The 143331-nt window shown below is 38.7% G+C and overlaps 8 protein-coding genes and 1 long non-coding RNA gene across 18 annotated transcripts; 4 read left to right on the forward strand and 5 right to left on the reverse strand.

Annotated features, from left to right (window-relative positions):
- The first annotated feature begins 8392 nt into the window (after positions 1-8392).
- Positions 8393-20796, forward strand: pih1d1 (PIH1 domain containing 1). Of its 2 annotated transcripts, none has more exons than XM_044332128.1 (11): positions 8393-8507; positions 9814-9923; positions 11699-11756; positions 11872-12060; positions 15076-15137; positions 15926-16007; positions 16171-16267; positions 16942-16968; positions 17133-17211; positions 19253-19396; positions 20681-20796. In XM_044332128.1, the coding sequence occupies exons 2-11, from the start codon at positions 9843-9845 to the stop codon at positions 20714-20716; spliced, it is 855 nt and encodes a 284-aa protein (XP_044188063.1). In that variant the 5' UTR covers positions 8393-8507; positions 9814-9842; the 3' UTR covers positions 20717-20796. The 2 variants fall into 2 exon arrangements, with proteins under 2 accessions (XP_044188063.1, XP_044188064.1); XM_044332129.1 differs by lacking the exon at positions 8393-8507 and adding an exon at positions 9534-9713.
- A 4085-nt stretch (positions 20797-24881) lies between these two features.
- LOC122967469 lies at positions 24882-31011 on the forward strand. Its single transcript, XR_006398606.1, has 4 exons — positions 24882-25049; positions 30668-30695; positions 30824-30840; positions 30991-31011. It is a non-coding gene; the product is annotated as an uncharacterized LOC122967469 (long non-coding RNA).
- A 34-nt stretch (positions 31012-31045) lies between these two features.
- tnnt1 (troponin T type 1 (skeletal, slow)) lies at positions 31046-39577 on the forward strand. Of its 3 annotated transcripts, none has more exons than XM_044332136.1 (11): positions 31046-31077; positions 31361-32725; positions 33297-33318; positions 33461-33521; positions 34551-34667; positions 35014-35091; positions 35472-35585; positions 35677-35786; positions 38645-38735; positions 39164-39204; positions 39324-39577. In XM_044332136.1, exons 4-11 carry the CDS (start codon positions 33465-33467, stop codon positions 39367-39369), a joined length of 654 nt encoding a protein of 217 aa, XP_044188071.1. In that variant the 5' UTR covers positions 31046-31077; positions 31361-32725; positions 33297-33318; positions 33461-33464; the 3' UTR covers positions 39370-39577. The 3 variants fall into 3 exon arrangements, with proteins under 3 accessions (XP_044188071.1, XP_044188072.1, XP_044188070.1); XM_044332135.1 differs by lacking the exon at positions 31046-31077 and having other exon boundaries at positions 31084-31378; positions 32705-32725; XM_044332137.1 differs by lacking the exon at positions 31361-32725 and having other exon boundaries at positions 31051-31077.
- A 3484-nt stretch (positions 39578-43061) lies between these two features.
- syt5a (synaptotagmin Va) lies at positions 43062-57344 on the reverse strand. Of its 2 annotated transcripts, XM_044332122.1 has the most exons (10): positions 57221-57344; positions 50124-50284; positions 49737-49751; positions 48809-48990; positions 47255-47341; positions 46905-47072; positions 46639-46806; positions 46400-46517; positions 46162-46295; positions 43062-44833 (listed from the first exon to the last, which is right to left on the reverse strand). In XM_044332122.1, the coding sequence occupies exons 2-10, from the start codon at positions 50275-50277 to the stop codon at positions 44624-44626; spliced, it is 1236 nt and encodes a 411-aa protein (XP_044188057.1). In that variant the 5' UTR covers positions 50278-50284; positions 57221-57344; the 3' UTR covers positions 43062-44623. The 2 variants fall into 2 exon arrangements, with proteins under 2 accessions (XP_044188057.1, XP_044188058.1); XM_044332123.1 differs by lacking the exon at positions 49737-49751.
- A 1315-nt stretch (positions 57345-58659) lies between these two features.
- LOC122967464 (ferritin, liver middle subunit) lies at positions 58660-60826 on the reverse strand. The gene is made up of 4 exons (XM_044332141.1): positions 60500-60826; positions 59796-59942; positions 59233-59358; positions 58660-59092 (listed from the first exon to the last, which is right to left on the reverse strand). Exons 1-4 carry the CDS (start codon positions 60599-60601, stop codon positions 58937-58939), a joined length of 531 nt encoding a protein of 176 aa, XP_044188076.1. The 5' UTR covers positions 60602-60826; the 3' UTR covers positions 58660-58936.
- A 4034-nt stretch (positions 60827-64860) lies between these two features.
- aldh16a1 (aldehyde dehydrogenase 16 family, member A1) lies at positions 64861-78555 on the reverse strand. Of its 4 annotated transcripts, none has more exons than XR_006398598.1 (18): positions 76797-77150; positions 74929-75028; positions 74566-74692; positions 74285-74442; positions 74118-74195; positions 73794-73981; positions 73545-73703; positions 73276-73434; positions 72080-72236; positions 71863-71938; positions 71351-71456; positions 70161-70297; positions 69770-69940; positions 68706-68910; positions 68396-68581; positions 66884-67009; positions 65576-66548; positions 64861-65520 (listed from the first exon to the last, which is right to left on the reverse strand). XR_006398598.1 is itself a non-coding variant. In XM_044332107.1 (18 exons), exons 2-18 carry the CDS (start codon positions 76884-76886, stop codon positions 66375-66377), a joined length of 2397 nt encoding a protein of 798 aa, XP_044188042.1. In that variant the 5' UTR covers positions 76887-76991; positions 78505-78555; the 3' UTR covers positions 64861-66374. The 4 variants fall into 4 exon arrangements, 3 of the variants coding, with proteins under 3 accessions (XP_044188042.1, XP_044188043.1, XP_044188041.1); XM_044332107.1 differs by adding an exon at positions 78505-78555 and having other exon boundaries at positions 64861-66548; positions 76797-76991; XM_044332108.1 differs by adding an exon at positions 78088-78150 and having other exon boundaries at positions 64861-66548; positions 76797-76991.
- On the forward strand, positions 77580-97266 carry LOC122967447 (histone acetyltransferase KAT7-like). 3 transcript variants are annotated; one of them, XM_044332115.1, is made up of 15 exons: positions 77580-78133; positions 79994-80138; positions 82115-82342; positions 83970-84254; positions 84452-84534; positions 84960-85046; positions 85868-85966; positions 86087-86176; positions 88204-88395; positions 89929-90018; positions 90242-90382; positions 90811-90904; positions 91054-91200; positions 92471-92577; positions 92747-97266. In XM_044332115.1, the coding sequence occupies exons 1-15, from the start codon at positions 78119-78121 to the stop codon at positions 92843-92845; spliced, it is 1902 nt and encodes a 633-aa protein (XP_044188050.1). In that variant the 5' UTR covers positions 77580-78118; the 3' UTR covers positions 92846-97266. The 3 variants fall into 3 exon arrangements, with proteins under 3 accessions (XP_044188050.1, XP_044188047.1, XP_044188048.1); XM_044332112.1 differs by having other exon boundaries at positions 77581-78133; positions 86087-86197; XM_044332113.1 differs by having other exon boundaries at positions 77584-78133; positions 83973-84254; positions 86087-86197.
- A 28807-nt stretch (positions 97267-126073) lies between these two features.
- Positions 126074-135275, reverse strand: LOC122967440 (NACHT, LRR and PYD domains-containing protein 12-like). The gene is made up of 12 exons (XM_044332102.1): positions 135215-135275; positions 134164-134237; positions 133785-133866; positions 132806-133111; positions 132665-132700; positions 129764-131633; positions 129488-129661; positions 129015-129185; positions 128278-128451; positions 127984-128157; positions 127777-127823; positions 126074-127595 (listed from the first exon to the last, which is right to left on the reverse strand). Exons 3-12 carry the CDS (start codon positions 133798-133800, stop codon positions 127045-127047), a joined length of 3519 nt encoding a protein of 1172 aa, XP_044188037.1. The 5' UTR covers positions 133801-133866; positions 134164-134237; positions 135215-135275; the 3' UTR covers positions 126074-127044.
- A 3054-nt stretch (positions 135276-138329) lies between these two features.
- LOC122967595 lies at positions 138330-142790 on the reverse strand. The gene is made up of 6 exons (XM_044332313.1): positions 142629-142790; positions 142268-142442; positions 141566-141760; positions 140769-140903; positions 140215-140370; positions 138330-139217 (listed from the first exon to the last, which is right to left on the reverse strand). Exons 1-6 carry the CDS (start codon positions 142685-142687, stop codon positions 138975-138977), a joined length of 963 nt encoding a protein of 320 aa, XP_044188248.1. The 5' UTR covers positions 142688-142790; the 3' UTR covers positions 138330-138974.
- Between the last annotated feature and the right edge of the window lie 541 nt (positions 142791-143331).

Genomic DNA, 143331 nt, shown 5'->3' on the forward strand with positions numbered 1-143331 from the left:
TAATAACTTTTGAATTCCTATTACTGGATTATACACCATTAGACAAAAATGTCCTCACTAGATGTCTCTCTGATAGTATTGTAGATAAATTTAAGGAAGCAATTCCATCAGTACTGAATTCACTGCCATGTCTCAATACTACAGAGGACTCTTATGTTAACTTTAGTCCCTCCCAAATTGATAATCTTGTTGATAGTGCTGCAGGCTCAAGACAAACACTCGACTCCATCGCCCCCTTAAAAAAGAAGATAATAAAACATAAGAGGTTAGCTCCATGGTATAACTCCCAAACCCGCAAATTAAAGCAAACCGCGAAAATTGGAGAGGATTTGGCGTTCCACCAAAGTAGAAGAATCTCGCTTAGTCTGGCAAGATAGTCTTAAAACATATAGGAAGGCCCTCTGTAATGCCAGAGCTGCCTATTACTCAGCATTAATAGAAGAGAATAAAAACTGCCCTAGGTTCCTTTTCAGCACTTTGGGCAGGCTGACAAAGAGTCATAACTCTACTGATCCATGTATTCCTATAGCTCTCAGTAGTAATGACTTTATGAGCTTCTTTAATGATAAAATTCTAACTATTAGAGACAAAATTAACCACCTCCTGCCCTCGACAGGCACCGTTCTCTCCCCAAACACAGGCACCTTAGAAACAGCAGTAAATCCTGACATATATTTGGACTTTTTTTTCTCCAGTAGATTTGTCTGAACTAACTTCAATGATTTGTTCAGCTAAACCATCAACCTGTCTCTTAGATCCCATCCCAACTAGGCTGCTTAAGGAAGCCTTACCCTTAGTGAGCACTTCTTTACTAGATATGATCAATCTGTCTTTAGTAACAGGCTATGTACCACAGCCCTTTAAAGTAGCTGTAATTAAACCTCTTCTTAAGAAGCCTACTCTTGATTCAGGTGTTTTAGCCAATTATAGACCTATATCTAACCTTCCATTTCTATCTAAGATCCTTGAGAAAGCAGTCTCTAATCAGTTATGTGACTTTCTACATAACAATAGTTTATTTGAGGATTTTCAGTCAGGATTTAGAGCGCATCATAGCACAGAGACAGCACTGGTGAAAGTCACAAATGACCTCCTAACTGCATCGGACAAAGGATTTGTCTCTATACTTGTCCTGTTAGATCTTAGTGCTGCATTCGACACAATTGACCATCAAATCCTTTTGCAGAGACTGGAACATTTAATTGGCATTAAAGGAACTGCATTAAGCTGGTTTAAGTCCTATTTATCAGACCGATTTCAGTTTGTACATGTTAATGATGAATCCTCCGTGAAGGCAAAAGTTAGACACGGAGTTCCACAAGGTTCTGTACTTGGACCAATTCTATTCACCTTATATATGCTTCCTTTAGGTAATATTATTAGGAAACACTCCATAAATTTTCATTGTTACGCAGATGACACCCAATTATATTTATCAATGAAACCAGATGAACCCAATCAGTTAAACGAACTCCAAGCATGCCTTAACGACATAAAGACCTGGATGACCTGCAATTTTCTACTACTAAATTCAGATAAAACTGAAGTTATTGTGCTTGGCCCCAAACACCTTAGAAACACATTATCTAATGATATAGCTACTCTGGATGGCATTACCCTGGCCTCCAGCACCACCGTAAGGAATCTGGGAGTTATCTTTGATCAGGATATGTCCTTTAACTCCCACATAAATCAAATTTCAAGGACTGCCTTTTTTCACTTACGTAATATCACAAAAATCAGGCACATCCTGTCCCTAAAAGATGCAGAAAAACTAGTTCACGCATTTGTTACTTCTAGGCTGGATTATTGTAATTCCTTATTATCAGGCTGCCCTAACAAGTCTCTAAAGACTCTCCAGCTGGTCCAGAATGCAGCTGCACGTGTTCTGACTAAAACTAGAAAAAGAGATCATATTTCTCCCATTTTAGCTTCGCTACATTGGCTTCCTGTAAAATCTAGAATAGAATTTAAAATCCTTCTCCTAACTTACAAAGCCCTTAATAGTCAGGCACCATCATATCTTGAAGAGCTAATAATACCGTATTATCCCACTAGAACACTGCGCTCCCAGTATGCAGGCTTACTGGTGGTTCCTACAGTCTTTAAAAGTAGAATGGGAGGCAGAGCCTTCAGCTATCAGGCTCCTCTTCTATGGAACCATCTACCGGATTCAGTCCGGGGTGCAGACACCCTCTCTATGTTTAAGAGTAGGCTTAAAACTTTCCTTTTTGATAAAGCTTATAGTTAGGGCCGACCAGGCTCGCCTTGGATCAGCCCTTAGTTATGCTGCTATAGGCCTAGACTGCTGGGGGACTTCCCATGATGCACTGAGCTCCTCTCTCCTCCTCCTCCTCTCCATCTGTATGCATTCATGTAACATCAATGCATGTCACTAACTTTGCTTCTTCCCCGGAGTTTTTTGTGCTTTCTCATCTCACAGGAAAACCTGGGTCCCGGGCCGAGCCTTCGCGGTCCTTCACAGTCCTGATGGCATCCTTCCCTGTATATTGATGCTTGTGCTTGTTGTTGTTGTTGTGATTGTTGCTCTCCTGTCCCCCCTCCCCCTTTCCCTCTCTCTTTCTCTCTCTCAACCCAACCGGTCAAAGCAGATGGCCGCCCACCAAGAGCCGGGGTCTGCTTGAGGTTTCTACCCGTTAAAGGGGAGTTTTTCCTTACTGCTGTCGCCAAGTGCTTGCTCATGGGGGAATTGTTGGGTCTCTGTAAATTAAAGAGTATGGTCTTGACCTGCTCTATGTGAAAAGTGCCTTGAGATGACTTCTGTTGTGATATTGCGCTATATAAATAAAAATTAATTGATTGATTGATTGATTATGCCTTTGCTTGATTTATATTGCCTACTTTATGTTCATTTTTTGATTCTATGGTTGTTTGATTGCTTATTTTTTTGGATCACATGACTTTTGCATTTGCTTATAATGTGTAATGAGGTGAGATTCCTTCCATAAGCCTCTAGAGATTTTCTAAATTTCACCTGCACAGTTTGTTTCTTCTCTTTTGTTGTTGTGTTTATGCTGCTTTGTTTTAGTGTGCAAATAAATAAATTAAAAAATTTAAAAAAAATTAAAATTAAATTGATACTGTTTTACTGTTTTTACCTTTAACAAATATGGATATTGACCTGCTTTAAGTACCTTATGTCTGTTTGGAATTGTTTTTGATAGTATCATGAACAGACCCATTTATTGTTGGCTATTGTTTTACTATGTTCATCTTGCATTCAGCATATATTGATATTAACCTGTTTTAAAAGCTCCTTATATATGCTTGGAAGTGTTGTTGAGGATATTATACACAGACCTACTTACTGTTAGTCTGATACTGTTTTACTATATTCATCTTGTTTTCTACATTTTTGGATATGGACCTGACAGAAAAACACCTCATGTCAGACTGGCTGCTGTCTGGAATTGATAATAATGATACCGTTAAAGTGAAAGAAAAGGTATGTGCATATTCCACATAGTTATATATCTATTAACATTATACTGTAAGAGTTATTTGTAGCCATTAATTGACTTAGTATTCTGTGTGGCCCGCGAACTCTCAGTGATTTTCCTATTTTGCCAACTTGCAAATGAAGTTGAGGTCTTGCATTTTGATGTTGCCAAGATTGTTACTCAGTCTGTGACATGCAGTGGCATGGCAGAGGGGTTATAAGCCCAGGGGCTTTCATCAGGCTCACCAAAGAGCCTTATTACTGAGGAATAAATTGTTCTGCCCCCTCTAAAAAAGAAAAAAAGACAGGAACAGACAAAAGTCCTATTTTGTCAAACGTTGCAGTAGAAAAGCTATCAATTTAAGCACTTTATAGTGTACAATTGGAACATTATTTGAGGTAATATTAAAGGTGACGGCAGAGTCAAGTGCCTCAAGCAAGTGGTGGCCAGAACTGGCTTCTGTCATATGCAGAAAGGAAACTGGTAGGGACCACAGGGCACTGTAGGGGCACACAACTTCCATGGGGCATAAATAAGTAAATGATGAAAGAAATAAATTAACATATCTGGCCTATATGGGGGCACCTAGGATAAGGCCAGTACTGTTGATCCTCATGTGTGTATGTGTTGGTGTCTTTGAGCAAGAAACTAAACCCCAAACTGCTCCCAATGTGTGCTTTGGAAAAAAGCATCTGAAAAGTGCCTTTCGTGACTGCAACTCTCATTTCCTCATCCTCAACAATGGCAGAGAAGGTTGCTGTTTCCTCATTCACAGTCAGGATTATGGATGCAACACAGTAAAGTTCAAAATTTCTATTACTGACAGTATGCCCAAGACACTGCTCCCAACTGATGGCATCCAGTCTGGCGAAATGGGTGGCTAATGACCATTGACATTACATAATGATGTAATGATGATGTCTCTATGTCTTTCTGTCTGCAAGACCACACACACACAATGCATAGTGGGTAACCAGGAGAAAACACTGCAGCTACACAAGCTACATGTCAGTGGGCTCCCAAATGGACAACACGGTCATGGGGAGCAACGCTACATTTTAAACAACAGGTTCTTTAACTAACAAAAATGCAAGAAAGAGAAAGCAGACATGAAATCATTACAGTATGTTTCACTTTGAATTCATGTGATTTACAAGATTTGGCCACTTCTAGTTTCTCTAGATTTTCAAACCATTTTAGAGTAAGCTCAGCTCTGTCTATTGTGTGAGCCTGCAGTGGATTTCTTCCTTCCTGGCACATGTTAGACCTACTTGTCACAGGGTTAGCAGCACAGTAGTATTTGATTTTAGTCAGCTGGACAATGTTTCTGAATCTGCTCAGTGTTCCTGTATATAAAGAGAGAAAAGCAAACTGTCTGATTAGTAACTGTTATTGGATTATTGGATTAAGAAGTATATTACATTACATTAGTGACTATCACAGACAAATAAATACTAACTTTTGGTGGAATTTAGGGAATAAATGTTTATAGTAACAGTGGAGTATTTAGACAGGCTTTTTCCTGGGCTCAACCATCCACTGACACTGACATTATGGACAATGGGCCTCATGCAAGAACCACAGATTTGTTCTTAAGAAGCATGTAGGCGTACAAGTGATTTAAAAACGTTTATGACATTCATCAATTATTTCAAATTTTCTCTTTTGTGTGAACAAAATTTACAAATGGTGTCATGAATAGGGAAGAAACACTTGTTTGACTTACAATTATAATTTTCTACTCTGAATTCATTTGGAGTTTAAATGTGATTTCAAAATTAACATAAATTAAATATGTAAGTAAGACAAATAATGCAAAATTAATATTCTGTTTACCATATTATCATCATTATGACTGCCAATTTACTGAATGGTTCTTTTAGATTTTATGATTTTTACAACCATATTTTGGTGTCTCTCACGTGGACAGTTGCCTTGTGTCTCTCTGCAGCTCTCTGTCCAGTATCATGTTGTGTTGCAGCTGACAGTGTAACATCACCTGTGGACTATAATATTCTCTTCTGATATCTCTGTGACTGTCATATGACCGCCTCCTAACATGGACCCCTTTGCTTTAGAAAGACTTTTTTTTTTTTTTAATCTAACTTATTTTGATCTAACTTCATGTCAAAGCATTCCCTCTTTAGTTTTGTCACAATGCAGAACTGCTCTGATGACATGTCAGCTGGATTCATATTTTCTAATTCTAATGCTGACACTCCTATGTTTTTGTCCACGTACTCTGATTTCTGGACTCTTAGGGAACTTCTTTGTGAATGAAACTCGCCTACAAATGGAGCAGAACACAGAGCCTTATCTGGTCATTTTAGGGGCATTGATTATACGAATGATCGTATCTCATGAATGCACCTCCTCATGAACAGGTGACATTCATCAGGCTGAAGCAAGCGTTTTATGACAAATTCAGGGAGTTAAGAGTTTGTTGAATCTGACTTGGAACACACCGCAAACCTCACAGAATAAAATCGAGAGAGTTTCAGGATGAAGATAGAAAATGTTCTCGCATGAGGCCCATTGCCTTGTCCCTCCACAGAGCACTGGCTGAAAACAAGATGTGAAGAGCTGTAGAATTATAGCATAATTTTCATAATTTGATTTCCAATTGGCATAACAAAGCATAATGTCAGAAAAATAATAAAAATACTATAGAATGCTTCCTCTTTCAACTGTAGAGGTTGCACATAAGTATGAATCCCAGTGTTTCTCCCACTCCCTGTACAATGGGCCTCATGCATGAATGTTTTCTTATTTTTCTCTTATATTTGTTCTTGCATGAAGTAATAAGGAAAATAAGAAAATCTTATGTGGGATTCAACAGACTCTTTTAACTGCCTGAACTTGTCATAAATCGTTGGTTTCAGCTTGATGAATGTCACTTGTTCATGAGGAGGTGCACGTTTGTGAGATCTTATCATTAGCATAATCCATGCCCCTAAACCTGACATATAAGGCTGCATGTTCCGCTCCGTTCGTGGGTGAGTTTCAGTCACAGAAAGTCCCCAAAGAGTAAAAACACTATGCAAATTCAAGTCAAGTTTTCAGAAGTCAGAAGACAAACACATCATGTGACAATCACAGAGATATTAGAGGAGAATATTATTATGGAATGCCAAATGTGTCAAAATTGCCTGGTTTTAGTGCCACCAGGCATTATAAAAGTTATGTTATAACTTAAATTATAAGTTTTGAACAATTGTCTCTTGAACACACCAATTTTTTTTTTGTTTTTTAAAGTTTATAGAACAACTATATACATACAATTCTAAACTTTAATAGTTTGTTTTTTATGATATAAATTGATTGAAAATTTGTGGTAAGTGCCTGGTGCGACTAAAACCTGGTGAATTTTGGCCATTTGGTGTTCCATATATTATAGTCTACAGTAGGTGATGTTACACTGTCAGATGCAGATGATGATAACCATAAAAAATATCAACCATAAAAAAGCCATAAAAATCATAAAATCTAAAAAACCTTATAAATAAGTTGGCAGCCATGATGATGAAAATATGGTTAACAGCATATACATTTTGCATTAAGTTTGTTTTACTTGTTTATATTTTTTGTTAACTTCATATTTAATAATATGAAATATATATACATATATATATATATATATAATATATATTATTTACTTAGGTACTGTAGCAGATGGCAGGTTCTTGAGGCTGTCCATGGCCTCTCTCACGCAGGCAGGAAACCCTTTCAAAGGCTGGTGGCAGCCAGGTTCGTCTGGAACAGCCTCAAGGAAGACATGAGGGACTGGGCTGCATGGAGTGCCAACACGCTAAGGTGCACCGCCACACCAAAGCCCCCCCGGCGCAGTTCTCAGTGCACAAAAGGAGGTTCGACCATGTTAACGTGGACTTGGTGGGCCCCCTGCTCCCCTCCCACAGTTTCACACACCTCTTCACCATGGTGAACATGAAAATAAAAGAACATCTGAAATACAAGATGTGTGCATGAACAGTCAAGAGGAATAGTACACAGCAGACACTTACAATGTATGAATTTGAGTGCCTGCATGTTTCTTAAATGCTACAGGTTAAAGGACAGTGAAAAAATAAAGTACAGGCCAGCAGGATTGTTTTTGACCAATAAATTGTCCAGTTTTTGTGAACAATGAGGGTTTCAGTCAGTTTCAAGTTTGAAGTGCAGATCCCTGGAGGAAGATGGAGGTGGATGAGTTTGAAAGGAGCGGCGGGAAGAAATCAGGGAGGAAAAAGAAAAAAAGAGAAGAAATTCCAAGTTACAGTGATGATAGTGAGAACAAAAGAGAAATCCACTTGGTTGGAATAAAATTAACTGGTAGCAAGGACAGATTTGGAGTTCTGTTGGACAAACATGGATTAAGGACAAACTTGGCAATGTCGACTTAGTTGAGGTTAAAAAAAGAGGATTGATCATTGTTGGATGTGTGTCACAGAAACAATTGAAGAACGCATTGAAAATATCTGAGTTAGATGATTACCAAGTGTCATGTTTCTCATTTCATTGAAGAGCCCCAGTAAAGGACGTTGCTGATGGAGTACCATATGTGATTGATGCAAATAGATTTAAAGAATGTAACAGGGTTGTGGACAATCATAGAATAATCAGGATGAGAGATGGAGAAAGATGTGAAACTGTTATGTTATAATGCATTTTGAATCAGAAATCCTACCTGACAAAGTGATCTTATATCTTTTGTTATGACATTCGGTACAGATGTTGTTGGAAATTTGGACACAGCTCGCTTGTGTGTAGACATCATTTAGGGATATGTGGTAAATGTGAAGATGATATTGATCATTGTAAATATAATTATTTAGATTACATAGGAGAATTGAGTCTTACTTTAAATCCAATAGAAGAAGAAGAAGAAGAAGAAGAAGAAGAAGAAGAAGAAGAAGAAGAAGAAGAATAGGAGGAGGAGGAGTTTGGGGCGCTTTTATTTTGAAGGGTTTGGAGCGGATGTATTGTTGTTGCGTAGGAGACTGGCGTGCGCATGCCGTTTCTCTGAACTTACCGGTGCGAGTGGGAGAGGTAAACAAACATCTATATACGTGTTTTTGAGGGGATGAACATAGTAGACGCATAGTAGACACAACAGGGAGGTAATTTATTTGATATAGAAGCCAGTCGGCTGGAATATGAACTTCTAGGAAGCTAAAGCTAAGCTAGCAGCTCTAACGTAACTGTTTGACGGGAAACAACGAACGCCTCATGAGACATGTAACCAAATAGTAGGCGACATTTTTTATTTGCCGCCAGTATCAGTGAGCATTAATGGGAAAGCAAGAGTGTATAATGCCTGTTTGTGTATCCCAAACATCCATCTATGTATACAATTTGGGGCCAATATCTCGGTCCCCATAGGTGTCTGGGTTCTGTGATAGAAGTGTACTAAGGCACAAGGTCTTACCCACCTGTTTAGGCTGTTATAATTAATGGAGTCCTCTTAAGCTCAGTGAAAAGTAACTTCGTTTAGGTCATGTGCATGTTTTCGCGCATGCGTGTTGAAAAGAAACTCCATCCTGTGCTGATAAAATGAATAAAAATGTAAAAAACGATAGGAGATTCTTGTCAACTTTGTCACGTGTATTGTCAGTCCCTACTAAGATAATGTTAGCGAGTCCATTAAAAGTTTGTTGTTGTTATTTTTGTCGTGACATACAGTTGCTTGCACACAGAAAAAGTCTTAGGTTTTGTCCTGCTTTACAAACTGGAGGTGAGGTATATAATGTTTGAAAGAAGTGGATATTTTGGACTGTTTTAGGATCTAATGAAATAGGGCATTGAGTTGCATTATGGGGAACTCAATGCCTCATAAATGTAGGATTCGGTGTTTTTAGTGCTTGACCCACAGCGACTAAAATTTAGGGTATCTCTGCCTCTGCTGCTTTGAGTTTGAGTATTCTTTTTTGGTAAGTCCCTTAACTTAATGACAGTGGAATACCAAATCACCGGATTACTTCTTTAATGGACTCTTCGATGGAAGCTGGTTTCTTTCCATGTGTCATCAGCAAATATTAAGTTAAATTAATTCTTGCCATGCTGCGCCCTTCAAAGGATCCAGCCCCTGAATTTGGAGGTGGTTCATATTCCAGATTTGAGAGGCTTTCAGGTTTTTACTTAGAAAAGTTATCCTGATAACTCAAACAGCTGTGTATTGAGGGGCTATATTGGAATAAGAGTAGGAACCTTGGAGAAAAGAAGAATGTGACTGACATGCTTAGAGATTGGAAAAGGGTAATTGCAGTATGACCCTGTCACATTACAAGGAGTGATTTGATTCAGTGTCATAATCAAAAATAAGACATTAATTGTTCAATTTCTTATTCGATTATAGGATTCATTGGCGGATTTCTGCCCATAGCCATGACGACAGACTCCTCACTGCTCAACTCCGAGTTGGAGTTACAGCAGCAAGAGGAGCTCTATCAACAGCTGCTGTTACAGGTAATTTTGCTTTAATCTTAATTAGGTTAAAGTGAGACTGTGTAACTTTTACTAACAGTGATCACTGTGATCACAAATTACATTTACAGGATGGTAAAACAGTAAAACATAGTGTAACTGTTGCAAAAGTAGAATATACTAATAAAGTTAGCAAATCATAATGATTAATGTCAGTGAATATCCTTCGAGAAGTCTGATAACATTAGCCACCATACGCTTCCAGTCATACCAGACCAAGTACGACTGTAATGGTAAAACCCTTGAGTGTATTAAATTGAACAAGATCTCTGTTTCATTCTCTTTGGCGGCACCTATTACGATAAGCGGTAATTGCAGGTGTTTTGGACCTCACTCAACCTCGCTCCCAGAGATCCCAACAGTGTTGCTTGTGTGACGTCACCAAGCAGAGCCTGTGAAAAGGACAGTACGCTGCTTCACACACATGTGTTGAATCCGCCTACCCTCTCTGGCGGATCAACCACTGGGTGATGGAATTTTTTTTTGTTGTTATGATGTCAGAAGCTGAACATGTTCTGGCCATCATAAGGACACTACCACCACCATATTTCACTGTAGGCACCATGCATTTTTTTTTGAAATCCTCACCTTTGCGACGCCATACAGTTTTGAAGCCATTAGTTCCAAAAACAGTGATCTTAGTCTCATCACTCCAGAGTATAGAGTCCCAGTAGTCTTCATCTTTTTCAGCATGGGCCCTGGCAAATTCCAGGTGTACTTTTTTCTGCTTGGGCTTTAGGAGAGGCTTCCTTCGTGGACGATACCCATGCAAAAAGCCAAAGATTCCTTTTTTTCTGAGGCAGTCGTACATTCCGTTCCATTCGTCCCACCTCCCCTGCAACTGTCTAGAGAGGAACTTGTGTTTTTGTTTTTTCATTTTCATGTGGATTAAAAAACAAAATCCACTTCCTCTTTTTTCCTTTTTTTTCTCATTCCCCTAACCCGTTTTCTTATCAAATCGACAGTTGGAATAGAAATGAAACCATTCGTTTTTCACTTGTCTGTCTAAAAAATATTTTTGTTTATCCTATCCTGTCAAACAAGTTGGACACAGCTTTGCACAGACGGTACATTGACCCCTGCCGGTCCTCCCACCAGCTAAAAACAACAACGAATTTGGTCTGTGCAAACAGTAATGATGTCCATGTTTATTTGCATATAGAGTGGGGAAGTGAGATTCGATCACAAGTGGTCACTCAAGACGTATGTGGAGACGCATGTTAATACCAGGTGTAAACAGACCTACTTAGAGCTTTCAACTTGTGATCAGATCACCCAAGACGCATGTTAATGCCAGGTGTAAACAGGGCCTTAAAGTTTAAGATTTTTGTGTTTTGCTATCCACTAAATATTAGATTTATTGATCATGAACGAGGCAATTGGTCAATTCATTAAATACTAACAGGTTTGGATGTTTGAAATGTCCAGAAAATAAAAAGGTAATACTGTGCCATGAAAAATAACCCCATGCAGCTTAACACTTTCAAACACAGATTGCCCTTGTTTGTCTTGTCAGCACTGGTACATTGTGCATTGGTGTGCATTTCTATTCTTTTGAGTTTTTCTTTGCTTCTTCCCTTTCCTTTTTATTTTTTTCAATATGTCATGCTTTTCAAAGTTTCAGGTACTTTGGAAGCAGAGGAACTAATCTCAGGAACTACTCTCAGAACTTTTGATGTAGTTGAATATGTGTAAAACTTCCCAATGTGTCTGCAAACCATTAATGAACTGAAATAAACTGCTGGTTATCTATGTAGACGATGGGAAACCTGCAGACTGAAAATCCAGACTCCAAAGTAATCCGACCACAACCTGGTAAGTACCTGTTCAATGCTAGCGTTATCAAATCACACAAACATACTCGTATGTGTCACAGTGTTTATGGACACAATTTATGGTGTATTTTTTCTTTTTCTCCTTTCTCTCCCAGGCATGTGTGTGAAAACTCTCTCAGAGCAAGGCATGCAGAAGGTGTTTGTGAACATCTGTCAGTCCAACTCAGTCCCACCTCCCCCGCAACTGTCTAGAGAGGAACTTGTGGAGCTGCTCCAGTCAGAGGATCCGAGCAGCTACAGAGTGCCTATGAGCCTGGGCGAGCCACACACAGAAGTAGACAACAGTACGTACAAAAAGGTCTCCACTTGAATTTGAGTAGGTTTACATCAGTATAAAAGAACTTTGTCGGAGATATAGCCCTTTTAACACATAGCCCAAAGTTTAGGGGTTCAAATGTAGTTGGACTCTTGGCTAGGCCTTAATGCTCAATTCCGAATTTTTGGCAGATCTGATCTTTTTGTGCTGATGGTTCACATTCATGTTTGTAAGTGACGTGTATCCGGCTCCAGTGTCCTAAACTGCCACACATGCGCAGATTTAACTGAAATGTGGGCCGCATGTGTACAAGAATGATAACAATGAGGCTTAAAAAAGCGAAAATCTATCAGCAAGATATCAAAGGTAGTTGGTTCATGTTTCCCTCTGAACGATCTAGAGAAGACTTCATGACCATAATTTTAGAGAGGGTTCACCACAAGATGCAAACCCCTGGTAAGCCTCAAAAACAGGAAGGCCAAGTTCCATGGACTGATGAAACAAAAATCAACCTCCTATCAAAATGATGGAAAGAAGAAAGTGTGGAGAAGAAAAGGAGCAGCTCATGACCTAAAGCATAGCCTCTCATCTTTCAAATATGGTGGCGCTTCTGTTGTGGCTCAGGCGTGTATGGCTGCCAGTGGAACTGGCACACTGGCAATTATGATTTCACTGTTGACGGAAACAACAGGATGAATGCAGAGGTATACAGGAGCATTCTGTGTACTTACATTCAGACAAATGCATCAAAACTTATTGGAGCACATTTTACCATTTAGCAGGACAACCTTCCTAAACATACAGCCAAAGCAACCAAAGAGCTTTTCAGGGTGAAGAGGTGGAATATCCTCAACTGGCCCAGTCAGTCAATCAATCCATCTGAGCTGCACTTCACCTGCTGAAGACCAGACTAAAGGCAGAGACAAAGCGTGTGCTGGTGTCTGTGGCTCCAAGGCTCCAGGCAGTCGTTGACTGCAAGGGATTTTCAATAAAATATTGAGCACTTGGAGCCAAAGGGGCGTAAGTACATTACAACAGATTTTACTGGAGAGCCAAAACAAATTTTGATGAAACTTGAATCAGCTGCCTTTGCCACAATTGTAAATCACAATAATTTTAATTTAAAATGATCAATAACACTTCAGTCAACACTGAAAAAAGATAAGAACAAATATCTTCATCTTGAAGTAATGCTCTGCAACTTTCATTAAGGCTTTTAAAATTCTAGGCTACAAGGAACGCACACATCAACTGATACTGATTTTTCTGTTAAAAACTTTTAAAAACCTCTATAAACACATAAACTAATCTCATTGTCAGTATAACTGCATGTACATCAACCTTTTTTAATACATTTTCGGAGTGCCCTTATCATTTATTGATGTGTCCTGGGACTCCGGTGTTCTTACTCATTTGACACATTCAAAGAGCTATAAAACTCCTCATAACACTGTGGGATACTGTGGCTGCTCGTTGTGCCACCTGCATCTTTCTAAACGATTGGTCAGAGAGCTCATACTTGAAGTAAACTGTCTTGAGGTCCTCTTTTACATAGCGAAACCTCTTGATCTTCAAGTGAGCTTACGCCCTTTTGGCACTGACCAGAACTCCACTTTTACTGTTCCCCCTTACAGTTTTCTTCTAATTACAATCTATGAGTCATCATTTCAGTTGTGTCCTTTTGGCACTGAAAAGATCTCACTGAGAACTTTCATTTGATATTCGCTCCACATGGACCCTTTTGGCTCTAAGCCCTAGATATTAAATATGGTGATTTTGTTTGACCTCATGTGTATCTGTCCAATTTTGAACTTTTTAACGTCTAAACTTGTGACGTAATAAAATATCCATATCTCCCACACAGTACTTTCTGTTCACACCCACACAAAAGAAAACAAACTATTATCCAAATACTTCCAGATGTCTCAGATGATGTAATGATGAATCAGAATTGCCATTAAAAAAACTGAAAAAAGGAAGGAGTTTTGCATGGGAATGCATACTTTATGTTAATAATTAAACTTTCATTACCAGCAACTTCCACACTGGTTTAGTCAGTAACAAAATTGAATAAACAGCCATGTACTGTAAGGCATGTGAAAGCCTTGTAGTAACGTCACGCTTCTTTGTTTAGGCCTGTAGGTTCAGTTTGATTGAGTAATCATGGCATTGAACTCCTGGTGCAGGCTTAGACTGCTCTTGGCTATAGAGTCATGTAAAGACATATTCCCATATATCAGCAAAAGTAATCTTTTAAGTGGACACTCCCAGAGGGCCCTTTTTACTAAGGTACTTAGTAATCTGTTTGCATTTTTTAGTCATGTCTTTTCAGGGTTTTGGGTTGATCTCAATTCCCAGTCCTGAGATCAGGACTGTGCAAATATTGGAAATGGTATTTTGTGTGAGCAAATGGAATCTACAGTATTTGACACACAAAGAGGAAAGGCTAAAATAATCACATTTAGACCTCTTCTGCAAGGCTTTGGCTGCATTACACCTGAGGCAATTACCTGGATTATACTAACTGTTGTTCATTTATTGCATTCATTTATTGTTATTTATTGAATTCACACACTATTTATTTACTATTTTCTTTTTTACAGTAAAGTCAAAGTTTCAGGCTGCAGTAAATGCTGTGTCACAGGTTGTTTTTGTACTTGCACTGTTTTGTTGTTCTCTGATGCATGTGTTCTGCATAAAAAAATATTAGAAAATATATTTAGTGGTAGTTCTTTTAATATTTCTTGAGCAGCACAGTGTAATTTATAGTGAAGTAAAATAAATAGTAATGTCATAGTTTAGTTTAGTTGAATTGTACTAGTAACCATGAGTTTATCCTCAAGTGCTATGGCATGAATTACATTTTGGACTTTACCCTCTAACTCTGTAAACAGCAATTTCTCCTTTATTTCCACTCTTCACACTCCACTCCTTTTTCTTATCTTCTTCTCATTTCTTTGTAACTGCAGAATTTTAATCCCATCACCTCATTTTTCTTGCAGTGATAAATATCTCTCCCTCTGTCTCTCTCCCTCTGCCTCAGGCTCTAATGGTTGCACAGCTTATGACGTGGTCATCAATCAAGACTTCTTCCAGATGTGCCAGGTGTGTTTAGGAAGAAGTATACATGTTATACTTGCATGGGATAATGTCTGTTAAATGTGGAGGTGTATATTTAACTGTATATCTGTATAACATTCGGGTTAGTTAATACTGTGTAATTATACATTTGATACAAAATGTATCAAATCTACCTCAGTCATTGAAGACTTTTAAAGCCAGAATAATATTTATCATCTAAAGAAAAGAAACCAATTGCTTATTAACTAATGCATCACTGCAAGTCCACAAAGAATCAGTAGTTTTGTAGGTGTGTTAGGCAGCTGAGCCATTTATTAGTTATGTATTGAAGAAATTAAAAAAAAAAACTGCAAACAAATAAAAAACATGTGAATTGGAAGGGTAATTCAAAAAGCAATTTCATATTGTCAGTTTTATTGATAATTAATAATTTTAGACTGTCAGGGTTCTGTTTAACATTTCAGTGCAGGGGTAAATTATAGAAAAGTATAGTAATTAATATTTAAAGAATAGGCTAATAATTCACATTTTTTGACATTAAAAAGTACAAATAGCCTTTAATTATATCATTTATCTAGTTTTAATGAATTTTCTTACTTATGTCATAGAATTTTTCATTTTTGAAAGAGCAGGCTGAATTTTAAAAAGAAATATTAAATTTAGAAAAATGAAATCAGTTGTCTGTTTTACATTTGCTGAGGGAACTGAGAAACATTGTACAGTGTTATGTTGTGTTTTTTGTTGTTGTTGTTTTTTTGTTGTTGTTTTTTTAACCTAACAATGAAATGTGTATTTATGTCTATGTCTTGTAGAAGGATCCCTTGTTCCAGCAGTTTGTTATTCTGGTGTCTCTGGAGGGTTTAGAAAATAAATACAACCTGGAGCTAAGTAGAGGTGTGTGTGTGTGTGTGTGTGTGTGTGTGTGTGTGTGTGTGTGTGTGTGTGTGTGTGTGTGTGTGTGTGTGTGTGTGTGTGTGTGTGTGTGTGTGTGTGTGTGTGAGAAATCTCTCCTTCATGTTGGTAGCAGTTGTTGAGTTTCTCTTTTGGCTTTCTGCAGACTGGAAGGTGCTGAAGAACAGAAAGTTCTTGGGTTCTGTTAGCGAGCAGAACATTCGGACGAAGAGCAGGCCTGTGATTCAAGAGCTGCAGCCCCAGTACGTTCCTCAGACTCTTTCTGTCTAAATGCATTGATTAGCGGAAAACCAAGTCAAAAAATCAAGTCATCCGGAGACCCCACAAAGTCAGTCAGACAACACAAAAAAGATCAAATATAACATGCATACTAACATCTTTGAGTACACTCAATTTTGTAACACAATACACTATTAACGGTCCACTTCTTCAAATATGAAAACGATTCAGACAGTGGTAACTGTCTTTGCTGAGCTTTAATCTATCAGACACAACTGGCACAACACAGTAGCTCGTAAAATGATTTTTTATTGGCCACAGATGATAAAAATGACTGCTGCTGCCAAGACAATCCTTCTCCACCCCACCTGTGATCTTTGCACTTTAGCTTATACCTTGCAGGGCTCCAGTGCAGATCTAAAAAGGCTAAAACAATATAGAGACTGAGCAGGACAGTAGTAGAAGAAGTGATAAAATTCATTACTTAAGCTGAATTAGTAAAACCTCAATGTTAAAAGTCTCTATTACAAGTTTAGCAAATAATAATAATGCAAAATGAACTGAAACATGGACATTTCTCTATTTTTTTGACTACAAGAAACATGTATAAAAACACAAAGACAGTGTTTCCAATCGGTTTACAATCCCACATTTGTTCTCAACACACTAATCTCCCACTCTGTCCCTTCTCCTTCAGGGAGAGCTCCTCTGCTACAGCCAAAAGGTAAATCCTTTGCAAAAACAACTTTTGTTACTCATTTTTCTTTGCTTCAACTTTCTCCTTGTTTGTCTTTTCGTCACGTGATGTAACGTCATCCTCCCACACTCCTGTTTCCTTCCTGCTCCCATATCTCATTATGACTATCTCCCCTTTCACATTCCTTTCAGACCAGAGTTCACTTTGCTTGTGGAGACTCCTGCTGGTGTCCCTGAGTACCTCATTGCAGAAATAAAGCTCCCTGGAGTGGTGAGACATACAATACACACATATACTCACCAGACACTTTATTAGGTACACATTGCTAGTATCGGGTTGGATACCCTTTTGCCTTCAGAAATGTCTTAATTCTTCATGGCATAGATTCAACAAGGTGCTGGAAACATTCCTCAGAGATTTTGGTCCATATTGACATGATAGCACCATCAGTTGCTGCATATTTGTCAGCTGCACATCCATGATGCAGATCTCCCGTCTACCACTTCCTAAAGATGCTTGATTGGATTGAGATCTGGTGACTGTGGAGGCCATTTGAGTACAGTGAAGTCATTATCATGTTCAAGAAACCAGTTTGTGATGATTTGAGTTTTGTGACATGGCATGTTATCCTGTTGGAAGTAGCCATTAGTAGAAGGACATGGTCAGTAACAATACTCAGGTAGGCTGTGGCATTTAAACAATGCTCTGTGGGTACTAACAGGCCCAAAGTGTTCCAAGAAAATATCCCCCACACCATTGGACCACCAGCTTGAACCGTTCATACAAGGCAGGATGGATCCATGCTTTCATGTTGTTTTCATCAAATTCTGACCCTAACATCTGAATGTCGCAGCAGAAATCAACACTCATCAGACCAGGCTACGTTTTTCCAATCTGCTGTTGTTCAATTTTGGTGAGCCTTTGCCAATTGTAGCCTCAGTTTCCTGTTCTTAGCTGATAGGATTAGCGCCTGGTGTGGTCCTCTGCTGCTATAGCCCATCTACTTCAAGGTTTGACATATTGTGTGTTCAGAGATGCTCTTTTGCATACCTCAGATGTAACAAGCAGTTATTTGAGTTACTGTTGCCTTTCAGTGAGTTCAAACTAGTCTGGCTGTTCTCTTCTGACTTCGGCCATCAACAAGGCATTTTCGCCCAGGGAACAACTGCTCATTGCATATTTTCTCTCTTTCTGACCATTCTCTCTAAACCCTAGAGATGGTTGTGTGTGAAAATCCCAGTAGATCAGCAGTTTCTGAAATACTCAGCCTATCTGCCACCAACAACCATGCCACATTCAAAGTCACTTAAATCAACTTTCTTCCCCATTCTGATGCTTGGTTTGAACTTCAGCAGATCGTCTTGACCATGTCTACATGCCTAAATGCATTGAGTGGCTGCCACGTGATTGGCTAATTAGATATTTAATTTAATTAGTGTTAATGAGCAGTTGAACAGGTGTACCTAATGAAGTGGCCGGTGAATGTACATCAACACTGACACCTACTCACAAGTCCCATGAGGGAAATGTGACTTGCATGAAACTAATTATAAAACACTGCCAATGATTTAGTAATTATTGCTGGGGAAAAAAAAAACTATGGTTTAATGGTTTATAGACTATTTGATGCACAGAGGCATGCTCTTGTGTAATAAGTAAGCTAGAACTCCATCAGTGTAATATTTTATCATTATAGTGCTCCTTCTGAGTCTAGGGCCTTTTTATTCTTGTCAGGGTGGAAAAACTCCAGAAATAACATTTCAGTAGCCATGAAAACAGTTAATCTGTCCTCTGTAACCTAGGATGAAATGATAATGAAATGTCACACACATTTATACATTTTGTGGTAAAGAAATAAATTGACATTTTGGGAAATACAGTGAGAGTGAGATGAGAAGATACCACTCTCATGTCTGTACATTAAATATAAAGCTACTGTTAGCAGCCAGTTAGCTTAGCTTAGCACAAAGACTGGAAACAGAAACAGCTATCTCTGTCCAAAGGTAAAATAAAAAATCCACCTACCAGCATTTTATATTTTGTTTGTTTAATATTTAAAAATAAATAAATAAATAAAGTGTAAAAACAAGTTGTGGGCTGGCAGGTTTGTCCAGAGCCAAGCTAGCTGTTTCTGTGTTTCCAGTCATTGTGCAAAGCTAACGGGCTGCTGGCTACAGCTTCATATTTACCGCAAAACAAAAATGGTATTGATCTTATCATGTAACTCTTGGTATGAATGTAGTCAGAAAAAGTGCTTCATCATATGATGTGATATGTTATCTTGTCTCCTGGGAATGTGTCTCCTGTGCAGCCGTCGTCTCGCTCTCTGGTTCTGGACGTTGGAGAGGACCGACTGGTGCTGACAGCTCGGCCGTCGCTCTTCCATCTTGACATCTTTCACCCCTTCCTCATTGACCAGGAGAACAGTGTGGCACAGTACAACAACAGCACTCAGGTACAAAACACACATAGGGTCTGTTTACACCTGGTATTAACATGCGTCTTGAGTGACCACTTGTGATTGGATCTCACTCCCCTGCTCTATATGCAAATAAACACGTACATCATATCCATTTGCAAAGACCAAGTTAGTTGTTGTTTTTAACTGGCGGGAAGAGCGGGGGTCCGTGTACCCTCCGTCCAAAACTTCAATGCATTATGTGCCCCCTCACAAAAATCAAATGCTCGTCCTATTGATTTCCTGTAGTGCCACGCCTTAACTGAGCCACGCTACCAGTGGTTTCCCAAGCAACGACAGAAGTTGACTCACATGCCGGAACAGACTCCCAAACGCTATATCCATTCATTCGGGGGTGTTTTGAATACACCCCTGTTTTCACAGGTAATTTGTTAGTCTGCCCCTCCCGCCGCAGGAAATAATGGATTAATCCTGGAAAGCTATTGATGTAGCACTTTTCTCCTTATGAAAATAACACAGAGATTATTCAACCAATGAGAATTGGTTGCCTGAACTATTGATACAAGGCAGGATGGATCCATGCTTTCATGTTGTTTACGCCAAATTCTTACTCTACCATCTGAATGCTGCAGCAGAAATTGAGACTCATCAGACCAGGCAATGTTTTCTCTTTCAACTTGAACCCATCTGGCTATTCTCCTCTGACCCTTGCCATCAACAAGGCATTTTCGCTCAGAGAACTGCTCCTCACTGGATATTTTCTCTCTTTCTGACCATTCTCTCTAAACCCTAGAGATGGTTGTGCATGAAAATCCCAGTAGATCAGCAGTTTCTGAAATACTCAGACCAGCCCGTCTGGCATCAACAACCATTCAATGTTCAAAGTCACTTAAATCAACTTTCTTCCCCATTCTGATGCTTGGTTTGAACTTCAGCAGATCGTCTTGACCATGTCTACATGCCTAAATGCATTGAGTTGCTGCCACATGATTGGCTGGTTAGATATTTGTGTTTATGAGCAGTTGAACAGGTGTACCTAATAAAGTGGCCGGTGAGTGTATACATAAAGTATAAACTGCACACATACAGGAACAATCTGTGAGATTAATTGCTGACACTTAGGGTAAGACACACAATGACACTGTGACACAAATTCAGCCACAACAAGGATAGAACATAAACATAAGTTCACACACACTGTTGTTTGTAACACACTGTACAGAAGTAATACACTAACACAACATTCTGCACTAATTTACTAAACAAAAATTATGTCTCTTAACACATTGTACACTTTGTTTTCTTCTCTCTCGCCCTCAGATCCTTACTGTCACCATGCCTGTGGTGTCCTCATGAAACTACAAAAGAAATGTCCAGTTATTTCTTTTTTGTTGTAAAAAATGATGCTGTGATAATAAAAGTGTTTTTTTAATGAAGTCAAATCCCTCTGTGTTATTTGATTTAAGACTTAAATCCACATTAATTACAACCCCAGGTTAAAACAGCAGCTGGTTCTGAAGTGTGTTAAATGTTTTTCTTCATGCAAGAACAGTTGTCTGAGTGGTGATAATCCACTCTCAAACTACTGGATTTAAGGTCCCAAAATTTCCCAGCCCTGTTTCTGTTTGGCTTTGAAATGGTCAGGTAGCATTACATGACACGACTGCTCTGGGAAAGTGACTTTTTCTCACAGGTGTGGATGACACTTATAAGCAGTCAAAACCAAATATTTTCTACAAAAATGAAAAATCTTAAATTTTGTTTCAATGAATTTCACATTGTTCAAGTTAATGATTTTTAAGTAGTCAGCACCAAACATTTAAAACGCATAACTTAAACACCCCTTTGGAAAACAACAAAGTATAATAATGGTGATAAATTTGGCTACAAATAAAAATCCCTTGCCAGACTTGTTAATCTATGTTATGTTTATTTAATTAATTTCCAGTACTTAGAATGCAAAGCACCAGACATAGCCGAAACTATTGGTACCCTTCCACCTTTTTAAAAAAAAACTCTGTACTTTTTCTGTATTAAGTTGAAACTGACAGAAGTATATGGTATCCATCATTCTTTATTTCACATTGAATATAACTGAAACTTTGCTTTTGATTTAAAACTTAACATATTATTTAATACAATGAAACAAATAAAAATGTCATGGCCAAAAATATTGGTACCCTTGATTAAATTAAAAAACTTAATATTTTATAGCACCTCCTTTGAAAGCAAAAACTGCAGTCAAGCACTTTCTTTAACTCTGAATAAGGTCTCTACACTTCTCCACTGGTAGTTATAGCATAGCATAGCAGGCCACTTCAGAATGGTCCAACATTTTCTTCTCATCCACTCTTGAGTGCTTTTTGATGTATGTTTGGGGTCATTATCTCGCTGGAAGACCCATGACCTGCAACTAAGACACAGCTTTCTGACACTGGGCTGTACGTTTCGCTCCAAAATGCCTTGATAGTCTTCTGATTTCATTGTGCTGCACAGATTCAAGGCACCAAGTGCCTGAGGCAGCAAAGCAACCCCAAAACAAAACTGAGCCCCCTCCATGTTTCACGGTAGGCATGATGTTCTTTTCTTTGAAGGCTTAATTTTTTTCTTCTGTAAACATAGGGTTGGTGTGATTTACCAAAAAGCTCTAATTTCTCTGTCTATCTGTCCAAAGCACATTCTCCCAGAAGGACTGTGGCTTGTCAACGTGCATTTTGGCAAAGTCCAGTCTGGCTTTTTTGTGTCTTGCTCTTAAAAGTGGGGTCTTCCTGGGTCTTCTACCATGGAGCCCATTTTCATTCAAACAGCGATGGATGGTGGGACTTGAAACTATTGTACCTTGAACTTGAAGATCAGCTTAGATCTGTATTGAAGTTTTCCTTGGTTCTTTATTGACCATTCCAGGATTCCTCCTGTTCAATCTCAGGCTAATTTTCCTCTTGCAACCACGTCCAGAGATGTTGGCTACAGTTCCATGGGCCATAAACTTCTTAATAATATTGGCAACAGTGGTCACAGGAACATCAAGCTCTTTGAAGATGTATGTCTTGTAACCTTCATGTTGGCCATGCTTCGCTATTACCTTTTTTCTGATGTCTTCAGATCACTCTCTAGTTTTCCTTCTGTTTTCCATGTTCAATGTGATGCACACAGTGGCACAAAACAGCAGAATGAGTAATTTTCTTCTTTTAAACTTGCTGCATGAGTGACTATATTTTGTTCCACTGCAAACCAAACATAGACATGTATTGATAATAAAATATGTTTTAATTTCAATACTGTTCAGGGCAAATGGTGCATTATTTTAATAAAATGTAAGGGTACCAATAATTTCGGCCAATTTCGATCTGTAGATCGAATTAGCCTGATTCACCAGAGTTTTGCATTTCAGTAAAATGAGCCAGTCATTACGTTGACCTGCTATAGAACTGAATGTAGAGCTGCAACGATTAATGAATAGCCAACTATTTTGATAATTGATTGATCAGTAGGAGTTATTTTTTAAGAGGAAAATTTCCAAATTATCTGGTTCCAGCTTCTCAAATGCAAATATTTTCTGGTTTCTTTTGTCTTCTATGATAGTAAACTGAATATCTTTGGGTTGTGAACTGTTGATTGGGACAAAACAAGACCTTTGAGGATGTCACCTTGGGCTTTGGGAAACAGAGATTGATATTTTTCACCATTTTCTGACATTTTAGAGACCAAACAGCCTAATTTATTAATCAAGAAATTAATGGATCATGAAAATTATCGTTAGTTGCAGCCCTAACTGAAGGATTATTTGAGAACATTATTTTAGAAAAAAAAGAAACTGGCATGCATCTTTGCTTCATAGACATGAAGTAAAATCCTCCAACCAACAAAAGTGCTTTGAGGGTGGGAGTTCATTCTTGACCTTGGGAACAGTAATCCGACAAAATCATCTCAATTTAAGGTCCACTCACTAGCCTTTTCTAGTGCTTCCATCCAAATCTCATGGCCTTCATTAGCTTAATTTAGTTGAGGTCATGCGATAGTATGTTGACCATGAGTTATGATTATTTTTCCAAACATTGATAGTTTAATTCAGTAATAGCTGGATATAAGAAGAGGAACCTTTTTAAGTCTGTTATACAATCTCTTTAAGACTTTCACCTAGCACAGTGACCTCCACAACATGAGGTCAGACCCAATCAATATATATTGTAGCCCAAACTACAATCATTCTGTTAAGCTGAAGTATGGTTACTTTTGTGTGAGCTTTATGTACATGCGGCTCTTTGAACTGGAAACGTCTTTCATGGAAAAAGCGAATGAGTGAAGCAGTCATTCCTCTATTTCTGGATCTGCTCTGGTCATCCCTTTGTCTGTCTCCTCCCTCAATCATTGTTGCTGAGCATCCACATCTGTTCAGCCCGCCCTCTCTCACGCTACTCCCTTGGTACTGAGTGGAAAAGTTAAAGTCCATTCATTTCTTCCCATGGACTATGTAACAGTGTTCTATTTTGACCAAACAGTTGGTCATGAAACGTTTCTGGTTGTATCACAAGTAAAAAGTAATGAGCAATTCTGTTGAAAAAAACCTTGGGTCATTGAAAGTCAGAGGTTCAACCTATCACTAAGCTTAAACAGAATCTTGAAGATGGTTGAAAAAGTCATTAAAGGTATATTGCTTTTACAGAGAACTCTTTACAAGCAACTGTCTAACAGAGTGAAATGGACCTTTGGCCTGTGTCAAATGACTTTGCATGGCTGAAATATATTTTTAGCCATGCTAGGGCTCTATGGATGGGAAATGTCAATCAGTCCACTGAGATTCAGACTTTCCTTTAGTGTGACCATGATGTTGTTGTTTGTTGTTTTGAGTGAAGACTACTGGATTGATTTCCATTCAATTAAAATCATGTTCCTCACAGGATGAATTGTAATGACTTAGTTGATCCCTTAACTTTTTAGCGTCATCATCAGGTCAAAATGTTAAGTGGTTCAGTTTATGACCAAATACCTGTTAAACTAATGACTAACTAATTCCCACCAGTCTCAGCTGTACTTTGTGTTTAGGTTTTGGTATTTTTAATAAATGAAGCGTTAAATGGGGAAGCTTCAACAAACTGTTGAAGGCATTTTTAATAGCCCGGACTTACTTTATTTTTCCTTTGCAACCCCTTTCTGAGAGGTTTCCTAGTGTGGACTTTGATTAATTAAAGGAAAATAACCATTGTCTTTGAACAAACTGTCTCTCCTCCCCCCTCTCCAGTTCTTCCAGCTTTCTCTCCCTCCATCTGTCACACCCTCCCTCTTTCATTTTGTCATCCTCTCTCCACCTGCCCTGTGGCACCCCTCCATTTGTCCAGTGAGGTCATTCCTCTGTTCTCCCTAATCCTGAGGGGTGCTCATCTTTCTGCCTCCACTTAATCCGCCTATGGCCCCCAGCCCTGAACACACACACACACACACACACACACACACACACACACGTGACATGCAAATCTTCACATTTGCACACAGACTCACAGTTATTCTTGTAGTGTATATTCAAACACTCAGTTATTCTCACAGCGTGCATACACACATACTCATCCACACAGCACACACACATACAGAGTCCCTGTCGGTATAAAACTCTCCCTGTCTCTGTTCATTAGCCATTCTCTTGCCTGCCCCTGTCTCTTTGTCTCGTGTCTGGTGAGAACACACCTTCATACAGGTATGTCTATCTGTCTGTCATTTAATGTCCTTTCTAGATATTCTTCTCATAAGATGACAGCAGAACCAAACCAAAACGTTTTAGATGAATGAACAACTGGTTCAGACAGCCACTGGTTTCTGTTCATTTCACTCTGGTATCACCCATCATCATCATCATCATCATAATCATCATAATCCATCACAGTGGACACTAAGTTGCATGTATTGAGTTTTGAAAACTATTCTTGTTAGTGTACTCAATGATGCTCTGGCATAAGATTCACTGTCTGCTGTTTCTCAAGAGCAGACCAAAATCTTGTATTCCTGAGCATCCCTGAATGCACCACCGAGGAACTATTAATTTTACAGTCTTTGAGATATCTGCTTCTGAAACATCTGCTACTACACCAATGCAATGGAAGTGAATGGAATTCAATTTCAACAGTAATGTGTGTTGCCAAAAATAATGTCCCTGTTACCCTGTCAAATGTTATTTATTTGAACTTGGAGTAAAAACCACAGTGAAAAACACATTACTGTTGACTTTTCAAATCTAATTTTCCTTTCTTTCAACAACGCAAATTAAATTTCATTCACCTCCTTTGTATTCAAGCAGCAGCAGAAATCTGATGAGAGATGAACAGCACTGTGCAAAAGTTTTAGGCACCAAAAGGATGCTTTCAAAATAATGCCATAAATAGTTTTCATTTATAAATTAACTTAAATTAAAGTTAAGTTAACAGAAGAAACCTAAATTAAATCTACATTTGATGTGACCACGCTTTGGCTTTAAAACAGCAGCAGTTCTCCGCGGTATACCTGCACACAGTTTTTCAAGGTACTTGGCAGGTTGATTGTTCCTGTATCTTGGAGAAGTTACCACAGTTCTTCTGTGGATTTAGTCTCAGATACTTCTGTCCACCTGTTGCAGGACTCCTTGTTGTTGTTGCTGAAGATAGTTCTGTATGACTGGCTGTATGTTTGGGGTTGTTGTCATGCTGCAGAATAAATTTGTGACTGATGAGATGTCTCCCTGATGATACTGAAATATGATTAAGAATATAAACATCTAAAGTGCCTGAAACCTTTGCACATTACTGTATATCTCCAAAACCCCTGCAAATATAGCCAGCAATATTGCATCTTAATGAGTAGTTATCACAAAAGGTAAATGGTAGTATGTGTTTTTATTGTTGTTCTGTTATTTGAGTGAACTAATCCTTTAATATTTGTTATTTCATTGTGTGTTAAAAAAATCACCTTTTACAAATACTAAAAGGTATTTGTTGTGTATAATGGATGAGCTGAATGAATGGATATCTTCTCATCTTTAGGCACTTATAAAGGCATTCAGCAGATGGCCTTAATCATCTGAAGGTTTTGACATCACAGTACTGTTATCTAGTTAGCATTTCCTTCTTTAGAGTTAGCTATCAAAGGTCTCACAGCTTACAGTATTGGGAGTGTGTGTGTGTGTGTGTGTGTGTGTGTGTGTGTGTGTGTGTGTGTGTGTGTGTGTGTGTGTGTGTGTGTGTGTGTGTGTGTGTGTGTGTGTGTGTGTGTGCGCACGCGCGCGCGTGTGTGTGTGTGTGTGTGTGTGTGTGTGTGTGTGTGTGCGTGTGCGCGCGCGCATGCGCATGTGTGCATAGTCTACAACCCTTCACATTGTTCTTATGCCTCTATGGTCACTGCCAACCACATAAGCAAATACTAACAGGTGTCTGCATACAAAAATGTAATCTATGCAGTTGGTAATGCATGTGTCCGTGCGTGCGTGCGCGTGTGTGTGTGTGTGTGTGAATGTGTGTATGTGTTACAGTGGCTAGTTCATGTCAGTGTCAAGCTCCCTGGTTGTTGTCTGATTAGCACACCTTTAATAACAAGTTGGGACATTTCTAAAGGGATTTTTAATGTAAAGTAACATAGAGGCTAATATTTTCCCATGTTGTTTTTCTACGTGATAAAAAAACATCCCACAATGTAAACCCAAGTCTGACTCACAATTTTACTTCCTTGAAAATTTGTCAAATAAAGCAGCACGTTTACTGAGATGACAATCTGTCACACACAAGGACATTTATCATTTATTTTAAAACAAGCAAACAACACATTTTGCTATCTATACTTAGCAGGTTTGCCAAAGCAAAATGCATCGTTAGCTTGTTTTTAATAATGCCAGCATATCATAAAGAAATGTCCTACAACTTGGTTTTTAGTTTTGGTGTTTTATTGCAGCAAGATTTCTTTTCAGAGGAACTTATTTCCTCCTCTCCACCTTTGTAGAACCTATTAATAACCTCTCTTTAACAATACCTAGACACTGGTGCATACCCATTCTCTTTTACTCCACACACACACTCATTGCCCTTGACTAAAATTATCCCAGCTAAGGCATGTGCCTGTTGTCTGCTGGAACTTGACTCTTCTTCTAAATCCCCTGGTTCATTCATCCATACCTCCCTCTCTCCATTTAGCTCCAAACAGGCGGCTTCAGACTGTGATGCTCCATCCAGACAGAAATGTGCACCTCTCATTCATCCATTTGTCATTTCTCCCCCAGCCACCCACCCTCTCTCCATCCCTCAAGCCTTTAGTCATAGGTCTTACTTTTATGTACCTTTTTTTTTTTTTTTTTTTTTTTTTTTTAAAAAAGGCCTTTCCTCTCCATTTGAAATTACAGGCAGAGCCTTTGAGCAAGGCACTCATTCAGTCACTCCTTCTTTGGGAAATTTTCTTTCTTGCTAAGAGTTAGCTGATAGGAATGGTACCAATCTCAGAGTTGTATCAATCTTCTCATCTAACTTTCGGCACGAAATCAAGTAAGCATATTTTCCAAAATGTCAAACTATTCCTCAAAGTGTCTAACTGCCTGTTTTTGTTGATGCTTGATAATAAAAAGAAATTAAGAATGTGCAAAAGGTAGAAGAGTATAGAGATCAATAACAGCGCATGGGAGACACTTAATGATTTGCCATTGAAAGGACTGATGTTATTCCAATCTACTGGGCCTTGCATAGCAATGGGCACAACAACAGAGAGAAGGGAGAGGCAAAGCTTTCGATGACAGGAAATGCCTTTAGAAATTCAACCACACAGTGACAGGGCCACTATAAATTCTTCCTGATGACAGAAAGTTGGAGAGAGTGGAGAAGATGGGACATCATGACAGTGTGTAGAGGGATAATAATCAAAAGGAGATAGATAGATGTCAGTGTTATAGCAGCTATCACATAAATGACAAAACAACCCACAAAGCTTACAGAAACACAAAATGAAGTGTGTGTGTGTGAATTACCAAAAATATATATTTATACAAAAAGTACTAAATGAATAAAAATAAGTAGAATAAAAATAGAATTTTAAACTTTAAGGCAAGATATTGCTATAAATGTGCAAATTAGTGTAAAATGTCCATTGTACATTGCCACTCAGTGGAGGAGACTCCCTTCTCGGCACAGAGGGGAGTCATTGTAGAGCAGGAATGACCTCCTGTAACAGTCCTTACTGCAGCGGAGCTGGAGGAGCCTTCAACTGACACTCTGTTGTCAGATGTTAAATGAATTTTTAGTTTGTTTAAAATCAGATTTTTATAGAACCGGCCTCCCACAAGAAAGTTTTGTTTTTGGTGTTTGAGGTTTTAAAAAATATAGTGGTTCAGTGAACATGTCAAACAAACTGCGAAATCAGATGTTAAGCTGGTGGTGTTAAATTTCAATTTCAATAAACATATATAAACAACTTGTGATGAAATGTTTATTATTCTCATGAGAAGTTACAGACTCTCAACACTAATGTTGTCCACATGTACAATTCCTCTAATTTGTCAGAACCAGCAGGACAGAGGGATAAAGTGTGTGTGAGGACCAAAGGAGAGAGAGAGAGAGAGATGGATGGGGAAAACTAGAAAGTGACAGTAACTCTATCTCTCCCTCCTCTTTCTGCGTTTAACCCTTGTCACATTCTCACCTGTTGTCACTCCATCAATCTCCCCACGTCCCCTGCCAGGAAGGTGTCAGCACACACTCACCATGTCTGTACGTGGTTATATGTCAGAACAATGGCAGCTCTGAAGAACAATTTATAGCCCAAACCATCTCAGAGTGCATTGTCTCTTTGTGGTTGTGTGTGCGTGTTTCTATTTCCATTAATCACAGAAGAATAGAGACTGTGGCCACCTGTGATTTTAGTGATGGCTCACTCTCGTACTCATGGACAGCCAGCCCTTCAAGCCTGCATTAACATCACACTGGTCACTCAATACTTTAGAAACATCTGATATGGTCTAAAACATTTTACTCTAGGTAGCCAATATCTATAGGTAATGTATAATATTAGCTAACACATCTGTAATGTCGTAGTCAGTAAAATTATATCTTAAAAACAAATTTCCAAGACAATCCTCTTAAAAAGCAATGCATATGCACATATGTTTTTGCTATAAATCTTGATGTATGGTTTATTTTCTAATTTTGTAATGAAACATTTCTTAAATAAGAGATTAAGCTTTACAACCATACAACAAGACTAATGGCAAACAACCACACTTGTAGCTGTGACTTTGACCTTATAATGGTGCTATTTTAGTCAAGGGATCTCCAAAGATGTTACAATTTGTCCTGAGGGGAATATAATTGTGTATTTAATTTAATGGCAATTTATTCTACTATTGCCAAGAAATTTTACGAAAAACAAAAAATGTCAACCTCATGATGGCACAACAACTCAGTAGGATTCATCCTCTGGAGAAAATGAATGTTAATCCATCCAATAGTTGTTGAGCTGTTTCACTCTGGACCAAAGTGGTGGACCAACATTGCCATCCCTACAACATGGATAAACATGGAAATGTTTGACAAAGTATAATTCTTCTACTTACATTGAAGGTATTCTAATGAGCAAGAAATGAACAAGCAGGATCCAAAAACAAAACAAGAAGTGGGTCCCTGCAGGATGCCTTACTGGTAGTGGGAATTAGAAGAATTAAAATTTTGTCTTGAAGCCATCACTAGAAGATCCAGAAGTCCATGTTTTGCCTTTAAAATAAAAAAAAATCTTCTATGAATGAATTTTCATCTCATGTATTTCTTCACAGTATGTGTGTTTTAATATTTGTTTTGTGGGTGAAGAGAGACCATTGAGGTCTCCATGATCATAAAAAACATTATGAATAGCCCCAGTAATTTAAACCGGAAATCTAGTCATTAGATTTTAACATTCTGTACCTTGTCATGGACCAAAGTTGTTGGCCAAAAGAAATTTTTCACCAAAGTTGAACTGGCTTAAGACCAAAGTGTTGAAATGACTGACCAACATCACCATCTTGTCAGATACTCTGAGAGTAGGGCAAAAATAAAATGATCTCGTCAAAAAAAAAAAAAAAAACTCTTAGAAGGACTATTGAGGACCTCAAAACAGGGCTGCAACTAACATTAGTTTTCATTATTATTTAGTTGTTTTTTTAATGACACAACTAATAATTTAATGATGAAAAGTCAAAGGGAAAACTGAAAAACGCTCTGTTTGTCTGAGCAACAGAACAAAAAACCCAATGGTATTTTATTTACAATGATATGAAACTGTTCTGCTTCATTTGTGATTTTCTTCGATTTGATCACCATTTGTTTCTCTTTATTGCAGCCATGTCAGATGTAGAAGAGGAGTACGAGTGAGTAAAGCAGCATCCATTTGTGCTTATCATTGCTTTTTGTCTGTTCATCCCAGTGTAATTACATTAACTGTGATGTTAATTGATAAATATCATGTATCATGTGTTTCTGTTTCTTCTCTCTCCAGGAAGCAGACAGAGGAGGGTAATTTCAGCAGGATGCGTGCATATTTTTTAAACGCATTATCTGTCTCTCAGAAACACACATGAAGATTCATTGAAGAGTTAACTGTGAAATTAATTTATCTGCACTCTTTTTGCGTATGACTTATCATCGCTCTGTTTTTTCTCCCAGAGGAGGAGGAGGAGGAGGCCGAGCCTGAGCAGGAGGACGAGCCTGAGCAGGAGGAGGAGACTGAACAGGTGGAGGAGGACGGAGAAGGTAAACTCAGGAGGACTCCCACAATGCAAACGTTGTATAGCAAGTCTGGAGATAAAACTGATCCAGTGTGTTGAAAGGACCTTGCAAATACATTTAAACAGACTCTTTAAAATGGTTGTGATTATGATTAAATGTCCCTCAAAAGACACAGATGTCTTTCTTTGTTGTTCCCTCTCTTCTTCTTCATAACTGTGTGAGTTATGGGTGACGCTGAACTAACTCTGACCAATCATCTCTATCCTGCGTTCTCATTGGCTGACACTGTGCTGGTCCGGGCTATCAGAGCAGCAAGAGGATCAAGGTAGGGTGACAGCACTTCATCATGAATCACTCTTTTAAGCACCATTTATGGCCTTAAGACCCAATGCAAGTGAAAGTAATATCCAGATATGTTAAAGAGAAGAAGAAGAAGATGAGAAATTTATTTGCGCCTGAATTTAAATCATGTTCCTACTGAGAAAAGTATTTTACCTGTATTGTGTTTTAATACCAAATGTAAATGGTGAATTAAGTGGTCATTACTCATACAGTATGTTTCCATATATAAAGGTAAAATCATATATCATATCTGAGCACATTTCCATTGCCATGTTGATCACGCCTTTATCAGTATTGTGAAGATTGTACTGGTTTTCTCATTGTCTGCTGTTGCAGCCAGTGCTTTAAAGGTACAAACTCCCAAAACAGTATTTCAGTTTTGGAGCACGTTTTGCCTTTAAAAGTAGTACAATGTTTTATTCATTTCTGCAGATGCAACATTTGTATGTATACTGACATTCATAATTATACACATGCACATACCAGATTTGAGTTACAGTTCCACAAGAAGTTCTCAGAAGATTTAAACCTTAGTGTTCAAGGTCAAAGGTCCACCATGTTTTGGAGCGCACTACAAATATGACTACAAATATCTGAATGGCAATGGCTTTTTATGTATTTGTGACAACAAAACTCATGGTGTCGGGAGGTGAGTGAGCTTGGCAGATGGCTACATAATGGTTCTTTGGCCCTGCCCATTATGGTTTAACCTATGACCTCAATTCTACCTCAGAAAAATATTTATATGACTCTAATCTACAATGTCTGTATGTGAATGATGTAATAATGAATGTCCACAGAATGTTCAACAAAACTACATTTCCATGCAGCCACACTGGATGGTACATACTAGTGCCAGTCAATAGTGTGGCCCTCATTGCATGATGGGAAATGATAGATTTGAGCTTGCTTCCTCAGCAGTATCAGATATTAACTTGGGACCTCTTTCGATCATTCCACATCTCTTCCCTCCTTCTCTCCTCATGTTTTTTTCTCCATTTTTGCCTCTTGAATTCCTGGTTTCTTGATTTCCTCCTTCCTTCCTTTGCTTCTATACACCTTCATTTCTTACTTCCATATTCTATCTTCAACTTTCTTTCCTTTCATCTTTCCCACAATTGAACCTATTTGTCCTTCTTTCCCTCCTTCTGCTCCTCATTCCATTTTATCTTCCGTGCTCCTTTCTTCCACCCTACCTTTTCTATTCCCTTGCTCTCCTCATGTGTACTTTTCACTCATTTTTAATGACACCTTCATTGCTTGATTACCATCCTCCCATCTGTCATTCTTCATGTGGCTGGTACATCAGATCAAGATGCCCAGGAGGAAGGTGAGAAATAGCAGAAATGTGGTTCCATAAAGGGGTAAAATATTTTTATTTTAAAATATTTTTCTCCTGAAGTGCAGTGCCACATTGGCTAACTCAGACATTTTTTTCTTAAAATGAGTAATCTAACATTAAAATCAGATCTACCCTTGTAAATCCTCCCAGACTTTCAGAGTCTTTTAAGGGTCCAAACTGTTTTAACACCAGTCTCACAAAGCTCACGTGTAGGAAACAAAGTATTTACATTCTATAATCAGACTTATTTTTTTAAAAAAATGTTTGAAGTGCTAAATGTGGTTAAAATCTAGAAGTGTAAAAGTTCATCCTGGTTTGGTAAGAAAGGTGTTTTGGTGATATAAGTATTATGTTCTTGCAGTTTTACTTAATCATAACTAATACATAATGTTCAATCTAGTGTTGCCTTGCTGCTTGCTGTGCTTTCAGTCACATTAATAGCTTTGCTAACAACTTTCAGATTTTCTTGTCCTTTCACACAGTTCAGGGGAAACATTTTTATTCACTCTTATGTTGTTGTTTTTTTGTGTTTTGCTCATCTTTTTTCTCTCATCAACAGAGGAGGAGCGTCCAAAACCCAAGTATGTTCAGGCACTCTCTTCCATTATATTTTGTACTAGTAGTTCTAGTTTTCTAGGCCCAATGTCATATTTCTCTAATCTTATTTAGATTTTTAGACTACTCTCACATAATTTGTCACTAATGTTTGTTCACTTCATACAGACCTATGGTGCCTCAACTTGCCCCTCCAAAGATTCCTGAGGGAGAGAGGGTGGATTTTGATGTAAGTTATGAAAAGGGGGGTTAAGTCAGATTAGTTTTCTTTACTTTTTTCTTTCTTTCTTTTCTTTAAAGTTGCAGCTGCATCATAAATCATCTGGAAGCCACAGCTATCGGTGTTGCAGTTTGAGATTAGCCTTTGTTCTGCTATGTAATTGTCTGGAGAAAGAAAGTCAAGTAGAGGTAAACTCTTAGAAAAGGTCAACTATCCAGTTTGAGTCTTCATCATCAGTTTCAGTCTGGGTTGAAATCCACACTAACCGCAGTTGTGAACAACTTATTAATGGCCATGGATTCTAATCATACATGTCTTGCTGTGTCTAGATTTGAGTCCTCCTTTCAACACTGGATCATGACCCCATCTCAGAGTGTACTGAAAATGTTATTGATCTCAATAAGCTAGCACTTGTCTGGTTCAGCTCATATCTGAGTAACAGAATAAATGCTATGCTGTGCTGACAACACAATCACACAATCAGCAACTGAGATGTTGCTTGTTGGTCCAGTCAGACAAAGAACAGTTTTCATGGATGTTTTTTCATAGCTATACAGTCAAGTATTTGGGAATAGTTTTTTATCCTTCTCTTCCTTTTTGAGCCACATATCAAGGATGTCACAAGATATGCAGTTTTCATATACCTAGCATAGCCGAGATCCATCCCATTTAATCTAATTCAGGCACCCAAATCCTTCAGATTCAGAATCCCAAATAGGCTTTCATAAAATCCAGAATCGATTACTTCACTACATTTTTCTCTGGCCTACCCATGAAAGCAACAAGAGGTCTTCATTTGGTCCAAAATGCAGCTGCCAGAGTCCTTACAAGATCTAAAAAGTTTGATTGTATTAGGCCTGTCCTGATGTCTTTGTATTGGCTGCCAATGCAAGCCAGAGGCAGGCTCTGCTGAGATTTTCAAATGTAGGCTTAAAACTATTTTTTTTCTCTGTTCTATGGTCAATTTTAGTTAAATCATACCAAATCAGTTTGTGTAGAGATGCCCAAATAGAAATAAACACTCCCTCGTTCCACCAGGACATCCACAGAAAGCGTATGGAGAAGGACTTACTGGAGCTGCATACTCTGATCGACGTCCACTTCGAGCAGAGGAAGAAGGATGAGGAAGAACTTATTGGTCTCAAGGAACGAATCGTAAGTTCTCTAAGATATTACACTTCCCAACAAGGAAGTTGATGTTTAAAATCTCTGTAGAAACATAAATGGGACAATATGCATCTGATTGAATGGAAACAGAAATTGGCCAGCAATAAGAGAACATGCTTTTACTGAATGTAACTATGCAGAATGAATGTGAGCAAGGGTGTTGATCATCAAACAAATTTTTTCTGAGTTATTTTGAGAAAAAAAATTAAAAGGAGACTTGAAGGTCTCCCCTGGAATGTAATTTCATCAGTTTTTATCCGAATGGTGCTAAAATATACCTTTAATGACATCTTGTTTCATGGCTGTGTGGCTTCTTTGTTTCGCTTTCCATCAGGAGCGCCGTCGGGCAGACAGAGCTGAGATCCAGAGGGTTAGAGCAGAGAAGGAGAAGGACAGACAGAACAGGATTGCGGTAACACATACACACACAAAACTATATGAATTTATCACCTAGTCTGCACAGTGATATTATTATTTACTATACTTTACCAAAGCCTTAAAGAGGCATCATTATGTCCTTTAAAAAATAGATTTTTTATATCTCAAGGATACGCTGGTCTAGTATGTTACAAAAATTCATCAAATGTTCATATATACTGTACAGTTGTGTTTCTCTATTTTCTCAAGCTATGTAAAACCAGTATATCTATCAGTTTATATATTTAGTGAACAAATGTGTAAAACATATACAACACAACATCAAATCTCCCCTCCAGGTGCACAAAAATACAATTCAACATAAAAACATGGTTTCCTTTTTTATTCATCACCTCATGCCTCTTCATCTATCAGGAGGAGCGTCACAGAAAAGAGGAAGAGGAAGCCAAGAGGAAGGCTGATGATGATGCCAAGAAGAAGAAAGTTCTGTCAGGCATGGGAGCGAACTTTGGAGGCTTCCTGGCCAAGGTGAGGCTGCTGTTATTATCAGTAGTGATGATAATGATGAGGAGGGGATGATGATGATGATACAGAGGATTGTGTGTGTTTGCTGTCCCAGGCTGAGTCAAGGAAGGGCAAGCGTCTGACGGGCCGAGAGATCAAGAAGAAGACTCTGGCTGAAAGGCGGCAGCCGCTAGCCATTGAAAATTTGAGGGAGGACTCACTCAGGTGAGTCTCTTCCTGTAGTATTTCAGACAGCTAACCAATGATGTTACACCGTTACAGAAGCTTAAACTGGGTATTGAAAGTCTGAAAGGTGGTGAAATCATGAGGGGGTCAGCTCATTAGGTTACAGATTTATATCATAACAACAAGGATGGATTCAAGAGGGGCTCTCTCATTTAATCAACAGTTTGCTGAACCCCTCCCCCAAATGCATTTGTCCATTCATTGCTAAGCAACCGTACCTGTCAAGCTTTGGATTTCTCCACATGTCAAAGTTGTGTTCATTGGTCTGTAGTAACTGTGATAGAGCGAAGAGGGTGGTTTCTTTTTTTTAGCCTTTCTAAAGCCAAAAACACAAGAGCAAAAGGGTAATGGATTAAAAAAGTGTGTTTATCTGCTTTCATGTAAGCTGCAATCATTAGCATGTTAATGTAACAGTAGTAACCACATTAGTTTGTCAGGTCTGGCTGAGTTTAGGCTAATGTTGGTCACTCTGTCCTGCTTTTTATTGGATTTGAGGAAGTTATACTACAACAGCCTGAGTGCTGTTACTCGAGACAGCATTTGGTTTGCCTTTTTTCTCCTAAGAGTAAAAACATACTCTTTGAAAACATGAACAAGTATGAAAGCTAAGCAGCCAAACAGGGTTAAATTATTTTTCTTTATCATATATTATAGGATTAACTATCTCTACACTGCAGGATCCAAATTTGCTACACGGGTCATAAACTGGTGAGGATGCTTATTCTTTTGGGACATGCAGCTTTAGCCTAGGTCGATCAACATGGTATCATGTAGCCATAAAAATGCCTTTTTAAGACCCGTTTTGTAAGATTCTCATTTTAAAAGGAGTCAGCAGGAAACATTAGAATTGTGGAAAATTTGCAACCATTATCAAACTATGTTGACCACTAGCCATTCAGATTCCCACATCACAATCCAGAGACCACAGAAAGTCAGACCGGAACTTCTAGGTTCTGCTCCAGAAATAAGAAAACCTCATTCAAAATCCCATTGACATTTGTAACAATGCTAGCCAATTAAAAATGTTTATTTATATAGCGCCAAATCACAACAAAAGTCATCTCAGGGCACTTTTCACATAGAGCAGGTCAAGCCCATGCTCTTTAATTTACAGAGACTCAACAATTCAACCATGAGCAAGCACTTGGCGACAGCGGTAAGGAAAAACTCCCCTTTAGAAACCTCAAGCAGAACCCGGCTCTTGGTGGGAGCGGATTTGTTGATTGGTCCCTAAGCCAGATATGGCTGTTGCACACCATCTTACATTTTTTTTAAGACCATTGAAAATGTATAGAAAGAGGTCATGTTAGAAGAGTGTAGTTTGTCTGAGTGTCAGCTGTATGTTCTCATCAGGGAGAGTATGAGAGACAGGTTTTACTCTGTGATGATGGAGTGCAGGAAAAAGACAAGATGATATTAGAAAAATGTGTTAGCTTAATTGTGCCTGCACTGTGGCCAATCCTGAAACCCCTGCCATGTATTCTATTTAAAAATAAATCGTTTTCATAATGTTATATCATCAAAGAAACCAGAAAAAATTCTTTCTGTATTCACATAATTTGAATGTTGATTTTTTTTTTTTTAATTTCATGGTCAGTTTTATCATGATTGAATCAGTGACAAATATATCTTACCCATCAAATGTTAGACCCAGCATCAGAGTTTTGTCCTCTACCAAAATGCATTCTTGACATAATCTAGTCAAAGTAAGGTAAGGTAGTAAAAAGGTTATTAATGTTAAATGCATAACACATAATACAGTTGTTGGGGACATGTATTTATCAGGTGTGAACTGATGGCATTCAATCTACCACCTGTGACTGTCCCCAAGGAGACTTCAAATGTAGTCATGCTGCAGTCTTGGCCAGTTTTGCTGTACAGACATTGAGTGCCAGTGGCAGAAGCCTGCCATGCTTTTGGCATCTGAAGTTGGCTCTTTTGAGAACATGTAACTTTCCTTGAGGTCATACAATCCTCTGGCAGGGGAAGTCACAAGCCATGTCCTGGTAACTGTCCAGGCCACATTCTACCTGAAATAATGAGGAGTTTGTTTTTTCTTTGTAACCAGTTTCTGCCCTGAGGCTTTGATCCCTTCTTTGGTTCAGTTGGTTCATTTTGACCACTGCATTCATTGGTTTCCCCTTTAAAGGGTACTGACAGGAAATGCGACAGGAAGATGCTTTGAAGCAAATTACATCAGCTGATCAGGCAGACCTGTTTCCATACAGATAACTGACATCTGGGAGGCAGAGTAGCAGGGACTGGATGAAGAGGGTGTAGCCCACAACACCTGAGAGGAAGGGCAGCAGGCAGAGAGCGGAGGGAGCATGATAGCATGTGTCAACAGTGTTAGAGGCACAATGAGGAAACCAAACATCCTATTCTTCCTCTGGACAATGTGAGGCAATGTAGCTTTGACATCTTATTTTTATCTTGGCCATGTTGTGCATTTGTGTTGTAAGGTTACACAGAAGCAGCACTGAATTCAACAGAGACCACTTAATGTAACAAATCAATTTAATCCAGTGTTTCAACAAAACATTTTCAAAGAGATGACTGCAATCTGGAGCAAAACACTTCACCACGATGCCAACAAAGGGAGACATTACCCTGCAGACCAAAAGGCGAGGGTGTTTTTTTAGTCAGCAGAGATTATAGCAGAAAATTTGGAAATACTCCCGAGGGGGAAATTTTACTAGAAAGAAACAGTTATTGTTTGCTTTCAGCATGAAGGAAGTCTGGGAACCAGACCAAAACCAGTGAGTTATGACAACATACTGGCCAAAGACCACAAACTAGCAAAATAAACACCAAAAATATCTCTTTGTGTTTCCAAGGCAACAAGCCCAGGAGATGTGGAACTGGATCTACCAGCTGGAGTCTGAGAAGTTTGACTTCATGGAGCACATGAAGCACCAGAAATATGAGGTATTACTGTGATATCAACAACTAGTGAAGAGCACACACATACAAAAAACCTCTACAAGCACTGGATCAAAAAACAAACAGAAAAGTCAGACAAACGTTCTGCACACTGTGCTTACAGCTCCCAGAAAATATCATTTTAAAGAGCAACGTTTAGATGTAACAGGGATCATAGCATGACCCCTAAATTGATTTTATTTTCCTCAATGTATCTAAGCAGAGCTACTGTATGATAAATAATATTACATTACATTGTCTTGTATATAGCAAGAAGACTGAGAGACATCTAATATCTTATTCAACACACTTGACAGAAAACATCATCACCAGAAACATTAGTCACTGCAGTAGTAATGAGTATATAATTACCATTATTCATAATTATCATTTGTCTGTGCTATCTCTCATTTCTGTTTGTGTGCTTCTTACAGATCATTGTGCTGCTGAACAGAATCCAACATGCTCAGAAATTGTGAGTGGTTACACTTATACAAAATATGATAAACTGCAGATGGACATTTTTTCTGTCTATCGTATCTATTGCTTCCTTCATCACAACATCTTCTTTCCCTTTCTCTCTCTCTCTTACAGTAAAAAGGGCCATGGCAAAGGGAAGGTAGGCGGTCGCTGGAAGTAAAAGGGGCAAAAGAAGAAGAAAAGAGAACACAAAAACACATAGATAGGATAAAAAGGGAAGCAGCAGCAGAGCAGAGGAACCACACATTTCCTCTTTACGTTCTTCTTGTGCCAGGGCCACACTGTGGGCTTTGACTGTGTGTGAGATAGATATTGAATGTTTCTTGGTAACATGTATTGATAATAAAACGACATACACACGGTGTTGAGTTGGTTTTGTCACTGTTCTATTTTCTTTTGGCTGTGATTTTGAAGTTGTGGACTTACATCAAACAAAACAAGTTGAACTAAATCAAGATATAATTTTTTGCTCTCCAAGATTGGTAATCAATGTTTTTAACTGCTGTACTCAATATAGATGGTATATGTAGATATATGCTGTGATAACATCAAGGGAGTCAAACTGCAGTCAGTTGACAACTGCTTTGAATTTTCCGCTGTAATGACCCATGCTTACAACAAACAGCAGCTTTAGAAAATCAACAACTGATATACTTACATTTTGGTTCAAAGCAATGGTTTCCAAACCGGGGGTGTGCCATGCATGCCCCCCTGTGGGATATTGAGGCATCGCAAGGGGGTTGCATATGAAGTGTAGAGTGGAACTTAATAGATAGGTTCACAATTTTTCAAGTCTGTACTAAAACAATAGCCAGGTGCCCATTGACACATTGATGTTTTTTTCTTGCTGAAATCATTCCTCATGTTCATACTGGCCATTAAGAGATCCCTTCATGATGTACTTTCAGTGTAGGGGATGGGAGATGGTACAAAATCCAAAGCCTTCATTTTGTGCAAAAATATATTGAACATTTTATTTGGAGCTATTGTTAGGCTTCAGCCATCCAAATTAGTCAAATCAAGTCAATATTTTTCATTTTTTCTGTATTTTTTGTGTCGAATTCCCTCTTTTTGTTATGATTCTTTCACTGCAGCTGAACAGGAACACACAGTCCTGAGACATAAAGAAGGAATTGTTGACTAAAAAGCTTGTAAATGTGGAAGATATCCACTTCATTTGAAGACTTAGACTTTATTTGGTAAAAACAAACATACAAGCATCTTCTGACATATATAGGAGGATATACTTTAACCTTAGAATATTAAAGGACTAGTGTGGGGGATTTAGTGACATGTAGTGGTGAGGTTGCAGATTGCAATCAGATGAATACCCCTCCCCACACCCTTCCCTTCCAAGTGTGTAGGAGAACCTACAGTCACCATGAAACTCACAAAAAAATGTGAAAGACCCTCTCTAGAGCCAGTGTTTGGCTTGTCCATTCTGGGCTACTGTAGAAACATGGCAATGCAACATGGCGGGCTCTGTGGAAGAGGACTCACTCCCTCTGTAGATATAAAGGGCTCATTCTAAGGTAACAAAAACACATAGATTCTTATTTTCAGGTGATTATACACTAATTAAATCATACTTAAAAATATTATATTCCATTTCTACCAAGTCCATTCCACTAGATGCCACTAAATTATACACGCTGGATCTTTAAGTTGATATGTTGAACTTGTTACTCCAGAGGGAAATATCTGGCTCTATCTGCTAAATGCTCCGCTATGTTCACCAGCTAGTTTCTAACTGTGTCTGTTTGCCATCTGGTGCTGAGCAGATAGTGTACAGTGGGTTTTTAGAGCTTTTTCTCAGAAAACAAAGCTATGAGTGAACCAAAACAGTAAACTTCCAGGCCAGACAACTAAACAATGAACTGAAACCTGCTATAAAGAAGAGGGGAGCTGAGTCACTGATAATTCTCTGTAGGTTCATCACTATGAGTGACTCCTCTGACATTACACACGGTCATTTGATACTTTGTAATTATATAAAATATTGATTATTATATACTGTATATATTTCAAGATTCAGTTTATTGTAATTTTCTTGTGTACTTGCATACACAAAAAAGCAATATGCTGTTCCTTCCAGCCCACAGCAGTGCAACAACAACAGAAAGGATAAATATATATATCTAAAAATTCTCTTAGAAAATGATAAAAACATATAAACCCCAAAACAAAACTCAGAAGAGAAAGAGAACGAAAAGTTAGCAGCACAATGCATTAAAGTGCATTTATAGAGAAAGTGCATGTTTCAGTTCGATGTTGACAACTGGTGCATAGGAGACCAAGTTCACTCAGCTGATTGAGCTCTCCCAGCCAATATTTCTTGTAGCAAAAGTCTTTGCTACAAATGTCCAAAAGAAAGTGATGATCATAGGCATATTTCCCTTGCACTCTACATGAAGAAACAGATGTAGATGTAGACTTGGACAAAGACTCTGTTTGGTTTAACAATGCATCTTGGGCGATCGGATCACAAGTGGACAATGCTAAATAAAGTGTAAATGACCACCAAGACCCACTGTGATCCGATCACTCAAGCCACTTGCCGAGGTGGTCTGGGACGCATTTGACCACATATCTTTTGTAGTATAAATGCTAATGTGTCCTGATGCATCCCCAACAAGGACATAACAAGAAAATACATCATCAATGCAAGACATGGTGGTTGTTTTGGTGACAGCACACTGACGCCAAATGACTTTCTCCTGCCAATCTCAATAGTTTGAATAGCCCATAAATGTATATTAGTTCTTGAAACATTTTTGTCTTCTTATCTAGCCCATGTAAAACAAATCTGGCAGTTGTTTGGCGACAGACTGACATACTAACTGTGTGCAGGGTTCTTTTACCTTCTAGCATAAGTGATGTAAGGAGAAACAAAGTCTGAACACAAGTGGTCAGCTGTACACCTTGGAGACACATGATAGACACAGGTGTGAACGGCAATGTCTCTCGGCTGCCCACTTGTGTTGGGATCACTGTAATGCATTTTAAAACCAAGTGTAAATAGCCTCAAAGACACTGCATAATCAGAACTAGGAGAGGCTGCCATCAGACCAGTTCATGGAGAGAGAGAGAGAATGCCACCAACAAGGATCCTTTAATTTCTCTTCTTATCTTCACAAAATAACTCTTCTGTTAGCTTCCTCAGTGGATTGGTGTAGTGTCTGTGGTAATTATGTTTCCTGTACATCCCTCCACCCTCTCTCTCTCTCTCCTCTCTAATTCCTGCCTCACATGTTTGGCTCACTGCGTGAGACAAGGACTAAAGAGGACACACTGTTAATCCAGTCTTTCACTCGCCGCATTGAATCAGGACACACATGCCCACATGCTAACCTCACTAAAATCAAAATCATCAGTGAAGGCCGTGTTACTTTTGGAATATGAAGGCTGCAGTTTGCCAAGAAAAAGTCTTCACATTCATAATTGGATTATTGGGACAAGTGGCAGCAGTAATCAAAGGGTGGAGGATTAGATACCCTTAGAAAATTACAGTAAAAGGTTCAGTTCTGTAACATCGTGTAACAGTACAACTGTATTATGAGGCTTAATCCCATTCTGAGGCCTGACATGAGAGATAAATATTTTATGGTTCAAATGGATTTTTCAAAAGACTATGATATCTTTAACCCTACATGATGCATTTAACTGATTCTACCAGTGTGTGTGTGTGTGACTTTCTGCTTGTGTGCAAATGAAAGTGTTTGCACATGAGGGTATTATAGCACGTGTGTGTGTGTGTGTGTGTGTGTGTGTGTGTGTGTGTGTGTGTGTGTGTGTGCGCGCACACGTCCGTGCGTGCATGTAAATCCATGTAAACCACTGAACCATCTGTCGTTGTTTGGAAACGTTTTATTTATTCAGCTATTTATTTACAATCACATAGTATGTAAAGTGAAACCACCAACAGCTTTCCATTTTTTATGATATACAACACACACACATGCACTCATGCCAATATGCACACTCACCACCCCAAGCAGGATCTCCACTCATTCAAAAACAAGCACAGACAGAGCCACAGAGACAGACAATAATCAATAAAAACATGTAACTAAACACAGCACATTTCATGCGAAAAATCAGGATTATCGGGTTAAACAAAAGGAAAACAAGAGGAAAATTAAATCAGTCAAAATCAATGTGAGGATACACACTTCAGCTCTTCAGCAGCAGTTTAGTATTACTCAAACAGAAAGAACTCTATTTTTTCCTCAGGGAGTGGACAAAATACTAGAAACACCCTTTCTCAAGTTATATCTATTAATAATTACATTTTAGATGCTGGTAAATCACCTAGAATTTGGCCAGGATATCTGCTGGATTGCACAAAACAGGACACTTTTCTCCAGGTGCAAATGTAGCTCCATTTACACCTGGAGAAAACTTTCAGAGATATTTGCAATGACAAAAAACAAAATCCAACTTGCAGTAAAACAACCAAGGGAGGAAAGGACAGTGTGGTCTTGTTTTTGAGAAATACTAACAACCCACTGGAGTGACACAGAAGCTATTGATTCTCATTTGTTCTATTTGTGCCACAGTATCAAAATTCAATTAACAATACTATCTTGATGCTGCAAAAAATGAGATTTTAGCCTTGAAATAACCATGACATTGATTACATGAAAGAAGATGTAGATCAGTAAAATAAAGTTGGTCCTAATAAAATGGACACAAAAATACATTTTAAAGGGGCACTCCAACAATTTTACACATACTATTCAGCCTGTGAAAAAAAAATGTCTTTGTCGCATTGGGCTTGAGACTTTAAATTTGTAACAGAAAGCTTGTGTGAACTGAGGGGACTGAGTTTGAAAGATGTTGACATTTACCCGGTAGGAAGTGCCTAAAAAAAGACTGTCAAAGACTATCAAGTTGCATTAAGGGAAGTGTAGGATCAGGGGGTTCTAGGACTAAAATTCAAGATATCCTGCTTTGATTTTGATTTTGATTTGATTCTTTTTTAAATCTGTCTCTTGTAAGGTCTCCCAACTTCATGGAAGTGCAATACTACATTTAATACAATAATATGTTAGCCTTACATACACTATGTGTGATGCAAGTACACATAATGTTATTGTATATATTTCCATATATGTTCAATACAATATAAAGCACACATGTAGTTATATTAATAAATCCCAAAATGAATAATTGTAAAGCATTACAAAATGAATTATGGTGTGAAACTGAAGCACATTAAAGGTTACTATTCAAGTTTGAGGTCATTTTACAAAAACTACAGTTGTTTGGTTTCAGATTAAAGAAAACCCCTCCTATGCAGATAAATGTATGTGCGTGTGTGTTTGTGTGTGTGTGTGTGTGTGTGTGTGTGTGTGTGTGTGTGTGTGTGTGTGTGTGTGTGTGTGTGTGCGCACGTGTGTGCGTGTGTGTTTTTAGCGGATGGGGGCCTTCAGAGCAGCATCCACCTCCTCCTCTGGGCACAGCGTGTGCCACTGGGCCACTGGGCGCCTGGGATTGGCCAGCATGTCTGACCAGTGGCGCAGCCCAACACCTGAGGCGCCATATCCGATCCAGCACTTGCCAATGGCATCATTGCTGCCCAGCTTGTCATAGTCGTACACAGTGATCAGCACCTGGATTTTCTGTGTGGAGACAACAGAGGAGGAGAACTTGTGGTTAGACCAACGCATATGTGAAATGTATTCCTTGTGCTGTTTTTCTGTCTGCACAAGCACTTAAGCAAGAATTCAGTTGAAGATGAAAGGAGACAATTTTTCATTTTGTTACAGAAGTTCTGAGGCTATTGAATTTAAGATTGTTGGTTCAAATCATTTAACTGGAGAGTAAAAGGTCTCCCATCTTTCAGCAACTACCTTGCAAGGCATTCAACTCCAAAATGGGGAAGGGGGGGGGGGCTGCAAGATATACAGATGCTTAAAGAACACCTCCAGAAATGTTTTAAGACATAAAAATAATAAATAATTTGTGCAAGATCTGGTTTTTCCAGGAAATTCTCAGTGTTTGTGCACTGGAGGCATCAAGTTTCCACATCATAATTGTGTAAGTTGAATACTGGATCAGGATTGACTTCCAAACAAGTTGTGATGTCACAGATCATGCTCGAAGGTACTTGGTTAAACTGAGATTTAAGGTGAGCACAGAGAAACTTTCCCCCCTCAGCTGATGAATGTGAAAACAAACTCTGCACATACATCATTCTGTACAGTGAAGCTCACACATCCAAATCAAGTAATAATAAGAGAGACAATTGAAAACAAGCAAAGGGGGGCTTTAAATAAAGGCGCTGATAAGATGTTTATGATTTATTTGCTTTTAAAACATGGGCGAAACACTGTTGAGTTTGTTAAAGCTTCTAGGTAGCCACCTAGACACATAAATAGCTGCAACATTAAAGCTTTTTACATTTTTCTGACTTAAAGTGTGCTTTGGAAGTACTTCTTTGTCATTTTAAGCAAGAACCCAAAAGGAAAACTCATTAAACCCTTGACAGCGACACCAAGTAAACTGCACCGAGTTGTTCTATGCTGGAATGAGCAGCATAACAGTGCAAGACAGTGTCAAGCACTGACATGATGGTCAATTGTATAATTTTTTTTTTCAGATCTTCAAGAGAAAAACATGCTTTATTCCTTTATTCATCTTCAGATTCTGTGCCAGTTGTTTCACATGAGGTTTAAAAGTAACACTGCAATCTAACCAAATTCCAAGATATTTATATTTAATTTCAGTACCATTATGTGTATGGATGGCAGGAAGACATATTTTGTCTTATCAGCGTTCAGTACAATTTTGAGGTTCTGCAGAGATATCTGAAGAACATTAACTAACTTTATCTAACTTTGAAGCTACTTCAAGGAAAATATTATTTTGTGTTCATATGGTTTACTGATAAGAGCATCAGAGACTTCAGAGACTTCAACCCCCTGCTGTAGACGTGTGAGTTACAAACCTGGATCTGAGAGAAGGGGATCTCAAAGCTAAAGCTCTCATTGAAGTAAGGATTCAGGGTGTTTTGTTTGACTGACGTCTTCTTCTTCTTCAGTCGCTTCCCGTTGTGCTGCAGCACCACCTTAACAAAGGGATCTGAGACAGAGATATTCCAATCTCAATGCTGTGTTTAGTACAGACATGCAGGTAAATGTATGTGTGTGTGTGTGTGTGTGTGTATGTGTGTGTCTTGTGCTCACCTGACAGTCCTCCAACGTCCATCTTCTTCAGGTTCTTGGCTTCCATGACGTTAACCGTTAGCTTGCCGGCCGTGGGGACGTAACGAAGAGAAATGCAGATATCACCCAGCTTCTCTTGCTGTCAGGGACAAAACGTATACATGTATGCATGCACGCTAATTAAATATACACAATCAGTGCCATATTGCACTGTGCTTCGGTTGCTTTAAATGTTATTATTGTAATCAAAAACCATGTACCTCCTCTTTCTCTCCTCCAACCAGATCCTTCCATTCATGTATCGGCTGTCCAAGGTCTATAGAGTTCATGGCAATCTTGATCTCGCCGATGACATCATGTTTACCGAAACGGTCAAAGTCAAAAACCTGCAGCACCAGAGTCTGACCACCCAGCTCATTGTAGGGTATCTAGAGAGAGAGAGAATTGAAAAAAGTTGAACTCTAAAGTGCTTTTGGGGAAAATCTGATCTAATGTCTGACATGGTTTCCAAGGTCAATGTACAGACCTTAAAGGTGAAGGTCTCATTGAAAACGGGACAGAGATTCTTGCGCTGGACTTTGGTCTCAAACTTTTTCTTCTTGTCCGGCAGCATGTAGACTTTGACGTAAGGATCTGAAGTCCCGCCCATGTCCATGGCTGGGAGGTCCTGAGCCTGCAGGATGCCAACTATCAGCTGGAGTAAGAGGGGAAGAGAGGGAGATAAGCTGAATTGTGGTGTCAGAAGCAATCTTGGGTCCCAAATCCTGAAGGAGAGCAAGTCCTTCTATTGTTGCGCTCATTAATGTTAATGTTTGAGAGGTGGGATATTGGTGTTTATGCTTGCAAAATACTATGCGCAGGTGTACGTGTATGTACCTGGTTATCAGTGAAGTTATAGTCCAGCGAGTACTCTAGTTTGCCGAAGAACTCCTTTTCCTCCTCTTCCTTCCCTTCCTCTCCTTCCTGAAAGACACACAGCGTGGATGGCAGTTAACAGACAATGTTATTAAAGTCCCACATTTTGTATTGCAGGGGGATGAGAGCCATATAACTGTGACCTAGAATGAGTGCCAGGTCATTGTGACCTGTACCGATGCCAAACACCAAACCAATACAGGAGACATCTGGAGATATTGGGAAAGGGGCGGAATACCACACACACACATAGTGCAGAGATGCCCACTCAAATTTGGTTAAAATCCAAGATAAGTGAAATTGAGAAATGTCCTACCATTCTTCTTTAGAGTCTGGCAAACAGGATGAGACTTGTCACACAACACGAACACTTACACACACACAGCCTGTCTTCAGTATAAAAAGGCATGTCACATTCTGTAATGTTGGAATTTTCTCTGCCTACGTTGTTGGTGAGCCGTTGCGTCATAAAAGAGATTCCCCATCTGACACCTGTGGCTCGACCATCTGATTCCTCTGTTTTCCACCTCTTTCTGCCATTACACTATTCATACTCCTGTGATGGTCTTTGCAAAGCACTGTGATTCCTGCTAGAAGGCAAAAATATTCAGTTCAAAAGGATTTAACCTTTACTATTTAAAGACTGGAGTGACAATGACATGAGATAGTGTAAAAGTTTTCAATATTTTGTGAAGACTTGGGTCTTAAAGTTACCATGTGTAGTTTTTGGTTGGTTGGTGATTGGCTTCACGTTATTCCACTGACCTACAGGTGGCAGTAATGTGCTAAGGAATGAAGCAACAAAAGGCAGGGAAGAATAAGATTTTTCACAAGTAAACATGGATGTTAACAAGGCAGGTTTCAGGAAATTCAAAATTAAATTGTCTTGTGTTGACATTGTGAGACCTCTAGATACACACAATCTGTTTTGGTGAGTAACACTGAGTGTAAACATAATTTTTGTTTGTTTACAAGAAAACTTCACAGCGTACCTTTAAGGTTCCACTGCGGTTTTCCTCATAATGGCCACCCTTTCAAGACTTTACAATCAGTATACCAATCCGTCCAAACTGACTGAATAAAAATAATTTTATCCAGTAATGTTTTAACTTAATTTTATGATTTTTTTTATCACACGTTGATGCTTGTCGCCATAAACCCTGTGTCCAATCACAAGGAAGCAACAGCTCTGACTCTGTCATTCTTTTTCAGTTTGTTTACCATGCTGTGCCCAGTTTAAGCTGTCATTTCAGTCATTGCTAGTCTCAACCTGGATAAGAGCCAAACAGCTGTGGACAGTAAAGCGATGATTACAATCAGATACAAAACAGTGCAGTTCTTGTTGCTGTTAACTCCATCTGTTGTTGTCTATTGGTTGGTGCAGACAGCCATTTACTTTCTCTGATACACCTGACCTTCCAGTAAGGACCTTCACCGGAAAACAAAGACAAAGTACTGCTGCAACCACATTTGTCTACATACACAACAGAAGCCTTCGACCCCATCTTCTCTCACCTTCTTGTCGTCTCCATCCTCTCCTTCCTTATCCTTCTTCCTGCGCCCGCGTCCTCCCTTCCTTTCACGGGCCTTCTTAGGCTTCTTGCCCTTGTTGAAGCACTTCTTGTAGATACAGAATCCCAGGCAGGCAACAAGGGCAAGGACCACAACCACAATGGCACCCACGGCCCACATGGGCACTGGAAAGAGAAGTGAGAGAAAGGAGAAACGCAGGTTGGTGCTGTGTTTTTTGGTAGGAAACAGTGGTGAAATTTCCCAGGTGAGGAGTTTTATTCCTACTGAGGTGAGCTAGATTTTTGAGGCTCCTTGGAGAAGCACATTCTAAAGAGTGTAAGATTGGTGTGACATAAAAATCTTGTACCGCCTATTATGATTCCAGTGCTTGTAAATAAGTTTACAGTTTGAAGTTTTTTCAGCCACGCTAACAGCATGGCTATATGTTGGTCCAACACTTTGGTCCAGACTAAAATATCTCAACAACTTTTGAAAGAAAGACGATGAAAGCAGAATAAATTTGGTTCAGACGTTCCTTGACATGGGGGTACAAGGTTTTTATCTGTACAGTAAGGTGGTTCTATGTCAGAGGATGCTTTTGAAAATGGTAATGATGCAGACTATCCACAGGATTTTGTCTTATTATCTCATAATTCTGACTTTGCTGGTCAAAAAATACTAACTTTGCTTCTGTTTTTTGTTTTTTTGTTTTCTTGGTGGAAATTGGTTTCCATAATTTTGGCAAATATTGTTTAAGCTGGTGAACTGTGCCTTAATACTACCCTCATCAAAACATCCTCTGTTTAACTACTTTGCAGGTGCATTGAAACCTTGCTTTTGGCCAACAGCAGAACACTGAGCTCTTATATGTTAAGTTGCAGCAAAAATTTTTAAACCTTAAAAATAGAATGTTACAAGAGATGGGACTTACTGTTGAGTTTATGATCTTGAAGAGCAGAGTATAGAGGTCACATGAAGAAATGAGAATAAAGGACAGAATAAAGAAATGAAAAGAGAAATGAAAACTGAAAATGAGATGACAGGATTGTTAGATGTTGATATGATATGACAATGTAAATAAACATATGGATCATAGATCATTTGAACTGATTTGGTGTGTATCTGTGTGTCCTTGAATGCACAGGTTTGTTGGCCATTATCATATGATTGAATGAGGCATCCTTACCCAGGGAGCTCATCATCATGCATCAACAGCATATGTGCATAGGTGTGTTTGCATTGTCTTTATGTGTGTGTTTTGCGTATATTTCATACACTAATGTGTGTGTTGAGTGTGTACATCTGTGCATGTGCTCACTTGGCAGGTGTGTGAGCTCGTTGAAGAACTTGTTCTTTAAGTTGGCGAACTGGTGGTTGGAGTGGTGCGATGGGGGTGGAGGAGGTGGGGGCTCTCGCTCCTCCTCCTCGGCTGCCCTGCGGAGCCGCACCCCTGCCACGCTGACCAATCGCATTGCTGCTCTGTGAAAACAACGGGTAGTAGACAAGAAACAGTCAGCAACTTAGTTTGGAAGACACACCACTACAAAACACTTTCTTTTATCAAGGCAAGCTTTACAATTTCCTGTATAACACAACAGGGTTAATTTATTTTGTAGGAGCAGACTGCAACAATGTCAACATTCTGTCCTCATCCACTCATTCACAATATATTTACATCAAATCAAAATGTGTGACAATAAAGACTGAACCCCTGTTTCTTTCACTCTATAAAATATTTCTTTGCCCTGGTTCTTTCTTCTTCAGATATATCCTTCTTTTAAACTTCATCCTGTGTGACCTTTCACCTGGCTATAATCTCTTTAATCCTCTCTCACTCGTGTCACTCTCCTGCCTCTCATCATCCCATTCACGCTTCAGTTTGAAGCATCTCACAAGCTGTAACAAACTATCCTCATCAAAAAGAAGTGCTTTAATGGTACAGAGGTTTTGCTTAAAAAGTGGGATCATGGTATGAATGGAAGAAGTTCTCAGATCCTTTACTGAAACCTGCAATAACAGATTTTTGGCCACTTGAGGGGAGCGGAAACAAACTGTAAACACAACACTGTTAAATTATTACCTTTTTAATTGATATGTTGAACTTGTTAGCATACACTTGCCTATTTACACATCCAACAGATATAGAGCAATATTAGCATTCATTTTTAGTTGAGTGTCTGTCCACTTGGCAAAGTCCAATATTGACTCTCCTTTTAGCTCTGTTTTGGTCTCCACCAACTCCTAAGGGAAATTTCTGGCTCTTTAGCTGCTAAATGCACCACTATGTTCACCAGCTAGTTGCTAACTTTAGATAGTGTACAGTGGCTAGCCTTTCTACAAAAAACAGTGGCTGGAAACAGTGGTGTTAGACCAGTGAGAAAGAACAAATATAGCACAGTTTTGTGCCTGAAAAACACTTAAATGCTCTGTGCCAAGGAAAACTGAAAAGCTGATTGATCTATATGGGTGCCTCACTATTAGCAACACCTTCAATCATTTGACCCATTGTTATCATAAAATATTGATTATAGCTGCTTTAAGTAATAGTGGCGATACCATAATGTAAAAATATTCAATGTGTAAGCAGCATTTAAATGTGTCACTGGCTGTTCTCAAATAAACACAGGAGGAGTAAAAACACATTATTTCCCTCTGAGATGTAGTGGAATAGAAGTATAAAGTAGCATAAAATAGAAAAAGTGCCTTTAGAATAATACTTAAATACAGTACATACTAGTATATATACTTATACTAGTAGCATATTCTATCCTACTTATGCAAAAGCTGGATGTTTAATATGACTATGAACATTTTAAAAACATGATTCTGAGTTTCATAATTCAATGTAATGTTTAAGTAACAAAATGTCTTCCAAATCCCAATCCCTTAGTAAAACATCTACATACAAAGTACAGTACACTTTTTAGGTATTAATTCTTTACTTGAGTAGTTCTATTACATCCAATTTTACTCCATTTACATTTCTGGATGAAATGTTATACTTTTCACCCTTATTTATTCTCGAACTGCAGGAAAACAGGTACAATTACAACATTACTGTAAAATTGATGACCTAAATTAGTACATTCAAAAAGCCACTCAATTACAGCAACAATAGATATTTTGGGAAATATGCGTATTGGCTCTCTTGCAAGAGATGAATGAGAAGATTGATACCACTCTGGTAATTATGAATAATTTGTATGTTATATCTCATTTAAGCCCTACAAAAACAACAAGTAAAAAAATGACACATTGCTGTCTTAGAGGACAGAGTCAGGTTAACATGTATCGGTTGTCCGCAAATACATTATCCTAATAAATAAAGGTAGATATAATAAGGAAAATTATTATCTTATTATTATTACTACTTTTTTCATGTTAGTGTGACACTGTTTCATGAGGCATACTGTAAATGTACCTTGATAAGTTATAAAACAGGCTTAAAAGGTGGGTAAAGTGCAAATAGAAAGCTGAGTTTAGCAAGAATTTAAAAAGAAAAAAAGTCAGTTTCTGGTAATTGTGGCCTTCTCTTGAGGATTTGTGTATCCTGTAAGGAGTAAGTCAGTTGTGCACTGACATTTAAACACACACACACACAAACATACAGGCCCCACCCATGATAGACATCCCTCTGTCATTGTGCAGCGATGTAACAAGATTAATTGCCAAAGGTAATCCAAAAATCCCTTGGCTTAAACAAATTAAGGACAGTTTGCCTCTCTGGGTCTCCTCCCCTTTCTCCACCCATCCCACCATCATCTCTCCTTCACTCCTCCCCTCTGTCGTTTCCCTCTGTCTGTCATTAATCCTCCTGCATGACATCTGAAATAGAGACTCACCTCCTCACATACACTCCTGCACACACAGACACACATACAGTACACATCATATTTCCATAATGAGATCAGATTTAGATGGCGAGTTGTGTTACATTAACCCTTTTATCCCACTGGATTGCATAAGCAGAGGATTAGAGAGGGGACCTCAGTATGTCTGTGTTTGTGAATAGATAGATAGATAGATAGATAGATAGATAGATAGATAGATAGATAGATAGATAGATAGATAGATAGATAGATAGATAGATAGATAGATAGATAGATAGATAGATAGATAGATAGATAGATTCCAGCTGAATGAAAAGCCTTAAATGACATCATTCATGTTCAAAATGAAAAACGTGTTAAAGAGATGGAATTGCAGGGCTTACTGTTGTGAGTTTTCTGATTCCCACTAGGAATAAACATGCTGAACTTGTCCTCAGCAATGACACATTGAGCAAATGCAATTTTAATTTCAGCCTTCAGTTGGTGACAAACAGCAACCAGGGAAAGACAAATCCTTTGTCACTTCACAATTGTGTTTTTTAAGAATTTGCTCTGAAATTCACTAATTCAATCTACATACATTTGGTGCCATATCAGGAGGATTTGTGGCAGATTAGATGTGTCTGTATGCAATATTGTAGGAAAAAAATGCATTTGCACATTTTTTGGCAAGTCCCACTCTCTGTAGTTCCAAATATTTCCATATAAGGAGTTAAATATTGTTCAATCTGATCATTTCCAATGATCAATGATTACCAGAATCTACTGTTGTCCCCCCAGAATTGAACTTTTCTAAGTTGAAAAGCCAATGAAACAGTATTTAGAACTCACTAAAACTAAAACACTTAAACACTAAAACTCACATGAACCACAAGATACACTAGACCTTTGAAGAAACACTCTATTTACAAAATATAAATACAATTGAATAAATTAAAATTGCAAAGAAATGCACATTTCATGGCATGTATTACAGGTTGGAACCTCAATCATATCAGAGGTGTATGACAGTGGCTGATTAATATTTGATCTCAAATGAATGTCCAATATCAGTCTAAGCCTCCTGATGGTACTGTAAGTACTTTGGATAAAAGCACTGAATTCCGTGTCATTCTGCTGTTTCTGCCAGGACTTGTGTTGCATAATGATATTTTATTTCGAGTTCAGAAAAACTCAAAACCAGGATGATAACCAAAGTTGTTATCTGGGTCACAGCAGATTTAGACAGGACTGCTGCCAAAAATCATACATCAGTGAATCAGAAACCTGGTCAGTTTGATGCAGGAATACATATCTCTGTCCGTAGATTGCAGATTGGTCACACCAAACTCCCCTACAAATACAGTATATACTGTATATCAGTGATCCATTTTGCCTCCTGGGTCATAGTTTGGGAAACCAAAACTTAGAAGACAGGTATTTAGTCAGAGCAATATGTGGTGATGCTGCTTTGTGGTAAAAAAGGATGCTCCGCAAACACAAACAGAAACTGGTTAAAAGCTAAATTAGGAGGATTTTGATGTTCTATAAAGCAAAAGGAAAGATATAGTGATTGACAACTATGCCACAGACATAGTCTTGTCAACAGTAACATGGTTTGTCAAAATAAGACAACAGCCTTTTATATTAACATACTGTGGGAAAGAACAATGTCTGACATATTAAACAAAACTCACATCATGAACAATAAAATGTGAGTCATTGTGTGGCAAAGAACCACCAACGTCTGCCATGTAATGGCACAAAAAGCTGAGAAGGAAGGTTCTTTATGAGCCTCATTTCATTTGACTTCTTACTCTAAGGGGGAAAAAGTTTTGCAACAGAGATTAAAATGATTAACTACCAATCATTACATCATAGAAAAGAAAACTGCAAAGTCTTGATAGGGATTCAATGGACAAAACAAAGATAATAAAATTGGAGCTGCAAGGATTTAATGTAAGAAGAGAGAAGAAGTCAAAGTTGTAGGAGTTGACTATGAAGGAAGACAGAAAAGGCTCTGTGTTGTTCTGTTCTGCTGTATTTCATGTACTAACATCAAACTAAAACTTCAGGGGTTAAACATTTTCACCATGTGGCCTTTTACAGATTAAAGCTGAAGAAAAGTGTGTGTGTGTGTGTGTGTGTGTGTGTGTGTGTGCTTAACTTTTTGGGAACAATTTACAGTGACGGGAGAATTTAAGCTCAAAGGCACAATTCAGGGCTTTCAATCAAATCTCTCAGTTCTCATCTAGTATATCACTGGTATACTGTAGAGTGCAAAACCAAAATCTCATTCCTAAAGGAGCAACAGACCACTAACAGCCATGACACTCTGAAGACTGCTGATTGTAGTTTTTCTAGGAGCATTATTTTTATAAAGAAGGAGCCCCACATTATCTCTAGAAACCAAATAGTGGGAAATAAGCTACAGTGACCATAATTATGAGTAAAATACAAGATTTCTCACAGATTTATAATCAGGCACAAATGAGATTTACTGGTCTATTTTTAAGATGATAGTTCAGCACTAGAAAAGCTGGAACTTTTTTCTTTAATACTGTGTGCCTAAACAAAATATATGTTAAAATCCCTCACAAATTATTCCTTTTTGCCCATTTTTAATGTAAATTAATTTTCATAGAGCTTAAATGATTAGCCAACTGAAAACTGAAAATAAATTGGCAACTATTTTGATAATCAACTGTATTGGAGTATTTTTTTAAGCAAAATGCCAAAAAAAAAAAAAAAAAAAAATCAGTGGTTCCAGCTTCTCAAATGTGAATATTTGCAGGTTTTCTCAGTCTTCTATAATAGTAATGTGAAATGTCTTTTTTGACTGTTGGTGGGCAAAAAAAGATCATCTTCATTTTTCAGTCACAATTAGACTGTTTTCTGGTTTGCTGAACATTTAAACAGAACAAGATAAATGTATGAACAAGGCAGGTCTATATTGTAGCATCAATATAAATGAGACCACATGTTACTCTTAACATTTTAAATAGCCATTTCACAGTAGTTAAGGCTAAATCTAAACCCAGTCGTGCATTGTGTTTTATTTAAAGGCTCTCTGCTCTGATCTCCCTGCAGACAGATTGGAGGTGAACAGCCGGCGGTGGGATTTCGTCAGTCTAAAAGCTCACAAGCTCTGAACTGAACCCGAGGCTCCATTAGGCTTCTGACGCTCTGCCTGACTACTAGGTATTTACATGCACGTTTAACTTTGGCATTTGTTTGAAATATCAAAAGCAAAGCCATCATATCTGAAGCAGTGTGATGCAGCAAATATGATGCTTTTGAAGATGCTATCATTTCTTTGCAGAGGGCCTGAGAGACAAATTGACAGGAGAGAGCATTTGTTCATTTTGACCTTATTTTACTTTATCATATTAGGTTAAAGAAAAAGGTAGACATTAGATAAAATGTGAATATGAAGCTACCACCAACAGGCGGTTAGCTTAGCTTAGCATAAAGACTAAAAACAGGGGGAAACATCTAGCCGGACTGTCTACCAGCCTCTAAAGCTGATTAATTAACACAGTTATATACGTTTTGATGAACAACAGTGTAAAAATGACAGTTTATGGTTTTATGCAGGGTTTTATGTGCCAGACAGTTTCTTGGCTGAGAGCATTGACTTCCTGGAGTCCTGTCCTCACAGTGATGTTGCCACTTGCCAGGTAAAAGCAGAGAAACCAATTTTTACATAGAAAAGGTTGGAAATTTCTATCTTTCTAACTTATAAAGGGCATTAATTTAAAATATAACATGGTTTTATCTGATTTCCCACTAAAATCTCCAAAGAGAGAGCATGCATTTACAGCATGGGCAAGATGCAAATAACCATCCAGTGTCCATTCAAGCTCATCCTGCTCATTATCCCAAAATCCAGCGACAGGATTTAGAGTCTATAATGCACAATGTCAGAAACTTCATATGGGCTGCAGAGGCAAATATTGATGTTGTGGAGATGTATAGCAGGTGATTTCACGTGAGCACAGACACTGCAAATAGACGTGCGTTAGCCTCCTATAATCCACTTAAACTAATCTTTGCCAGTTTTGGAAAACACCCCCCATCGTGCGTAAAATCTGAGGGTTTCTCTCATACAAGAACTTTATCAGTGAAATGCATTAATCCAAAGATGGAGAATGCCTGTTGTTGCATTTGAACATAAAAACAAGAATAGAAACGCCAATGAATTAACATTGACCTTGTGCTCCCTGTGACCATGGCTGCTTCTTAAGGGATTTACCACACGGTTGAAACAGAGTAGTATACAGGTATGTGGAGGAAGACAGAGTAAGAGAAATAAACTGCAACTGAAATTAGTCATTAATGCATCTACAGAAAATTAATCATTTAATTTTCATGATCAATCATTTAAGTCATTTTCAAGTAAATTTACTGGTTCCAGCTTATCAAATACAATGCTTTGCCTGCTTTTCTGTTTCCAGTCATGTGCACAAGGGATAGCTTAAAGTTTTTAATTGTTTGTCCAAGAAAATAATCAATTTAAGACATCAGTCTGGCTCTGATAACTAGTGAAGGGAAACTAATTCTTAAAATAAACTATGATGCACAGTGAAAGCAGCATATAACTCACCCTCTTTAGTATCAGTCCTTCTTGCTTCTCTGGTTTTTATTATTATTTTGCATCCAAATGTATTCCAGTCAAATCCACCACCACTGACTGAAGAGAAGTCGTTGCGCACAACTCTGTCTCTCTCTCTCCCCCTCCCCCTTCTGTGTTAATCTCCACAATATCCCTCACTGCCAACTACTTACTGTCCACCTCCACTGCAAAAAAAAAGTCAATATGTAAGAGCCAATTCATCTAACTGTGACTTGAAATCATCTTTTATCGTCATATTTCTGTCAAGACAATTGAGAAATTTCTGCTACATTCTAGTACAAAATTTACAAAATTAAATTAGTGGTTAAAATTACAGCATTTATACTCCATGAATACACCAAACTAAAGAGCATGAGTCAAAAACCTTGTGAATTTCAGAACTATTTCTGATTGGAGCAAGTAGAAGTAAGCAAGCAGTTCAAACTTTCAAAGGCTTTATTTTCAGACAGCTCATTTTACTTGCTGGTTTTGGAAATTGACTCTGTTTCAGTGCGGTCACTTCAGTTGCTCTGCAGGCTTCAGCACCCTGGACAGCAACCAACCAACCAACCAGAGCTGTTAGTCATAGGAGGCCTTTACCCTCACACACAGGAAGTTTGATTTTGGTAAAGGTCATCACCCCTGAGACATCGGACCTGGGCAGCACTGTCTGTCATTAGTGTGGGCATACAAATATAGCATAAAATTGATTTATACTGAACTCGGTTAATGAAAGATTGAATTTGCTGCTATTCATCCTGTGTCTATAGATCTTTCAAGGTAAATATCAACAGTGCAGGTAGAAATGAATTTTTTTAAAATTTGTTTAAATTTAGCAGAAGAAAAACTGCACGCATTAAAATCTTCGTATTTAACACCATAATCTAACAAAGGTTGACATATTCCTATCAGCTATAGGCTACAGCCATGTATGCCACAACAAGCCTTTAAAGCTCTTAATCATCAGCATCTTATTGAAATGTTTAATGCACTGATTAAACAATGACAACAAATACACACACAAAATAGTAGTTGTCCTGCTGATACCATTACTCCAGAGGTCTCCAAGGAGCAGAGCCTGGATAAAACCAGACACAGATAAGAGGAAATGTTGCCACCATGTGGCAGTTTTGGCATATGACTTCTCAGTTGCAACAGTCTTATTCAGAAATTGCTCAAGTAGGAAATTGGAAGGGACAAGAGATGTATTCACTTCGTATAAATAACATTTTTATTGGGTATTGAAATAACTGTCTATATGAGTGCCATATATTACCTGACTACTCTAGAATAAATTGAAATGTTACACCATTCAAAGGCAGTGTCCCTTTTAGAAAAGCTAGCCATCTAGGTGCATTCATGACTCAGTATGTAAACATTATCTACAGCTTTTAGGTGCATATGATGATAGACACAGACAGACACCAGAGTCCAGCGCAAAAGGTTTATTGAGATTAGAAACACATCAGAAACATTTAGTCACAATTGTCATTAAAAATGTCACACAAAAAGCAGGCATCCATTATTCCATATGACATTTAAAAAGAACGGTGACACCACCAGAACATACAAGAACTTATCCTGACTTTAAGGTTAAAGCAGATTACATCAGTGATTGAACAGCTGGAGCAGAAATGTGTGTTTAGTTTAAGGCCTGTGTGTCATTAAGATTTTGACTCCAGGCTTCAAAATGCTGAGCCTGTGTGTTTAGCTCTTGTCCCCCAGGGTGTGCTTGTCGAACAGGTACTCTGCCATCTTGTTGTTTTGGGCATCCATGCGGCTGAGGTTGGTGATGTAGTCGCCCAGCTTCTTGATGGCCTCCACCTGCTCATTCAGGTAGTGGCTTTCCAGGAAGTCACACAGCTGAGGAGAGGATGAGAGAACAGTTGTTGGTTTGGTACAGATAAAATGACAGTTTACCAACAATTTCAGGACATTTTCACAGACTGGACCCCCCCCCCCCCCTTTCAAAACTGAGCATTAATAGACTTCATAAAACTTACATGAGGGTCGACATGCTCTGAGGCCAGTTTGTGCAGGTCCAGCAGAGCCTGGTTGACGTTCTTCTCCAGCTGCAGGGCGCACTGCATGGCCTCAAGCCCGCTCCCCCACTCATCACGCTCTGGTTTCTACGGAAGAACAGTCAATTATAGCAGACTGAACACTCATTTCATTAAGCCTTGTGTACACAGGGAACAATGAGCCGAGTCTACACTGCTACTACCCATCACCCTCAGGATTAGCTCTGGTATTTGATAATTATTACTGAGGAAATAACTTAATTCAGTCCTGGTTCAGGCTTAAATAGGCAAACATGAGATGTATTAATAGTAAAATCAACAGCCACCAACATTGGATGTGCAAGACATGTCAGTATATTTAATACAGAACATTAGGACCAATTCTGTACAATAATAAGTACAGCTTCTAAGTCTTACATAACTTTAGAATTGGTGGCAAATGGGAGTGAACAAGTGTCCCAACATTGCACGTTAATCCTAGTTTATCAGTACTAGACACACTGGGTGTGGTGACACACAGGCACAGTTCTCTGGTCTCTACGGACCTTGATATCTTGGAAGAAGATGCGTCCTCCTCTCTTGTTTTGGAAAGACAGCAGCTTCTCAGCATGCTCCCTCTCCTCATCGCTGTTCTCCTTGAAGAAATGGGAGAAGCCTGGAAGGGCCACATCATCTCGGGAGAAGTAGAAGGCCTGGAGGACAGGAGGGGAGGAAGTCAGGAGGATAAAAACTGTTATTAGGGAGGCATCACCCATCATTATTTGGCACAAAAAATGAGAACACGTTGTGACAAACAGTGGTTATACAGCCAGGCAGTGGTCAGACACATGAGTCATGACTTAGGGTAGTCTAGTTGATTTACACTGAGACGTGTTGAGTTATGAGACATTTAGGGTTAAAAAAAAAAAACAAAAAAAAAAAACATGCAGGCTAAGCATGACACAGCATTTTCTGTTCAGTAAAGTGGGTGGGATATAAACACTGCTTATGTGTCAACCTGCCTACCAACGATAAACAACGAGAAGTGAAGTAACTAACTCCTATTGACTGCATTACAAAATACGGAATATGTACACACTTAAAGTTAGCAATTGTAGTTAATATTGTTCCTTTTCGTTACTACACGAAGCGTTCCTCAGTCAGCCAATGTGGGTAAAGGATACACTATCAAGACATGACACATTGGAAGCACGCATTCTGCATATATTACCACTATTTAACACAATATTTAAAACGCTATTTTACTCACCATAGAAGTGTAGGTGTAGGAGGCGAACAGCTCCATGTTGACCATCCGGTTGATGGCAGCCTCGCAGTCGCGGTGGTAGTTCTGACGCACTTGGGAGTCCATTTTGGCTGGCGTTTTCTTGAGGTTTTTCTTAACAAAACGGTACAAAAATAGAGCTATGCGTCGACTTCCTCAGTAGTGTTCAAATAGAGACGAGTTTTTTCGTGTCCGGAATGCAGACTGGTTGAAATAGCAAGAGGGACGAAGACAGAAGTTCCGTTCAATCACTGTTGAAGCAAGAACTCCTCTAAGGTATCTTCCCTAGTGTGAAATGGCAGACGGCTCGCTCTGTGTATTTATACTCCTCGGTAGATCTCGTGACACGCTAAACGTCACCCCGCACACATCTGCCAATCCCTGAGCTCAGCGGTAACACGTGACTGTGAGGGATGAAGTTGCATTTTTTTCTTGATTCATGAAAATGTACAGTAGGTCTAATGTTCCGTTTATTTGTTCTGACCTTCTGACAGTCAGTCACCTGCCATGACTAAGCACTTTTGCTGTTTCAAGAGACAATTAAGTTATTCTATTTTCACTGAAATTCAAACATTGAATAGTAATTTATGCATGTATGGAGAATTGACGTTGCTTTTTCCCCTTATTTGCACATACAAAACAACAAAATGGTTCTGAAAAAGCAAAAACTGTGGCTACTCCTAAATATAAACAAAATAAAAATGTACTCAGTCCCTCTCTGTTTTTTTATATTCACTGCAATTTACCAAGCCATTCTATGGTATTATAATATAATATAAATCATGCCCAAACTGTTCCTTATCTCAAAAAACACACAGGCAAATACTTGCAACTGAAAAAGAGACATAATGGAGTCAGCAACGCTGCAAAATAAACACTACCGAACAGGTAGGTGTACATGAGCATTATTCACCCACATGCGATTTGTTTCAATTCAGTTTCAGAGTTTCTGTGAGGGTAATAGTCTTATTTATTACATTATATTTATTACATTTAGGCAATCTATAAGACCTAGGTTAGATGACATGTACTGTAGTTGACTTTGGACCTGCTGCATATAGTCACTGAAGTTGTTTTACCTCATCAATATATCACATGACATCTAAAAACTGCTGATAATGTGTTTTCAGCCAAGGAGGTCATTACTCAATACCACAGTACTGTTGCGAGACACTACTGAGTCTGAAAAGCCTGAAAAGTCCTATCATTACTGAAACAAAATGGGGACTAAGAAATCACTGTATTTACATTTCATTAAACTTGTGCTACAAAAAGAGTCTCAATGCAACAGGACTGTTAGAGCTAAGGGTGTAACTTCAACTGCTGTCAGGTCATTCAAGGCCAAAACTGCAATTTTGATAAGTGTTACTTTAGATAAAGGGTTTCACTTACATATTTAGCTGTAGGATTTTCAAAAAAAATATTGCATGTACTCCTTGTATCTGATAAGGTTTTCTTGCACAAAGACTAAAATGACCATAGGTTTGATATACAGTATAGTCTGTATACAGTATGTGTCTGAGGTGTCCGCTGCCCCCTGCACAATACATGCTGAGACACTGAACAGAATGAGGGGTTTAGAAAATGAATTGATGAAACCATCCCAATAAAAGTCAAGTGTGCTATAAATGCTTATGTAGTCACAATTAAGAGGCTCTGAAATATCAATCAATACTTATATTTGTTAGAGTATAGTCTACTTCAAAAGGGTTATTTAGATAATAGTACTAACTACATTGTGAGTTGTCAATCACAGCAAACTTTATACATAGTTTATAGTCTGCATGCTCTGTTAATTATTATCTGTGGCAAACATTGTCCATCTGGTTCTAAAATTACATTAAAAAACACAACAAGGTTAAAGCTTTTTTTTATTCTCATGTAATCTTAAATATTCAGCAAATCCCTTAGCTTTCTCTCATCTTTAACTTAAAATTTCAAGTAAGCAGTACAAGACAACATAGCTCTTGTGCCTATTAACTGACATAGCACTGTACACCAGTAGTTTTCCACTTGTTTAGCTGTTCTGTGTATCAAGTGCCAAACTCATGTGGACTGTAAAGGCCAGTCAGTGTGGACATGTGCTTGTTCAGCACCTCTGTACAACACAAGGACACTGGTTCTGCATTATCTTTGCCATATTTTATCATTTTCTGATACAACCTCATTTTCCAATTTTTAACATTATTCTTACCCAAACTATGATTTAATTCTGTTGTTGAAGGGAATTTAAAATGTGGGAATTATCTCCATTACTATAAAAATTGTAGTGTTTATGTATCAGCTAAAACTGTGATAAGAATAGTTTGCAGTGTTGGCCAAAGAGAGTTAATGTGTAGATACTGAGCAACTGTTTCTTTGTTGCTACAGTATTAGTTGTAAAAAAAAAAAAAAACTCCCATTGGATAAGTTTATCATCTCAATTTAAAAGAGGCCCACTAGTGTTGGACTAATTTCTACCTTTATTGAGATTAATGGTTAACATCTAATTAAAGAGTTTTTAGAGTCATGAATTATCTAATTAAAACAGGTTCTTTCTAACACACTAAAATTCCTCACTTCTATGAGGAAGTGACACTTGCTTTTTGCAAGAATTATGAAGGCAGATTTATATCTTACAGGATGTGCTCACAATTTTTCAAGTCTGTCTCAAAACAACAGTCAGGTGCCCATATGAACATTGAAACATGATTTTTTTTTTTTGCTGTAATCATTCCTCCTGTTCATACTGACCATTAGAAGATTCATAACCAGTATGAACAGGAGGAATGATTACAGTGAGGAAAACCTCTTTCACTGTTCATATGGACACCTGACTGTTGTTTTAAAACAAACTTGAAAAATTGAGAACCTGTCCTTGAATGAAATAATAGTCTGGCTAGTATAACTGCAGTCTACCCAAAGAGTTAATGTTTAACTTGAAAAACTACATGTTGAATTATTGATGTATTTCCAGGAACACCTCAACCGCTCAGCTGCTGTTCTCTTACCCATTTTCCTTACATTGTATTTATCAGGAGTGTTGTTCTAGGAACTTCTAAAACCTTCACGTGGGTTTTGGCTTTCGAAGCAGATGATGCTGCTCTTAACTTGTACACAATCATCACTTTTATGTAACAGTTTTCAACTGGCATAGGAAAAATGTTAATGTTTAGTAAAAGACTATCACTGTAGGCCAGATCCAGGTATAAACAGATGACCATCCAAAAATATCATGTTACCTCATGGTTGTTATGTGAAACTGTATACACAGCGCAGACAAATGAAAGGATCCACTATTAGTACACACTTTGTTCTTCAGTCTACTTAAAAATACCATAACCTGCCGTCCATTTACTGTATACTGTGTATGCCATACACAAGAGAACAATAAAACTAACCTGAATCCTAACCCTCACTTTATCTCCAACATTTTCATTCTTTCTAAAATGTGAATCAGCAACTTTTTCCCTGCTATCCTTATTATGTGCTGTGTCATGGTAGATTACCACCCCTGTACAGAAGTCGTATCAGGTTATAAGAAGGATTGTGCTGTGTCATTGTTGTGACTAAGCATTCCAGTTTAACATCGTCCTTCCTGTCTTATGAACAGGGTGGCCTTAGGCCTGAGGGAGGAGTCTTGTGACCAAGGAAACGTATGACTGGAAGTTTACCTCATCCCAAGTGCTCTGCTGGCTGGAACCAGTTCACGAAGAGAAAAAAAGGAACGAGAAAGTGAAAAAAGGAACCAACAACTGAACTGGATTTAACCAAAGTGTGTTCCTAAATCAAAACTTTGCCTAAATCACCAGAGTTCTTACAAGATACAAGTCTCTCTAACTATACTGAGGGTGAACTTGAGAGCAAGTTAGGCGTCTTCATATTTTGGATGTCACTGATGTGTTCGCCTTGTTAACAACTCCAGTTTTTCTTTTTTCCACATGTCAAAAGTGTCTTTATTGTATTCATGTCATTTTTCTTTCTGAATCTCACCAACCTATATGATGACAACCTTGCTAATGGGGCAGCACTCGTTTCTTCATTGTTTCCTAATGAAACAGAACCATTCTGTATTTTACTTGTCATAGCAGGCATCACACAAGTGGAACTAAAAACATTAATGATGGCAGCATTCTAGCAATTATTGCAATGCATTGGGGCAATTAATAATTATTAATAATGTCTGTGTTTGCTTTAAAAAAAAAAAAAGTCTAGGGCAACTAGTTATACTGGGCAGCTCTGAGGTATGAATGTGTTCAACTGTTTACCAAGAGGAGGGAGTTTTCATTAAATTTCTTGGGATAAATTCATGTAAATTATACTACGGAGTCAGACAGAATCAAACAAAAAATGACAACAAAAGAATGTAAATTCATAAATGTATCTTTTTTAATTATGGCTTTTAGACAGTGAGACCTAAAGTGTCATTCTCTGGAAACACACATTTCAAAAACATATTATTTAACAACGTGAATGTGAACTTGGAAACAAACTTGCTTTCACTGGGAATGTTCGCACCACAGATTAATAAGTGTACTTCTATGACGTAGCTAACAGTATAATTGTACAGTAATAAAGATGTGCAGTACATTAACATATTTGGATTGAGTTGACACAGGATTGATCAATTTTTGACAGAACTCTAAGGCAGTTGAGGTTTCAAGTTGAAAAAAAAGGTTGCATATGTCGTGAAAAATACCACTTTTCTTATAACTACAACTGAAATATTTGAATGAAACAGTGATAGATTATGTCATGGCTCTCTGGCACTTGATGTTACCAAATATCTACAGTATTACTAGTGAATACTTATTGATCCAGGGTTCAGTTAGTTTTAAGCATGCCTGGAAATAAAGCTGACCTTAAAGTCAAGCAGATGTGTAATGACTAAGAGCAAAAAGAAGTAGAATTGCAGAAGATAGAGGTAGAAAGTCAACTCTTTTGATTATGATTGCATACCACATCATTATAAAGAATGTTCCTGTTCATTGTAATAAAGGAATATGTAACCCCTCATAAATGTTCACCTTTTTACTTCAGTGACACATTTTCATACCTTGTTAACAAAAAACATTTGAATACATTGGCAATGCTGCTAACATATCACCTACAACAAAGTAAGTACTGTATGTTTAAGTTTTTAGTAAAATTCTTTCAAATCTGTTGTGTTTTAAGTGCTTTAGGTATTTTTTTTTATTCCACAATTCAACTCAGACTGAGTCTGTGTGTCAGTGTCCTGCCATAACCCCCCAAAATAAATCTGTTAATACATTTAATCTCTTGTTTTCTCAGTTACTCATAACCTGCAAATCCCTATTGTCTGACCTGTGGCCTTCACTTCTTTCTGTCACTGATCACGCCTTTGTACATTTGTCATTGTTAATTCATTAGTATATTATTTTGTTAATTTCATACTTAAACTTCATTTTACCCTGATTTTATTATAGTTTTCTATTTTTTTTTCTTATTTTGGAGATGTATGATGCCAAGCAATGTTATCTCATAAACAAAACTGTCTTTGCACTAAAGTGTGTGCTAATGTGGTAGCTGCTTGGTGTCACAATGTCTGAGGCTTCAGCTTACATAGATGATTAAATTCTAATCAAAAAATACTGTTGGAATATATCACATGGTCGCTCAGCCATCCACAGAAATCCTCTGCTGGATTAGTGTGGCAGTAGTTGCATGCACTGACTCATGGGAATTAAAAAAAAAGCACGGGGACCAACAGTTAAGAGACTCAGGAACATTGTGTTGTCTGCTTATGATTTTTTTTGGTTGTTTCTGACTGTGGTCACAGTTAATTTTTTGATCCTTCCTTTTAAATCTACATCCTACAGGTCACAGTTAAGACTCTTTTTTTCTCCCTCTATCTATTTTCTTATGCAGTGGGAATCCACACGCTCTTCCACTGGACTGAATTCCTCCATATCTCTTCCATGAGTGAGGGATGAGTCCAGTCCCTCCCTCCATCTTTCCCCTCCTCCTCCTTTTGGCAGAACAGACGCAGGGTTTTCAGAGGGCTGGTACATGTGTACTGCAGGTACTGACAGCCCTACAGTAGGAAACACAGAGCAAGAGATACAATTAATATGTGGTAGGGCTGGGTGAGTGGATCATTATATATCATGCATCACATATACAAAAAGATATTGCAATGATATGATTGCGAAGAAGCCAATTTTAGTTATAATCCTTACGAGACAAGGTTTAAAACATTATACAGAGCAGAAGAGGTCAATCTGTTGTTTAGGTGTGCTAGGTGTTTTTGAACTAATCCTGCTTTCAGGGCTTTTCAGGGCCTCAGGTCTCTCTTAGGGGGGGAACAGTGTCCCCCGGCTCCCCAATAAAAGTTCAACACTGGTGTATGTGTTTGTGTTTAGTCCTCACCTCAGTATTGCCCCAGTACCAGATGGCCTTGATGACGCTATGAGTAGCCAGAGCCACTGTCAGCTGGTCTCTTCTTCCTGTAATGATGTTCACCAAACCTGCTGGCAGGTCTGAAGACTGGAGCACCTGAAGAAGAGGAGGAGGAGGAGAAGGGAGGAGGAGGGATTATAAAGATAAAATGAGTGTTTACAGATACTACACCACTGCAGACGTGCACACACATACAGATTAATACAGCCTCGTAAATACAAAAATTCACCACACAAGCAGACGTGCTAAAAAGAGAAGATATTAGAAAAGACAAATAAAAACGTTTGGATTTTACAACAAGAAAATGAAACTTAATACATAATATTGCTGGCTTCATCAAGCTGTCAAAGTGATGGCTTTTTGTCATCCCGACATAGCTGACTTTTATATTAATGTTGCTTAATACCGACATGTGCTCATGTGACAAACAGCATCTGGTTTATGAAAGTGGTAAAAATGCTGGAAAACAGCAGTGAGTTGAAAATCTTAATGAGGAAGAGGAGTGCTTTCAGTCTTCTCACAGGCTGCATCACTGATGCATTTTAAAACTTACTTTGCTGTTGAAGCTGTTGAAGAAGTGTGAATAACAAGATGTTAAGTTTACTCTCATTTTCCTTTTTGCTGACAGGCTGTATTTTAAGTGTTTTGCTGGATATTCAGTTACTCAATATTAAAGTATGAAGGAGGAAGACAGCTGATCTGATTGTTACTCTGGTTGCTTTTTAACCCCTGGATTTTTATAGACTGATCTGACATGAGAAGAATCTCCCTAACAACGTAAAATTGGCTTATTCACAGTTTTCATAGTTTATTAAACTGATTTTATTTTCTTTGAGCACAAGAAATGTGTTAATTAGTTAATCATGCAAAGAAGACACAACTTCAGTTCCTCTCTAACAGCAACCTAGAGTCAACCTAGTAAGATTGCCATTGTGACTTTTACAGTAAAGCGATTCAGATACTTATTCATAAATGAGACTGATTGTTAAATTGCCATGAAGTTTATGTAAAGAGGTGCATGTCTGAAAGGGGTTTAAGTGTGTTCACAATGAATGCAAAAAGAGTTTTATACCACGTTCAGACTGATATTAGCTGTGCATGAGTGCCAACGCCGAGGGCTTCGGCAATATTCAACTTTTGCCTGACAAGTTGCTGGATTGGCCAAATATGTGCAAGCACACATTCTGAAGTCATCTGCCAGGAATGTGTGTTTGCATGTCTGATTTTACCACAGTAATAGAATCCTTCAAACTTATGGATCTATTACTCTAACTGTACTTCCTGGATTGTATTTCATGTCAAACCCACCAACACTGCCTCCTTGCATTTTTTAAAAATAGGACTATTTTCAATCTGAATGCCCGTTTAGAGGTCGCACAAATGCATCCTAGTTACTGGTTTAGATTCAGTGTCTGATGCCCGCTCCCACTCCTCCTCCCTCCTCCCCAACTTGCTGCACAGCACATTTTACATCACACTTACCTGTATGAATGCCAAGGTTGGTAGTGGATACCTCTGACTGGGGACCATGACAACAGCATTGCCAGTGGCAATGACTGCTCCAAGAAGTGTTACCATGGAGAGGAGGGGATTCTTGTCAGGGAGGATGACTCCTACCACTCCCAGGGCTTCGGGGATGGAGAGGGCAGAGCCAGATTGTGGTACAGGCTGAATGAGAGGGACAACATGAGTTTAGAGATCAGTAGGTGCTACCAATCTGTCTGACAGTCATCTCATTTGTCTATTCTAATTTCTCTAAACAAATAATTTTGTATAATATAAAAAGCCTCACCAGAGTTCCTCCCTGAATTTTGTCACAGTACGCCGCCCAATCACTGAGCCTGGCAATGCTGAGCTCTACCTCCCTATCAGCCTCTTCCAATGAGAGACCGGTCTGGACATTGATTGACGCAGCTATGTCCCGCTTTTTTGCCTCCAGGCCTTTGGCCAGAGAGTAGAGGGACTGAGCACGTGCAGATGGACTCTTTTTCATCCAGCTAGAGGAGAAAAAGGATGCAAGAAGAAATAAAACGATCAGAGATATGCCTCCGTTTTTTGAAAGGACTTGAAACGGTTGAGATCTAGAAAAGGGGAATGCTGGTTAATCCAGCACAGCATGTACTGTACTTTTAATGCTTTGTACTGTGGTGACAAGAAGAGAAGTGTTTATTGGGTTTTATCATCAAACTCTGTTGTTACACTTTGTTGACTCACTGTGTATGACTTAGCAAATATGTGTCTTTTTATCAGCTCTCAGTCACGTTGGACTTCGACTGATGACAAACACACACAGCCCACTAAGTTATGAAACCCTGATGTCTTCTGGTTTGTATACATGTGTGTCCTTGTGTCTCGAGTCTGAAAGCCTGAATAAAATCTGCTTCATGGAGGCCAAATTTCAGGAAAGCTGCTTTCACCTCTGAAATTTTTTTTTTTGTTTGTTTGTTTGTTTGTTTGTTTTTTACAGGTTTGAGGCTCTGTTTAGGATTCCAGGTTACAACTTTGATAAAGAGACTGAGTGTTTCAACCTGGGCCAAATGTTGTTAATTCTGATCAAATATCAGTCAAATCAATTACACAACACACAACACTGATGGATTGTCAATGTATTTTATATTTGTAATCACTGTAGATCATTTTTGACAGATCTTTTTCATTTTGATATTAAATGAGTGATTTTGTGTTGATCAGTGTAAAAAAGCCACATAAAATCTATTTTAATGATTTTCTGTCAAATAATAAAACATGACAACATCTGTTTGCAAGCACAATGTACATTGTTTTCTGGCTTGACTCTGATATTTGGGTGTATGTGTTTATGTGTGTGTCAGTGTCTTTGTGTGGCAAAGCCCTCACCCAGGCTGGACTTTGATAGCAGCCTCCACAGCATTGCGGACGTCTTTCCGGCCTCCATCTGGACAATAGGCCAAGACAGTGCTGGCCCCTGGTGACTGCACTGCCACACTGCAGCCAGACACTGCTTTACATGTCTTACCACCGACAAACTGCAGGTAGGGCTTAGGGGCACTGAGGAGAGAGGAGGGAGGAAGGGAGTGATGCATTGTGGACAAATATGAACATGCATGTAAGGAAGCAGAGAATATTATCTCCTTAACCTTGCATGTATTATATTATGCTTTTATTATGATACTCAACATATTTTAAAAATGTGCTTATTATACAGTTATGAGGTCTTGTGATACCTTATGTTCAAGACTTTGCGTAAAGAGAGCATTACAAAACAAACCTGGCAGAGTCTGAATCATCAGGAATAATAACTGGGGAGGCTGCTGTTCCAAACTTTGCATAGTCCATAGAGACAGGCGAGGAGCGAGGAAGAGGAGGAGATGAAGAAGAGGATGGGCGTAGAAACTGGTACAGACCCTGACAGATAGCAGAGAACAGGTCAACATACAGTACAAGATTCTTACGCCTGGAGGTTAAACAGTTATGTTTGAAGGCTACAGTAGATGATGTCTATGGAGATACAACACTGACAAAATGTAGTTAAAGTCAAAAAATATAATCAAATACATTAATAATATTTAGTTAAATCTAAAGTTTAAAAATTTAAATAACGCTTTATATGTTTCCGTTATCACCAATCAGTTGACAAAATAAATTCAAACTTAATTTATTTAACTTATACTTACATCTATATCATTTTCCTATGTTTTGACACACATTTAGGAATTTATCTATCCCCTATTTTCCCCAAACAACATTTCCCATTTTATTCACCACATTTTCAGTTTTCCTAACGCTTGTATGATAATGAGATGGGCAAATGTGCAACATCAGTGGAGCAAATGAGAGCTGTGTAGCTAGCTAGCTTAACTGAAAACAAACTGAGCACCAGCCTTTGCAGCTATCTACATGGCTGCAGCTATGTTTTGTCATACGACTACCCCATAGAGGTGTAACGGAACGTAGTCCATCAATGATCCATACGGATTGCCCCCCACAGTTCAGCACACATGTGAACCGCGGTTTAATTGCAATTTAATGTCTCATTGGAGACAAATTAAACAAACTGCTGCAGCTACAAGTCATGGACAGGCAGTGTGTCGCTAACACGGATTTTAAAGAGTAAGAGCCAAACCAGCATCTAACAGGTCCAAAGTGACATCTGCAGGTAACTTACGTTTTCATGCTGTTTAGCTATCTAGCTGCTCATGTAATGTTAATTATCCATATACACTAACCTGCATACTAATGTAGCATCTGTAGATAAAGAATTTTAACTGGCAAGCTAACACTATACAAAGTTAGCTAGCCAACACTTCTTAGAGGATAGAAGAAGAGCTTCTATCTTCATAACATTATCTTCATCTTTATATGCATGTCCTGTCTTTTACTACATTTTGTCAGTTTTGGGACTCAATGGTTTCTTCTGTCATTGTGTTTTGTGTTTTGTGAGAAACTACTGAAGCCAACCTCCTGTCCTCCGTCGGTGCAGGTGCCGCTGTCTTTGTGACCAGAGACGGGCAGACTGGGGTCAGACATAGAGTGGGAATTCACCCACACTGAGCCAACTGACAGACTGCAGAGAGAGGAAGAAGGAGATGAGAAGAAGGAGAGAAGTATTACATTAGTCAGATACCAAATGTACATTCACAATTCAATTCAAGTCTTCGAGCTACCCATAAATTACAGAAAATATCAGGACTTGTGTTGCCTGCAAAGACAACAAAGGAAAAAAGTGAAAGACAGTTATGGAGGAGAGAAGAAAGGCAAGAGAGATGGGAAAGAGGCACTAAAATGAAGGTAAAACAAGAAAAAAGTGAAGAGTAATTTGGAAGAAGACATGCAAAGTGGATGAACAGAAGGAACGAAGAGACATATTCAAGAAAAATAAGGGGAAGATAGGGCAGGAAAACAAATAAAAGAAGGGAAAAAGAGGAAGATGAAAAGAGGAAATGTATGAGTGTGTAAATGTGTGTAGCTACTTCTTAGCTGTCTCCAGAGCCAGGGTGAGGTCTTCAGTCCAGATGGAGGCTGCCTGGCCATGTGGACTGTGGTTCCCTGTGCAGAACAGAGACCGTTACTGTGGCTCAAGTGGAAATTCAATAATAAAACACAGTATATTATTACTCTGAAATCTTTTGATTGAACAGAGAAGTCAAAATCTTCACTCATGCATCTGCATCCACAGAGACTTCTTACCCAGGGTCACTGCCTCTGTGTTGCTTCTGAAGGTCATGAGAGGCAGCAGCGGTCCGGCAGAGGGGGTGACCACATATGGAGAGGAGGGAGCTGCTCCACAGAGCACTGTGGGAGGGTACTGGGCGCCTGAAGGGGGGGCAGAACAGGACTGAATCAACTGAGGAGAGACAGAAAGAGAGAGAAATAAGTTATTCATTCATTAAGGAAGCAATCCACACACCTGTAGGTTACAGCTTCTCAAATATGAAGAGCGGCTTGCTTTTCTTTACGGTTTATAAATCACCATAAAGTCAAAACTTTTTGACTGGTCAGACAAATGGCTCTTTTCCACAGCGGGAACTTAACAACCCCTAGCCTGAACTTTTAAGAACCTGTACAGCTTTGGTGTTAGATTCTGCCTTGTGTTTCACAATGTGTTTTCCATTGTGTTTTACAAACCGTAAAGTTCTGCATATACATAATTGGTGTATCGATGTAGCGTTTGGTAACGCTACCCTGCTACTTAGTGGAAGAAAATAGCTAATTACTAAAAATGTCACATGATTTTGAAAATACCAGTGATAACCTGGGAACATGTGCTGGGAAATGTAGGTAAACAAGCAACATAGTCCTCAGTGCTGTGCATACAATCCACAGTTTACACAGACAACAAAACAACAAGGCAACACAACCTGCATGTTGGATATTCTGAATCAGAATAGAAAATGAGCTGTTGTATTTCTTTCACCTGAGAGTACCTGGAACTTGGATTGATTTGGATTTAGTACCATCTCCTCAGCAGCGCTGAAATTTAGGTTCAGGAACTCATTCCCAAAGCGGGGGGAGAACCAGAACAAAAGCAGAACTAGTGGCAATGGCTAAACATAAAGTTAGGTTGTTCCTGTAGTAGAAAAGGTCTAAATGTTAGCTATGTTAAGACAGCACTGTGGACTGCGGTAAAGCCTTGATGGACATTTTTTATTATTTTTGACACTTCACAGGCTTAATGATTATCATATGAAGAAGTAAATAGGTTTATTGACAGAAAAAAAAAAACAAATTGGTTGCAGCTCTACTTGGACGAAATGTGTTCTAGCAAAAGTTTAAGTAAATAAATTAATTTTAAAATCGGGTTCATTTCCATCACCTATATTATCGTGATAATGTGAACATCACTGCAGTTGAGCACAGCTCTTTAAAAAGTTTTCGCGACTAACCGTGGCCCCCTGCTGCTGAGCCTCCTGTACTGCAGCGTCCACTAGAACCCTTTCTCCATCACTGGGCAGGGCCACACACTTCAGCCCCGCCATGCGCAGCCTAAGCCGGGCCACGACACTGTCCAACACATTCTCCTGCACGCACAACACCCAGTGCACCTGAGAGGAGAGAGGAAGAGAGGATGAGACTGGAGGACATCTGATGTCTGATATGATGCCATGAGACACACTCCATCACCGGATAGTGGATACTTTTTTGCGTGAATCACCTCTTTCTTCTTCTTAAAGGCAGTCTCTATCGCTCCATCCACGGCGCTGTCGATGTCAGCTGACTCGAAGATGATGAAAGGACATGTGGCGCCAATGCACGGGGAGACAGAGACTGGAACACCCATCCCTGCCGTGGCCTTACACAGCGTCACTCCATCCTGAGCGAGAAAAGACATACTTATCATGATTTGGGAAATTTTAGTAACATTAACTCTGGTTAGAAATGTAATTTTCTCACACACACACACCTTCTTGTTGCCGCTGTAGGTAACATAGCTGATGCTAGGGTTCTGGGCCACTTTGACACCCAGCGTCATGTCATTTCCTGTTACAACATTAAAGGCCCCAGCAGGAAGGCCTGCTGCCATAAAAAGCTGTGCCAAAAGGAGCACTGGAGGGGCCGTGCTGCGACCAGGGACAACGATGACAGAGTTGCCTAGAAGGAAGCAGATTTCAATTATAACAGAACAGCTCTGAACAAAATTTACATAAAACAAAAACATGCGTTCAATCGTAATTTACATAAGATCGTTTTTAATGTGTATCTCTTTATAACAGTGTGTGTTTGTTACCCATGGCCAGTGCTGGTAAGACTTTGAGCATAAGGGAATAAAGAGAGCAGTCATCAGAGACAACTACTGCCACCACACCTGGAAAACAGGAACAAACAAACTAAATACAAAATCTCACACTAAAACTTAATTTGTGCATACATATAAACACCCCTGTGTTCCCTCACCCAGTGGTGTCCAGTTTGTGATGAGAGTGTCTCTGAGCTGAGCCCAGCTGCTGTAGAACTGCAACAGTCTGACGAGGGTGGAGGGGGAGCAGGAGGCCTCGCACAGCTCACATAGCTCCGACACACACTGAGCGTGCTGCCCGAGAACACTCACGAGCCTATTGTTGCAGGACAGACAACAAGCAAACAAACATGTCAGGCCAGTGGAATGGCACTAAACTTTATAACAGTGCTGGGATGCAAAATGACGGATGAAACGCAGGAAGGAGAGTTTGGCATACTTGAGCAGCACTTTGGCCCTCTGGTAGCAGGACAGGCCACTCCAGGCCTTGTAACCGTTAACAGCAGAGGAGGCAACCTGGGAAATATCATCCTCCACAGCGCACACCGTGCTGCACACATTACCACCTGGAGAGCAGAGGGGACTTTTTAGTTGAAGGTTATTCTTCATTTTGTGTGACAGCAATCAATTTTAGTGATCCAACATGTTGATTGAGCTGATACTTCATATCTACAATAGGTTGCTCAGGTCTATAAGAGTCATACTGTCAGAAAGTTTGATCCTCCACCAAAGGAGCTAAATCTCAGAGCTCTGTGTACACTGTGTTGGCCTTCTATGCTCTTTAAACTCAGGCTGCTCTTACCTTTAGAGTCCACCAGGGAGCGAGTCTGTCTGTCTGCGGGACGGACAAACTTGCCATCAATGAACAGACCCAGAGAACGGGAATGATGATCCAGCCAGGCCTGATGGAGAAGAGAAGAGAGTTAACAGACAATATTCACAATGACACCATTATGATTACAAATAGACAGCTGTCTTTGAAAGGAATGAACTAAATCACAGAAATGAAGAGCCTAGTATTCTTTTAACACCAATTCACCAAAATGACTCTATGGCTGTACATGACAGATACCCAAAATGCTGACGTTTGATTGGTCAGGAAGAAACCACCTCTGCTGGACGGTAACTGATAAAAGGTAGGTAGGCAAGGAAGAGCGCGTCAACTATTTACAGACAGACGACCAAAGTACAGCACTGACCTTCTCCATGAACCACTCACCCTGCTCATCTCTGGTTAGCAACACACACCAAACTAAAGCTGCTCTGATATCCAGTGATGTAAAGACTCACTGCTATATAAACATTATATTCATACTGAGGTTTAACAGCAATATGGGAATCAGTCTTTTATTTTGGCTGCTGGTATTTTGTGAATTGGGGAATCAGTAATTTTGTGATTTTCCTATCTAACAGAATGTCACCTGTCAAATTAGTCTATTTAAAATAACTAACAACTAGAAGGTGCCCTGATTTCTCTCCAAGTGTTTCTCACCACAACGCATCGCATGTATCATTGAGGCCTGACAAACATGTTGGATGCATTTCCATCCTCATAAAACATTTGCAAAGCTGATTCTTATTTATTTTTAATCTTAAATTGTTCACATCCATGTTTGCTAGCTCTCTTCTTCACTGGCTTTACTGACGCATTATCACCACCAACTGTTGATCAAAGGACTAGCACTAGGATTAGCACCGATAAAAACAAAACAGGTACCCACCTTTAAAAGCTACTAGTGCTAGTAGTGGTCCAACACTCCACAGTGTTCCTTTAAGATGGGCTATGTAAAATGGGTCTATATCATGGATGTATTTAGAAAAACTGGCCCCATTCTCACATATGAAAATTGCTTACACCAAAAAAGTTTTCCCAGCCTCCGCAGAGTTCCAGGTTTTCTGGCCCATGGAGAATGAGCACTAGAGTGCTTCTCCGGAAGAGCCGGTCAAGAACATGCACGTTAGAGACTTCTTCTGGCCGAGCCAGCTGATGTCCAAGTTGGCTCCCCACACATGAATGACAGAATAATGATATAGCTTCTCTGGATTTTCCAGAATTTATTGGACATAATGGATCAAATTCTGTTTATACAAAGACTCATTTTGGGCTGTTTGTGACGCTCAATTTGTGCAGCTGTTTCTTTTGTAATGACCAGAGTTGAGTCAGGTGAACCTGCAATATAGAGTGTGACCACTACACCCAACAAATGAAAGAGCGAAGTGGTTGCAGGGAGCAAAGGTGAGGAGAACAATGTCAGTGTGCATGTCTGTCAATATCCATTTGTAAGTCAACTGCATGTTCTCTAGTCTAAGTCAGAGAGATAGTGGTCTGAACGTAAAGGGGAAATTCACCCTAAAACAAAAACGTACTTAACTGTCCAAAATGAGTGGAAATTTGAATGCCCAATTCTGTTTCAGGGTGAAGATTCCCTTAAGTGGAAACGTGTCCATCCATCAGATTTTCACCCTTGACATTTCCTAACAAACTACTGTACAGTCTAAGTCACATGTTTGCCTTGTGAGTTACAGTCAGCTCACTGTTAATGAATTTCACATGGGTCAAAGCGTCTAACAGGGATATGCTATCCATGGGAAGCATTAAAACATGACCGATAATTGTCAGTAAGATCTTCTAACTCTCTCTAATGAATTAGATTGATACTATAACGTTACCTGTGCAGTGGCAGTGCTGGAAGTTGCTGCGGGTCCGTACTCCATGTTATGAAAGATATCGTGCACTGTCTTGGCGGTGCTTCCAGCCATAATAGTTACAAATCAGTGAGGAAGCGAATCTGTCCGGCGCTGTGTATTCGTTTCTGGTGGCGTTCAGGGGCAAAAATCTTTACTTTAAAGCTTGTAAGATGCCGCCTGCAAGAGAGAAAAGAGAAATGACAAACAGGAAAGCTACAGAAGTCCCACTCCACGTCAAATGCAACGTGCTAGCTCGTCGCTTCTCCCTCCCACTGACTGAACGTAAAACTGGACGGAGCGAGAGGCTTCACCCCTGCTTACTTCCGACTTCTAAAGCTTCGTTTGTTAGATCGGATTTAAGCAAACGAAGTAGTGTTTAAGGTTTTTATACGACAATGACAGCAATTTTAGAGATATCTTACGCATGATATAACATGTTTTGGGTTTATCTGGTGGTACCGCTCTATAACACACACGTTTGGTCAGTAAATGAGCGTTATTTCTGTGAACAGCTAACTCGATTCTATTTTAATAACTAATCTATTATGACTAATTTAAAAAGGTCGAGATAGTTCCCATGTTACACCGTATTTGGTGACTTATCAGGCTCTGTGACCTGCAGTGTTTGTAGAAGTATTCAGATCCTTACTCAAGTAAAAGTATCCTGCATTTAAAATCCAACATAAGTAAAAGTATTACCAGCTAAATTTACTTAAAGAACTAAAGTAAAAGTTCTAATTTTGCAGAAAATTGGACTCGGTTTTCTGTACTTGTTCTTTCTGCTTTAAGTAGGATTTAAATGCAGGATTTTTATTTGTGATGAAGTATTTGAGTACTTTTTCAAACACTGCAGGTCACAGAATCTGATGGGTAACCAACTACGGTGTAACACCGGTCCTACTTTGTTCTGCTCGAGCGCACTGAAGTATGATTTTGAATATCTGAAAGTTAAGTATCAAACGAAGAAGCACCTCAACCCCGTCAAATGTATGCTGGTGCACTTAATTAGTTGAATAGTTATCTAAGAAGTTGATGAAACGAACGAGTATGTCCTCCTCCCTAAACTATCTAAACGTTAAGGCCACCCTGGGTGTACCGTATCTGCCACACGGAGGGATTTTGTCGACGTACCGAGCCGTTGTAGGAAGTGCGGAGAAATTGATGCGCCTTTTTTTTAGCTGAGTTGGCTCATGCCAAAAACTGGCGATTTGTTGCTCATATTATTTATACATAACATTGGAAAAAAATTGCTCTCAAAGTGCGGATTAATAACCTGAGAGAAGCGACCCGTCACATCTGTGAACATGCCCCGGAGAAAGGTGAGTTGAGGCGGACGGTTGACAGCCGTTAGAGTAGCTCGGACACACACAAACATAACGTCATAGCTAATGTTAGCCGCCGTAGAGGTAAAAATAAAACTCTGTGGATAAAACTGTGACCACCTGCTTGTTGAAATATTACACAATATACCGTTAATGGGTTTTTTTGATGTACGTTGAATGTGAATGTCGGTTGAATCACACAACTGAGCTGTCGTTGTGTTGTTGCTGCGCCTGCTAATGTTTATTGCTGAGTTGCAAGAATCTGTTGTTGTTTATCGATAGTATCGAGTAAGAAGGGTTGAAAATCTGGGTTTTGCTACTTAATGATCAGATTTGTCCCCGCTGGAGGAGGACAGGGGGATGCTGACCTCTATTGCCGTCCTTAACGGCAGCTGTAAGTTAGCGGGATGAAAAGGAACAGGCTGTTCTTTGGGTCCGAGGATGGAGCGAAGGGTCCGCACCAAAACAACACTACTATTGGACAGAATCGGGACAAGCCTTTCGCTCATTGGTCCGGCTTGCTCAAACCCCGCCTGGTCTCAATTTTCATTGGCTGCATGCAAATTAAGTGCCCAGCTTCGTGTTGTGTAGTTGTCAAATACGCTTAATGTGCGCTACTGGTTGTGTTTTTTGTTTTTAATTGTATACTGTTTGTTACCGTTTTTAAGTGCTGTTAAAATGTTATTAATGTTCATTCGCAAATGTAAGAGAACTAGCTATAGTCATGTTATCAGCAGGCCTATTATGTTTTACATGCTGCAAATATAGCGTATTGTTTTGTTTTTAAAAAAGAAGGTTTTTCTGTTTATTATACTTATTTTGTATCTGTTTATAGCTGAAATGTCATTTTGATTCATTCACTGATTCATTTTGCTCTGTTTATATTCATTTTCTTCTGGTATATCGCGTTATAACATTTCATCATTTTTTTATAGTTATTTCTTGGGTGTCCCTATATGTCACCTTCTCACATTTAAAGTTATAACTCAAATGGGGGAAAAGAGGAGGGAAACGAACGTAATAAAGTAGTACTTCTAAGCTGAATGCAAAAAAAGAAAAAATAAATAAATAAACGTTACTGTAATAAAATATTAAATGACAGAAATAAATATACATTATATTAATAATGTTAATTATTCACTCACCATAAGAATAAGTTACTAATAGTAGGTAGCCCTATAATATCACATTGGGGTTATTATTTGAGAGGATGGAAGGGGGCCCCCCACTATGTTATTTGTGAAATGTAAATGTCATGTCTACTTGAGTCCCTTTACCCCACCCCCACCCCTTGATTTTGGTCGCTAGTGGTAGAGGGAGAGCCCCCCATTCATTCCGTGAGACAGGCAGATTGGCAGCCTGCAGTTTCGACATATTATGCTTCGTTTTAAACAAAAAACCTTGTGGGACATTTAGGGACATTTCATGAGTTTCAGTAATTTGATTTTGCTGAGGGTTTAGCGTTCCTGGCAGCAGTGTTCAAAGCAACTAGTCGATTTAACAAACAACAAACTGGAAATTCACGCGAAACGTGCCCCTATGTGACAAATTTGTGCGGATAATACAAGCAGTCGGTGTTGTTTGTGGTGATGCCGATTAGGTTTATTTGAGTATTTATTGACAAGTGAGTATTTATTGACAAGTCTGTCGTGTGGAGATGTGGAGGGGGTGATGCTCCTCCCCCAGCATGGGATCTTTGTTGGATTATCCGCTGGTAAAAAAAATATATATATACATATATGTATTCATTAAAGTCACTCTCACAGATTTTTTTAAACTGATGTAACACGGTTTTTAAGTTCAAGCTTTTAGTTAAATCACACAGATTTCTCATATTGTTGATGTGGTTGTTTCCAGAGGACCGCAGGCAGCAGTTCGGACGGGACGGAGGACTCGGATTTCTCCGCCGACCTCGAGCCTGCCGAAGCTTCCGAGAGCGCGCACAGGCGCAGCAGCACGCGCCTGACTCGCGCATCACTGCGCCTCAGCCAGAACTCACAAGGTAAGTTGTTTGAAAGACGAATCATTTATTATAGGTAGTACAAACATTCACATAAACCAAGTGCACATACAGTATGTCTTACTGGAAAAAATAGAAAGTTGTTGATGAGGAATTATACAATATGAAGAACTGTAATTGGCTGAAAGGGAATAAAGTTAATGAGCTGTAACATCAGTATGTTAACGTTTCACTTTTCTCAAAATACAAATTACAGCTTGGTAGCACTGAAGTAATGACTTGGGTCTTACTTGAAGATTATATATATTTTCAATTTTCCTCAAACTCTCTATCATTATATTTTACTATATTAATTATTATTTTTTGTATTATCTTCTTCACATAGTGCAGAGTAGAAAACATCTATTTGGACCATTAACATACAAGTTTAATTGGCCTATCTCCATCTTAATTTGTATAATTGCCATCAAAGGAGCACTTTTAGTTTGGCTTAACTGCGTGTTTACCAGCTCAGTGTAACATTCAACTGTTAAAGTTAAAGTCTAAGATCTATAATTTGCTACAGTTTATCAAAGTGACACCCAGACAGTGTGGTTGAATCAGCCTTTTATTTATTCAAGGGATCACTCATCAGAGGATTCACCACAGTCTAATTACACCAATTTATTTTACCATTACCAACACACCAGTGTACTTCAGAACATTAGGAAGCCTCTTTGACCTATTATCCTGCTGTTGGTATAATTAAACCTATTTATAATAGTGTAGTTTTGCTTTCTGATCTTCACCTGTTGTGAACTTCAGTAGTTACTTTTCTTTTTTATTCTTACATTTTTTTATTGTACTTATATTTATTATAAAGCTAAACATTACTACTTTCAGTGTAATTTCATTTATATGGGTCATTTGAATTAGGAAGGGTGTTTTCATTCCGAGACTACAAGGAGACTTCAAACCCCCCTCACTTCAACAGTTAGGCAGTAGCTATTATATATGGGCGGCCATAAAGCATGAATGGGTTCAGACAGCCTGACCTCCCCCCACCACAGACACACAAACTCCATTCCCACCCCCTGTGTGACCTCTTTCTGTGGCTGCCAGAGGGGATTTACAACAGAGGAAGAAAGACCGACATTCTCCTCTGCTTTCTGTTATTGAGAGTAGTTGGCCGCACTGTCCTCATACAGGCTTAGGGACAACATAAGACACGTTTCGACCGCAGGAATTTTCTCCAGGTACTAAGAACCTTTTGAGGAACTCTACCTGCCTCCTCTATCTGCTTTTCCACCGGACGGACCAGGGTCTAAATTAAGTTCCAGGGATAGAGGCAAGTTTGCTTCAGAGAGAAGTGGATTCAGAGGTTCAGTCTTCTTTTCTGTGGATGGATTAGTCTCTTCATAACCATTCAGGCCATTGGTAACATGTAACTCTGTCTTCTTCTTATCATGTTTTAGATGATAGATAGATCGTAAATTTTCTCAGGAGTTCCCATATAGACAACCAAGTAGGGCTGCTTAGAAAGAAAACATAATCAAATTGCTTATTTGTCTGAGCAACATCCCAAAAGCTGAAGATATTTCATTTGCTATCACATGAGTGAAAGACCAGCAGCAAATCCCTACAATGTAGAAGCTGGAACTCTGAAATGTTTGGTACATTTGCTTGAAAAATGATTTAAACGATTAATTGACCATGAAAATAGTTACCACTTTTTTTCTCTGTTGATAGACTAATCCATTAATCATTTTATGTCTGCAAATCAAGGCGGTGTCTCTAGATCACGCTGTTAACACTAATTAAAAAAAACACTCAAACTGTAGATAAGTATAAGTGTATCAGGATGTTAATGTGGTTGTTTAATGTTAATTAGTTATTACAAAGATGAGTACTGATGCATCTTATGAGGTTATATGGTTTGTGTGACATGTGACTGATAACTATAGCCAGCAGATGAAGGCAGCAGAGGACAGTAGTCTCGAAAAGTGAAAATCCTTAAGTAATCTTCTCTTCTTTTCTAGATCATTGCAGCTCAGCACGGAGCAATTCCCCTGCAGCCGTGGGTCCTGACGAAGGCCTGGATTCAGCAGCAGAGTCAGCGGCAGCGGCAGCGGCAGCAGCAGTGGCAGCATCCGTCTTCTCCTCCGGGCGCAGGGTGACACGCAGCCAGCAGGGGGCGACAAACACCACGGCCAAAAAATACCCACTGCGTCAGAGCAGGTCATCCGGCTCAGATACCGAGGCTAATGGTGAGAGCAGGAGGGAAGTTGATAAATTAAATGGTGTTTCCTGCATGTCTTAGATATGATATATCTATGCATTACATGAGGGGTGCTTTTATTTTGTATTAAAAGCGTTCATGCTCCTCCTCTAAGTTGTAGGAGGAGGGAAAAAAATCACAAGTAGATGAATTTGTTGGAAGAGAGTAGAAGTAGAGGCACAGATGAAAGAAGAGTAGAAAGAGGGATGCAAGGAGATAAAAAGAGGGAGGAAAAGTGAGGAGAGCAGCAGCATCAGAGGAGGATGGAGGGAAGAAAGGAAGAAAAGGACGAAAGGGAGAGTAAAGGAAAAGACAGATGAGTACTGTAGATGAGAGTTGAAAAGGAAGCTGGGACGGCAGAGAAAAAAGGATGAGGTGGAGAGGAGGGGGGGGAGGAGGAGTTTCATTCATTCATTGTAGTGCCGTACATCCTGAGTCCTGTCTGTGATCACAGCGTGTTCCTGATTATAAAGAAGACAAATACGTCTCCATCTATATCCTGGACTTGTGTTTCGTTGCTGTTGTTATCAAACTTCAGACACTGTAGAAGGTGGTGATCTGTATTCATTAAGATTGATTGCTTATTTAATTGTATCATGTATTACCGCACCACTTGAATCATATTATGAAAAAAGAGTAGTGTCATGATACGTGGTTCTATTGTCAACATAATTATTTGAATTAGTGTCACCGTCATTTTAATTATGTCTATGTCACGCAGTCCTAGTTGGCACTTACTGTATAATGCTTGGCTAGCCAAGACACTCATTAAATAACATGAAGAAATGATGTGAAATTATCCTTGTGAAAAAAAAACAGAATGATCTGAGAGCTGTCTCAGTTTATCAAGACCAACAACTGTGATCACAATATTTTAAGATCCTCCCAGCAATATTTTAAGACGAATAATTTGTGTTTGATGAGTTTTTTTTTTTCAGAGTTTAAAAAGAATGCCAGATTTAATGAAAAGCTGGATATGACTGGAAAAACAGGAAAGGAAAAGGGCTGCAATATGTTTATATGTTATATTTTATTCACCAGCCAGCGTCTCAGAGCACTGGTCTTCTGCTGCAGTAACATCAGTCTTTACTATTGGATTTCTCTGCTGGCAGCCATTGCTGGAGGGTGTTCCGTGCATCTGTATGCGGTCACATATTGCTGCCTATAGAGATCTCCCTTAAGATAGATTTGTGCCAATAAGGCTAGTTAATAATAGATACAGATTTTTTTTTTTTTATCATCGATATGTTTTTCTATTAGTTAACCACTCACTGTGCTGTATGATAGCCATTATATTATTGAACGCCCTATGCTGTTTGTGCTGACGTGTTGCATAGAGATATAAAACAGAACCCAGTCATTTGTCTCTAGGTGAGCAAGAAAAATAGTGCAACTACCCAAAAATTGAACCATCCCTTAAGAATTAGATCATTAGGGTGCATGTTAATGTTTTCATTATCTCTGAGTCACAGTCTGATTCAAAATAAAGTTCATGTGTGCAGCAGTTGTCATTTTCAGTTTAAAAGATTCATTCAATACTGATGCATGGGATGTAAGTATACACACAGCAGTCTTGTGATTATTCCCTCTCATCTCCTTTGTCCTGATTGGCTCAGCAGACGTTAAGCAAGCAGCGGACCGGGACGAGACCCCTCCTCGCACCCCGACAGGCAACGCCCCATCCTCAGAGTCAGACATCGAGGTTTCCAGCCCCAGCAACGACCTTGTGTCTTCTAGCAATGATATTGTAGTTTCACAAGAGGAGGACGAGAGATTGGCCAAGGAGCTGTCACTCAAAGAGGCCGCCGCCCACGACCTCTCCCACCGGCCCAAACGACGGCGCTTCCACGAGAGCTACAACTTCAACATGAAGTGTCCCACGCCTGGGTGCAATTCACTGGGTGAGGGCACAAACAATCTACTGCAATGTTCCTCACTGGATCAGAAGTGTCTTTATTTTTTTCTCTCACTGTCTCCTTTCCCCCTTCTCTCTCTCTCTCTCTCTCTCTCTCTCTCTCTCTCTCTCTCTCTCTCTCTCTCTCTCTCTCTCTCTCTCTCTCTCTCTCTCTCTCTCTCTTTCTATTTCTTTCTTTCTCAGGTCATCTAACAGGGAGGCATGAGAGACATTTCTCCATATCAGGATGTCCTCTCTACCACAACCTCTCTGCTGATGAATGCAAGGTACTAACACACACACACACACACACACACACACACACACACACATACCAATTGGGATTCCAGGGTAAGAACTGAGTGTGAAACAGAAACATTTTCAACAGTTGTTCTTCACACTACTCTATTTGATATTACTTGTGAAACCAGTACTTCACTTGCTCAGTACATGCTCACAGGCTTAAATAAGCATCTACTTACAATGCCACCAAGCCATTCTGTATAGTCAAACCAGGTTTCCACTGTGGGAACATCTCACCCATCACACTGTGACCAAGTGTCCAGTAGATGAAACTCAAAGAAACCAACAGACTCAAATTGAGATTGTCAAGCTGCGAAGCCTCCAGGAACACGGAGGTGGATGCTGCGATGTTTCTGCTGCAGGGCTGGATGTGAGTTGTCGGTGGTAGACAGTGTTGATGTTTTGTCAGGGCAAGGCATCGACGCGCGACAAACAGACCGAGGAAAGGACGCTGTCACACCGCCAGGACGAGAACAGACACTCCACAAGAAACCAGGTAACACGCATACTCATAGATGTAAACAGCATGCACAAGTATATAAGACAAACATCATACATGTTCACACCTGAAACAGACAGAAACACACACACACACACACACACACACACACACACACACACACATATATATATATATATATATACTTTTTCTTTCTCTATGGTACAAAATATCAGGGAAATGTATTGTCTTAATCAACTGAACTGAGCATGTGAATCCAGGTGAAAGCTGTGACTCTTCCTGTATTTCACTTGTCTGATTTACTTCATCATGAACTGAAGGTGTGTTTGTGTGCATAGAGGGGGATTCCCACACACTGCAACGTTGCTCTTAAGGGATAGGTTCACATTTTCAAGTCTGTCTTAAAAAAGATTTCCCACTTGTAGTGTCAATATTAAGATTCCTGTCACACCTCCAATTTTGGAAGCTGATTTGTCTATCTCAGATCATATATGATCTCCAGTTGGACTTTCAAATGTATTTTTACACAGTCTGTAATTCCTCAGTGTAACAGGTCCAAAGGCAAAGTGATGAAGGGTGAAGTCACTGACATTCCTGTTGCTATTTTTTCATTTCACCAGCAGTGATAAAATATCAATAATACTAGTAGTACTATTGGAAATAAGCAAAGCTCAGTTATATATATATGTGTGTTATCACCAGACATTGAAATTGAAAGTAGTGATCCATTTTGTGCTCTACCATTGTCACTCCTCAAAAGGTAAAGTGGTCAAATGAGCTAAAAGGAATCTTGTAGATCACAAAAGCATCAATGCAGAATCTCCTCTGTTTAAGTGTTTGTCTCTGTGTGGTCTCAGGCCCCAACAGATCGTCAGCTGCGCTACAAGGAGAAGGTGACAGAGCTGAGGAGGAAGAGGAACTCTGGCCTCAATAAGGACCAGAAGGAAAAGTACATGGTAAGTGAGTGAGAAGTGTGTGTATGTAAAGCTCATAAACAAATGCACCTACACCTTCATATACGTACTTACTGTATGCTTCCCATATTTTATTTTAAAAGTCTTTCTCCTTTCCTTCAGGAGCACCGTGAGAGCCACGGGGTGAGCCGGGAGCCGCTGCTGGAGAACATCACCAGCGACTACGATCTCGAGCTGTTCAGGAAAGCGCAGGCACGTGCTTCGGATGACCTTGTAAGAGAGAAAACTCATCATCATCCTCCTCCCTTACTCTTTTCTCCCTCCCTTTATTTTTTTGTCCCCCCCCTCCCCCCTCCCCTACTTTTCTGCCTTCTTCTTTCCTCTTCTTCTCTGTTTCAGTCTGCAAACCCTCCTCTGCAGCCACTGGATGAGTCTGAGATGTTCTTGGTAGTCTGGACAATCACTTCCTGTTATTCTGTGTTTGTTGTTTCTCCTTCTGCTCTGTTACATTGTGACCCATTTCAATCAGGCACACTTTAAACAACCATATAAATGATTTTGTATATATTTTAGCCTGTTAACTACAAATGGTGTATACTTAGTACAGCCGATTTTTATATTAATTTCAAGCTTTTCAAGCTGCAATTGGTGCCTTTTAATTCACTACAAAATAAAAACTATTTAGAAGGCGTTTGGTATTTAACCTAGGAAATCCATTGCTGAGCAGTAAACATTTTTACACATTTTTTTTGTCAGTGTTATGTTATCATTACATGATAATACAGCTTAAAGCACAGGGTGATTTGAAAATTCTCCAACATCTTATGTTTTAGAGTCAACAGCTGAAAAAATTTGCATTCACAGGTCAGATAATCGAACCCAGAACACAATCAAACATGCAAACATGTTCAGAAAAGGATAATATTAACTGATGCTATTTGCTAAACCCCACCCACCTCAATTACTGTTGTTACACCTGTTAAGCTTACCGTTCTCATACAGCACATATGCAGTTTCCAGTAATAACATTGGCAGATTTACCACATACAGTAAACTCTTTAACTTTTCCAGCTGACTCATTTTAAAACTGGAACACTGTAAAAGGGTATTAAATATGCTTTGAGGATGAGTTGATCCAACGCAGCTTTGGCTGGAGAGTAAACTTCCTCAAACCAAAAAAGAGTCAGACATAGCAGCTAACATTACTTGAAACTCAGATATACTAACATCTTGGCTCCTCACACAGTAGATGCTTCAGTCTTGAGATATTTTTCTAACCTGTAACCCCACATAATGATATAGTCAGCTGGTGAAATGCCTCTTGGCTTTGGAAAGAACGCTAGATCACTATTGTAGCTAGTTATCTGGCCTTACAGCTTATATTAACACACACAGTTTAATTCATTACTGATATCATTGCACATTTCAGCATGCCGTGCTTAGGTTGCCAAACATTGATTGGACATTGGCTGTTTGGGGCCTTTTGCATTAAAGGCTGTACTATTTGGCATATACCTTAGCTGCACTGTCAATAACAATCTAAACACACGTGGTATGTTTTAATAAATTTTAAATAAATGTTTTAATAATGTTTAAAAAAAAAAGTCAAGTCAAATTTAGTCAATTTGTAGTTAATGTTGGAAAAAAGTAAACCACAGATATGGTTCTATTGGACACTACTTTTTCACTTTTTTCACACATAGGTTCCTGATGGTCCTGAAATAGTTTTAAATGATCTTAAATTAAATTAGCTTGACTCAAGGCCTTGAATTATGTTTACACTTTTTAAGATTTTTAAGACTTAAATTTAGTTTCAGAGATTGTGGAAATACTGTGTTACCAGAAGTGCTCTACTTTTATGCAAATCTTATCTTCTTCTACTTTTTTGTATGACTTTTCTTATGAAGACGACTATGTCATTATGGACTAGAATGAGAAGTCTTGAAAATCCTTGCAGGCAACAAGTTTATTAATTATTAATAACAATAATATTCTCTGACGAATTTTCTTTTTAGTTCCTCATCCTATTTTTTCTGCCTGCATCTTTTTATTGTTTTACATTTTATGGCTGGTGGCCTCCACTGAGGTTTTCCTTAAATGTGGTCTTTGGCTCACCTGATCCTCTTCCCTGACTAATTGAAATCTTTTCCTTTATATCCTCTCTTCCTCCTCTCTCCCCTTTTCCTGTTCACCTGCCCTCTCCTCTTGTCCTCTTTACACCTTTTTCCTTTCCACTGTCTTCCCCTATCTTCCTTTCCCTCCTGTCCTGGCCTGTACAGGAGAAGCTTCGTCTGGCCGGTCAGGTGTCAGAGGGAAGCAACATGATAAAGACCATTGTGTTTGGTCGCTACGAGCTGGACACCTGGTACCACTCTCCATACCCAGAGGAATACGCCCGCCTGGGGAGACTATACATGTGCGAGTTTTGCCTTAAGTATATGAAAAGCCAGACCATTCTGCGCAGGCACATGGTAAGACAGCTTTTTCAATCTTTGGAGGGATCTGCAGATCCTTTTCTTAAAAGCACTTAGAAAAAAGTCCTGTTCATACTAATAAGTATTTTTATGTAGGCATGTAATGCAGGTCTGTTTGCTAGAGTAATTGTGGTTTTAATACAGCCAATAAATCAACCTGTCCAATATTAGATTAATACAAAATGGGTTTAATGCAATACACCAAACTGCAGAACCCTTCATGTCTGCCCTCTAATTTCACCAGTTTATGGTTAGCTTTATAAATTTCACAAGCTCTGTGTTCGAATTAAAAATGGTCTTGGCAACTTTTCCCTTTCTCCAATTCCAGTTGGCATTACAAAGTCTTAAACTTGGTGTTGTCAGACCTCCAGATTCACTGTTTTTGGTATTTATTGGACTCATAACTCACCTTCATGTCTTCAAATTTCACACAGCCTTTTCTCTGCTTCTGTCATGAGCATCACTTATAATTTCTTATTTTTTCTCAGAGGCATTGCAGCACTAATTTTAAGTGCTGTTAAGGACTTAAGCAGTGTGTAGCAGTGATATTAAGATTCCCGTCACTCCTCCAATCTGCTGATGTACTGTACACGATCAAACATGACTGCTTGTGACTTACCTCAGTATTTATAATAAAAACAGAGCTGCATTACAACAAAAGCAAATCTGCACCAACCATAAAGTAATGAATGTATTAGGCTGTTCTTCAGTGGTCTCTCCACTGGGGAGATGTCTTGTTTAAAAAATATTTTCTTAGACAGAGTTCTATTAAAAAATATGTTTCAGTACTTTGGTGCTTCTTGTTCCCTCATTCATCCCACATTTCAGTGAAAAAAAAAACGCCAAACACCACAAAATAATAATTGTTTCAGGTGTGGTTAGGGGTCAGTGAGAAACAAAGGTGTAATTTATCTTAGCTTAAATGTCTCTGATTGATAACCAAAAAAAGTGAAACTTCCACTCAGTGGAAAAAATCAAAGTGGAAATGGACTGTAGCATAAATGCATCAGACTATAATCTTACTATCTCAACGCCTAAAGCGATTCATTATTTTATTCCTAGACCATGCAGACTCTATTTAGATAGACTGTATATCTTTGCCTCTCTGATGCAGTTCGTACAGTTTCTATTTATGAGTGAGGGAAATAAGATACGGTAAGAGAGAAAGGGGTTTTTTACCAGACTGGTTTCTCTGCTGAACTGGATGGTTTAAAACCGGTATCAGAAACAGATGTATGGCCACAACACAATTTTTGAGATGAAGTATTTAAAAAAAGAATTAGTATTTCTAACATCAATAAGAACAGGCCATCGGGATTAAAACTGTTTATATAATAATAATACATTGTGATTGTATTGCTAATATAACTAATATATTTAGTGTGGTTTAAGCCTGGTCCCTGACTAGAGATTTGAACTGAACCTTAAAAAGAATGACCACTACGTGAAACTGAAAGTGAAATTTGTGACTTTACTGATATAGACACACCTCTGCTGTGGTCTCCTCTTGTTTATCTCTGTTGCATAAAGGCCAAGTGTGTATGGAAGCATCCTCCAGGTGACGAGATCTACAGGAAGGGGAACATCTCTGTGTTTGAGGTGGACGGAAAGAAGAACAAGGTGAGACAACTCTTCCTGACCTTCATGCAGAAGGTCCAGGAAACGCATCTTACATGTGAGGTTGTCAACAGTCCTGGTAGGTTTTATAGCATCACTTCATTAGCTTGATGTATGACCTGCGTCTCCGTCCTTTTCTAACCAACGTTTACATCTGAATGTCTCAAGACCTCTGTCACGAATTCAGCTTTTATAAAAAATAATGTCTATGATGCTTTTCTCCCAGATTTACTGTCAGAACTTGTGTCTGCTGGCTAAACTCTTCCTGGACCACAAGACTTTGTATTACGATGTTGAACCTTTCCTCTTCTATGTCATGACTGAAGCTGACAACACAGGGTGCCATCTAGTCGGATACTTCTCCAAGGTAAACCAATTACAAAGTCCCCTTGCTTTCGACAATAGATTTTTTTTTTTTTTAGATGTAGGTTTGAGAGTGAATTGGATTGATTAGCTAGTTTTAGATTGTAGAAGCTAGAGCAAATGGAAACTCATAAATTGATTTCAATTATTGCATATTTCCCCAGGACATGTTATATATTTAATTCAGTCCTGTTTTCTGTCATTTAATGTCAAGGTATCAGAGAGAAGTGAGCATACATGAAGTTACAAAGCCAAAGGGAACACAATCAGTTCTATATATTCTCTACAATCTTTTTTCTGTCATAAAATATATCTGCTGATTGTGTAAATATCAGCTCAAAATATCAGTAACGTTAAATTCAAGGACATTAGTACTGATAAACTAAATGTCAGTCAGACTGTCGTATTTATGGATTTATTCTCTTAATGCAGGAGAAGAACTCTTTCCTGAACTACAACGTGTCCTGCATCCTCACCATGCCGCAGTACATGAGGCAGGGCTACGGCAAGATGCTTATAGACTTCAGTGAGTACAGACACCCTGTGTATGTGTGTGTGTGTGTGTGTGTGTGTGTGTGTGTGTGTTGATCTTAATGTGTCCTTGTATGTGTGTTTGTTTGTCTCATTTTCTCAGTGGGAGAACAACATAAAGCTCAATTTGATCTGTCCTTCCAGGTTACCTGTTGTCCAAGGTGGAGGAGAAGGTGGGCTCACCGGAGCGTCCCCTGTCTGATCTGGGCCTTATCAGCTACCGTAGTTACTGGAAAGAGGTGCTGCTACGCTACCTGAACAATTTCCAGGGCAAGGAGATCTCCATCAAAGGTCAGAACTGAGCCACACTCTCCAAAATGCTGGAAAGAGACGGGAACTTTTGGGAAGAGAGGATGGGTGGGGGGGGTAGTGGAACCAGAACTTTCCTCAGACTGTTTGTGTGTTAATATGGGCATGCATGCATTCATGCGTGTCCACCTGTGTGAATGAATCAAAGAGTACCGAGGCCACGCCAAGTCAGTGTTCAGGTGACAAATGAAGGTTGATGCACACTAGACTTCAACCGCAAAGTCTTGAGAAATAGATCATCCCAAACACATTCAGAAGAGTGAGGGAACATCATGCTTAGTACATCCGTTTTGTTCTGCTGGTTGTGTTCATTCCTGAGAAAATCTCTGTTACTGTGACGAATAAAAACATGACTAAGAGTCTACAGCACTGATTATACATACCTGAGTTTTTCTGATGAGTTTTATAATTGTTCACAAATAACTCAGACTCACAACAATTCAAAAGTCTTTCTTGTCCCACAGAATAAAGAAGTAGTTTTTCAACACGAAAGCATGAAATAATAGAATGTCATCAGGGTTAGACAGCAACCTTGACAGTATGACAAAACAGAGAATGGTTCTATAACAACACACCGTTCCCTCCTTTCTAAGCCTCTTTCTGTCCTTTTCTTTTAAGTTTGTAGTTCTTTTATTTTCTTTTTTAAAATGTCTGCATGTTATATTGGATTTAGTAAGATGTTTTCAACTCGTACAGAGTTATACAAATGACTTCTCAATCATCCCAGTGCGTATTTGAAATGTGTTCTCGTGTTAATTCAGCCGCTCTGCTTCTGCCATTCTTTGCCATGCCTGTAGAGATTAACAAACACATGACATTGTACAAAGAGGGTTTTGTCATTATTGAAAAGCATTTTGATTAGTTGTAAACACACTGCCGTGTTTGCACATTTCATAAAAAGCCACAACCGTGATGTTTAACAAAAACACATTTCTTTCTGTAATTTCAGATTTTTTTAAAATTGTTTGATGTTACTGTGAATAATTAACTTAATAGAGATGTAATGCATGCTGGAAGTCAGTGTCCCAGTGAATATCAGTTCCACCGTTCAGAAAATAGCTCAATACATTGTTTTTGCATGAAGCATGTAACACATCCGAAAGGTCCAACTTCAACATCTTTGAGCTTAGACCAAAGTGGTGGATTGACAGACCGACTATCTGGTCAAGATAGTAGCATCACATAGTTTTCCTTTATCAGACAGAGTGCTGATCCCATCACTCTAACGCTCGTCCCACACTTATATTCACAGAGATCAGTCAGGAGACGGCAGTGAACCCAGTGGATATTGTCAGCACACTGCAGTCCCTCCAGATGCTCAAATACTGGAAGGGAAAGCACCTGGTTTTAAAGAGACAGGTAGGAAACAAAGGAATTAATTTTCCTTTATGCTGTTTAGTCCATTTGGTAGAAAATTCTTACTGATTGATTAAGGTTAAAGTTCAGAACTCTTTTTTCTGGGTTGTTGAGGGCAGGTATATCTCTCTTCACTAGTGTAGCCAAAATAAGGTGCATTTTCTTTCTGTAGGACCTTATTGACGACTGGAAAGCCAAGGAGACCAAACGTGGTAACAGCAAGACAATTGATCCCACAGCCTTAAAATGGACACCGCCTAAAGGGACGTAGAGGAGCTTCCGTTCACACTCCAAACACAAAACCCCAAAACACACAGAGACAGATCCTCCTTTGCACACTGGCATGCACACAGATCCTGAGCTTAAACCCACACACATCCACTGTCGTACGAAACGCTTTCAGCAGCTACTGCACAGCCATCCACTTACAGAGTCAGATGATACTCCGGGTTCAGCAGTCACTGTCAAGGCTTGGGGAGTCAGTCCAAGAAAATTTACATGAATCTAGACCTAAGTTTGTAAGATGTTGCTCTGGAAATTTTGACCAAGCTGCAGTCAGAATAAGCAAGGCCTCATACTGAAATGAACACTTAAAATAGCACATTTGAAAAAATATGTTCAAGGACCAGGACATATGAACAGTAATGATAAGTTCGTGACAATTTTTATAAACAGGAGAAAAAGCATTATTGTTGCTACAGATATCTTAAAGCTAATTATAACCAAAGAGTTATGATTTAGATGTAGTGGAGACAATAAGAAATGTATTTGAAGACAAACTAGAGTCTAAAGCTTAGTGTTCATATTTATTTTTGTATGGCACTGGCTATTACTCTTTACATTACAATAATACATGGATTTATTGGATTTGCTAATTACTCTCTCTTTTCCATGTGGTGTTTTTCTGTTATCTTCCTCTCAATGAGAACAGGCCTATAAGGAAGAGTAAAAAAAACTAGATTCCCTCTTCCCTTGTCACTGCTGTTCTAAAACTTCTGTTTAAACATTAGTTATAATGACTGGTGCATATGAGAATGCATGCACTACTGCCCTTAAATGACGACGTTTACAATCCAGAGAAGCTGATTATCATCATTTATGTTTAGATTTTATATTTCCAGTTTCAGGCTCACTTACTTCCATTAAGTCCACATAAGATGGAATGGTATTCATAGCAGCCAGTGATGTCAGTCTACGTAGGATAACTGCTGATGTCTCCTCGCCCTGAAACCAATTGTGCATTGTTAGCGCACTTCATTAGAACAGAGCACCAGGCGCGCTCGCTAATCCAATCTGCAACAGCCGGTATTGAACCTGCGCTGCCATTTCATTCATTTCTCTAGACAGTGGACACGATGCAGGTTGGCAGCATGTTTACTCACAAAACACGTTTTGGCAGACACTGACCAGCTGTGTGTAATTAAATAGGACACGGCCCCGGTCCAAAATGCATAAAGTTTCTAAGAATAGGACCCCTGACCTCGATTAACCACTCTGGTCACATGATTAAATAGAGCGTTCCCACACAGACTGAAAGACCTGAAAATGAATTTGAGAGTTGAAAAATCTAAAAATGGATCAAAAATCTAAAAATGGATCAAAAATCCTGACGTTCAGTGATCTCCATGAATATAATATAAACTCCCAGCTAATATTAACTATAACAACTCATTCACTTTACTTACATATTTGTTATCATGTTGTCATTTCACATATTGTTACACTAGTTTTGTCTGGAAAAACATTTAAAATGGTATGAAGAGTTAAGATGGTGTCAGGTAAGAAATGGTCTACAGACCCGAGTGTATGGAAATTTCTCTGAAGAATAATTTCTCTTTTAATGTTAGTTATATAAATGACCCTTCAAGAATGTCGAAGAGGAGCTACTGCTCTTGTGTAACAAAATGCTAATGTTCACTTGAATTCCTGACACCCTAATGTGACTTTAGTCTGGACCTGTGAAAAGCATCACGTGAAGTTTTTGTTTTTTTGTTTGTTTATTGTACGATTTCAAGAATTCAGCAGCTGTAAACATGAATTCTTGATGTTCAGGTGAACACCGACAGTGGCTGTTTGAACCCAGAGCAAATCAGTCCCTCAGCTTTTCTCTCATGCAACAAATACACACATGTCCAGTATATAACCCATCTCACCAGTCAGTCGGTTAGCCAGGAAGCTATAGCTGCCATTGGCCATGTTTTGACCGTGTTATGTCACCAGGAAGGGACTCACCTGGATGTTTTGTTACCACCTGTCCCCTTTTTTTTACCTTGTATCTTAATGAGGGCTGTGTTATTTCATGTCTACAGTGAGGGATCCAAAATACAATCTCAGCTGTTTGAGAAGAGGGAGCCTACAAACATGTTGCTGTTTTTTTCTGTGTCCGTTTTTTTGTTAAAGTTCTCAATAATATTTTATACTTTTTCTACCTCTAAGGTTTTACCACTGTATAAAAAGCTAGAATGGCCCATATTAAGCTTCTTTGTTTTCCTTTTTATCCCGTGTGTGTTAACATGTGAAAATATGTAGCTGTGCAAAGCATTTTTTTTACTAGATTTTTTAAAGTACACTATTTATATTCTTTAAAAAAAAACATGTTGAATGCGTAGGAACGTAAAAGACAGCCTGGTAGAGGAATGTCTACTTTATAGGACTGGTTTCCATGTGAATATAAATATTTATCTAAAAATTGTATGTAGAGTTGAATGTGTCTAAAAGCTCTCGAAAGGTACAGGAGGGAGAATCTAAGGCATCCCCCCACCAACAGAGATGATGACAGAGGTCATTTACATTTCAGATGTTTATCTTCTGTTATCAAAAGTGACATGATTGAGTCAAAACATGTCACTTTTACACATTGTCACTACTTGTTACCAACATAAGTGCTGCTGCAAGCAGTTTGGAAAATACAAGCACAACCTTTTTGTGTATGACCAGTAAAAATGGTCGGCAGCATGATTTTTTTGTTCTCTATAGTCCACTGTGATTGATTTATTTTATTGACAATCTCCATATTTATTGATTTGGATCAACATGTTATTTTTTTAACCAGATTTGTTAAAGCACTTGTTAGACATTTTTGGAAATAAGCTTATTTGTTTTCTTGGGGAGAGTTAGATGAGAAGATTGATACCACTTTCATGTCTGTACAGTAAATATGACGCTACAGCTAGCGGCTGGTTAGCTTAGCCTAGCAGAAGGACTGGAAATGGAGCAAAACAGCCAGATACACTTTAATTTTTTTACAAATCAAACAAACAAGATATAATGTGTTAATTTGTGAGCTTTAGCTAACCTTTAGCTAGTTTCCACTCTTTATGCTAAGCTAGGCTAAATAAGCAGTTGGCTGTCCCTTCATATTTACAGCATAATTATATTTCATACAGTCTTCTCATTTAATATTGTATTGTACTTCCCAAAAACTATCCATTCAAACCTTGTGCATAAGCTTAGACAGCAGTTGGCTGTGAAATTGGAGGTGTGTGGCCAACAATGTCAGATTGAATCAATTGTTGTTTGTTCTCTAGCTTTAGTGTTACAATTTCATTGTTTCTTTCACAAGGCTGAATATTTTGACTACAGCTTCCCTCGTAGTAGAAAATATTGCCTTTAAAGTTCATATGGTTGTGTGTCTTGATTCCTCGTTTCTTTTTTTTTTAAGTGATGTCTTTACCATTTGTGGATTAATTTATGTTTTACATGTTTCTATTGTCTCTTCCTATGGTTTGATTTCTTCATTGGGTCTTACAAGAGAGAGCTGATGAGTCACATCACTGACTGGCAGATTTAAAATCAATACAAACTGTTTTTATATTTCAAAGGACTACATTTATTCTTTTAGCACCTGCTAATAAATCTCTCTGAAATGTGGTACTGACCGAAATTACTCATGACGGTTGAGTGTAGGGAGTCTTTTTGCCCATTCTTAAGTGCATTTACAGGAAAGTGCACTTACTTCTTTTTTGAAGGAATTTGAAAGGAAAAAATTATGCTAAAATACAACTCTTGATGTTGATGTTCCACACATTACTGGGGCACTTTTGTTTTTGTTTGGTTTCAGTGCTTCAGGAACAAAGGATGAGCGTAACAGTCATACAGGGAGAAATCACAAGCAGAGACAATAGTTTCTGAACTCACAGTAGCAGAAAATGAGCCTGACTATTCTTTTTTTTTGACAGGAAAAGGCACACTGAACCCGTAATTTACAACACTTTGTCAAAAAAAAGACCTCTGGAATGTGTTGAACATCACAAATCAATCATATCTAACCATGTGGAAGTATCTGAAAGTGATTTTTCCTTTAAGATGAGGCCTTTTTTAAGAAACCTGTCTGCCACAGTCCATTTTGTTTCCCTCATTTCTTTCTCATCCTCATGTCTTGCTGTTCTTCACTGTGCCAGTGGCAGCTATAGATGGGCAGCTTCAGAGCACCTCACTTGTTATTAACGCATCTGAATAGGATCACAGTTATTTAGAAGCGAGAAGCATTCCATCACCTTCCATAAGCCACCAGCGAGCTGTTATAGTACTGCAGCGCTTTAAGGCGCCCTGCTACCTATTTAAAGTACGCACGCAAAGCAGTGGCAAACAAAAGTAGCGTGGCATTGATATGTAGCTCAGTTGTGCTTTTGTACTTGCTTCTCCCCCTTTCCCTTCCTCTCCAATAAATGCAAATGGTGACACACATGGTGAGCTTTGTCTGGTGTGATGTTTGTGTGTTACCGGTAGCAACAGAATTAGAGTCTTGAGTGGTTAAAGGATTGTTTGAGCGTGGTCGGTTTCCATAGTTAACAAGGAACAAATGGTTACAGAGGGTGATGTTGCTCTGCCTCCCTCCTCTCCTTAAGATGCATAAGTCCCCCCTGAAAAGACAAGAACCCACTCAGCATGAAAGATTTGTATCAGTTTCAATAATGAGACTTAGCTGGATGGTATGATGTGCACCTACAGCTGAGATATCTAGCAGCTGTCCCTGAAGTGGACTTAAGCATTTAAACCAGAACAAGATTACAGGGCTGGTGTGTATAATAAAGCATCTCAGAGTACAATTTTGATTTTAAGGTCATCTCAACATGACATTGTTCCAGGAACTGTGAAATGTTGCTCTCATTCTTAGAGAGATTCCCAGCTGATTTCAGAGGCTGCACACATGACACTTTCTCTATTTTGGAGATGTGTGATGATAAGTTTATTAAAGATACTGAGTCTGTCCTAATATTCACACTACCTATACAATATGAAAACATTCATGACATAATACAGTCACATATTCACATTTGTTTGAGTCTTCCTGACGTTCAAATTAATACACATATAAAAGGTGTCATCATTATTACGTTAGCTAAACATCTGAGATCTGAAATACAAGAATTCTGGTGAGTTTGAAATACAATGAATACCAAAACAGAACTGACAATTAAAGATGCTTGTAAATGTATAAATTTACCAGTTTATAAATTATATTCTAATTATATAATTCATTATTTATATTATTATATATTATATGTTAATTATATTATATAAACTTTATGGACTTTACTAAAAGTCACTTTTAACTACTTTGTACAAAGCATCTAAGACAAACTTTTTACAATTTTTTTTTACTTTTAAGTCAAAGTTTGGGACAATTCAGTGTCATACATACTGGTCCAGTTCTTAGGGTCCAGTAATATGGCGCAACTAAAGTAAAAAGGTTACATGTGCATAAAGGACTCTAACTATGGCTCTCCATATTTTCACCCCATACACATAGCTGTGTGTAACAATGGTCTTAAGTAGGCACAGCTTTGTATTAAGGAGCCACAATCAGAAACCGGAAATTACAGTTCTCAAGTACACTAAAAGATTTTTAGATTGACTTCAAGTGTTGGTATGAATTATTTTAGAAAGCTATGAACTTAACTTTATTTTCTGATCAAATAAAACAGAAAAATAATAGGGGGATATCAAAAACAAGATTTTTGGGGGATCATTTTTAACCCTTAAACATCTAAGACTTCAAACAGTCCATGCATGCAGCTGCATCATAAATAAATAGAATTGGGGTGTGCTATTAAAAATGGTCAACTATAATGTTAAATACACTGTATGTAGATTGTAGTGAATGGGCTAAAACATATAATACAGGAATTAACATATAAGGTAGGAATTAACAGGTCAGGCAGAAAACTTTACAATACAGAGGCACTGAGTTAAAGAGTATAATGCATAAGAGATTTCCAAACTGAAAACACTGCACTGTATATTATATATTTTTGCAAATACGTAATGTCTTTCAGAGCTAAAGCAAGAGCAGACAACTATATGAGCAAAATAAATTTTATTCATTCATTTGCAACATTTTTCCATGACTGTGTCACTATAGAGATATATGAGCATGATTTGTTTTTCCCCAACAAAGAGAAACATAAAAATCAGCAGTAAAGTAAATCATTTGTCATGCTGGCCCACACAGATGACACTGAATATATGAAATCATAAAAATAAATTTCCCAATTTAACAGCAGCATTCTTTACAGCCACAACACATAATGAAGACACACATAGCTAATGTTATCAGCTTTAATTGATTTGGCATGAGATAAGAGAACTCCCTTGAAAGACAAAAGGCTTACATGTTACATAGTTTTAAATATGACTAAATATTATCAATAACAATAGTGGTGGACAGGCAATGATTTCAGTGATTTGCAGCAGTTATTTTCAGGTAATTGCGACAGGTGTTTAGACCATCTCTCCCACTCAGATTTTGTGAAATTCTATGTCCTGTTGATCAACAGCGTGGGATCATACAGCAGGATCACTGAGACGATGATTATTGAATAGAACATTATATAGTTGGGTCAGAGCTTTGATTATGGTGGATACGGTGATTTTTGTTTTGTCTTTAGTAAGAGTCAGAGTTCCACTCTTCTTCCATATCTGGAAAATAAGGAGAACATGAGTAAAATATTAGACACAATGGAAGTAGAAATTCCTCTGCAATTTCAAATTTTTCAAATTTACAACAATATTTGTGGTTTTTCTTCTCTTGCTATGGAAGACGTTAATACAATAGTATAGATTATATGACTACAAAGATAGTTAAGTACTTTATAGCATAATGCAAGAGTGTATACACAGGTGTATACAGTCAGATGTCAAGCAGGAACACTTGATAAGATGATAACATGAAGGACAGAGCTTTCACAAGTGTTTGCATCAAACATCCAACACTTTTGATCATAAAATAAAAAGTATAACTTAGCAGAAAAAACAAAAAAACAGAAACGTTTACATTACCTCCACCTAAACTCCTTCTGCCCATGAGTCCAACAAACATCTCCCCTTTATTTCCTGATGAAAAGAGACAAAGAGTAAGAGAAAATATATTATATATATAAAATATATTCATGAGTGTCAAAAGAAACCACATTATCTTAAAGCTGGTGGTAATAGCAGCAACAACCAAAAAAGCAAGACAACACTAATATCTTCCCTAAGTGTAATTATACTCACTTTTCCTGCCCAGTCTCACAGGTTGAGATGCCCCTGAAATAAAGGAGGGATAAAAAATGCTGCAGTGATATTGAAGAGCACAGCAGTGGAACCATGAGTTTCAAGATAGGAACATGATTCAGATAATAGGCTTCTGGAGATTTAACAAATAGGACAAAAACAAAATACTACATCAGCAAAAATACTACAAATCACTTAAAACACCCCAAAAGTATTTATTGGTATATTTGTTTGTTTACCCGAGCTTCTGCCCATCAGGCCGTGGAACTGCTGTGCTTTGGACCGCTTGATGAGGTCTGCCAGCCGGATGGTTATTCCTCTCTCTTGCGGGTAGCCCTGCACACACACACAATAAAGGCAGTAATGTAAGAAGTTCCAGTTAGTTCTCATGTAAGTCATCCAATCCCTCCTGCCTGCTTACTGAAACCGAGCAGCGCTCATTACGCAGAAAACGATCCAAAATTAGAGTACTCTAAATCCCATTGAGTTCACTTTGCACAATCCTCAACTGTCTGTTTAAAAGAGATTAAAGATTTAAAGGTGGGAGAACAGCAAGGCTTTTTTATCACGTCATCATTACCCTCTAAACCTTAATGTTCTGTTTGAGGTCCTGGAGACATCGGGCCCTTGTTAACAGCTCCAAAAGATATGTGATTGGTGTTGGAAATACTTTTTACCCAGCATTTCCCTTCTGAATCCAAAATAAGTCAGTTTGGATTCTGTTGTTGAAGTTTTATAACAGTTTGTTCATGAGTTCGAACTCTCTGGAGTTTAACTGACCCCAAACATGAGTAATGCCACTATGTAGGATACCATACTGTACTTTTCTTTGTCTGTGAATGGCTTTTTGGCAAAAAGGGAATATATATGTCTTCATGCATAATCCATATTAAACGTGAAATATAATAATATGGTAATTTCTGTATTTTGTCATTAAATGTGCAAGTTCGGTTTGTGGCAAAGAGAAGTGTTACCACGTTAATATTTTTCTGAATATTGGGTTTTAATAACAGCAAAAAGAAGAGTGTGACAAACTGATGATCCTCTAGTCAATAATGTGTTTCATGCTACTGACTGGGTGTCGCTCTCCGTGGTGCTGAAATGTTAATACCAGCTTTAACAAACATGTACGAAAGGTGAACTGGTTTCACATAGTAGAAAACTAGAGTCATCAGAAATTGCAGCAAATTCTCAGCAAAAGTTCCAGCTGTGACTTAGTGAAATAATAGAGGAATGCCACATTAGAGGAACTAGAAAGCAATTTAAAAATTACTATAGATTAACTATAATGTTCTGCAGCGGTGCTTTAAGTCTGTCTTCTCTTTTCATTACAAGGCACCGTCTTTATTCCCTGCGGTTCCTTTTCAAAGCAATACATGCAAAAACACCCTGTTTATCTGCAATACAGATACAATCCAAAGACACTCCCTAAAATAATCTCTAGATACATCTCTGAAGATATTTTTTTACCTGCCAGTTCTCCAAAGTCCAGACCTCACCGTCTTCTTCTTCGTTGGAGAGCGGAGTTCCCAGCGCGCCGAAAACCTGCACGAACACGACCACCAACAGCACAACTAGAAACTTCAGAGTCTCCATCGTCACCTAAGGCTGCCAAAATCAAAGTGGCTGAAGATGGTCACGAAGAACTTCCCCGATATGAACGCATACAGGAGCCAAGTGACTTCAAACCAAAGAGTGTGTATTTTTTTCTGCACTTTAGTGTGCTGGTCCTGAGTGAAGCTCTGCCTTTGCTCTTATAAACTCTCTACTCGCTCCTCCCCACTTCCTCCAACCTCATGTTGGAGAGAATACATACCGCAGGCCACTTTTTTTCTTTTTTGTCTGACTCAGACGTGATGTGCGCAACCAGTGAGTAAACTTCACCTTATCTAAAGCCAGCTGACCATTTCTCAAACTGTGAAGGATGGATGTGTTGATTTGTTTGTTTCTGTTACTCACATGTGATTTGTCCTTGATTAATGAGCTCATTGAGCAGCAGTTATTGTATGAATGAACAGAGTGGAGCATGAAAACTTTATGTATGATTTCCCAGTGCATGGGCGTGGATTTGGGTACGGATGGTAGGGACATGTCCAATATCAAGGCGTTGCTGGATTGTCCCTACTGATATTTTTGCCGATCTCAAACAATCCAGCCGCTTTAAATTTTTGCTGACGGTAAGGTCTCTGCGGAGTAGCCAGATGTGTGTTTTTTCTGCAAATAGTGCGCTATTATGATAAAGAGTGAAAGAGCAGGATATGGGGGATACTCGACCTGATGATCTGGCAACCCTCAACTTCAAACTGTAGGCATTGCTGACTAGCTGCAGCAGCAGTAGTGGAGTCAATGAGGTGGAGAATCTAAAGCGGTTTGTTTTTATAGTTTAAATGTTCTAAACAACTTCACTGAACAAAACTAAGATAATTTTGATATTATATTTAACTTCAGGCGTTGCGTATTGTGAGCTGATTTGTGATTGTTGCTCAGACATGCTGTTTAATCAAACAACTTTATTACTGTTGGTGAAAAATTCTCCTAAAAGCGAATTAAGACATCAGGTCCTTTTAAAGAAGAGCCAACCTGTCGGTAACAGTTGAGCTTCCTTAATAAGAATGTTCTGTAATCAATCCAAACAATAATCTTTGAAATAAGTGGGAGGAATATTTACTTAAAATATTTACTATTAAATATTTATTTATTTAATGTCACCTTTCTCCTTTTCCATGAGACAGACAGGTGAGCTGCAGCGTCTCAGGTGAGCTCTGATGTCACAGTGAAAGATCTAGCCATAAGTTCAGGAGTTGAATGAAAAATAATACAAATACAAGTTTTCAAGATGATTAAAAGAGGTTTGATCATCACTGTGGCTCTGTCATGAAACTCATGTGTTGTTGCTACACAATCCACAAACTGATGTAAGGACAGAATCTCAGGTGAGGTTTGAAAACCTTCCAGCAGCGAGTTACAGAGTAGCACATCACCTACAGATTTATTTCATTTATTGTGTCAGTCTGTGATATGTTATTTTTCAATTTTCATTTTGGTCTCATATTCATAGTCTATCAATAAATTAAAATGTAAAGAAAAAATCATTATACAAGTCCAGTTTCAGGCAAATCAGAAAATACATATTCAGTAAAATAACATTTTGCAGAGTGATAGAGAGCAAGTACACATACACAATTAGTTAAAACCAAACCTACACCCTTGCCCCAGTGTGTGGTTGAGTTATCAGGTCAATGAACCACAAGGAAGGAGCAAAAAATGGCCAAAGGCAGAAGACAAGACATGCTTTATTTTATCAGTTGTACACCGTAATATGCCAAACCAAATCACAAATAAAAACTGGCACAGTTATATTTTCAATTTCAGGTCTGCCTTCAAACCTGAACCAGATCACAATCATGTTTCCTGTCATCTTTATGGCTTGTGTCACCTTGTCCAGGTGCAATTTGATTTGCAACTGTGATGCATTCGTGTTTTGTTTGTGTGACTCTGCAGGTGGGTGGTGCAGATGAATTTATACTTTAAATGATCGCTGCAGCAACAGCCTTTGACAGGAATTTATTTCTCCCTCGCTTTTTCCTTTACTAACATGAACCTGGAAAAAATTGCATTGCATTTTACATTTTGGGTATTTCCATTATCTCTAGAGTCATGTGCAATTAGTAAAACAGTAATTTCCTGGGCTATAAACAAAATGCACAGTATGTTCTTCATGACTCATAATTTATTGGTCATGCAGTGCCTATTAAAAGTATTCACCCGCTCCAACCCCTTGCCCCCAGAAGGTTTCATATTCTATTGTTTGACAACATTGAATCAAAGTTGATTTAATGTGGCTTTCTTGACACTGACCAACAGAGAGAGACCCTTTTAATGTCAAAGGGAGAACAGACCTCAACCAAGCAGCAACCTCAAGGGCTGAAAAATGAAGCAAATGAGGAAGTGACTACCTTTATAACTTATTAAGGCTTAAAGTTATGCATCATTAAGGGCTCGGCTGCTTTGAGTGACAGGTTGCTAGCCACTAGGTGGCTTGTTTCAGCAACCGGGCTTCATTCGGCCCACCTCCGCTCTTCTGATCACTTTTGGCTCCAAAAAACCAAGATGGCGACAATCAAATTGCCAAACTCAAGGCTTCAAAATGGGATTCCACAAACCAATGGGTGACGTCACGGTGGCTACATCCCTTATTTTTATACAGTCTATGACCTCAACAAAGTAATCTGAAGTGATTACAAATATCAAATACAAAATACTTGTTTGAATTAGTATGACACACATGAATCATGACTGGTGCAGTCACTTGGTCTCAAAGTCACATGTTTAGTTAAGTGGAGATCACCTGTGTGTAGTCTAACCTTTGGTGATCACTGTGACTTTTCCAGCTAGACATCAAGCCCAAGCATAAAGTCAAAGCTCCACAAGAATGGCTGCAAAACAACATCTAATGTCTAATGCTCCAATCACAGAAGAGGAGAGGTAGAATTGTTTTTATTTTTGCATCAACATTATGCAAAAAGAACAAATCCATTATGCCAGTACCACAAACACACTCCTTCCCTCCACTATCTGTTCACACAAACAGCTGTCTAGAGATTAGCCTCACTAACTCTTAACCTTTATCAAGGAATGATCACAAGTTTACTGAGCTTCTCCAAAAGACTGAATTCCTCCTAAAGAGGGATGGAGGAAATTAGACTTGGGTTCAATACAGATGTGCATACACACAGTGGTATTAGAGTATGATTCACAGAAGTGGATCAAACAAATACACACATGTGCATACATACACATACCACATTTTGACTCATACCTCAGTGATCTCATCTAAGAAGCTCTGCATGTATATGTCAGACAGATAATGACAAGCTTGAAGCGTCCATTCAGATATTGATTTCCCCTGATCATCTGCTCCACTTGTAATGAACTGACATCCTGCTGTTCAGCCTTTGTGTCATCAAACACCATCTTACTCACCTTATTCAAATATTCTTTGTAACGTGTAGTATGATCACCCTGATGAGGGCCACAGGCTGAAACACACCGGTCTCACAATAAAGTTGTTCTGCATGTGTTGCTGGGAGTTTTCACCTCATCAAACACTGTCACTGTCCTTACAATCAGAACAAATTGTAAGGAAATACAGTAGGCTATGTCATACTTACATAATGTATCATGCAGTGCATGTATGTTGAGATATGTGATATGTGCTTTACTATCAAAGCCCATCATCTCTTAGTATACCTTAATGAAAAATTACACCCTGTGTCAAATTGGAGCAGCATACATCATGAGTCTCATGTACATGTTTTATTCATCTGTACCTGCTTGCTTTGATTCAGGGTCATGGAGCTGACCCTCAATCACTCATCTTTAAACTTTGGCATCCATTACAAAACTACTCTTAATCCACTGACCAGTAATTCACATATCTACTGCTCTACTCTAATGACAGTGGTTGTCACACATTTTGATAGTAGCTATACTAGCTGCAATCAGTCTCCTTTGACAATCAGGATGTATTGAGAATCAAAGAGGAAACATTATTTTTATGTACAAAAAATGACACAAAATACAATACTAAAGCATTTTAGGGATTAACAAGACTAAGGGCCCTATTTTCCTGCCAATGCAAAGCCAGCTTGGCCAAACACAGTCTTTTTGCAATTCTCTCTCTTTGCAAGTCTTTTTTTTTTTGGCGTTTGTGCCTAATTTTGGTAATTTCCTGGCACCAAATGAGCGTGCTTGCACCAACGTGGGAGGAGAGGCGCAGCTGATGCAGATTAGGCGGCACAGTGCAATTTTGGTGCTCATTTTGGCATGAAGTTGCATTTGCAATAAAATCTGCTCGGATCACCTCCTATCACACACAGATGCAGGGCAATTTCCGTGGCTTCAGCCCCTTTCAGTTTGCTACACGTTAATTAATTTACTGCAGATTGACTAAACATTTCTTAATTAGGATTCTTACCAATAATATCATCCACATGAGTGTAATATGGTGACCTGGAGTTCAGAAATATGTTCTGAGATATAATGTGAATTGTTGAGCTTTAGAGGTGTTGTTATGTGGATTTTCTTTCCTTTGGACAGACGGAGACTAGCTAATTCCCCCTGTTTCCAGTCTTTATGCTAAGCTAAGCTAACCAGCTGCTGGCTGTAACTTGATATTTACTGTACAGATAGTGGTATCAATCTTCTCACCTAACTTCCAGCAAGAAAGCAAATAAGTATTAAGATACGAAATTATGAGAAATATAAAGACATGGATACATATTTGTAGAATTAGATACTACATCAGAGATTGTCACATTTCAGCTTATATGTGATCACAATCATTTTGCATTCAGACAGTGTACACTGTACAATATTGGTTCATGACATTAGCACTAGAAATGTGATCAAAAGTGTGTCAAACAGCACCAATAAAATGTAGGTTTTTATTGTTGTGTCAAATACCTGCAATGTGCTCAAACTGGAGATGGCTTGCCTTGACATGACACTGGACTGTTGCATGGATCATGTTCATGCATCACAGAATAAAATCACCAAGTCATTATCTCAGTTATGTTTAACCATTCTACCATGATGATCAAGTGACTCATATAATTGTTGAAACGAATGTTTATTTTGAAAATGACGTCAGTACCACTTGATTAAAGAGTATAAAACATGGTTTGAGGATCTATGTTGGACTTCAGACAATAATATTTGAAATGTATGCAAATGTGTCTGTATGAGTATTACAGAATTCTTCTCTGACTGGTGATACATTAGGTTAAAGTGACTGGAAATTGGTTCTTTGAGATGCAATTTGCCATCTTTAAAGATGGGAATTTTTTTAGGCCAAATATTAAGTGTTTCCTGTTGAATTTCATTAATGGGAGGGTAGAAAAGCCACTAAATCTAGCCTTTCCCAGATAATATAACTTACATAATTAAATAAGGGAAAGATGAGAGCCTTTGGAGGAAATTATGTCACTCAGCTCCTGCCACCTTTTCTGTGATTGGTCAGTTAGTGAAAAGTAAAGACCCTGATCACATAAAAAAAAATCCAAATAAATGAAACTAAACTTAATTCCGCATCAGAGAGCAGTTAGAGTGCATACCTCCGCCAATGGGTGCATAATCCTCAGAAATGATCATTTAAAGCCACTATGTGTAGAATTTAACAATTACCAACTCTGGTACACATATTTGATTTAAAAAATTGTTTAAAATTTATGTGGCAAAATTGCAGTAGCTCATGAGAAAATAGTAAACATTTAATACAAGTCCCGTTGTCAAAGAAATCCTGGTTCCATGTCAAAAACCAATCTTGTCGGTGCACTCTGGTAGCCTATTGGTTAAGACACATGCCACATAATGGCAACGTCTGCAGTTAAAATCTGGCAGCGGACCTTTGTTGCATGTCACCTGCCCATCTCTCTCTCCCTTCATTTCCTGCCATATCTACACTGTCCCCATGATAAAGACATAAAATAACCCCTCCCCCCTCCAAAAAAAACCCCCAGTCTTGTTTGTTGACCTATGACGTAATATTCCACCAGATTTAATCAAATCCGTTTAAAAAATGTCCTGCTAACCAGGGCTGTAGCAACCATGAGGACACAGTGGTCATAATCTCAGAATTTGGAGGTTTTACCTTGGAGGTAAAACTGTTTACAGTGGAAAACTTAAATTTACTGACTATCTTTAGACTCATTCATGTATTTTTGACTCAGTAAATTAAAATTTTACTACTTTTAGGTCAATATGAATGGCTTGGTATTAATCCACCACAACAGAGGATTCAAAATCACGTTGGAAAATAAAAATCATAACCCCTATTTTACAGGGCTGTAGTTTGCTAATAATTTCCCTTGAGTTTTAATAATTTAATCTGTCACTCATTTTAGAGAACACAATTCTGAGATAGTTATTTGAATTGAGTTTAGTTAGCTAAGTTTGTCACAGTTGTTGATTTCCAGAGGAATTTCATGCAATAAATAAAACATGCACATAATAAATAGAATATAATCAAACTGCTAACTTAATCAATTAAAAATCCAAATAAAAAATGGAAGTTTTGTTGTTTGGGAGGATGTCACCTCAGTATTTCTAAAATCCTGTGTACGGCCCTGCTGCTAACTAATAACCCGCTTATCATGTGGTATTAAAATTAGCTGTATTGTAAGTAATCGCTGTGAAAATATGTTTTTAAAAAACGGACACTGACAAGTCCTTCCTGAAAAGTTAAACGTATTGATTTGATTTGATTTATTGAACAGGACAGTGTGCAGTATTAAGCATAAATGATGCGCTGCGCCTGAGTTAGCTTGAAGCTAATTTGCATCTGTAGTCCATTATAATCAAAACATACAACAGCACAACAACAAACAGTACAAAGCAAAAAAAAAAGCAAAAAAACAAAAACAAAAAAACAACAAAGAAAAAAACCCACAAAGAACACACCATACAAAATACAAAGCTACACACAACAGCACATCACATACACCCACAATGTCAATTAGAAATTAATAAGGCTCAGTGGTCACACAGCTGATTCATCTTTATGAAGTCACTAGTGGTCAAAGGTGGACAAAACACATTGAAACCCATGACAACATATTATCAAAGACGCTAGTGGTTGGAAAAACACACCAAGTGGACACACACCCAAAGGAAGTCAAAGTTAAAATGAGAGTCATTGGCATGTTCAGTGGCAGGGAACATTAATAAAAGGCCAGTATTAGCCCAGTGTATCTCTCTAACCAGCTCTCTTCATCTCTCTCAGGCACCATATCAATGCCACTTGGTGGTCATCAATATCTGCCAAAAAAACTACTTTCTGCTTCTATTTCAGCAGCTGCTTGCCAATAAAGGTCTCAGAGGAGAGCTTTTAGAGCAGATTAGACCATTAACACTGCCGGGTTTCATATCTGTGCTGATTTGGGCCCAGCTGCATTGACTCTCAGTTAAACATATTGCTTTCTACATTTTTTGGGCAGTGCCTTGGAGTGGGAAAGACAATTAGATTTACAATGCAGTGAAGATTATATGGATATAAAAGCTTAAATTAACATCCTGCAAGTTCAGAAATTCAGTGTGTGAGTTATTGTCACTGGAGAGTCATCACAGGTCCCTCCACATATTCAAGTGCTGGCTATCTGCTCTGAGCTGTGGGAGAGATTTGGCTCTGTTGGATGAGCAGCATAAGATGAGCAACATGTGGATTTTGATTTAGGGTAGATTTCTTAAAGGCATGATTTGAGCTTTGGGTTTTCCCTGACAACATATTAGCAGTGACATTATCTTGGTGGCATCACCCCAGAATGCAGCGAGAATCATCAATGACACCACCTGGATAAAGGTTGGTGCAAAGCATTTGGGTTATGCAGATTTTAGAGACATCGGTTGTCATTGCATGTTGCAGGAAAATTATATAGAAGAATTTTCTACAACACAGACACTTAGTATCTTAGCAATATTGTTTGCTATTATTTTCTACGTCTCACATTTTACTTTTAGGTTCCAACACAAACTCTGAATTGTTTCAAAGTACAAACTTTTTTCTCCCTTTTCTTAGCTCCCAGTCAATCTTTTTGTCTCTCATTGTTTTTGCTTTTTACAGCAACTCTGATGAGCACTCTGCAGACAAAGACGAAGCTAAGCTTAATCCAGTTAACCACCAAGGGAGCAGTTTTTGCCAAACAAAATAGAGAACATCACTCTGGCTTTCACCATTTTCTCAAGGGATAAGCATTAGACACCTGGTGGTGTGCAGACACACTGCAAGATTTCTCTAATCCATTTAATGGTAATTCCTTATTACTTTTTCCTTCCATGTCCTCACAACTCTTTCTTGGAAGGAGCAGAAGAGCTAGAGTGTTAATCACATAATACTGATATAATGATGATACCCAGAAGAAAGAGAATAGGAAAAAGAATGCAAAAGAAACAACCTAACAAATTGTTACATGTTTTATCAACTGTAACTAGCTAGCTTGAAAAAATGAAATATTATTTGTTCTTACAAAACCCTTGGTGGACTGGACGCTTACTACCCAAAACATACTTGGACAAGCAACACAGTGGTTAGATTTATGCTTTAATGTTTGTATTTTTGAACAGTATGTTTCACTTTCTCAAGTGAAAAGGCTTTAAGTTTGATGAATAACTGATGAGTCTGGCATGTGTGGCTGGAGTTTCTAACTCTACCCTTATTTTTCTAATTAGCTAATGGCATGTTTCTGTCGTGGAATTGCTGCGAAAACACTGGACACAAACACAGAAATAAAAGCATAGACACTGGTTGATCTGAAGATTAATGAAATTATTATTGATCGATAAGGAGACAGAACTCACACAAAGTCCTCTGCCTCGCTATACAAAGCCAAACTGACCTTTTTATAGTCTTTTAGAGACAGAGAAATTATCATCAATTGGTCAAATCGTATAAACTTATGGATTACAGCCAATGGCAAACAGCCACAAGAAACATTTACATGCACATGTATGTTAACTAGGAGCCACATCATCTAAAGACACAAATCAAGGAAGAAGCTCGAACCATATGTCCTGTTTACTGCAAGACACAGAATGATACCTTATTTGGAAAGTGAGGAGTGTGAGGAGTGTGAGCCTCCTAAGGCACATTCCCTCTCTCAGGAACATGCACACATTAGCAAAGGAGAGAAATAATGATTATCCTTACACATCTCTGTACATTAAAATGATAAGACAATCCTTTGGTCTTTGATAACCTTTACGCTTCATGCCTTTGAAAACAATGCTCAGTTACTACTAATAGCAGATAGTGTGCTAGTTAGACAGACATGCCAACATTTGGCAAACACATACTTTTGCTCTTGTGTTTTTTCTCTTTGCTGTTGTGTTTCATGTATATTGCTTGTGGTGAAACATGTGGAGAAATCCAAGGCCGGTTGCTAAACTATCATTAGATAATCACTGTTGGCGTTCACACACGGTGAAGATTAGCTATTTATTTATTTATCTTGTTTTTATTGTTATTGTTATTATTTGTTGTTATTGTCCATTGGATTTATGCTTGTAAGGCCAGAGTCGACAAATTCCGTTTGGGCTGGCTGATGACAGTGGGATGCTGTCCTCCATCTTTTCCCAAAATGCTCCACTGTGTTTTATATAACTTGGATCACCCGAGACGGATGTTAATGCCAGGTGTAAACAGGGCCACTAAGACACACTGGTATAAGTAGGGCTCCCACACTGGGTCTCAAACCCCCATCTCGCAGACCACAGACAATTGCGCTAACCACTTAACCAAAGGGTCAACCCACTAGCCAAGGGTCAGTGCATCTAGTCATCCATGGTTGTTACTGTCTAGGGGGCCTGCACTGTGACATTACCCCCTCCTTGGGAAAGTGTGTCCCTGCACTTCAGCCTACCAGCTCCCTCACACCTCTGGCCCTTGGATAGCGGGTTGACCCATTGGCTGATTGGTTAGCACAGTTGTTTGTGGTCTGCGAGACCCGGTGTGGGAGCTCTCCTTCACTACATGCAGCCACCCTGTAAATGAGTAGTGGCTGGTAAAAATTGAAAAGGAGCTATTTAATCTCAGGTCCAAAATTGGGGGTGACAAGGGACAGCTTCTTGTCATGCTGCCAATCATTTCACTGCAAATCCAATCAGCTTTTATTTCTTTGATCAGACTCATCTCACCTCTCCCCCCCTCATCTCTCTCTCTCTCTCATACCATGAGGCTACTTTTTGATCACAGCTTCATATCAATAACATGGGAGCAATTTGTTTGTGCAGATTCTTTGTCAAAAGCACCCTCTTCCAGTCTGCTTGTCCATCACCACTCTGTCTTTCTGCTTCTCTTCTTTTATTATTATATACTGTAAAAATTAACAGATCCAATCAGGCTGAATCATAAAGTGGAGCCACAGCAGCTGAGCATCTTATTCTCTATTCTCAAAGTGTCTTCACAGGTCTTGGGGAGTATTACTGCATATGTGAAAAAAGTTGTATAAAACCTTTTTCAGCTCCAGGGGGAGTGTCGGTTGGGGCTGACGACTACAAGTTTGAAAATTAAAAGATTGTTGGTGTGCTTGAGTCTAGCAGCTCGAGGCTACGTTAGCCACTACTGTTAACACACCTGAATCTATACAATCAAGTGAATCGTGTTGACTTGTATTGTAATAAAGGCAGTAGGTTTTGATAAGGAAGAAGACTGCTTGAAATAAAAAAAGATGGTATCGCTAGTTCTGGTGCATCTCTTTTGATCCTTTTTTTGGTAAACTGTCCATCATGAGTCTGACAATGTTATAGGAGTGCAATGTTAAATCGGTGGAGTACTCCTATAATCACAGGATCATAGTCCAGCTCATGGTCCAGCTCCTCCTCTACAGGTTAAAAAAAAGTCCCCCTCCGCTCAGAAATACGTTTTTCTTCTTGTTCCTACAAGTGGATGTTTTAGCTATACTATGCAGAATGATTTACAGTACCAGTCAAAAGTTTGGACACACGTTCCTATTCATGTGAAGTGTGTCCAAATTTTGGACTGGTATTGTATGTGCAGAGTTTGACACTAGAAGACTGTTTTCACATTCATCTGCTGAAAGTGGAAAGTTCTCTGAGCTTATTGAAAATCTCATTTTAAGGGGTGGTCTTACAAGCATGATTTGTGACATCACAAATTGTTTGGAGGCCAATTCCTGGTTCCAATATTCAACTTACACAAGTGTGATGTGGAAACTTGAAGCCTCCAGTGCACAAACACTGAGAATAGACTTTACAGTGAAGTAGGAGACATCTTGAGTCCAGCAATTAAACTTCTGAAATGAACAATATTTACATATTCATGATTCTGGAATGTTTAATGAGGGTGAAGGAGTAGATGTCATTTTAAGGATTTTAACATTGTAATAATACTTTTTTGTGGAAAAAACACATCAGAAACACATTTTTGTCCCAAGCATTAATTATTAACAATAAAAATTAGATTTGGCTCTCAGTTTCTCAGAATCCAAAACCAACGGTTTTCACTGCAGCGTTACTGTTTTGACATATCATATCAAAGTGACATAAAGTATTAATGGGAAATGAAGTAAAGTGAAGCATAGGTTGATGAGGCACAGTGAGGAGTGTATACAACAAGATGTACAAGATCACCATAAATAAGACAAAATGAAGCATAACATTATACTGTAACAAGATTAAGAGTCTAAAGCCATGCTATCAGCTCTTTGAGGCTGAGCTTTTAGCTAAATGTTAATATCAGCATACTAACTTGCTCACAATGATGTTTACCATCTTAGTTTAGTGTGTCAGCATGCTAACATTTCACGAAATTAGTGCTAATTAGCCCAATGTACAGCTCAGACTGAGGGGAATGTCATTAGTTTTGCAAGCACTTTGTCATAAACCAAAGTATTGGACTAATTGAAATTTTAACTTGACAGTGGTGCTAGATGAAAAGTTATGGGGTTGTCAAATGTATTACAGTTCATCCTGAGTGGAGCATAGATGCCTGTACCGGATTTTAATGTTGAGGCATAAAAACCACAGAATTCAACCTCATGGTGACATTAGAGGAAAAGGCAAGGCATCACCAAGGTCATTAGGATTCATCGTCTGAGAACCATGAATAACCACAAAATGTTGTGCCAATCCAGTCCGCTGATGTTAAGATAATTACTGGATGAATGTGATATTTGACCTGCTGGTGGAGCTACATAAGTCAGGGGATCACCAAAGGCAGTAGGATTTAGTAGGACCATACATGCCTGTATAAAAGTTCATGGCAATCAATTTAACAGTTGTTGAGATATTTCACTCTGGACCAAACTGGTGAACTGACAAACCGACATATGTACAGACGAACATTGCCATTCCTAGAGCACCACCACTAGTGTGGCTGGAAATCTTTTGAAATATATGTTATTTGATTTGTAATATATTTATTTATTTTGGTCATTAATTAACATGTACTTTTAAATTATTTTCACATGACATTTGTAAAGCTGTGGAGCACTGACTTAAAAGAGATGAAAATAAACAAGGAAAAAAGTAATTATGTGTTTGAGGCTGCATTTTATATCCAAAATCTCTTCACCATCCATTTAAAGTTAAACATGGTTTGATGAGCATTTTCTGTAATTTTACTAGATTTCTGGCTACTGAACAACTCAAACTGTACCACTTTAGGTCAGGCAGTGGGTAAAGGTAATATATTTCCTGATGCAAATTATCTTGGGTACTGGGTGTTTTTTTCCATCCTGTTGGTTTCCTCTGGCACTAAGAAGTTATATTGCAAAGCCACAAAAGCTGGCTTTCAGGCTATGAAATTACAGCAAAAACAGCTATTGCTCCCTTAAGAGAGTATGTGACTTTATGTATGTTTATGCATGGATGTGACAATGTGTGCATACTTGCCATTGCAGTTTTTTAGCCCAGAAGCACTGAATCGATATCGCATTAATTTGCTCCATATGTTATGGGTCTCCACTGAAATCCCTCCTGTTGAGCAGCATCACTACAGGTAATGAATACTGCTAGTAAACATGACTGGATGTGTTCCCCCACTTCATAATTAGATCGTTCAATCATTTGCTGCTGAGACCTTTGCCTTGCTTGGGGTTTTGTGTGTGCGGTATAGAGAGCAGAGACAGAAATATGTGTGTGTGCAGTGTCTTTGAATGTGTTGGTCTGTGTTGTATGAGGGCATTTTGATATCTGTGTGAACAAGTGTGTGTGTATTTAGCATGTGCTTCTGTGCAGTGAACGTGTTGGGGTGCATGTAATTTATTGATAAAAGTGTAAACCATGTATAGAATTTATGTATGTGTTACAGGATTAAAACAAGATTGATTGAGGAATTAATCCTACTGAAACACTGGCTTGTTAAATGTAGCTTAGTATTAGGGTGTGTATTGAATTTGTGTCAGAAGGTGAGATACATGCCGCTAATTTCCCCATCATGACCTGGGATCACTTGCATGAAACTAGCGCTGCTTTGTTTTTGCTAATTGCACTCAGCACTGTTCAGAGTCTTGATTCTACACAAGAGAAAGAGAGAGGCAGAGAGTAAATGTACAAGTGATTACATGCATTTTTTTTCAAGTTCACAGAACATTACTTCGTATGACCTGCCCAACAATCAACCTCACTGCTTTCAAATGTTACAGCAGTAATTGAACATGTCCACAAAAAAGGGGGTGAATTCCCATAACAGTCAAGAGACATTGCTTACTGTCAAATTGAAGCGCTTCCTCATTTGTTTTTCATCTTGTTGACAGTTAGATGAGAAGATCGATACCACTCTAATGTTCGTACCATAAACACAAAGTTAGCTTTGTGGTTAGCTTAGCTTAGCATAAATACTGGAAACAAGGGGAAACAGCTAGCCTGGCTCTGTCCAAAGGTAGCAAAATTCACCTGCTGAAGTTCACAAATTCACATGTTATATTTAGTTTTTTAGATCTTTACTAAAAATGCTGGGAGCACTTGTCAGGCAACCAGCAGAGACGCCAGGATGTTATTGGTGATGTTGGTCTTGGCCAAGAAATAGTCCAGAACATAACACCTGGAAAATGGTGAAGACAAAGAAGATATAGCCTGTGGAGCCTACACACACACACACACACACACACACACACATACACCACACACATACACACACATCAAGATCCCTGAGTTCATGCCCTGCGTTGTATCCCATTCAGACTGTGCTAACTGATAGCCTTTATATTAACCAGATGAATGTTTGATGAAAGACTGTTTGGTGAACATCTGCCCTACATACTGTCATTATAATTACTATTAATGAATGAGAAAGTCCAGACTGACAGCATTTGATTGATTGTATTTACCAGGTCATACTCACAAAGGCTCTGGAGGAGGATGGAAGTGTTATGTATTTGTGAATTATAAGGTGTATGGAGGTGGAGTGATTGGATTTATCAGGTAAATTGAAAATGCACACAGCTGTATCAACAACAGAGAGAGAAAGGTGAGGAAAGACTGGCAAGTGAGTGATAAGCAGGTGATGGGGAGATATGAAGTAAACGTGTTTTGCAGATAATATGTTTTACACACACACGCACAGTATTAGACCAGCTTATCATATCTGTTCACAATGAATGGAACAAAATAAAGTGGCCCTTAAATGGCTTAAATGTGACAATGGTGGGAACTAATGCAATATATAGAAGAAAGCGACATTTTTACTCCCAATTTAAAAACTCCTTTCTCTGCTGTTGAAGCACCAGGGCTGAAGGTGCACTGCTAGAAGGATAAAAAGAGCATTTGTACCGTAGAAGCATTAGTTGTTGAAGCTTTGTTTGGGTGTTCCTTAAGAAATTGCCAGGGTGCAATATGAGGCTGCCTGGGAAATCATAAAAATCATCAGTCATATGAAGAAGAAGCATTTATCAAAAAAAAATGTTGCCCCCCCTTAAAGGTAAAAAAAGACCAATCACCATGTAAAGGTGTTATGAGGAATATATTAGCACATAGTTGCCCCTTCACACATCTTTTACACTTCTTTTACTTTGGTTGAGGTTTGGTTTTCACCAACTCCGGAGAAAGATATCTAAATGCTCCACATGTTCACCAGGTAGTCTATAATTTTGTCAGTCTGCCAGCTGGTGCTCACCAGGTAGTGTACAGTGATTTTAGCAGAGCTGCCCGCTGTGGCTGTAAAAGAAGTTGATGAGCAGAGTTTGCATGTCAGAAAATCACCAGAGATTGAAATTATTCTCTGTGGGTTTGTCACTAGAAGTGAAACATTTCATATCAGACAGTCTTCTGCTTCTGCTATATATATATATATTTCAAGTCAAAAAATAATCTCATTTGAATAATAATTTGTGTCTGATATGGTTTTTCCACAAAAAAAGTTCAATTATCTCGTTAGAATCCTCCAATTACATCTCCCTCTCTGTTACTGAAAAATCCAGAATCTACGAATATGTAAATATTGTTAATTTCAAATGTTTAACTGCAGGACACAAGATGTCTCCTACTTCACTGTAAAGTCCATTCTTAGTGTATATGCACTGGAGGCTTCAAGTTTCGTCCTCATATTTGTGTAAATTGTATACTGGACCACAATTGGCTCAAAACTAGTTGTGATGTAAATCAGATTATCAGAAGGCACAGCAGATGAATGTGAAAACAACCTTCTAGTGTCAGACTCTGCACATACATCATCCTCCACAATGAAGCTCAAACATTGAAGTGAAGTAACAATAAGCAAAACACATTTTTGAATGGAAGGGGACTTTAAGGACCAAGCAGATTCTTAGACACACTTAGCACAGACAGATGCCAAATGTGACAGAGGTTGTGTTTAAAGCATGCTGATTGTTGCAGGATCAAGATGCAACTCTCTGCACAGAGTACTTACAAACCACCTGATGAGGCATGCATCGTAAGAAAATAAGACAATGCTTTAATTGAAAACTCTTTTTTTGCCAGAGCCACAAGTGGACTACTTTAAAAACACTATTGCTGTTTGGCTAACCATTAGGCGTATGTGCTTGCACAGCCTTCACACCCAAGTGCTCAGCATAAGCAAGTGAATCCCTCCTGTGCTGTTTTAAACAAACTGAGACACTGCATCACACAGTGAAATGATGGTGCTTCATCAGTAGCTGTATGGGGTGAATGTGCACCAGTGAGTCACGTAGAGAAGAACAGTGTAAAAATGTAATAAAATGTGATAAAATGTCCTTCTGTTGAAAGAAAATGTAAGCTCTAATGATTTTATCTGATTATATCATCCAGTGATCACCATATTATAAAAGGTTTATGATCAAAGTATTTTATAACTGTGTGGTTAGTTGAAGACAAAGAAGGATGCAACTATACATTAGTAGTCAATATAACTATTGAATGATTACTAAAAATATGTAACATCCTTAATTAACAAAAAAACCCCATAATGTTACAATGTAACAATGTAATCTTAGATTGTTTAGATGTGTATATGTTAAAAACCGTAATGCTTTATCAATAGTTTGTCAAAACTGTTGAAAAAAAACAAAACAAATCAACTCAAACATTCATGAGGATTTTCATGGTTTTAACTCTGTTTGTTGGCTCCAAAGAAGCTCAGGAGATTGAAAAGTTCAACTGTACCATTTAGATTTTTAGACCACAGCATCCTCTAGTGGTAGAGAACATCCATTACATCCTCTCACTGTATTTACACTACAGAATCAAACACTAAAAAACTCCAGACAACTACACACTAGCTCCGACAATGCATTAACACAGGACTTAGACAACATACAAGTGGACTGGTGATATAAAATCATGTTGACAGATGACCCAAAACAAGTTTTACAGCTTTTTATATGAATGAAAATCTCTCCCGGGACAGCTTTGTAGGTATCGTAACCCTCACACTACCTTAGAACCAGTCACATGAAGCGGTAAGCATATTTGATTTCTTGGTACTTTTATTATCATCATCAAACATCATGATGGTAACACTTTATTTGACCTATTTAGCATTTATAAGCAATATAATATATAAACAGTTATTATATTATATTAACACAAAACAAAAAATGGGCTCACATCCCTACCAAAAAAAACAAATACAAAATAAAAACATTTATTCATAGCCAATCTTATCAGCTCCTGTCATCCTTTTTAATCCTTTAAAAGTAGTATACAGTTTAATGAGCTCAAAGGAGAATTCAAGCTGGATTTTTGGAAGGCAAACATATATAGTACCCCAAATATTAATATACAGCAGTAGCCAACATTAGCAGTGTATTATCTGTAATTTTAATATACATAAGTTCAAAATTTAATATACAGCCTCTCAAATACGCTTTTAAGGGTATATGGTGTTGAATTTACATTTAACTTCTATTTATGCGTACATGATGTGTACACATTATCTTAGCAAACAGTTAGGGCTACATCTAAGAATGTGTTTCCATTACACTTGTCTGTTGATCATATGTTATTAATTACTTAATTAAAAAAAGGTTCAATTTTTTCATATCAGGGCATACATGTTCATAACAATCACACTACTGTAATTACTATGAGAAAAGCAACCAGCCACTTACATAAACTGAGAACTCCCTGCTGACGCAACAGATTTTGACAATCCAAAGGAAATTGGGCTGTGATGTAAAATATTTGCTGCTTTACAAATAATCTGTCTGTATGAAAAACTTGATATATGTGCAGCTCATAACTGTGTTGAAAAAGCATAAAAGGGAAATTACTCTTGATACTGTGCAATCTGTGCATAAAATCACACATTGTACATCGAAAAACAGAGACTGCAGATGCAAAAAAAGAACTTAATTCACAACAGGTTAAACAACCAGGTTACTTAAGTGCATGTAAACATCCTGACTGTGGAGTCAGGCCACCCTAACCTAAATGCAGGGTAGAGGGGTTCAGTGAATGTGGAGTGGAAAGTGTAGAGGTGATTCAGTGTGTTAGACGAGACTCTGTAGAAGGACAGTGTCAGCAGGCAGTTCAGATACACTACTACTCTTTTAGAGTCAGAGGAGGGGGAAGCACATATAGCAACTTCTCTGTCATTGTGAAATGCTGAGTAAGCATCATCAGAGCAGAAAAGAGTCCAGGACTTTTCATTCCATCCAAGCCTGCAGTCATCACCCCTTCCACTCCTCTGGATTCTTTGTAAGTCACCCCCACATAAAACCCTCCTTCTTTGTCCACCTCCCAGTAACAGTGACCAGTCAGACCATCTGTACACAGCAGCTGTTTCCAGTACTCAAATCTCTCTGGGTGATAAGGATATGTCCGATCCTTTGCTACCAATGTTACAAGTCTCTTGTTCTTAGACAGTACAAGCTTTCTGTGTGCATCTGATGGGAAGAATAAGGCACGTTTCAACAGTGGTTTCTGATTTAACAATATTATCAAATAAAATGCTGTGACTTTAGATTAAAAGTAACATTCTAAAATCTTTTATAATGTAATTTTGTCAATTCATCTCTTTTCTGAGAGTACACTGAGGCTGCTCTGATATCAATACCGCACTTTAGAAGATCTGATTCATAGAAGATCAGGTTGCCTTTCTAAAGTTGCTCAAAAGCCAGTTTTCCCAGCGCGAGAATCATCTTACTGGTCTCAATGCTCCAGAGTGGATCTGTCTCATCTCCTTCATGGTATTTTAAATTGGCCAGTTTTGACTGAACCACCAGGAAGTGTGTGTACATCTCAGTCAGGGTCTTGGGCAGCTCTCCTCTCTCTCTCTGGTTTTCAACATGTCCTCCAGAACTGAAGTGGTGATCTAACAGAGGACCGAGATGTGACACATGATGTGGAGGCTTTGTGATGTCCCGATGTGGATGATGATTCTGCTGGCCAGCTCCTCATTCCTGAATCTCTTCTTGAAGTACTCTTCCTTCTGCAGGTCTCTGAACCCTCTCACTTCTGTCACCATGTCAACATACTCTGGAGGAATCTGATTGGCAGCTGCAGGTCATGTCGTTATCCAGAGGCGAGCAGAAAGAAGCAGTTTCCCCCTGATGAGGTTTGTCAGCAACACATCCACTGAGGTCAGTTCAGATGCATCAGCCAAGGTGATGTTGCTCTGGAAGTCTAGTGGAAGTTGACACTCATCCAAACCATCAAAGATGAACACGACCTGGAATTTGTCAAAGCTGCAAATTCCTGCTTCTTTGGTCTCAGTGAAGAGGAGATGAAGAAGTTCCACTAAGCTATAGGTTTTTCCTCTCAGAAAATTCAACTCTCGGAAAGTGAATGGAAAAGTAAACTGTATATCATTGTTGGCTTTGGCCTAAGCCCAGTCCAGAGTGAACTTATGTGTTAGGACTGTTTTCCCAATGCCAGCCACTCCCTTTGTCACAACAGCTTGGTTTATATTTTCCAGGTAAGGTAAAGATGTCTTCACATCTGATTGCCGTTTCAAGTGTTGTAGGTTTCCTGGTTGCCCCTTCAATCTGTCTGACCTCATGTTCATCATCGATCTCTCCATTCCCCCCTTCTGTGAGATAGAGTTCTGTGCAGATTTCTTTCAGAAATGTAGGGGCTCTTTCTATAGAAATCCCCTCAGTCAAATACTGAAACTTCTCCTTCAGATGAGATTTGAGGTTGCTTTGGCACACTGCAGCAAGACTTTCTAAATTGACAAGTGGCAAATTAAATGAATTAGTGCTTGTTCTAGAAAATCTGAAGCATGTAAAAATGTAAGAGTGAATGCATACTATACATATCTCTGCACTCTGACTCTGAAAACCTCATCAGTAGTGGACAAACTTGAAACACGCTTAGGCTACATGTCGGATGCATTACTTTAGCCTAATGGTACAAAAATCATTGGACCTCAAGCAGGAACATAACATAAACCTCACCAAAAGCTTATGGGAGCCACTGTGGCAGCTGGTTCCTTTCTGAAAATGTTATTGTTCCATTTTACGTTAGCCTTGTTAAGTTTCTTACTGTTGTGAAGAGTGTCAGCCAGCTGCTCCTGCTTCATACTCCTTAGGAAGTGCGTTCCTCAGAAATGCCTCTCTGCTGCTCCTCTTTCTTGCCTCCTCTTCACTGTCCACCACCTCCTCATCCTCACACTGCCACTCTACACATTCAGGGTATTCTGCACTCAGAAGCCTTTGAAACCTCTTCAGCTCACTCTGCGCAAAAGAGACCATGTTCTCCTCAAGCAGCTGCAACAGAATGACATATAAATTAAAAATTTAATCCAGCACTCATGCAGGGGATAGAAAATAATCCAGACTGACTGAAAGCTAAAAGGAACATCAATGTTGTGTCATTGTTTTGTGCCATAAACTTCAAGAATCACAAAAGTGGGTGGAAAATTGGTGGAAAATGTCTACATACATACAGTCACAAGACATCATCATTACTCTTATTTTACAGTTCTGAGCGTCATTAATTCTCAAAGGAGACCTACAGTATATTCAAACCTTGTGCACAATTTGTAGGAGTAATTCAGAGATGTTAAATATGCCTGATCCACCTGTCATATGTTAAGTATAGATGTTGCACATTTACACACCATAAATATGGAGGCCAGGTCTGTTTGATTCTGCAGGGCATTCTGATCACTAGGAACCTCTGATCTCTCCTGGTGAGCTCTGTCAAGAGAGCATTAATTATGAAGTCAATATAAGACTCACTGAAACACACTTGATATAGGTGCTGTGTTCTCTCATGGTGAATCTGGTTAGAAACTCAAGTTCAAAGTAAACTCTAATTAAAGGATGTTATGTTGTAACGTAAAGGGAAGCAACTGAGTACCACACGCTGACACTGACACCTCTTGTTGGGAGATTTGAGAGTAAAAAATGCATCTACCTTTGCTCAGCAGGGTGCTGTCCATCTTTAAAGACTTCATGTGTCCTCATAGAATAATCACTCCTCATTGACACATAGCTTGTTACAGCAGAATTTGGTGTCATCTGCTCAGTACTGTTAGGAACATGAGATTGAAAGAAGGTTTAAACTACAAGAAAAACTAGAGTTTGACCAAACTGGGGAAATCATTTTTTGTCAGAGCAGGGGCAGGGTCTTTTATAATTTTCTCATCCCAGATTTATAGTCTATTTCATTTACCCTTATGAGATTTATTGTTTTAAAAAAGGCTATGGGTTATAAAGGTGTGCTTTGGCCATATGCAGAGAACAACAATCCAGTCTCTGTATCAGTGATACAATCAGGTCGAATACTAGTACTACTACTACTACTACTACTACTACTACTACTACTACTACTACTAATAATAATAATAATAATAATAATAATAATAATAATAATAATAATAATAACAATAATAATAATAACAACAACAACACTAATACAGCCTCTTAATGTTGACTTACTTTGCTTCAGACAAATGCATTTGAAAAACTAATGGTGGTTCCATAGACCAGTCACTCTTCATGGACACACAGCCGGGTGCAGGGGAGTATGGTCTCTCTTGCTGCACAGTGCTTTAGCACAACACAGACAGAGTTTTTTCACTGCATAGTAACAATGGTATAATTTCAGTGCTGAACTCTGAAACATGGGACAGCCATAGACAGAGAGAAATCTTCAACTTACTTCTTGGTCTCACTGTCATGTTTCCTGGACAGCATGAACTTGGAGGTACTCCCCCCTCTGTCTCCTCAGACCAACTCTTAGTAAACTCTTGTATAACTCACAAACTCTTATATAAATAATATACAAAAGCATGTTATAGTTAAGTCTTTAAATACTTTTTCACTTTTCTATTAAGTCTAGTAACATTAGTTAGCTAGTTGACATTATTAAGACACACCACAAATTCTCCTCTATATCATTGAGCCCTCAGTCGATAAATGTGAAGACTTTCTATGTTTTTTCTCAAATAAGGTTCAGGCTGGTAGCATTGGTAGCATTAAAATTGGTCACTGCTGTGCATCTAACCAATATCATTACTAAAATGATATTATCTTCCTGTTCCCTGGACAATCTTCCAACTCATTTTTTAAAGAGAAATTTCAGTCTCTCTGTCCATCTATTCTAGCCATAATCAATTCTTCACTTGCTTCTGATGACTATTTCACATCAGCTATATAGTTCAACCATTTTTCAAAAAGCCATCTCTAGAGCCATCCATTTTAAATAACTTCCATCCAATATCTAGACTCCTCTTCTTGGCTTAGTTTGGAAAAAGTAATAGCAGATCAGCACATTGACTATATGAGTCAGGGGTCCTGACTCCTTGCAAGAAACATAGAGGTTGTTTTCCTTTTCCACTGCAGCACAACTAAACTGTTTCTATAATAGTCACGTGCAATGAGCCATTGTTGGATGTTTCCATTTTTCAAAACGAAAGACCAAAATGTTATTTTCTACCTTTCTTTCTTTCCTGTTGTACTGAAATCATACCAAACCAAGATCTGAAAACCAAGGTACATACCAAACCATGAACGTGGTGTACCATTACACCCCTAGTACATACCACCAAATGTGCACAGACACATTCAGTCATAGCGAGTCACTGTCAGTCTGCACACAAGGCATGGAGCAATTGAGAGCTGCTGCTGCTGCTGCATCGATTCAATAATCAGATCATGTTTCCAAGTTATAATGTTAGCCTAATGTTATGTTCATTGCTATAAGGAAGCTAATGCATTTTTTCCTCTTTTTTGAGTCACTTCAGTTCATCACATGTCATAAAACGAAACAGCCTATGCAGGTAACTGAATCCTAATCTTGATTAATATAAAAGAGCTGCAGGTGCGTAAATAAGTGTGTGGTGTTACATTATGTTTGAATCAGTGACATTTAAGGAATGTGGAGCTTGACAGTTCATTCATAGGGATTTAGTTAAAGTTTCAGAGGACTTAAAACTGCTGTGCCAGAGGATTGATTATTGTAACTTGATTATATATTAAACATATAAATATATTTGAAATCCTTCCTTCCTGTTAAACCCATCTGTTAATGTGAGCACACAAGTCTTCACACAAACAAGCTGCATCCTTAACTGTCACACTGGAAATATATTTGATTTGCCATGATTCAAATATCAAGCACTGTTTATGTCCTGTAGTTTTAAAGAAACTTTGAATAAAAAGCACAAAAAAGTTATATTGTAATTTCTATATGGTCAGAGATAGTTAAGACAGCTTAGGTTTACATGCTAACTGATTAAAAAATATATACTGACAAAGTTGTGCTGTCAAAATACCATATCTATAATTCCAAATATTCTGCTTTAGATGAAAACAAAATCAGGAAATTTAAAGAACTGTATGCAATTATTGTTGCAGACAAGGCTCTAAGAAGTAATTAGCACAAAAGCTGACTGTGTGGCTTACAGTATTTTATGTGAGATACAGCAGGTAATAACTTTATTATCACACTAAACATGATAAAGATGAATATCTGCTCCATAATACAATGCTGATACTTGGAAGAGTATAACTTACTGAACTGATGCAAAACAAATGGAGGTCCAAAGGGCTCAGTGTCTATCTGTGGTTTAATTCATGTAGTTTTGTTCCATGGTGAGGGAGGGGATTTACCAATTAACACTCACCCCCAGGTAGGAGTTGATAGTTAGATTTCAGGGAGCTAAAAATCACCATGATAACAACTGAACAACTCTAGCACTGTGTTTTAGCACCAACCAGATTTCATTCACCCCAAAGTTAAATCAAATCTTTGTAGAGTGAGATATGTGAAGGTTCTCATTAACACATTAAATTTAACTCCTCAATTTCTTGTGAGATCTTAACACAGCAGACCTGTTGTCTCCTCTCTAACTCAATGGAAAATGTATTGTATATACAATACAGTTCTAGCTTATTCATTAAACGTTAACATACCTCAAAAGCTGTCCAAATCACATCAAAGAAACATTTCACCATGCGGTTGAGAAGCATGTTGTTTAGACATTATTGTAGTCCTTGGCATCTGTGTTCACCACATGACATAATCTGAATGACATGAAACCAGTCTAACTTGTAAATCAGAAGCCAAAGCTTTTATGATTCATGCCTATCTAGTCACTGCCTTCAGTTACCTGTGGTGAATTCCACACTGCATAGAGATCCAAGGTGAATCCCAGGGTTAGTCCAAAATATACTGATTTTCCTTTCCTAAAGATGTATATGAATTCCTAAGTTGTTAGTCAGGTAACTAACAGAATCCCACTTAACTTTCATTGGGCAAATTCATGTGACGTTGGTTGTAACTGACATGGCTATAAAAATGAAGTTACAATTTTTCAAAGATTGACTCCAAAAGGAACATTTTGAGTATTCCTCAATGCTATAAAAATTGATTCCTGGCAGAGTAATGCTCTGAAAGTTTTACACATATAACAGCAAAAATGATGACACAGAAGATAACCGCTGCTGCAGTCAGGTTTGACAGGCTGGAATTTCCTGTATTTGCTCACACACCGCAGTGTTTTGCTGGATTTTTAAACTGTTAGAGGTTGACACAAATCATAGTGAACTGAAAAATGATAAATACATATGAATAAATACAAATATATATCAGGCAGGGGAAAAATCTAAAAAATGTATTTTCATTTTTCAACATGGGGCTGACATTTTAAATTGCTCGCACATATACAGGGTGTAGTATATGTGTGCTCAACATGAAGTACTCAAAACTTTTACTTAAAAGTAAAGTAAAAAAGTTGCAATACCACAGTGTAATCACGGTGTTTAAGTACTCTGTTACAAGCAGTCAAAATGTTACTCAAGTAAAATTACATATATATTAGCATCAAAATATACAGTAAGAGTATGAAGTAGCATTTAATGAAATTACCCAAGTAAAATACTTCCAAATTGAACTTCAGTACAGTACTTGAGTAAATGTATTTAATTATTTTCCAACACTGTGTATGTCAGCAGACTACAGCAAAAACTGAAGAATTATAGATAACTCTAAAGGTCCACAGTGCAAATGCATGTGGGTTTTTTGTTATCTTGCGGGGGAAGTAAAGATGTGCAGAATTTTCACATCAAGTTCAATTTTAATGAAGTTTGACCTGCAAATTTGTGCCAGTAGTTGTCCACCAGCAAGCCATCTTGTTGTTGTTTGTAGTAGTTGTTTGTCTCAGTAGTTATGAAACAGCTGAGTCCATGGTACATATGTACATATGTGTGTGAAGTTATTGTCCTGTTAGTGACTGAACAAACAGGACAAGTTTGCTAACTGGCTGTTAGGAAGCTTGTTAGCTCTAGAAGCTTTATTTTCCCTCTTCAGTAACTTTTTATTGAACAAAAAGGTGTGCAATGGTGAGCAAAATGACAGGGGAAAATAAACAGAACAGTCAAGACAAAATAGAGAGAAACTCTTGGATCTATTTACTGCCAGCTACAGCAGTTCACCAAATAACCCTGAGGATCATCACTACATCACTAAGTTATTGACCGCTGCTTGGGTTTATTTCCCTAAAACTCTCAAAATGAATGTCAAACTATTCATTTGAGGAGCTGTCCTCAGTCAGCATAAGTTTTAAATTCTTCAAATAAGTGGCGTCTCTCCTTCCTCCATTTGACACAGTGTCAGTGAACATTCTAATCCAATCCGGAAGCCAGGGTAAAGGGGTTCAGTGAATCGGGAGTAGAAGGTGTAGAGGTGAGACAGTGTGTCAGGCTCGACTCTGTAGAAGGACAGAGTGCCTGCAGGCCAGTCCAGATACACTGCTACTCTGGTAGTGTCAAGGGGATGGTACCACAGGCCTAATGAAGTTTCATTGTGGCAAGTGTTGTACCCGTCGGTAGTGCACTCCAGACTCCAGGACTTTTCATTCCCTCCAAGACAGCAGTCAACAGTTTCTCCGCTCCTGCTGATTCCTCTGTAAGTCACTGCAATCCAGTTCCTTCCTTCCCACTCAACTTCCCAGTAACAGCGGCTGGTCAGACCCTCTCTACACAGCAGCTGAAACCAGCCATCAAATCTTTCAGGGTGATCTGGATATGGCTGCTCGCTCCCCTGTGTCACTTTTCTGTTGTTGTCAGACAGGATAAGGCCTCTGTGTGCTGTGTTTGGATCCAGTGTGAGTTCACATGCATCTGATGGAAAGAACCAGTCAAAATACAAACAGCAGTTTCAGACCTGTTGTGTTCTGTTAATATGACTTTTTTCATACACACTATTTTAATGAACAGATGTCCCATTCATGAATTTTGAGTTGAAATAGAAATGTATTACATTCTGCTTTGTTTGTGTGAATTCTATTAAATATACACTTACACTTCTTCAGACTAGATTTCAACCAGCACACTCCACCATGGTCCACCCTGGAGAAAGACCAGTATTGAAGCAATCAACATTAATTTCCTCCAATATGAGTGATTTTATTTACACTATTTGTACATCTTAATAGACCTGAATTTGACAAAGTGATAGGGGCAGTGTATCTGATCTTTCAGCCTTGTTTCAGCTGTTATCTTTCCATACCTGAGAGTGTCCAGTCTCCACTGTGGATCCTGAAGTCCAGCAGAAAGCAGCATGACTCCTGAGTCTCCTGGATGATTGTAGCTCAGGTCTAGCTCCCTCAGATGGGAGGGGTTGGAGCTTAGAGCTGAGGCCAAAGAAGCACAGCCTTCCTCTGTGACCTGACAGCCTGACAACCTACACACACACACACACACACACACACACACAGTTTTATTTTCTCACACTACAGAATTTGTTTTTGCCAATTTTTACCACAACTTTTCATAATTTATGAGACAAAATCAGGATTCTGACCTTAGAGTTTCCAGTCTACAGTGTGGACTCTCCAGTCCAACAGAAATCAGCTTCACCCCTGAATCCTGCAGGTCATTGTTACTCAGATCCAGTTCTCTCAGACAGGAGGCCTGTGAGCTTAGAGCTGAGGCCAGAGCTTCACAGCTCATCCAGGACAGCTTGCACAAATTCAGCCTTAAAACATGAAGGAAAGAACAGAAATATATAATATTTATAATATATTATAATATATGAAAATGTTTACTTTCTAAATGTCATTGTTGTATTTTACATCTGTTTTGTATTTGAGGTTGTAATTTCATGTCATTTTTATGAATTATATAATTTCTAATAATTATAGCATGCATCTTAAAGGCATATTATGCTGCAGGATTTGTCAGTTGGTGTTTGTAAACATAACATTCAAAGCTGGCTCTTCCTCCCCAGCTCAATGACACCAGAGCGATGTGGGGAGGTATTTTGGATTCATCACCATAGACGAAGAATTGGTGGATAACAGTAAGACGGTCGGCTGATGTAAAATGCAGATGCCTGACGGTACACTTGTCACTCAAGTGAAGCAGTGAGGGAACTGCAAATAAACCTAACATTATAAATTCTACAATGTGGTTTAGAATTAGGCTAAGTGGATTGTGTTCAAATTGATTTGAACATATTACACTTTAGTTTGAATTTGTTCAAACTTAATGTTTTGGAAAAAGTGACAGCCCTTTGTTTGTGGTGCTCACAACTCTGACCTGAGAGTTTCCAGTCTACATTGTGGGGACTTAAGTCCAGCAGAGAGCAGCTTCACTCCTGAGTCTTGGAGGTCATTGTTACTCAGATGCAGCTCTCGCAGATTAGACTGGGAGCTGAGAACTGAGGCCAGGCTTTCACAGCTTCTCTCTGAGAGGTTACAGTCACTCAACCTGAAGACAGTGATGAAAACAAACACCATTTTTTAAAAGCCTTGCTTTGACTTGGTTTATTTAAGGTTGGAAGTTGATAGGCTCTTATCAGTGTAGACATGTCAATAATCATTATGTACTGCAGAGTAAAGCACATTGTTGGTTTTGATATTTTCATGTGATTTGTTGACACTAAGAAAAATATAAAACTTTGTATGTTGCCACGTGCAGCTCTATTTAAAGCTTGAACATTGTATATTGTCACTGCAGAGAAAGTCAGTGGTGGCAATTTTTTAAACCACAATAAAATTAAGTGAGCTGACTTGAGAGTTTCCAGTCTACAATGAGGACTCTCAAGTCCCACAGAGAGCAGCTTCACTCCTGAATCATCTGGGATGTTGCTGCTCAGATCCAGCTCTCTCAGATGACATGGTTTGGAGGTGAGAATTGTGGCCAGAGCTTTAAAGCTTCTCTCTGACAGATCACAGCCACTCAGCCTGTAGAAGATAAACAGGGGAAGACAAGCTTTAAAAGACAAAATTCTATTCTAACTTTGAAAATATAACATTTGATATAGTTTTTGTTATATATCCACCTACAGGTACGTAATGGAGGTTCCAAACACTGGCAGCAGCCTCAGAAAACCCTCCTCTGAAGCACAGTATTTCTTTAGGTCAAACACATCATGCTGTTCTTCTGATGACAGTAAAATGAACACCATAGCTGACCACTGAGCAGAAGAGAGATATCTTTTCGAGATATTTCCTGAATTCAGGTACTGTTGGATCTCCTCCACTAGAGAATGATCATTCAGTTCAGTCAGACAGTGAAACAGATTGATGCATCTCTCTGGAGAGGGATTCTCCCTGATCTTTTCCTTGATGTACTTCACTGTCTCCTGATTGCTATTTGAGCTCATTCTTTTCAGATTCAGTAAGTCTCCAAGGAGATCTTGATTACTCTGCAATGAAAGGCCCAAGAGGAAGCGGAGGAACAAGTCCAGGTGTCCGTCTGGGCTCTCTAAGGCCTTATTGATAGCAATCTTATGGACCTCTGTTGCAGATGTTTTGCTGAAAAGCATCCCCAGACTTTTCCAAGTTGGTTTGGATTCAGCCATCACATTCTTGTTGCTGTTAATGAGTGATAACTCCACATAAAAAGCAGCCAGAAACTCCTGAATGCTCAGATGGATAAAACTGAACATCCTACCCTTATCCTTGTCCTTCTTTCTCAAGCACTCCTTCTTAAAGATCTGTGTGAACACCCCAGAGCACACAGAAGCTTCATTGAAATCAATGCCACTCTCTTTGAGGTCTTTCTCATAGAAGATCAGGTTTCCTTTCTCAAGCTGTTGAAAAGCCAGTTTTGCAAGTGACTGAATGTACTGAATACTCTTTTTTGTGCCGTATTTCTCTTTTGTTTGTCTGATCTGAAACACCAGGAATTCTGTGTACAACTCAGTCAGGGTCTTGGGCAGCTCTCCTCTCTCATTGTTTTTCAACATGTCCTCCAGAACTGCTGCAGTGATCCAGCAGAAGACCGGGATGTGGCACATAATGTGGAGGCTCCGTGATGTCTTGATGTGGGAGATGATACAGTCGGCATGCTCATCATGACTGAATCTCTTCCTGAAATATTCCTCCTTCTGTGGGTCAGTGAACCCTCTCACTTCTGACACCATGTCAACAAACTCAAGAGAGATCTGATTGGCTGCTGCAGGTCGTGTGGTTATCCAGAGACGAGCAGAAGGAAGCAGAGTTCCCTTAATGAGAGTCATTAGCAGTTGTTCTACCCCAGTTGACTTTGTCACATCCAGTGTTTGTTTTTCTTTGGCAGTGAAGTCTAATTGAAGGCGGTTCTCATCTAGGCCATCCAACACAAACAGAAGTTTAAATTTACTCTTGTCATAGTTGGTGTTTCCTGACTTCTGTAGTTCTGTGAAAATGTAATTAAGGGCCTCTTCTTTGATGTCTTTGGTTTCACTGATACATTTGTGAATTAGCTTCGCAAGACAAAACCTTCTTCCCTTCAGTAAATTCATCTGGCGGAAGGTGAAAGGGAAAATGAGATGCACATCTTGATTGTTTTGTCTGTCAGCCCAGTCGAAGATGAATTTGCGCACGAGGAATGTTTTTCCAATTCCTGCAATCCCATTGGTCAGCACTGTTCTTATGGGTCTGTATTTTCCAGAAGGGTGTTTGAATATATCACTGGGTTTGATTGATGTCTCTGTTCCTGCTGGCTTTCTTGACACCATCTCAATCTGCCTGACCTCATGTTGCCTGTTAATTTCCATGTTGCCTCCATCTGTGATGTAGAGCTCTGTATAAATATCATCCAGAAGTTTTTTATCCTCCATATTTGATAGTCCCTCTTGTACACACATAAACCGGTTCTGAAGATTAGATTGGAGCATTTGTTGGTATGATGTGATTGGCTGTGGAGGCTTTGGGACTGGCACCATCAAATCTGTGTAGAACAAAGTAACACAAGAGACAAGGCAGCCTGTGGATAAATGTATTAAGATTTACACAATTTCACAAACTACTAACCCTTACATGCAAGAACCCAACACCCTTAACAGCATCTGGTATTGGTTATAAAGGTTTTGTTGTTGTTGTTGTTTTAATTTTCCTTTTCACTGGAAAACTGAAACTTCTGGTCCACTGAAAAGACTAAAAACAGCAGCAGACAAAAACATTAGATATGTGTGAGGCAATGAGGAGACTGTAACGTCCCTTAAATTAATGCACAAAACTAATATGAATTGATTTTTCAATCATGTTTTCTACATTGTTTTTCACTATTTGAGGCCTAAATGAGGTCTCTTTTAATTCATCAACTTGTTGCACCATCTTCCTCTGCAATGGTTTAATGGCACTGAACTGGAGAATTACTGCCACTAACTGTTAGTTTGGTAAGGCTGAGCCTGACAGAGAAGTTCAAACCCCTCCTAATTTCACGTCTCCGTACAACTGCCCATATTCTCGGTTTCAGAAAGTTACAAAAATTGTTGGACACAGGCTCCCCAATCAGAAAGATGGTTTCAGACAGACTGATCTGACAAAAACTTTGTTTGAGGCATATTTAACATTAGGCCTTACCTTATGAATAACCAACCAACTAAATATACGTCAATCTCTCTTTTGAACAAAATGAGCAAAATTCTTTGGGAATTTGTGCCCTCAAGTGGCCTAAACTGTGAACAATGGATAGCCAAAAACAACTGGTCACGCTGCTTTATAGAGACACATAGGAAAATTACGAGAACATGACAGTTTTTATTCAAACAAAGTTGCAAACCCCCCCAAAAAACCGGAACATTTGCTTCATATGTTGGTATTGGCCAGTTGTGAATCAATCAAAGATATGGGAAGGCATACCCTATTGTCAAGTAAAACGAACAGAAATCAGTCCTTAATCATTGTAACAGAATTACTAAATGGACAGTGACAATAACAACAACATGGCAGCACAACTTGATCAAACAAAAGCTCTACCTTCAGTCTGAGGAGGCGTAGCCGTCGCATCACCTACTGCAACATTGAGAGAGAAATAACAAGACAGGAATGTTCCAAGGGCTTAAACATAAGTAAACTGATCAACAACAATCATACTTTTAACTTCCCACAAGATACTACCTTTTGGTGCTGAGGTGATGTTTGGTAATTGCTGCAAAAGATCATTTCTGTTGATCTTCATCAAAAGCTTCCTTGTCACCTCCAGAGCTCCATGAAGGCCATAGAACTGCACCATCTGAACAACTGTGTCCTGTCTGTCTGTCTTCTCCAGTCGGGTCACAGGGATGGCTGGGTAGACTTCAAGATGTGGAATGATTGTGTGCATTATGTCTGCCTGCTGGAGGATCCATTTCAACTGCTTGAATTCCTCCTCCTTCAAATCCTCCAGAGTCATCCAGAGCCCCTCCTTAAGCGAGGTCATTGTTCCTGGTCAATTCAGAGGACATTTTTAACTGGATAGACAATTGTGCATGATAGTTTCCACATCAGTATGATTGAAGATAAATGCAAGAGATTTAAACACATTATACAAGGGAAGTGACTGACGTTCTTGGTTGCTCTGCTGCTTGTACTTCCTAATTTCCACATTTCCTTAGTAACATTAGAACACAGCAGAAGTTATTTATGTTCCTTATTTTGCTCCTCTATGTTGCTGGTAACTGGACAGAGCCATCTGATATTAACCACAGCAGAAATTTTAGGAAAAAACAAAATATGTTATCAAAAAGATGTGTCTACCATGAAACATACCAATGAAACAAAAAAAGCCCAATATGGAATAAGGAATATGTGTTTATGCTCAACATGGGAATGTTGAAATCAAGCACTAGACTATATCTGTGGTTGGTGTATGATCTCTGTTCACTTTAAATTTCAACAACGCAAAAAAGGAATGTGACCTCACCAGTGCTGAATCACTGCAAATTAATCTTTAAAGTCTAAATATATTTACCACAGTTAAACATTTTACACTTTATCCTGGCTAAGATACAGATGTGATGGAAATGATGTCCTTGACTGATTTTAAGTAGTTGTGGCACACAGTACATTTCTATAAAATAGCGCCTACAAGAAATATATCACGTTGCAGTGATTTTACCTCTACTGAAATTCATGCACAGTCAAAGTCCAATACTGGACTCCTCAGGGAGCCGTAGCCAGGACCAGTCACATTATGAAACCTAAAAAAAAAAAAAATGAAATAGCTGATTTATACCCATCTTTCCTGTTGTCCTCAATGAGTAGGAGGTCAAGGTTTAGAGATCAGCTACAAAACAAGAGCTTTACAGTAGGAATTCAGTAGTCCTGTCCCAAATGAAGAACTGGATTCTCAAATGGATGCAACATTTTTTTCACAAAAAGTAACATAGCTGTTCTATTTTTCAAAATTTCTATTCTCAAATTATTTATTTTTATTAGTTTATTTTCTGCACATTGAAAATACAATATATTTAAAGTGAAAGTGAAAAAATACATACCATCTTTACAGAGCTTTTGCCTCGAAGTCTCTTGATGATGATGATCTGTATCACAGTATAACAAATACTGCACTCTGCACAAAGACAGTTAATTTCACAACAGAGGAAGTTTGTTAAAGGGAACCAACCTCAGCATTGCACTATAAAAACATCTTACTTAATTTCCTACTTAACCAGGCAGGCTGGAAATCTTATTGATAGCACATTCCTTGATTTCATTATTATTTTTGCCACTTGGGGACAACAAAAACAAGTTGTGGACACAACGTACAGTATCATAACCTTCTAAATTGATATGCTGGAAGTGGCAGTGGAACAACGCCTGAAAATGCCTAGTAAGTATGTCGGTTAGGGTGAGCAAGATAACTAACATTCAGAAACAAGTTCAAATAACTATAAAATCACAAGTAAAAGGACACAAAGAGGGACACGACATATATGTTAAAATGCAAAGATAATATTACATATGTTGAATCACACAATAAGTGATAAAAGCTCTGCATGATAAAACTAAGGATTTCAAGGTCAAAAGATTACCAGTAGTGCCAAGATCCAAAAATGGCTGATGCCGTGCCACTCCTGGTCCAGTGGCATATGCTGTTTCCTACAATGGTATACTGCTGCTCTAAATGGTATGTTGGTTCCCTAATGGTTCCCTGAAGGTTACTTTTTTGCATCCTTTATAGAATGTTTCCACAACATTCTTCAAAGGTATAATGGTTCTAGGAACGTTCCCAGAAGGTTATTTAGTGAAACCTTTAGAGAACATTTAGAGAACATTCCCTGAAGTTCCCAGTAGGTTTTGTTTGTGAAACTTTCAGGGTGTATTCCCTAAAGGTTCTCCATAGCAGAGGTTCACTCCCAGACCGCGGACCTATGGAGCTATGGAGCTTTGGTGTAATAATTAGATAGTGTGTTTTCTTCTTTGTACTTTTTCTGTGGAAAATAATGAAGTGTAGAAAATACAGTACGAACACTGCCCGCTCTTTCCGTCAAACAGGCCTACTGTGTTATTTCCGGAAGGGCTTTAAGCATTTGGTAGGAGGCTTACCTGGTGAAGTCACAACCAGATGGAGTCAAAATTTAGCTGCTGCCATGTCCTCATAATTTCACTATTAAAGTAGAAAAACAATGGTAAAACATGACGAGGCCAGCTGTGTCACCAGAGTTATATGAGTTATATGCCCCAACTACATAATAGATTTCTTTTTACAGACTGATTAACAACAAGATAGAATGAAGACCTGACAATCAAAAGAAGACAAACAATGCAGAGAAATGGGTGCAGGGGCCAGTGGAGACTGATGCACAGCACAATGTGTTGGTGATAGTATGCAGAGAACTGGTTTTACTTCACTACAGCAGAGTTAAGCCAAAGATATAGAAGAAGATAAAGGTAAAAGGTAAGATGAAAATATACCTAAAAGCTTAACACTTTTAAAACAGATCATCAAAGTGTATGACACCTGAATTATCTTTCTCTTAGCCCTGCCCACCTTAGTTACTGTTGCTAAGCCCGTCCGTTCCCACATGCCACATATGCCATTTACAATGATAATGATGGTAGATTTACCACCCAAAATTCTTAATTATTAATGATCCTTGATTTCAGATAGTGGTAGACAAAAGCAGGTTTCTCATTTCTACTGCTATTTGTCATGTCTCATCCTGTCTTTGGGTTATGTTTTTGTTTTTCTTTTCCCATCATTCAGTTCTGCATTTCCTTTTTCATTTGGTATCTAACTTTCCTCTTGTTTCAGATCCACTTCCTGCCCTTGCGTGTTTCCCGCTCCTGTCTTCGTCATTATCCCCTAATGTCATCCACCTGTGTCTTATTACCCTCACTCTCCTTGTGTATTTAGTCTGTGTGATCCCTGCTCCCTGTGCCAGTTTGCCTTAGCCTCTTTGCAAGCATTCCAGCATTACTCTCCCTTTTATAGCCTTCTAGTGTTTTTTGACCTTGGATCTGTTTTTTGAGCCCTTTGTGTTTGGTTGCCTTCTCTGACTGTCTGCCTGTTTACTGAATCTGCCAAGTAAAGACTTTGTTTTGTGGAAACTCTGACTGTGTGAGTCGTGCATTTGGGTCTAGCCCTGTTGTATCAGACACCTTGTCACTATAAATTTACCCCCTAATTCAGTCATCGGTTTTCTAGATGAATTCTCAGAACTGTTGTCCTCTCTTGTAGTCAATTTTGACAATATAGTTGGTGATTTTAACATCCATATTGACAACCCATCTAACTCATTTGCCAGACACTTCTTAAACATCTGCAATTCTTTTGACCTTGTGTAGCACGTCTCTAGACCAACTCATAACCACAGACACATTCTTGATTTAGTTTTGACTTTGGACATGCCTCTTAACTCCTTGAATATGATTGATTTTGCCTCTGACCATAAATGCATTGTCTTTAATGTACACCTGTTACCTCCTCCAATAATCCAGAAACGCAAAATCCGCTCCTGCATCTTCAATGAACATTCAGCTGTCCTTTTTTCAAGCTACATCTCTAATTTAGTCAATTGCCCTCCTCACTTCACTAATATTAATGATTTTGTTCATTGGTTTAATGATTTTTGTACATCAGCTCTTGATTTTTCTGCTCTGCTCACTTCCAGGTCTGTCCCAGTCACTATTTCAACTCCCTGGATCAATGAAAGTATTAGACAGCAAAGAGGGGAATATAGGAAAGCAGAACGTGGACGAAAAAAAACAGTCTTGAAACCCATCAGTGGATGACCCAAAATTTTCTCCATCTAAACCCTGGCAAAACTGAAGTTCCTTTAATTGGTCCTGAAATCTTTGCCAGTGCTGCTACTCAGTTTATTGGCCCACTTTACCCAAACATTAAATCCACTGCTAAGAATCTCGGTATCATCTTTGACCAGTATATGACATTGGACCATCATGTGAAAAAGCTTCTAAATCTTGTTTTCTTTAGTTAAGAAATATTGCAAAAATAAGACCTATATTGCCCCTTACTGTTCTTGAACAATTAATCCACACATTCATTTTCTCCCAGTTAGACTACTGTAACTCCCTTTACACCTGCCTCAGTCAGTCTTCTCTGAAACGTCTACAGTTAATCCAAAATACAGCAGCTAGACTTCTTACCAGAACTAGCCATAGGTCCCACATTACCCCTGTTCTTGCATCCCTCCATTGGCTTCCGTTACAATTAAGAATAAACTACAAGACCCTGCTGATTACATATAAAGCACTCCATGACCTCGCCCCTAGCTACATTTCTGAGCTCCTTGTGCCCCATTCCACCTCACAACCTCTCCGATCCTCAAATCTTGGCCTTCTATCTATCCCCCTGACAAACCGCAAATCAAAAGGTGACTGCACATTTGCATTCCTAGCCCCAACTCTGGAGTCATCTTCCACAATCTGTTAGATTGGCTGAATCCTTGGACTGTTTTAAATGACGCCTCAAAACCCATTTAAATCTGCAAGCCTTTCTATAGACCTCCCTTCTTGTTTCCATGTCCTGCTTTATTTCATTCTGGTTGATTTCTCTCTAAGTCATGTTTGTCTATTTTGTTTGTCTATCTGTTTCAACTTTGCATGTGTCTGTGAAGCACTTTGTAACTGTGTGTTTTAAAAAGTGCTATACAAATAAAAGCTTACTTACTTACTTACTTACTTACTTACTTACTATTGATTTTGTTGGCTGAAATGACTATTGCTAACAGATTTTATCACCTGTTGTTAGCTAGTAGGTAATTAGGCTAATTTTAGCTTTACAAGTTGGTTAAAAACACTGTGTCCAGCTGACTTTTTAATGTTTCCAGCTGACTCATTTTAAAACAAGAATGCTGTAAAAGGTCTTAAATATGCACTATATGGCTAACTACATACATATTATGCTGAAAGACTTCATGTCCCCGACAAACATTAGCATCTTCACTAGTTGATGATCCATGTAGTAGATGTCGAATTACAGAAATATTGTTGCTCTTGTATTGCAGAGCTAATTAGTCCTATTTTTGTAAGTATGATGAGGAATATTTGTAAAATCATTTCATCATTTCATTCTAACATGATCTGTTTAGCTGCTTAGCTTACATACTTGGACAAGCAAGACAGAGGTTGGATTTATGCTTTATTGTTTGTATTTTTCAAACAGCAGGTTTCACTTTTAACATTACAAGAGAACGTCCCACTAAACATCCGATGTCCATGGATGTTTTTTGGGGGGGGCTTTGCCCTAAAAGCCAGCTTTGAGGACTTACCCACATATTCAGCAAATGTAATGATATCTTGGACAGCAAGTTTTGCTTGGGTTGCTGAATTATAAACCTCCCCAAATTCAGTAAAGCAGGACAGAACCACTGACATTAGCCTAAACTCTGATATGGTAGCATCCAGAACAGGCCTCCACACCATGAGGAAATACTACACAGTGGATGACCTAGTTGTGTGAACAAAGCTTTTTTTTTTAACATAACCTATAACCCCACAAAATTTTGTAGTATGACCCTTGCCTTGGAAGTAATGCTGGGTTAAGTATACTATCGGTCATGAGCTAGTTAGCCAGGCATGCTGCCACAGCTTATGTTAGAGCAGACAAACATACAGTGAAATCAATTTCTTTCTCTTGTATTTTTGGTTTTGGAGAGGTTAAAAAAAATCATCATCCAAACTCTTCATATTCAGAGTATTGCTCATATTACAGCCCCATGCGCAACATGTCAGCATGTGAAGACATTCAATGCTTGACAGGCCTGCAGTACCTAGTTACAGTTGATGGGGTTTATCTGTGCTGGATAGATCATCAATCATAGCTTGTCAGTCTTAATTGTTCTCAAGCCATGCTCAGCAGAAAGTGTCCTTGCTGTGCCATCAGAGCTTCATGGTGCTTGTGGGAGCTCTGGAAGAACTCCTTCCCCCTCTGCAGGTTCTGGGCTGACAGGAAATTCTCCACCAGAGCTCGCTGGATAGCCCTACGCTCACAGATTCGATGGCGAACCTCATGGCTTACATTTTTCAGAGGCTCCACTATCAGCAACCCACTAGGGCCAGGGCTCAAGGCTGGCAACACTTTAACCTGGTGACAGAGGGAGGAATTGTGGACTAATGCTTATGTTTTATATGTTTCCATGATCAGAAATGCAAAATTCTGCTGCTTTAAAATCAGTATCAGATTATTCTGCAGACCTTAAAATAAAGCTTAAGTAAACAGACAGTATACACTTGGCTGTCAGTTTATTAGGTTGATGAGCTATAATGACGCTTTAACATTTAGTTTTTGTTGAAAATGTTTTAGAGAGGTGCTGATTCAAATTTGTTGAAATTTTGGAGGGTGTTGAACTGTATGGGTGATTAAAAGTTGTCCACCAATGGGTTTCATAATGCCCAAGTTTACAGTCATCATATAATGGTCACTGGAAGTGTATGAAGTTAATGGTAATTAATTTAATACTATGGCGAGGTTGACCGTTTAATCCCTGGCTCTTCATGGCCTGGTGTCCTTAAGCAAGTCAATGAATTGCTTCCAATGGTTAGGACAGAGACTTGCATGGTAGCTCTGCCAGAATTGGTGTTTTTGAATGGGTGAATAAGAGGCAGATCAAATCTGGGGTCCTCAGATCAGGACTTACTGGTTGTCCCTTGCTCAAGGCTCAAGACAAAATGAGACCATGCTTTTGAGGTTGTAGGTCCTAAACTTCTGAACTCTGCCCTATTGGATTTCAGTTCTGCAGACACTGTGGACACCTTTAAAAAGCAACTCAAGACCCATTTGTTTAGACTTGTTTTTGTTTAATTTGTTTTGTTTATTTCTGTTTTTGCCTTATGTTTTTAGCTGGATGTCTGCATTTAATGTTTGTTGCTCTGTCTCTTATTTGCTTTTTTTATTTGCTTGTTGTTTGTTTTTATTGTGAAGCACTTTTTGACGTCTGCTCTTGAAAGGTGCTATATGAATAAACATTATTATTAGTTCAGTGGGTAGTAAATCTCTACACAGTGATCTGGATAACAGATTCTTTCACTTTCCCCTATTTATAAATAATTTAGAATGGTGTCATAAAAGTAGAGAGCAGTACCGTTTTGAGCAGATACTCTTTGTAAGCCTTGAGCAGAGGGTCAACCCGATGCAGGTAGTCCAGACTTAAGCGCTCTCCGGCTGAGGGGTTGGTCAAGCGATTCCAATGGAGAAAGGTGTGAATGTGGAGAGCAGCTCCATTGATCCATTGCTTCACCTGCACACAAAAGGAAACAAGAATGGCTTTACACACCTTCACTCTAACCCTGTTTTTAAGCTTTAACCCAGGGATTACTACATTTTGTTTGGACAAATTTGAGCCAGCCATACAGAAGATTCAGGATCGGCAAACCCAAGGTTAAAGCAAAGATTGTCTCACTTCTTAAATCTAGATGGATTGATGAATTATCGCAGGGTTAATTGGCCAAAAGCACTATTTATGATTTATTGGATACAGTGTAGCAAATGACACACAGCCAGATATGGTTAGCAGTGATACCAGAGGTAATAGCATTAATAGTAGTTGTGAAAGAAGCAGTAATAACACACAGACAAGCACCATTGTTAATATTATTTGTAATTCTATAGTTGTTTTGTTTCAACTATGAGGCTGACCCCAGCAGAGCTGAGTGTGATCCTCTCCAGCGACACCATCCTCGCATAGAAATCCATCAGCTCGGTCCGGAGCCTTCTCTCGTAGCTCTCCAGCAGTGCTACCATCTTGTCCTGGTCATTGGCTGTGCCAGGAACCTGCCATGTTAGATGATTGTTAGATTGAATCATGTCTTCATTCACGAGTTCATCACAAAATATTGTCAGATTGATAAATATAGCAGCAAGTGGACATTGATGAGGCCCAGGCCTAACTTGATCCATCATTTTGGAATAGTTCAACATTTCCACGGCTTTGGAAGCATTTTAAAATATAAATATAAAATATTTGCCTGTTTGTGTGCTTAACTGACAATTTACTGATCCTAGAACGGAAATGATGTCTAAAATACATAAAATCTCATATTGCACTTTGTTTTGATGGTGATACTAGTTTGACAATATGTGTTCTTTTAGAAAATATGGCTTTGTGGACGTTACATCATAACAAGTGTAGTCGATCATTTTTGAATTTAATGTATACTTGTTAACTTATAGGGTTGGCCTGGCTGTGGCACTGAAAAGTGACCAGTCAAATTTAAGGCTCAATCTCAAAATATGCATTGAATATCTCTGATATACTGTATGAAGTCTATACATGTTGCATGTAAAATTTAGCTGAAACTGAAAATATGTGAAAAAGCTTGAGCAAAGAAAAGTGAGTGATCTATTTTAAATTTCATAATTCATACTTATGTGTGGGCTTGAATAATGCAATTATTATCATTATGGTTACTGCACTGCTTGCAGAATCCAGCCACCTGTTTGAGGAATTCACTGGCAATGGAGCTGATGTCTGATCCTGCATCAGCCCCAAATATCCTGTGTATGGGATCTGGAGGTTGGGAGCGGGCCTCAGGGCTCCTTGAGCCCAAGCCAGTGGTCTGGTGATGGGCTAGCATCTCAAATAGAATAGAGAGGGCCAGGGCAACAACGCCCACACCCCCATAACTCACCTATAAACACACACAGAAAAACAATTGTACATAATCGTTTAGAGGTTATCCAAACCTTTTAGACAAAGTTGTATTTTCCACATTTATATGTTGTCCATTCGTTAGAATACAGTTAATGCCTCCGGAACTCGCACCCTACATTTCCATTAACATGTTTATCAAACAGTTCTGAATATGTGATCTTTTCATTTAACGGTGAACCACATGTGGACATGCACTCAGCTTTTTGCACATAACTCAGAAAAAAATGCCAAAATGTAAATGTACACAAATGTAAACTAACCTGTAAATCTGTCATAGTGGGTAATTGTATCTTTTTGTTGCCTCTTTAACCCCTTTGTCGCCAATAACATCTCAAGTACTTTTTGGCAAAATAATAATAGAGAAAACTCTGTATAACTTATATTTATGTCTCCCAAGATCACCTTCAATGTCCTGAATAGTGACAGGTGATGGATGCAGAGTGTACCAAACTAAACCACACAGCAGTATGATGCGTTCTCTGACCGTGGTGTTTCCTCCGAACAAGGTGTTGAGGTCTTGGTTGAAGGCAATCCTCTGCTGTCGAGTCATGCCGCTCTGCAGGGTGGAGTACTGCTGCTCCAGCACCGAGGATGAGTTCAGGGATAGCAGAGAGGCCAGGGAGGCATCCAGGGAGGCATCAGGAACCAGGCCTGCATGGCTGGAGAGTCACAGAAATCTGGGTTGGACTGATGTGGCCGAATTTTCAGAACTTATTTTATCACTCAGCTGCCTCACAACCAGCCTTACTGTTGACCACTGAGCAATTTTAGCTACATCTTTTTTTCAAGCTGCTCTGTATTTTAAAGACACAAGGAAAAAGTCAAATTGCTGCCTCTTTGCATACCTGGCAATGTTGTACAGACAGTCTATGGTCTTTGGAGAAGCACTGCAGTTTGTTCCCATTTCTCAGTATCCAGAGTGACTGAAGATAACTGCACAGAAAGTGGTGTGAAAATGAATAAACAGGAAAGTAGAGTTGCTGTTACTGGCAATTCAGCAGGAAATCAACAGTGTGTTCAAGTTTCTGTCAGTGGGTACAAAGTCTAGACACATGCAGGGTGAATACACACACAAACATGGCAAACAAACTGATCAAATACAGAGATGCCCCTACACATGCAGTACACCAGTGGTAGGCAAATAGTAACATGTGGGCCAAAGCTGGCCCTCCAGCAAAAACATTTGGTTCCTAAAGAAAGCTGAACTTTCATGTTAGTTTGCGTCAGAACCTTTGTCACTTTTACACATGCAGTTTGGTAGTGGAAACAGAGGAAAAATTTTCATATATGTTTACCAAATTTGTATTAATATTAGTTGCTCTAAATTTGTTGTTCCTCACTCATTAATGGGAAAAATGGCATTTGCTGTTGGATACAGTCCTGAAAGGAACAGTTTAATCTATCAATTATATTCTCAAATTAATAAAAATGAAAATAAAATATTGGAAAAATACAAGCCTGTGGAACAACGATGAAAAAATTGGCCCAAGGTTGAATGTAACTGCTGACTCCCTCTATATGAGGTCTAACGACAATGATCTGCTTTTA

This window comes from Thunnus albacares, chromosome 17, assembly GCF_914725855.1.
Source record: "Thunnus albacares chromosome 17, fThuAlb1.1, whole genome shotgun sequence".
Taxonomy (NCBI): domain Eukaryota; kingdom Metazoa; phylum Chordata; class Actinopteri; order Scombriformes; family Scombridae; genus Thunnus; species Thunnus albacares.

Coding starts and splice junctions, on each gene's coding strand:
- tnnt1 (XM_044332136.1), top strand. CDS start 33,465: ATGGTGCCTCAACTTGCCCCTCCAAAGATTCCTGAGGGAGAGAGGGTG. Junction 33,522..34,550: donor GAGAGAGGGTGGATTTTGAT/GTAAGTTATGAA, acceptor TCGTTCCACCAG/GACATCCACAGAAAGCGTAT. Junction 34,668..35,013: donor TTGGTCTCAAGGAACGAATC/GTAAGTTCTCTA, acceptor GCTTTCCATCAG/GAGCGCCGTCGGGCAGACAG.
- pih1d1 (XM_044332128.1), top strand. CDS start 9,843: ATGACGACAGACTCCTCACTGCTCAACTCCGAGTTGGAGTTACAGCAG. Junction 15,138..15,925: donor ACTTCTTCCAGATGTGCCAG/GTGTGTTTAGGA, acceptor TATGTCTTGTAG/AAGGATCCCTTGTTCCAGCA. Junction 16,008..16,170: donor CAACCTGGAGCTAAGTAGAG/GTGTGTGTGTGT, acceptor GGCTTTCTGCAG/ACTGGAAGGTGCTGAAGAAC.
- LOC122967595 (XM_044332313.1), bottom strand. CDS start 142,687: ATGGGAACAAACTGCAGTGCTTCTCCAAAGACCATAGACTGTCTGTAC. Junction 141,761..142,267: donor TGTTCGGAGGAAACACCACG/GTCAGAGAACGC, acceptor GTGTGTTTATAG/GTGAGTTATGGGGGTGTGGG. Junction 140,371..140,768: donor TCACACTCAGCTCTGCTGGG/GTCAGCCTCATA, acceptor TTTTGTGTGCAG/GTGAAGCAATGGATCAATGG.
- LOC122967447 (XM_044332112.1), top strand. Junction 82,343..83,969: donor CTCAGATACCGAGGCTAATG/GTGAGAGCAGGA, acceptor TGATTGGCTCAG/CAGACGTTAAGCAAGCAGCG. Junction 85,967..86,086: donor ACCAGAAGGAAAAGTACATG/GTAAGTGAGTGA, acceptor CCTTTCCTTCAG/GAGCACCGTGAGAGCCACGG.
- aldh16a1 (XM_044332107.1), bottom strand. CDS start 76,886: ATGGCTGGAAGCACCGCCAAGACAGTGCACGATATCTTTCATAACATG. Junction 75,029..76,796: donor CCAGCACTGCCACTGCACAG/GTAACGTTATAG, acceptor CTTCTCCATCAG/GCCTGGCTGGATCATCATTC. Junction 73,704..73,793: donor CCTACAGCGGCAACAAGAAG/GTGTGTGTGTGT, acceptor TTTCTCGCTCAG/GATGGAGTGACGCTGTGTAA.
- LOC122967440 (XM_044332102.1), bottom strand. Junction 131,634..132,664: donor TACGCCTCCTCAGACTGAAG/GTAGAGCTTTTG, acceptor TGTTCTACACAG/ATTTGATGGTGCCAGTCCCA. Junction 129,186..129,487: donor TGTAGACTGGAAACTCTCAA/GTCAGCTCACTT, acceptor CACTGTCTTCAG/GTTGAGTGACTGTAACCTCT.
- syt5a (XM_044332122.1), bottom strand. CDS start 50,277: ATGCGATTGGTCAGCGTGGCAGGGGTGCGGCTCCGCAGGGCAGCCGAG. Junction 47,073..47,254: donor ATAACTTCACTGATAACCAG/GTACATACACGT, acceptor CTCTTACTCCAG/CTGATAGTTGGCATCCTGCA. Junction 46,518..46,638: donor TTGGAGGAGAGAAAGAGGAG/GTACATGGTTTT, acceptor TGTCCCTGACAG/CAAGAGAAGCTGGGTGATAT.
- LOC122967464 (XM_044332141.1), bottom strand. CDS start 60,601: ATGGACTCCCAAGTGCGTCAGAACTACCACCGCGACTGCGAGGCTGCC. Junction 59,943..60,499: donor CCTACACCTACACTTCTATG/GTGAGTAAAATA, acceptor CCTGTCCTCCAG/GCCTTCTACTTCTCCCGAGA. Junction 59,359..59,795: donor TCTTCTTCCAAGATATCAAG/GTCCGTAGAGAC, acceptor GTTCTTCCGTAG/AAACCAGAGCGTGATGAGTG.